This window comes from Metopolophium dirhodum, chromosome 1 (genome assembly GCF_019925205.1).
Source record: "Metopolophium dirhodum isolate CAU chromosome 1, ASM1992520v1, whole genome shotgun sequence".
NCBI classification, from domain to species: Eukaryota; Metazoa; Arthropoda; class Insecta; order Hemiptera; family Aphididae; genus Metopolophium; species Metopolophium dirhodum.
In genome coordinates this window covers 56,343,983-56,488,161 of record NC_083560.1, presented here as the reverse complement: position 1 = coordinate 56,488,161, position 144,179 = coordinate 56,343,983, and the positions used below count along the sequence as shown (strand labels likewise).

Sequence of the window (144,179 nt, the reverse complement as noted above, 5' to 3'; positions counted from 1 at the left end):
GGTCAAGCATTAATATTGTTACTATGAAGAAGGACTTGGGTATTTTTTTATGTCCATATCTTGATTTTCATTACCATATTGAGGCTGTTTGCTGTCGTGCATTAAAGATGCTCGGCTTTGTCATACGCACTTCTAAAGAATTTAGGCTCTCTAGTTCTCTCAATGCTTTATATTGCTCCCTTGTACGGCCTCTTTTAGAATATTCTTCCATTTTGTGGGACCCTTTTACGGCAGCAGACTCTTCTTGCATTGAGAGGGTCCAGAGGCGTTTTTGTTCTTCGGCGTCATTTATTTTTGCAAATTCCACATCAACCACATGATTATTGGCCAGTGATGAATAAACTTGGACTCTTGTCCCTGGCAGATAGAAGAGTTGATGCTAACTTGGTATTTTTGCATAAGCTGATTGATGGACGTGTGGATGCTCCCTCTCTCCTTTCTCTAATTAATTTTAAAGTTCCCTCTCGCTGAATAAGGTCTAATTCTCCCTTTGTTGTTCCTTTCCACAGCACCAACTGTGGTAGAAATAATCCAATCCATCGTATGATGCGCATTTGTAATGAGCACCTATGCTTCTCTTAGTAAGTTCTATTTTATTGTTGTTTTTTTTTTTTTATTTTTAATACTTACTCTGTTATTACTTATTACTGTTTTTACCTTTGTTTAATTATTGTTTTATTTTTATTTGTATATAATCGCCGTGGTATTGTTTGGCGTTTACCTATTTATTGTTATAATATTCATTTTCATTACTACAAATTGTGTTGTACTATTGGGCTCTTAGCCCGTTCATACATAAAGAAATAAATAAACAAATAATATTACCAAGTAAAATGTAATATTATATTGTACGCGGTACGCGTTATTATAGCTGTATACTATCTATACTAATATTATAAAGAGGAATGATTTGGATGTTTGTAACGAATTAACTCAACAACTACTGGACTGATTTGAAAATTTCTTTCGCCATCAGAATGCTACATTTACATTAATACATTATCCCTGAGTAATATAGGCTATAATTTAAAAAGAGTAAATTAGAGGTCCAACCCGGGGAGGTGCTCAAACAGTAATTTTGAGATTTACGATGGAAATGTTTGTTTGCAAATGGTTGCTATTGGTTTTATTATTAATGCGATACCTCTGTAGACTGTAGTTGGCACAGTGGCACTTCTATGTATTTTAGTATAGAATCTATGATTATCTAACCGTGCATTGTGTATAAAAATACGATAGGTAGGTAATATATTATACAACTTACAATATAATAAAATTGGAAAACACTAAAGACATAAACATAATATTTTAGTAGGGATGTATTACTATCAAATAATTATATCAGACATGTATATTATGAAAATCTTTCTATGGAAATCGGAAAACACTAAATATTTTTTATATATTAAATTATATTTTAAAGTGCTTACTGCAGTTTGCAAGTATAGCTATATTATTACATAGTATAGGTATCTAAACAATGCCATAACTAATAAGTTATGAATTAATAAATATTACACTATTACCAAAACTATAGTAAATTCAAAATTATATTATCAAATTAATAAAATGCTTTACGCCTTTACTGGGCTTTACAACAGTCCACAATAATATCAATTTAGGTAGGTATATCGTATATGTACCTATATAGACTAAACGTGTTCTCACACGCTTGACAGTACCTAACACCTACTATATATGGAATATGATTATATATAATACAATTTTATATATTATTATAATACTACTACTACTACTATTAATTGTTAGTTAATCGTGATATACTGATATGTATATAGGTATAGGTACGACACGGTATTATACCTACGGTCACAACGACAGTAAGACGTATAAAATAATTACCTTTCATATTTATAATAATAACACTCTACAGTTTACACTGATATTTTATATTTTAATTTATAATATTTATACGAGTCACCATAGTTGTAGTCATCCATGATAATTTTCCATTTCTACTTTTTAACAATTACCTAGCTATTATTATATCTATCCACGGCGTGGTTCATCGAGCGGCGTATATATATATAATATATAATATTATATTATATACCTATTATATACCGTGTATTTTTTAATCTATGACAGATAGATTATGGCTAATGGCTATATATAATACAATCCAAAATGCACTATTAGTTTTAAAAACATTGCGTAAAAATATTTAAACGTGTGTCTATAGAAACTAATAAACTATAATTATAATTACAAAAGGTATATTATTTACATTAATTATTCTTAATCAGCTTTTACTATAATAACTATTATTCTATAAATTATTTATATAGCTACGGAAACAGCGGACTCTTAGGAAAAATATATATTTAGATTATAGTTCCTATGCCTACATAAATACTTATATTGTATAAATATATTATGTATATATATAATTATATGCATTATTATATTTAAATTGAATATTATACAATTAATTTTCAATGAGCACATAATTAAAATTAAACCATTTATATAAAGATCAAGTTAATGTTTGATTTTCAAACTTTAATAATTATTGATCTTGGTAAGTTAAATAAATGATAAAAATTAAGACTTATACAATTTAAAATTTGTATTAACATTTAAATATTTTTTCTTTAAAATTGAATAATTCTAATACAATATTTTTTATGATAACATAAAAAAAAGCTCCGCTCGGAATCTAAAATTAAATAACTATTCAATGTTGGCTACATTTTTAATTTTAAATATTTAAATTCCAATCAAAGTTAAACTTTAATACAATCGTTATGATTGACAAATGCTGTGTGGGTTAGCTGGTCGGCTAAGAAGTCACCAAGATTGGCAAAAGTTTCGTTGTTAAGCGAGTCAGTTGGCCAAGAAGTTAGTCGGTTGGATGAGCAGCAGGTTGGCTGAAAAGTTCCCAGGAAAGACCAAAATCGCCAGGTTTGGCTGAGAAGTCACCGGGTTATCTGATAACTTAGCCGGTCGGCTAAGAAGTCACCGGGTTATCTTATATCTTAGCTGATAGGCTAAGAAGTCCGTCGATTGGCCTAGAAGTATCCAAATTAGCTAAGTACTCAGCAAGTTGGTTATGAAGGACTTCAGTTGGCCAAGAAGTCAGCAGGTTGGCCGAGAAATCACCAGTTTAGGCAAAAATCACAATGTTAACTGAAAACTTAGTCATCTGGTTAAGAAACAAGTCGGTTGGCCTATAAGTTTCCAGGTTATCTGAGAACTTAGCTGGTCAGCTTAGAAGTCAGCAGGTTATGTGATAACTTAGCCGGTCAGCTTAGACATCACCAGAATTGGCCAAATCCAGCAGGTTCGGCCGAGAAATCTGACAGATTGGCCTTGATGACGACAGGTTGGCCAAAAACTCAGTCTCCTGGCTATGAAGTCACAACGTTATCTGAGAATTAAGCTGTTTGGCTAAGAAGTTAGCAGGTTGGCCAAGAAGTCACCAGCCTAAGCCAAAATAACAAGGTTAGCCAAAATCTAAGTCACCTGGCTAAGAAGTCCGTCGATTGGCCTAGAAGTATCCAAATTAGCTAAGTATTCAGCAAGTTGGCAATGAATTAAGCCAGTTAGCTGAGAAGTCACTAGGTTAACTTAGCTGGTCGGCTAAGAAGTCAGCAGGTTGGCCGAGAAGTCATCAGGATTTGACAAAGCCACAAGGTATTACTGAGAAAGCCCAAGGATTGGACAAGAAGACGATAGGTTAGCTGAGAATTCAGTCACCTGGATAAGAACGCAGCAAGTTGGCTAAGAAGTAAATTGGATAGATGAGAAGTCAGCAGGTTGGCCGAGAAGTTATCAAGAAAGACCAAAACACCGGGTTTGGCTCAGAAATCCCATGGTTTTTTTGATAAGTCGCTAGGTCAGCCGAGATCTTAGCCATCTGGCTAAGAAGTCCGTCGGTTGACCTGGAAGTACCCAAATTATCAAACTACTCAGCAAGTTGGCAGTGAAGTGTAAGCCAGTTGGCTGAGAAGTCACAAGGTTAACTTGGCCGGTCAGCTAAGAAATCACTAGGTTTTCTGATAACTTAGCTGGTCGGCTGAGAAGTCACCAAGATTGGCAAAGGTTTCGCTGTTAAGCGAGTTAGTTGGCCAAGAAGTTGGTCGGTTGGATGAGCTGCAGGTTGGCTGAAAAGTTCACAGGAAAGACCAAAATCACCTGGTTTGGCTGAGAAGTTGCCAGGTTAGCCGAGATCTTAGCCATTTGGATAAGAAAACCATCGATTGGCCTAGAAGTAACCAAATTAGCTTAGTACTCAGCAAGTTGGCAATAAAGTAAGCCAGTTGGCTGAGAAGTCACTAGGTTAACTTAGCCAGTCGGCTAAGAAGTCAGCAAGTTGGCTGAGAAGACACCAGTTTAGGCCGACATCACCATGTTAGCCGAAAACTTAGCCGGTCAGCTAAGAAGTCACTGGGATATCTTATATTTTAGATGGTAGGCTAATAAGTCACCAGGATTGGCCAAATCCAGCAGGTTGGCCGAGAAGTCACCAGTTTAGGCAAAAATCACCATGTTTGCCTAATACTTAGCCATCTAGCTGAGAAACCAATCGGTTGGCCTAGAAGTAAGTCGGTTAGATGAGAACTCAGCACGTGGGCTAAGAAGTCACCAAGATTGTCAAATATTCGCTCTTAAGACAGTTTATACTCTTATTAACAGTTTGCCAAGAAATAAGTCTGTTGGCTAAGAAGTCAGCAGGTTGGGTAAGAAGTCACCAGGATTGGCCAAATCCAGCAGGTTTGGCCGAGCATTCCCAATGTTTCACTTCTTAGCCGACCAGCTAAGTTTTCAGCTAACATGGTAATGTTGGCCTAAACTGGTATTTTCTCGGCCAACCTGCTGACTTCTTAGCCGACCGGCTAAATTAACCTAGTGACTTCTCGGCCAACTGGCTTACTTCATTGCTAACTTGCTGAGTACTTAGCTATTTTGGATACTTCTAGGCCAATCGACGGACTTCTTAGCCAGATAGCTTAGATCTCGGCTAACCTGGTGATTTTGGCTTAAGCTGGTGACTTCTTAGCCTACCAGCTAAAATATAAGATAACCCGGTGACTTTTTAGCCGACCGGCTAAGTTTTTAGATAACCTGGTGACTTCTTAGCCCACCTGCTGACTTCTTAGCCGATTAGCTAAGTTCTCTGCTAACCTGAATTATTCTATGCCAACCGACTGGTGGTTTTTTATCCAGACGGCTAAGTTTTCGGCTAACATGGTGATTTTGGCTTAAATTGGTGACTTCTCGGCCAACCTGCTGACTTCTCATCCAACCGACTTACTTCTTAGCCTACTTGCTGCGTTCTTATCTAAGTGACTAAATTCTCAGCTAACCTATCGTCTTCTTGTTCAATACTTGGGCCTTCTATGTTATACCTTGTGGCTTTGTCTAATCAAACTTCTCATTCAACCATATTCAGTTATTATTATACGTATTTAGTATCCAAATTAGCTAAGTAATCAGTCAGCTGGCTATGAAGTCAGCACGGGGGCTAAGAAGTCACCAGGTTTTCTGATAACTTAACTGGTCGGCTAAAAACTCACCAAGATTGGCAAAGGTTTCGCTGTTAAGTCAGTAAGTTGGCCAAGAAGTCCGTCGATTGGCCTAGAAGTAGCTAACTACTCAGCAATTTTGCAATGAAGTAAGTCAGGTGGCTGAGATATCCCTAGATTAACTTAGCCGGTCGGCTATGAAGTCACCAGGATTGGCCAAATCCAGCAAGTTTGGTCGAGAATTCCCAATGTTTCGCTTCTTGGCCGACCAGCTAAGTTATCAGATAACCTGGTGACTTCTTAGCCCACGTGCTGACTTCTCATCCAACCGACTTACTTCTTGGCCAACTGTCTGACTTAACAGTGAAATCTTTGTCAATCTTGGTGACTTCTTAGCCGACCAGCTAAGTTATCAGATAACCTGGTGACTTCTTAGGCCACTTGCTGACTTCTCATCCATCCGACTTACTTCTAGGCCAACCTGCTGACTTCTTCGCCGACCGGCTAAGTTAACCTAGTGACTTCTCAGACAACTGGCTTACTTCATAGCCAACTTGCAGAGTACTTAGCAAATTTGGATACTTCTAGGCCAATCGACGGACTTCTTAGCCAGATGACCATGATCTCGGCTAACCTGGCGACTTATCAGCAAAACCGTGGGATTTCTGTGTCAAACCCGGTGATTTTGGTCTTTCCTGGTAACTTCTCGGCCAACCTGCTGAGTTCTCGTCCAACCGACTTACTTCTTAGCCAACTTGCTGCGTTCTTATCCAGGTGACTGAATTCTCAGCTAACCTATGATGTTGGCCAAAACTGGTGACTTCTCAGCCAACTGGCTTAGTTCATTGCCAATTTGCTGAGTACTTAGCTAATTTGGATACTTCTAGGCCAATCGACGGACTTCTTAGCTAGATTGCTAAGTTTTAAGCTAACATGGTGGCCTATACTTAAGTTCTCAGATAATCTGCTGATTTCTAAGCTGACCGGCCAAGTTCTCAGATAACATGGATACTCTTAGGCCAACGTCGTTGGCACCTCGTTCCATGGCAGCGCTATGACACTGCAATCACAGCTCTTGTCACAGTAGACTGTTGGCAGTTCCATGGCAGCCCTATAACAGCGCCATAGCAGCCGTGCCATGACAGACCGTACAATGGCACTCCTTTCAATGGCAGTCCGTGCAGTAGCAGACCTAGTAATGGCAGCCGTATAGTGGTTCCATTGCAGTCCTTTAGCAGCGCAATAGCAGCCCGTGTTATGGCAACTCATTACATAGCATTCCTATGGTAGTGTAATGGAAGCTCTATAGTAGCATTATGGCAGATCTATGGCAGTACCATGACAGCCCTATGGCAGATACATGGCAGCTCGTGCCACGGCAGACTTATGGTAGTGTAATGGCAGACTGTGCCATGGGAGACCGTGCCATGGCAGACTGTGCCATGGGAGACTGTTGGCAGTGTTATGGCACCTCGTTCCATGGCAGCGCTATGACAGTGCAATGGCAGCTCTTGCCACAGTAGACTGTTGGCAGTGCCATGGTAGCCCGTGCCATGGCAGACCACACTATGGCAACCCGTTCCATAGCATTCCTATGGCAGTGCCATGGCAGCCCGTTTGGGAATTTCTGACTAATGTGTTATATTCATATATATTATCCTTGAGTGATATAATATAATAAAGTATAAACCTATTGTACTTGTATACTTCCGACAGGTCCATTTCCTCGGCCCCCCCACTTGAGAAATTCAGAAATCTGACCACGCCCAACGTTTGTGCTCTGTTTGTGCCGTTTGTGCCCGGTGGTCCCACGTTTGTGCCCCCCTTTCAACCAGTTATACCAAGGGTGGCTAACGAAACGGGAGCCCACCACTTGACAAAATCAAAAATCCGACCACGCCAATTTGTGAATTCAAATAGAAAATAAAAATAAAAAAAAAATAAAAAAAATCTAGATTGAATAATACAAATCTAATTAAAATAAAACAAATCTAAGTAGAAAAATCTATAGTTAAAAAAAAATCGATATTTAATTAAAAAAATAGATGTTTAATAAGAATCAATGCTGGTGGTTATTTTGGAGCATGTATTATAATTTGTAAACAACGATCATGGTAGTCCAATAATTAAGATAAAATATACGTAATGCATAATGTCTCAACTGAGTATAATAAGAAGTACTAAATATCAGGGCTGGGCAAGTTAATGATTTTTTTTAACTCAGTTAAGTTAAGTTAATATGCACCAATAACAAAAAGTTTAAAGTTAAAAGTTAATTTAACTATAGGTTAACTCAGTTAAGTTAAAAGTTAATACACATTTTTTGTTAACTTTTTATTAAGTTAAAAAAAAGTTAATTTGTTTATACAACGCTAACGTACTTAATTTTTTTCCAACCCAAAACTAAACTATAGGATATAGTGTTAATACTTCATACAGATTTCCATATAAGTAAGATTCGAATGATATACATTTTTAACTTTAAACAATTTACAATACATATTTTTTGACATGAAAACGAAATAGATTGAAATAGTGAAATCTTATAAAATTAAAAACAAAATAAATTAACTTAACTTACTTCTTAAAATGAAAAATTAATTCGTTAATTTCACGTTAATTAAGAAAGAAATTTAATAAGTTAACAGTTAAGTTAATGAAAAGCCAAAAGTAACTAGTTAAGTTAAAAAGTTAAAATAAAATTAACTTTTTAACTTAACTTTAACTTTTTAACTCGTTAATGCCCAGCCTTGCTAAATATGCATGCAAGCCCTGAAAAAGGTACGAATAATATTTAAAAATATCTAGGTATCTACTTACTTTTTTTTTTTTTGCTCACACTTTTCATAAATACTAATATTTTTATTTTTTATACCTCCTAATAAACATTTATTGAAAAATCTTAAAAAATTTTATTTGCGAGCTATTGGTTTAATTATTTCTTGTTCCAACTTAAATGATGCAAAAAAAATACTGGAACTAATTTTTATTGTTGCCTTGAATGAAACTGATGGGTCAATTATAGTGACCGGTAAAGCGAATAAATGTGATGTTGCCAAAACATATTTGAAAAATAGAATTGCCAATGATGAGTTTATGTTGGACGATATTATTCAGGAAAGTGACACGGAACATATTGATAAACATGTAGAAACTATAGACGAAGAAATTCCAGACCATTTTCATTCTGGTTATAAATCACAAATGTTTAAAGTTATTTCTGATATTTATAATGAATGCGTAATTGAAGCTGAAGAAAAAAACGATGAAGGTACACATGATAATATGCATTTAAACGAACCACTAGCTAAAAAATTGAAAGACTTTTGTATGTTTATTCCTATCTGGTCTGCAGTTATGGTATCGATTTTTAAATATGGCAAAACCACTGAAAGTAGTGATTCAAGTAAAAGTCTATTTAATAATTTGAAAAATCGAATTTTCAATCATAAGACTCTACCATTAGGAATAGAATTAATTCTACAATTCATCAAATACAACCAAATAATGAAGATCTGATTCAACCAAATTATGATAATGTAAATTTATGTCCAGCTTGCAAAAACGGTGATTTTCCAAGTGATGCTCATAAATGTATTATATGTAGTGCCAAAATCCATGTATTAGATGAATGTTCTGTATCGATAGGTTATGAGGAAGGCTATGGTGAAAAACGAAAATGTATTGGATGTATGACATCCAATACATCTAATATTAATGAAATTAATGAAGATTTAGTTTTGGAAAATTGGGGTGATGAAGAAAGGGGACTAGAAAAAAAAAGAAAAAAAAAACTACTTGGATAAGGATCGTACAATAGTATTATATAATGACCAAAGTCAAACCAAAAGTATTGTTATTGGAATTTTACAAAATGGGTCGTTATCAAAATTATCTCCTGTTTAAAATTAACAATAAACATTTTGTGGTAACAAATACACGTGCATTCGATTCAATAGTGCATGCACTATGTGTCAGCATGTGTGATAGTCCGCTTTATAATCAGTTTATAAATAGCAAAAAAGAAGATTTATTATTATTCAACTTAGTTTGTAATGCTCTTCGAGATGGTATTAATGTCCAAACGTATAAAAAACGAGCCATAATTTTAGAAAGTATGACAGATAAAGAATATTTATGGAAGTAGTCTTAAAAAACAATCACTACATTTTAATTTTTTAGATTTTGAAGGAAATTAAAAGTAACTATTTTTGATTATTAATATTAAAAATGTTTTTTTGGGTTTATTTTGAAGATTTTAGGTTCCTTAGATAGCACTGAACCCTATTCACAACTAAATCTCTTACATTTTATACGAATATTATGAACCATTAAACAATTTTACTTTATATAAGCCCAGGACTATGAAAAATCAATTTTAAAATGATGATACAGTATAATCAAAATTGTCGTTTTGCAGTTATGCAAAATATGAGTTAAGATATAACATGTATTCAAGAAATTAAAATAACTTTCCAATCATCCTAGACTTAAAATATAGTAAAATTTAAAAATGTTGTTGATAATATTATAACTTGAATTTTGTATACATTATTATTTAATGACAACAACAATCACTAACAGATAAATACGATATTTATCATAATCAAATATCATTTAAAATAAAAAACAATACATGAATAAATATTTTTAAATACTTTGTACTAAGCATTTATACTAATTAAGTACTTAATAGTAATTTGAATATAATTATTAATCATACCTACTTTTATCAAAAATTGTATATATAATAATATGCTTTACACAATCAACATATTATATTGTGATTATTAATGATTGACATAGTAATGATTGATAATGTCACCTCATTTAAATTAATTATAAAATATCATACAATTTTACGTACTAAACATGGACAAATATGAAACATATGAGGACTTTTTAGCTATGAATAAAAATATAAATATATCTGAAATTGATTTTTATAAAGCCGGGCACAAATAAATTTATGATGTATTACAATCGACTATTTAGGTAATATAACTTAATAATATTCAATAGGTTAGGTACATCAGTAATGTGTAGTTAGTCCAACTAGATTCTTTTCCACTTCTTTGAAATTATCTTGATCATCTAAAAAATTTTTTTGTCAATATAACAATTCAATAATATAAGAGTTAAAAATATTTATACATACTTTATTTATTTGTATGCCATTGAAATATTTAAATCCAATATGTGAAACATTATATTTATTATTCACTGTTACCATTTGCAAATGTAGGTAATTGAATATGGCAGTATTAATATGATTTTAAAATACAAGATCTTCCAAATTGTATGATAATAGATTTTGTTATGGCATATCAAAAATGACATATTATGTGGAACCATTTTGGAATCATAATTATTATGTAGGTGAACAATTTTATATTCACTTTTGTTTATAAGGTAAAAAGTGAATATTTCAATATAACTTTTATCACTTTAGAGTACAATCTTTCAAATAAAGTTATATCTTTCAAATCAATATTATGCCACATTTTAACATCAAAGGAAAACAAACTTTATAATAACTCGCAGGAACATCTTAGTTGTTTTTTAATATTTCTGTGCAGTGATAAATAACTTGATTATGTAGGTAACAGGCCACATTTAAGGATCCAGTAGGTATCACTGATCCATAGGTTAGGCATACAAAGGTTTGAACAAAATTTGTACTTGTATACATGATTAATCTGAAATAAAAATTTCTTGATTTAGTATGTTTGATAAATTGTATAATTTTGGCAACTAAAAACTAAACTAGTAAAACTTACCAATAAATTGTACAAATGTAATTGCCAAGTATTCAATATTTCAATTCTCCAACTTGAGGAGTACTCATATGTTTCATTAAATTATTAAAAGAAAATACATGAAATACGATACGTAGTAAATGAAACTATAATATTTACAAAAACTAATACTACTACTAAACGTTTATCAATAAAATTTGAACACTTAGAACTGTAGAGTTTAAAAATTTAATATTTTATTTAATATTTACGAATTACAAATTACGACCACGTTCACGATTCAAATTGTTATTATCTTATAACCTAACCGACGTCCGACAACCGTTTATCTACTCGACGTATTATCATGGTATGATCTATGGTTACCAGGTAACGGGTATACTCATATCGACATGTATCTGTCTCCATCACGGATATAGATACTATATTATCTATATCCGTGGTCTCCATGTAGTCCATGGAACTATACAATACAAAATTAGTCTATTGTATCTAATCGTAAATGGGTATGATCCAATTGGCAATTACTTATTATAATATATGGCACTATGACAATCAGTTATTGTAACGAGTATGTGCTATAGGTACAAAGTACAAAGATTATCACTATTATACCTTGGACTCGAATGTTATTACATTTAGCTTCTGGTCTTTATATTTGATAATATGTATTATTATGACCAATGCGGCCATAAATACCGGCTATCATTTTCAGTGGGGTGAACTACGCAAAACCATTAGCTAAATGAGTGTTATAAAATACATTTTGGGGCAAAACTTAAGCTTACAGTACAGTGTACTTGATAAATTGATTTGAAAAGTGTAATATCTTTTACCTAGGTATAAAAATCCTAGGGTATCTACTATCTCCTGTCTAAGTGGTATTTACACACAAACACCACCTAAAACCATCCAACTTTGAGAGGCTATATCTCGTCAATGGATTAACGAAAAATGAAAATTTAAATGTGAAAAGTCATTAAAAAAATAGCCTTATTAGTTTATGAAATTTTAAGTATAGGTTGTCATTTTAAAATCAAAAGTGGTTTACCTAATAAATATAGGAGTGAAAAATAAAAAAAAATTATATGGTTCTAGAACAGCATGGATCTAAAATTTTGAAAAAATTTGAAAAAAGTAAATGGTTTTGAGAAATATTGAGTGTTTTACGTTAAATGAATCACCCGTATAAATTATAAATGATCCATCTTTATATTTAATTATGAAGAGAAAAGTCATGTCAGCGGAATGGACAATGATATACACTATTATACAAAAATAAATGATAAATGATATAAATGATTAAATTGATATATTTTATCATGGAGTTGTATTACATTATAGTAGTATAAACTATACAGTTTAAACCAAATCCATGATCCAATATATTAATTTAATCATTTATCATTTACCTTTAACTATTTCATAAACATGCATACCAGCATACCTAATATTATTATTTATCAATTATAACTTATCAGTAGGTAAGTTAACAGTTATGTAATATTTATCAGTTTGTATTGGTAGTATTGTAAATAAAAGGTGGATAAGTGGATGTCGCTCTGCTGTACAGTAGGTTATAAGTGGGTCATTGTAATGGATGGTGTTAAATTTGAATTCAATGATATAATATCATTGTATAAGAAAAACGATTCTGTGCGAAAACGGTCAGTCAGCCTATAATATTACAAAGTATATTTGATGATATTATTGTGAATAAAGTAATTTATATATAACCTATTTACGTGGTGCCTTGTTTTCAATTTTCAATCCTTAGCCATAAAAGTTGAACATTTTATACATTTTTAACTACAAAATAATTATTAAATTATAAATTTGGTACATTTTGTCAAAATTTGAACCTTAAATGTTTATAAAAAAAAACTGTGCATATGTATTTTTAATATTTTTCAACTAGTATTAGAACAATATATCAGGAGCCTTATATTAAATTTTCACGCTTTTTTACCCAACAAATTAAAATTATTTGATATTTATAGAAAAAAAAATTAAAAAAATTGAAAACTGACAATGTCCGTAAACAGCTCAAAAAGAGTCAAATTATTTTCAAAATTGTATGGTGTATAGAAAATGCTAATATAAACATTCAGTGAAATTTTCAAGTATCTACAGTCATTCGTTTTTTAATTACAATAAAATAAGAAAACTGTTACATGAGAAATCAAGTGAATATCAAATGTTGTAAAAATATAAATTTCGCTATATTGTAAAATATAGTAAAATTTACGTGGTCAGATTTCTGAATTTCTCAAGTGGGGGGGGGCTCCCGTTTCGTTGGCCCCCCTCGGTATAACTCTGGTTGGAAGAGTGGCACAAACGGCACAAACAGATCACAAATGATTGGCATGGTCGGATTTCTGTATTTCTCATGTGGGGGGGGGGGGGGGGGGGGGGGGGGCGAGGAAATGGACCTACTTCCGACAAACTGACTATGACTATATCATTAGACTCATAGCTATAAACATTTTGTATTATATTATATATATAAAAAAAAATGTAAATTGGAATTAAATTTACGTTAATAAAGATTATTATTATTATCATTATAATTTGTCGTTACTTGCTGGAAAAATGTTAAATGTAATAAATCGTATTCGTTTAACATAAAAAAAAGTGTGATAATAAAAAAAAACCATTTTAATTTAATATACATCACTTTCAATTAAAAGTTTCTTGATTTACATTATTATTTGTCATTAACAAAACTATAATATAAAAGGGGTGTGACTGGGACCGAGACGTGGATCTACCCTCTTTGCGGTGATCCATTTTGTACTAACCTACCCATACATATATTATGATTTATGTTAGTAATTACAGCTTGGTACAATTATATTAATTCCTTTTTATTTTGTCTACCTTTTACAGCGATACCAATACAATGTGACGTATATATTATATATAATTTCACATTTCATTTATATACCTACCAATAAAGAATTTGGGTATTTTTGGACTCGACTATTTTAGAATTCTAAATATATTCAACCTCTTCAGTAACAACAATTTTTTTCAAAAAAATGAAAAATTTATAATTAATCTTTTATCCAAATCATCTAAAGATGTATAAAAGTAGAAATGTATTCAATAATTCAATAAATAAATTTATTTCTGATAGTTTTGAATCGTATCACAGATAAAATTGTGTGTATGAAATAATAGTCGTTGGAAGACAAGTCTCCCACTCGTTTTATTTTTGAAACCTTTTGGGCTCAAGTCCTATGTATTTTGAACCCTAATTACGTACATGAACAATCCATACACCACCAGAGGATATCGACCCATATATCAAAGTCTCCTTTGCGCATTAAGTACAATATTAGAAAATACTGTTTAACAAATATAGAAACAGTAACTCATAACACATTTATTTTAAAACAAAGTATTGTATTTTATCATAATATACCCTAAGCTTTGTAACGTCACAGAATTTTAAGCATTATTTAAATTATCATATATTCCCCCAAGCATACCTTTCAATATACTATCTACAACGAGCGTACCTGTTCGGTACAACAATCGGCATTGTTATTATTAGTAATCTATTGCGGGTCTAAAATATAAAGTAAACAACAACGTTACGCAACATCTATCCCCCGACCTCTGCCCTACGTAGTGTCTGGTGACCTGAGCGACCTGAGCCTATTATCACCGTCGGCGTAACGGTCGCGACCACCGCTGCGTATTAGCAGGTCACTTCCAAGCTACATTAAATTATTGTATCAAAATCTCATAATCATCTGCGCTGCTGACCCCCGCCTCAACATGTTCACCGACGAGACCCAAGACACAAGCTTGCCGGAGAACCTTTTTCACTTTTCTGACAACTTCTGAAAAAGCCAAACGTCGGCAAGATCACGTTCATTCGGAGCTCCAGCACCAAACCTCGTGTACATCGATCGACATTTTACACATCAGACGTCCGACATTATTCGGTTTGCAATTTTATTTCACGGCGGTCTTATAAACCATTAAACCAACCATGATGGGCTAAGACGACGTCGCGGGGCTGTCGGGTGCCCAAGAAAGCCACCGAACAACAATTTACACGGTCCAGGCTTGATGAAAATGGGCCATGCCAACCACGTGTGTGTTGGCGGCCAACCCGGCCAGCCCATCAATCCATCAACCACAATCAACACTCAACCAACATCGCAGTCGTCAGCAGCAATATTTGTATCACATTATTTTTTATCGTCCCCCTGTATAAGCACGTAAATTAGGCGTCACAGGATACCGTTTCTTTGTCCCATCCTTTAATTTTCTTTCCAGCTGTCACAAGCTCGCTCTCGCGAGCTCATAACCATATTTATTAATTAACGAAAAGATGCGTAGCACAATTTGGTTACCCTGTGTAACCCATGAGTTATGTGGTGTGTAGCCTCCCGTGGGCCGAGACCTTTATTATTATCATACTATTATAATACTATTATCATACAAAGATAACTAAAATATGTCTTGCGACTAGCTAATTCTTAAATAGTATTTCTTTTTTTTTATACTTGCCATGTGCCACTAACATTATTATTCACTGAGGTGAAACTATTAGATTATTATTATTTGTATTATAATTGTCATGTGGCAAAAATCTTATCATAAACTATAAATGCCAAAACAATCTTATTACTGTCATGTAAAATACACCAATTTATTACCCAAAACCTAATCTGACTCTTATTTTATTAATTAATATAACCTTTTTCCCTTATTTTATAAGTCTCTGGCATTCATTTGCCACTGCGTGTTTAAAACCTATGAGTTCCACCGACTTGGCCTTAGGGCCTACACACGGTGCGGCTCGTAGGCCACAAGAGAGGTGTCCCCTTCGCTTGTGGGTGGTTTTTGGAGTCTCAAAAACCTCTGAATTCTCACAGCTTATATACGGACAGTATGACACTATAATATTCTTAAAATTCAAAATAGTTACTATTCAACTGGGGTATATGTAAGGACAATTTCACCATTACCTACAACATTTACTAGCAAACAGATCTTATAGATTAAAATCACTTCTTATAGATTTGTCTAAGCCCCAAAGTTATCTTTATATATTAATTAAGTAACAAATGATAATTCACTGTCTACAGTGTCAACACATATTTGGAGTTGTTGAAAATATTTTTTCAACCAATTAAATAATTTTATAAAAATTGTGACATAAATGTATTAAGTAAAAAAAAAATTCTTAAACAGCAATATCGAAATATTGGAAGAGATAAACACTAAAATGCGTCAGAAAAAATTTAAAATATAATAAAAAAGTGCAACCTATTTCATAAAAATACCCAGGGGCGGACTTACCATTTTTCCGCCCCTAGGCATTACAACATTAGCGCTCCGTACATTGGCGTGCTCCCATGTTTAATCTTATTTATAATAAAATTGTAATTGATGTTTTCTTATAGGTAGTCAGGTAGGTACTAATTAAAGTGGTGAGCACTCTAGTCTCTATATAATCGTAATCGATGATTAGCAGATTTCTGAGCAGTATGCACTATGCAGGAGACGAGTGACAGTGCCAGCGTCGCGCGTCGTCGTAATGTGTATTATTATTAATTACTTTATCAAGACATCTGATTTCCAGAATTAATTCCAGTATTCTAAGAATAGACTAGTTTGGTGGCAACACGCCCGCGCACACTTATTATGGTGCCGGGTGGTGAGGCAGGTCATTCCATTTAATATCAAATAATTTACTTGCTAAGGACTGTGCGAGCTGTCCCCCATTTATCTTGTAAAGCGGCTATATACCATGTACCTACTCGGCGGCCCGAGGCAGTATATTTGACTGCCTTGGCTGGCGTTTTGCGCATGCGCCATTCACAATTATATTGTATGTGTTTACGCCACACACCCCGTAGACCGGTGTACCGTCATTTGCGCATGGTAATTTCAGCGCACGTTAATTGAGCGTGGTAATTATAGTGCACGAGTGCACGACAATTAAGCGCATACGACATCTTGGCGATCGTCAAATGAGCGCACACTACATTTTAGCGCGTGACAATTCAGCACAATTTAAAAATACCTAATTGAAAGAATTTCCGTGTTATCGATACAGCAGCAGAAGTTATTATCTATTGGTGTCTAGATAATCGAGATAATCTGATATGCTGACGGTACATTTTCATCATGTCCCAATTTATTTTACCAATTATATACGATACATACAATTACATACAGTTTTCTAATGTCATACCGTTGATATATATTTTGTTACCGGAAAAAAAAGAAAACACATATACTACAATATTCTGTAATTTAAAATTCATAAAACCAGATTTAAATCCAACTTCAATTTTGATTGACTTCGAAAAAGCAGTGATGAATTCTATTAAAACCGAATTTCCTCAAACAAAAATTCAAGGCTGTTTTTCCATTTAAGTCAAGCCTTATAGAGGCATATTCAAGAATATGGTTTACAAACTCAATATTGTAACGACCCTGTATTTGCTCTGGAGTTGAAGAAATTGGCTGCTCTCGCCTTCGTTCCAATAGAAAATGTAATAGAATACTTTGAAGGTCTTTTAGAAAATGAGTTTTATACAAAAAATGAAGAGCTGTTGTCGCCATTAATATCTTACTTCGAATGTACTTGGATTGGAAATTTAGACAGGAGAGTAAAACGAAGATCTCCCTTATTTGCAATCGATCTTTGAAATTGCTTTAATCGTTTGAAAGACGATCTCCCAAGAACCAATAACAATATTGAAGGTTGGCATAATGGGTTTTCTGCTCTTTTAACGTCTGCACATTCTACTATATGGAAATTTATAAATTGTTTAAAAAAAGAAGAAAGTATCAATAAAATGACAACCGAACAGCTTATTGCTGGAGATGTACCACCAAAAAAATCAAAGTATAAAGATACAGCAAAAAAATATCTATGCGAAGATTTTGAAAACCGACCACTCAATGATTACTTTAAACAAGCGATTTATTATAACGCGTGTTTAGCAATGATGATTTAAATTTGGGAATTTTTTATATTTATCATATACAATTAATTAAGATTAATAAATGTGTATTTAGCAATACTGATTTTACTTTGGGAATTTTTATAATTATCATGTACAATTAATTAAGATTAATAAATGTGTATTTAGCAATAATGATTTTACTTTGGGAATTTATTATATTTACTAACAATTAACTTTCTATATTTTATTAATCATGATGCGCGGAATGTGTAATGCAAGGCTCCTGATATATTGTTACAATAGCAGTTGAATAATATCAAAAATACATTGGCACAAATTGTATTATAAGCATTTAAAGTTTGAATTCTGACAAAATGTATCAAATTTATAATTTAATAATTATTTTGTAGTTAAAAGTTTATCAAATGTTTAACTGTTATAGCTAACGATTGAAAATTTAAAACAAGGTTCCACATAAATAGGTGATACATAAATTATTATAAATTAATGAATTATATCATCAAATATACTTGATAATATCATAGACTAACTGACCATTTTCGCTCAGAATCATTTTTCTTATATAACGATATTATATCATTGAATTCAAATTTAACACCATCCAATAATTTACTAATTTTCGTGATTTTTCAGTATTTTGTCAATATTGAAAACTTTAAATGCTTAAAAAAAAAAAAAAATTGACTATGGATTTTACTGACTTATTTTGAGATGTTTACGGACATTTTAAATTATAAATTGTTTTTTTGTTTTTTTTCTATACGACGTGTTAATAGCATTTTATTTGTTGGGTCAAAAAGTGTGAAAATGTAATGTATTATACAAGGTTCCTGAGACATTGTTACAATAGTAGTTGAAAAATATTAAAAATACATAGGCACAATTTTTTATAAGCATTTAAACTTATTTAGATTTTTGACAAAATTTAAAAACAATTTTTGTATAATTAAAAATGTATAAAATGTTCAACTTTTATAGCGAAGGAATGAAAATTTAAAACAAAGAGACACGTAATTAAGTTCTTCTGTAAATAATTTCAAAAATATGATATAAATTTTTTTATAGTTGTTTTATGTTTAAATTTGGACGAAATTACATATTAGATAACCAAGAATAACGATTTCAGTTAATTTGTTGTAATTTTATAATATTAATTCAATTTATCGGATACTGTATTAAAAATAAATAGTAACAGTATAAATTATAAATATAAAATCAAATATCCACACTGACAAACCGTCTCCGCTCAGAATCGTTTTTCGTATACTATTATATTATATCATAGAATTCAAATTTAATACCATCCATTATACAGTGGCCCACTTGTAACCTACTGTACAGCAGAACGACATCCGCTTGCCCATCTTTTTAATACCATATTCCAAAGAAGAATAATGTTCTGAACATTTGTGTGCATAGGTACAGATTAAATTTACTAATTATAGATATAAATATATGAACTATATTGGTAGAGTGGAATATAACACCTCATCGCACGCATAATGTTGGCTCTGTTCATCAAAACCATAAATACTTATACTTATAACTATAAAGTTCCAGATGTCAATGAATTCCATATGTTTGTGCTTAACGACAAATATTTTTTTGTACTTTTCGATATTTTCCTATTTTTGAGAAATTGTACTTAATGTTATATATTTTTACTGTAGCAGGTATGTGTTTTAGTTTAAAATAAGTTAAAGAAGTTTAAAATATTATCTCAAGAAATTTTGTTTTTATAATATTTACATTATAATAACTTATCATTCGCATCTATTTTTAATTAATCATAATTGATTAATATATGTATATTATCACAATATCTATATAATATATTATATCTTATTGTTATTATTATCAAACCTGCGGTCTGGGGTTATGTTATTATTACTATCAAACCTGCGGTCTGGGGTTAGAATACGACCATAGTGATAGATTATCATAAAGAGAAGTAGTTGAGGGCAGCAGTAACTATTACCGACCATTGGCGATTTCCACATTGGATTTTATAGTAATATATGGGTATTTGTGATGGAAGTATGATAAAAGCTTATGTACTGTCCACCGACTGTGATGCAGAAAGCTTCAGGGAAAACTGAGTTTCTGAGGATAGTGACATGATGGATACAGTAGATTAAAAAAAATTCAGGTCCAATAGTCCCAAATTCCGATCTCTGGATGAGCGGGACAACACGCTACGAATTTTTATCAAAGGAGAAGCTTAAAGACTGGAAAATAAGAATACTTTCTACACTTATTACTTTGTATATAATTGCTTTCGCACCAATTTCTGCTTCATTCGGTATGTGTTTGTGTTCATCTATTTGTGGCCAACCACTGCATTATCTTTAGTGTATATTCGTCCACGACACTTATCAGTAAAACATTTTATCTATTACCGATATAATAACTTACTTTTTTTTTGCATAATATTTTTCAAACACAATAGCACTCACAATTATTTTCCTTTAGAACTTGTTACATACAGTAAAGCCATAATAAATACCTAATGTATTAATTAAAAATAATAACAACTAATACAAGTTGAATAGATAAAATTATAAAGTATATTAATAGATAGTCAATAAATCTAGATTATCTAGATACTAATAATAAATACTGATACAACATAGCTAAGATGTATTGAAAATATTTATTATGTTGGATTTTATATTGTGACCTATAACCAGTGCGTACAAGTAAACGGTGTGGTACCTACTGTGGTCACGATTTAATATTTCCTTAATAGTGGGTAAGACAATCGTGTAAGACATTTAAAAATTATTATATTTTTTTAATAGTAAAAACCACCAAAACGTTCAATACACAAATCAGAATATCGGATAATAAAACATATTCGCTAAATATAACATAATAATATATACAATTTAAATGCATATTTATGTTCTGTTTCCATTATTGATTATTGTTGACCATAGAGACATGTTTTGATTGACATTAATAGTTCGGACTTAGTACTTACTAGTTATTATAGTTACTGTGTACCTTGTTATTTCATATAAAAATATACATAAAACAACCTAATGTATACATTTTGTATCAACTATTTGGAAAATTTGCTTACAGTTAATACTTCAGAATCAGGCATGTGACATTCAAATATCTGAATATTTACTCCCCCCCCCCCCCCTCCTCACACAATATAGTATGTGAATCTGCATGAAAAAATATTGAGTCGGAAAATTAGTAAGTGGTTGCCCTAGTCTAACAAAAACCAAATGCCACTGCATTAAACCAATCTAAAGATTGTAAAAATAAATATATTTTTATTCATATGTATTAGATTAAATTTATTTTAATAAGATAAAAATGATGATTCATTTTTAAAGTTATAACAACTTTATTGAAACTAAAAGAGATTTTTGGAAATTATTGATAGTTTTTTAATAAGTTTAAACCCGGGCCCTACTTCAGCTAAATAATTCACTATCTATTCGTTCCAAATTCGATTTTTATATATCAAATGATTATCAGAAAAGTATTCTATACTTACTTAAATAAAAATAATAATAAAGATTAAAAATATACAGTTTTTTCAACACTGTTTTTCTTTTCGAGTGTTTACTGTTATAAAATAATCACTCAATGTATTGCATTGAACTATTTAAGTCCAACGATTACTCAATTTTGTTTTATAGGATATTATCATACAATAATTATGATTAACACTTGCAGATTATCTTGAAAATCACATTTAATACTCTCTCCTCACCAATAAGGCGACTATACTAAGGCATCAGGCATCAGGATTCTACTGTTGGAAATTAGGAAAATAATAACAAGTCCGTTTCGGCGGCGTAAATGTATCCTCTTATAGTTATCATCATATAATTCGTTTCTCAAGGCCCAAGGTGGGCGAACTTTCATGTTAAATAAATTATTATTAACAGACAGAGGTGTCCTGATGAACGTTGAAGTAATATCGAACGCCTATAGAAAGAAAGGATATTTTATATGACAAGGTTACTAAAAATAAAAATATAATAACAACCAGAAAATCGTTTTAGGTAAATTTTGTATAATATTTATATATATATTATGATTGAAAATATACACATTTAGCTATTATCTCATATATATATATATATATAAATAAACATGTATATATTATACATAAAAATTATAATAGTATAGAAAAATAACAATAACTCGATAATTGAAAATCATACAATGTATTATTTAGTGCGATTTTTTGACATCGCAACTTGGCATTATACGTGTTCAAATATATATTTAAAGAGTTAAAAAAATGTTATATTGTTCCTTGGCGGTGACGATAATAAAATAATAATTTACGTAAAAAATAATGATTTTCCTTAAAATGTATTAACTTATATCGTAAACATAATATACTACATAATTAATTATGATATCTATTCCTATCATATACTTATTCTGTTATTTAATAAAGATGTTATTATTAGTAAAAAAAAAAAAAAAAGAAAAGAAAATAATGTACACAACAACCTTACAGGAATAGTTTATAATAATATATTATTTAAACATACGCGTACGAAAATTTAATAAATAATAATAAAATTCTTTATAATAATAATAAGTTTAACGAGACGGTGTTGGTTTTTGTTTATCATAACATGCAAATTATATCACCGTATCAGTAAAAGTAATTGACATAGTTTTCTTCTAAGCTCGTTACAATTTCATAATACATACATTATAATAATAATAATAATAATATATTATATGGTAAGTAAAGCTCGATTATTAATTCGGCTAGAGCGCGTTCAAAATCGGTGTAAAAGTAAAATAGAAATAATGATAAAACTAGGTAAATATTATTATAATATAATATGTATAAATAATAATATATAAAACAACATGTGTTGACTACACAAAAATAAAAAGAAAAGGAAATGATAAAAAATCGTAGGTACATAACAATAATGATGTTTTTATCTTTTATCAGGTGGCTCGCAATCCCGGCGATTATTTCGATTATTTCTATAATACATACAGTACACATTCAAGTGTGTATACATCTAATCTTTAATTTAATTATTTATCGTTAATTTGTTTTGGTTAAAAAAAAAAAATTTAAAAAAATATATTGTCGTTCGGCAGCTCAGTCTTTGCGATCGTACAATAGTAGTAAAAACGACGACGGCTGTGAGCACCGTCATCTACTCATCGTCTTTGTTGTTGTTTCCGCACTCAGGTTTGAAGTCGACCAAGGCGTGCAATTGTTGAGCACTATAGCTGAAAACAAATGAAAACACAACGTATAAATACTTTTTATTTTCAATCAAAATCATTTAATATTGTCGCGAATGTTTCATGTCTGCACGCACTCGTTTATTGTAAATATAATATATTATATTATATAATAGGTACTATCTAATCGGCGTTATTTAATTAAAGGGACGAAAAGGAGTTGTGCGACTTGCGAGTCGACTCTTTGGAGGATTTTAATGGGTGGTCTGCCCGTCTACCACTGCAATATGTGGATTTACCCTCTCAATCGGCTTTCACGTGAACGAATATTTTCTTTTTATAAGTGTAAATAGAAACAAGTTCAACGTATTATATTTTGTCCGTAAATTCACGCTGCAAGAGACTTTAATATGAACAAACTAATTCAAAAAGTTCAGCAACCCGGTTCTAAATTCACTACTATTCATTCCATGTAACCTACTATAGGGACTGCAGTCTTACACTAATAGCAGAATATTATGAAAAATATACGAAACTGTGAAGCCTTAACCTGCAGTTGTCTTATATATGTACCAGTTGTAGTTTTATATATGTATATATACAATTCATAACCCCAAGGTCTAAGTCTTGATTAGCGCTACGGTCTTATCAATTTAAATTTAGTAAATTGGGATGAAAAAATAAAACTAATGATTTCGGAAAGGTGGCAGATGTCCACCCCGTACACGCGCTAGAAATGTTCGTGTATATAATAATCTATTTAACGAATACCTATAAGAAGATCACTATTGATATAATAATAGTTTACGTTTTTATTCTTTGGATACCTATACTTATATTTATTATTTTCGTGAATATGAAAATTAAAATACTCGCCACAAAAAACTATTTTGGCCACCAACCCCTCCGTAAAAAACCGTATGGTTATACAAATTCATATTAGGTATATAAACGTTTTTAAAAATTGTACCGACGTAAGGTAATTCGATATAAATCAAAAACCTTTAATTATAAAGGAACATGTAGGAAATGATTAGCGAAATGATAAAACGATTTATAAAACCCAACTGCATATAGCCATTATAAGTAGGTAACGAAAATGTCATAAATCGAAAAGCTCAAATTGGGTTTCTGTGTGTATATAAATATAATGTTATAATGTAAGGCGTTTGTCCTTTCCTAACAAAACAATTAACTAAAATACAGTAGCGTAAAAAAGTTAATTACACAAAATGTAACTTATAGATTAGGAATAGGCAATCGTTTATTTATAGATATATTTGTAAAGAATATAAAAGTTATGAAATTATATATACAAACAAGTTATTTTTACTTTAAGTTATTAGGAGTTTTTTTTCACGAGCAAATAATATGACTGCCAGTTGGACTGTATACTTAATATGTATAGTTAATTAAAATAGCCACCTGCCAAGGTCAAAAACGTAATAAAAATTATGGTTTATTCTACACTTAAATTTATTTTTATTTAATAGCGAACGCCAACCCCTTAAAAAATAATTCTCTTATATTTCCATTAAAAACTATAATATGCTCAGTTCCTAAGTTAAATGCGAAAAAAATCACTAGGCCGCTGGTGCTGCAGGGTCGATGGTATATCTATCTATTCACGATCAAGATTTCGATGGTTCTTCAGAATTTGGACTGTGACTTTAGTCGATCTATATAATATATTATATGCAATCTGGAGTGCGCCTCATATACTACGCGTGTCTTAATATATTATTTACTTACCCGAGAAGGCTTTCGAGATCGCAAACAAATTTGTACACATATCGTTTGCCGGCCGTCTTATGTATGATGTTCTTGTCGTAATAATACCTAAGACCACGGCTCAGCTTTTCGTAATTCATTTTTGGCTTGTTCTTGCGCACGCCCCATCTGCGGGCCACCTCGTCTGGGTCCGTAAGTTTGAATTCCCAGTCGTCACCCGTCCAGGAAATGAACGCCTTACAGGCGCGATCGGTCAATAGCTCCAACAAGAATTGCCACAACTGTATGGGGCCGCTGCCGGTGAAACAAGGACCGCCGTCTGTAACGAAACCAGTTCATATTATTTTATATGTATATACAGCAGTGCATGCCAAGTTAAGTTTTATAGGTATATTCGAGATGAATTTTCAGGGACTTAAACGTGTTTTTTTTTAAACACTTAAGGAAGAATGATATTATATATGCCAGAAAATCATCAAATTGGCACAGCCTTCTAAAAAATGTTTGACTTCGATAATACGGTATAGCAAATTATAATTTGTTTTAGCATATTTGAACTGATAGTTAATTTTAGTACCAGAATAGCCGGGAAAAAATGGACATAAAATGATCATTTCGTAAATTAATCTGTGTATATTATGTTTATGTGTCTCGTATAAAATATAATATAGACTTTTGCAAAGGGCCCGCAGAGTCTTATATTACATGGCAGTAACGACTACGCCCCTCACCATTGCAAATTTTTGAGTCTGCACATACAAATACACAATACATAGATGAGCAGCGCATATTATATACGACAAACACGCAACAAATAATATGTCTACCACACAATCATACGCTTATTTTTTCACGTGTGTTTGTTTAAGAAGAACAAACGTCGAAGAAATGTCTTGGAACTATGAGCATGAACATGAATTATATAGTATGTTATTATACTGTATAATAGCATTACGTATAGACACAGCCGTCGTTATATAACACGATGTTATAATAGAGGCACGCGAAAAGAACGGTGCACTGGACCGCGGACAACTGCAGCAGTTGTAAGCCATAATCATGACGTGTTAGATCCCTCAAAACAACTGGGCCGTTTTTCAAATATATTATATAAAAATAAAAAAATGAAATCGAAAGGGACCCACCACGTTAAGTTTAGAATGGCACAGTGGAAGTGTATGGTATATAGTTTGGGTAAGGGCTGTTAGCTTACAAATATTGTTCTGAATTCAAGAAGGGCAGAGCAATCTCTGGCCACGTCGAGCCGTTTCGAAAACTTTTCTCACTGACACGCCATAATACATAAGTTTGGACAACTAGTGTGCGTATTATTTATTATAGTACGTCGATTTAGGGTTTGTTAAAAACCATATAAAGAACCTCCCGATCTATAGTCCTAGTAAAAAACAACGTATTTACTGTTAAACCAGAACGAAACGTCTTTATTACATCGTGTAATCATTTTTAAATTTTCAAAATCTCTAATCAAAAAAATTTGTTATTCTTATGTATTTCAAACTTGAATAACTTTTCGCAAATACCGTATCAAAAAAAATAAAAATATATTGCAAAATAGCAAAAGATATTTGATGGTAAAAATTAAGTTTTTAATCTATAATAGTATAACTGCATGTAGCCTATATTTGGTTCTATTATGTTATAGTATATTATTAAATTATACATAGTAATTATTAGTAATTAGGCTACAACTATCTATTAGAGGTAGGACAGTAGGACACGTAGGGTAGGACCACTCATAAGTTACTTTGAAACTAATGTTTAATATAATATTATATTCAAAGACTGGTTTTTTCTTAATGTTTCATTATTGCCTATTTAAAACCCCTTAAAAAGACATCGTCTCTTAGTAAATAATTGCAGTAACAAAAAAAGACAATTTATGCATGAATTGAAAGAAAATAAAAGGGAGATGCAGCAATATAAAAAAATGTGGGAACCAGAATATTTTTTTATATTTCTTATTGATTATGATGTAATCAGAAGGGGATCACTAAAATATTTTTTTTTTTAAAGGGGTACTCCGTTCCATTCAATTCAATCATTGAATGCAATATAAACTATAAACCATGTAGTTATATTATTTGTATGATACAATTGAAAACCATATTATGCAACAAACAACGATTAAGTAAATATTAGTTGAAAAGTCAAACGCTGTCCCTACAAAAGCACAGTTTAAATACAAACGGTTACTTACTTGGCGTATAACCGGTGATGAGCGGGGGAGCTTGTAACTGCAAACACGGTTTTATGTCGACCGACATATTGTTGTTGCCACCGCCGGGCACCATCAAGTGATGCTGCTGCTGGTGCTGCTGTTGAACGTGCGGATTGTTGTTGTTGTAATGGTGATGATGGAGGTGTTGCTGCTGCTGCTGTTGTTGGTGATGATGTTGTTGTTGCTGCTGTTGATGGCCGTGATGATGCTGTTGCTGTTGCTGCTGCTGCTGCTGCTGTTGCTGTTGCTGTTGCTGTTGATATTGCTGTTGTTGCTGGTGCATGAACTGCAGTTGCAGCGCTGAATCGGCACCGGCTGCAGCTGCGGCAGCTGCCCAGTGATCGACCGCAGCCAGGGCAGCGGCCGCTGTGACCGCGGAGGTCTGATGAGTCGGCCCGGTTGTGGTAGAGGCACCGTTGGGCACGGTTTGCGCGGCCGACTGGGACGGCGGCACCGGATTGCCGGCTGTCAGATAAGGCGACGTAGTACCACCGCCAGCGTCCAAGTACGGACTGCCACTGGTCGTCGGGTACGGTTGCTGTTCACCGGTGTAATTGTCCTGTTGCTGTTGCTGCTGCTGTATGTACCGGTGATCTGTAACGTCATTTCCATTTTCAATTAAATATCGCGTATTTTTTAGCTGGATAACAATATAGGTAGGTACTATGTAGTGCACTGGCACTGCACCGGTGCAGTGGGCTAGTAACTATACGAGTCGTGGATCATTATATATAGAACTATATTGTATATATTATTATAGTTAACTATATATATATAATATACGAAAAATAGTTTCAACACAAGCCGAGTGATCTATATAGCAGTAGTTGTTTTAAGAGACGATAACTATATCGTGTATGGCCGGGGGTTCACAGCTATACTTCGTCTGTCGTATCATGTCCAAACGTCAAGCTCGGCCCATCCCTGAGAATTTCCCAGTAGATCGTGGTCAGTGAATGACACCATGATTAACACGACAGACGACGTAGCTGTGAACCCGGCTTAAATATATATTATATGATACATAAACGGACCATATACCAAATACCTGGTATATATACCTATATTATGATACGCGTAATTTTTAAACGATAAGACCTAACCCAATGGTGCGTGGGTATAATTTTTCAAGCTGTTTGATAATATTATACTATATAATATATATTACATAATATTATATTTATTAATCGTATAGGTTTACTATTTTGATACTACACCGAAATGTATATGGAGGGATTATTATTTGTAAATCGGAATGTCATCCAAACAACGTTTGTACATTTTTTGTTTCTATTGCGACAAGACGTCTGAAAAATGTATGTAACTCTACTGCGGTTCAGTGTTTACACAAATTCACTGTTTTGTTTTTACGATCGCCCCGCATAATAATATGTAATATACCTATATAATATTATATTACATTAATAACCATCGGGTAACCCGTCACTGTCCATAATACAACGCCATATATTACAGGACGATTTTATCACGCTGCCTTATAATATATAATAATTTAATAAAATACGCCATTACTGTTTAATATATCATAATATACATTCATACAACGCGGACGGGAATTTTTCTGAGCTGGTACTCCATCGTGTATCGTGTATACGCGTGCGCGCGTGGTGCTGCAGCAGGTACATTATAAGAGGTTGTAACCGCGAACACGGTCGGACACGAAAGAGTGTTTATAATATTCTGGACACAGGACGAGGGCGTGGTTTAATATGACTGCTGCTGCCGAAGAAGCGAATTATATATGTATACATAAACGTATTTTATGATGATTTTTGGGCAGGGCAGTGTATAAATAATAAGTTTACGCTCACACACACACACAAGTCGTGTATAATGTTAATCATATAGGCGTCGGAGGGTAGGGGAAGAAAGAACGCTTAAGCAAACCGTGACGCGCGCGACTAGACAATAGACCGCGGTGTATAAATATATAATATAATTTATTGCCGTATATATTATATATATATATATATGGGTACTCTCCTGCTTTTTTAGCGATGACGATTAAAAAACTTTATTCACGTTGTATTACGCGCACTAGCTCGTTATTGTATTGTTCTACGATACAATACAATATACCTATATATATATATATATATATATTATATTATATGGTTGGCCGTGTTCGGCTACGACCAATTATGAGTAGTTCGCGTGACCCCTCGTATACAACGCACACAATATCGTGTATAAGCGCGTTACACTGATTCAAATTATATTATAGTCAATCGTAAAAAAATCTAGTCAAATGCGTTTTCCGCGCAGCGATCTTTATAGTATGAAACCTGATGAGGTCGATCAAGAAAAAAAAAAATGTCTGTACGTTTGTAATCAAAATATATATTTCATATATTATATAATATATAGATACATACTACGCTGCGGACTGTGTTGTAGGGACGTAAAGTTGAGTTGTACTTTTAAAATTTTGTTAAATGGAAGGTTCACAGTATTATGAAATTGTTAAGAATGGAACTACCTATTTCAATTTCATCAATTGTATTAAATTGATTAATGCGCAATACCCTATAATGCGAATTAAAATGGCGTTAATATGCACATATGACTCGAATTAAATGCTTAATAATCGAATGTATTTAATAACAATTGCATAATGTAAACGTGGTATATAATAGACTATAGGTATACATACTACTAAAATATTTAGAATTTTTGAGGAATGTGGATATTGGTAATAATATTAAATAGTACATTATATATTCTGCATATAATAATTATAATTTATAGCTCTTTAACTGTTGTTTAATAAACTATACGGCGATTATGGGATAACTTTTATTTTAACGTATGTTTCCGTCGGTATGTATATCCATAGGCAATTAACATAATATGTCTATATATGTCTTATATTATATGTCTATGGGTATATCTTATCGGTTATCGAAAACATTCGTACGTGTAAATCATGATAAAACACACACGTAGGTAATAGATATTATATACAAGGTGATTCACCCAAGTCGCCACCTCTATTTTTATTTTAATAATGAATTTAATCAAATTGGAATTTTTAAGTATACCTAAGTACCATAATATATTAGACATTACTCATTAGTGATGAAGTCATAAAAAACGCAACCACCTACTTTTCTTGTGACTCGATCGGGAAAGAGCATAAAAGAAACAATCTCTATCAGAGATTTGTTATTAGAGAGATATTGAGACTAAATCATTACCTAGTCATCAATACTTATATAGTTATATATATTTTAAATAATAGTTATCATCAGGAAAAGTAGAACGAGCTTACACGTGATACAAGTAGGTCACAAGTATAAGAATATTTATTATAAAGTACATGGGTAGTTTCAACATTTTTTTTCAACCCCCAACCGTACACAGCATATTTAAATGTCTCTAAAACTTGTCTATAACTTGCAATACTATACTATGATGTATTATAAATTATAATATCGTAGTGTATTATGTTATGTAATATACCATTTATATTTATTCGATAATCGATATAATATAATATATTACTAGAGTCTAATACATCACTGATAATCATCACATTATAATTAATATTAAAGTTACAACATAATATATGACGTACAGAACGTAACAGTTGACAAAAAAAAGTTCAAGAGAACCTCGCCTCCCTCGCTACTGATTATCCAAGAATTATGTTGCTGAAGTAAATAACATTATCTGTATGCAAATTATACCTACTTGATTTTTAACTCTGATTCTAAGACATATTATGTATAGTGAATAGTATGAATACATTTATATTATATAAATAGGCAAAGAAGTAGTATAAAATAAACTCAAACCAAATGTACAACGTATACATCAATAATAATATTAAATACCATTTAAACAGTCCATATTAGTCTTTAAAACTACTAGTGAATTAAATAAAGTACAATTTTTATTTTTTTTCGATAATGCCACTTTAGCTAGGTATAGTTAATTTTAACATTTTAGAACTTGAGAATGATACGCAGTGTGTGTAATCTGACTGTACGAAGTAATAATAAAGAACGAAGTTTTCTATCGCGTTTCTTAATGAGCTGGTTTTCCAGATCATACTATGTTTTATCTAAAGCGTTATCTAAGCGTCTATTATAACCACCATGGTAAAATAATTTAGTTTAAAATAACAGAAATATTGCACGCACGTATATCGATGCTACAAAATGCTGATCTCATGTGTAGGTACTATACTACCGTCTATTATATACCATATACGACATACGTAGATACACATTTTCATACAACGTAAAATAACAGATATAATATGTATAGTTAAACTATAAATGACTATATTTTAAAAACACATGATTATTGCGACTTTGGATCATTAATTTTAATGAAGTAGAGTATTCGAAAAATAGCTGAGTATTGATTTCTAATATATACTTTTACTAATTCTCTCTTTATGGGCCAGTTTTGCACCCGTACACGGATATTTGGTTCGCGGCCATTTTTACCGAATATACCACGTATCTACAATTATCTATTATGATTTATGATATACAATAATATATCATTATACCACACTCACTGGCTCGGTGCTGTTGCTGGTGGTGATAGTCCCTCTGCTGCTGGTATCTGTTTTGCTGCTGTTGCTGCATCAGCTGTTGCTGTTGCTGTTGCTGCTGCTGGATCAGAGGTATGGCGGTCGGCTGCGGCGCTGGCGGTTGCTGCGGATAGAGGTCCGGGGGCGACGATACCGTCGACTCCATGGCGTTGTCGCCGCCGCCCGTCACCATCAAACCAGCCCCAGCGATGTTGTTGTCCGGCGTAGTAGAACCGCTGCCGCCGGTCTGGCTGGGCGGCGTGGTGGTGCCTATGCTCGTCGAGTAGGTGATCCCTGCGAACAACAAACGAACGACGTTATAATGACATTACAGGCGTAACGGCAATAACGTTCGTACGACGACAACGACGAGTCCGATGGATTACAAACGTCGCTCGTCCTCTTCCGTTCGCCCGCGCACGCACACGAGCGCACGTATCGCGTACGTGTGCGTTAAATTACTCGAAAATGTAAAATAATTATTTTACGATATTCTATTATTATTATTATTATTATTATTATATTGCCCATCGAGAAGTTTTTTGAACGGCCATTGTGATTGTGCCACGTAGAAAAATCACAAATATAGAGGTGTATTTAATGTGTGTGTATATATATATATATATATATAAATGCAAATGTACTGGGGCATGTATAAATATATAATAATAACGATAATATGAAACAATGCCCGCGTATATAGTGGTCGTCGCAGTACATATACACATAGACACTTTTTGCGGAGAGGGGATAATTATGACCACTATAAACATAATAATAATATTATTTTTATTATATTATGTGTACAACATAATAATATAATGTACCCGATGTTAATGGTTGATAGGCTACATTATGTATAGAGACGCGCCGTATATATAATATGATATTATATACCTAAATATATAATATATATGTACAATAATAAAGGGGGAGCTGCGGAAAGTCACGGTCATCGCCGCCGCCGAGCCATTATAATATTATTTTAAAATCGTTGCCACTGCAGCGGGCACAAGTACCCACGGTATTATATAGGCATACACACCGCGCAATATCCTGCAAGCCCATGCCCCGTCCTCGGATATATTATATAACATAGCGATCGCGACGAGGAAATAAAATATTAATAAAAATATAATATAATAATATATACATAGTTATTATACTGATGCAAGTGTGCTGCGGTGTAAATAGTATATGTGCGCATACATAGGCATACAATGTATATACCTACAATATTATACCTACACTATAAAATACATATAATATATGGTCGGCGACACGTATGCTTAATTATTGTATATACCTATAGTTGACCGCATGCAGAATACCAATAAGTTTGTGCCTATATAATACATGTATGCATGTAAAGCACAGTAGGTAGGTATACGTATATAAATACATTAACCGCTTATATATATATAGGTGTGTACTGTGTATATAAATAATAAATATATATATATAGGTATATAATATATATTATATACATATAATATAAAACAATGGTTTATATACTATATAGGTATATATATGTCATAATATAATATAATACTATACAAACGCGAGGCGCTAGATCTATATATTATATGATATGTATAAGTTTATGTATTAAATATGCATCGCGTAATGTAATAATTATGTATTTATACGGTCCATTTTTTCTATTATGATAAATCAAAACCATACTTATAAGTAGATACCTACACTGATGTTTCGACATCAATATGTTATTGTTGATTGTCTGCTGCAAGCGATTGGGTGTGTTTATAATATACTTTATAATATATATTATATGGTGACAATAAATGGGTGCGCAGGCACGGTGGTCGCGGCCGCGGCGTTATCAGAATTTTAAATTAACAAAAACAAACGTAGGTATACACCTATAGTCACAAAGACACTTGATACAATTATATACATGTATAATCAACAATCTCCGATATTCATAACGTCAAATATTCAACAATCACGAAACACACACATACCTATATGGCTATATGTATATATAGGTATATTTATAAACACGGGACATATACTTCCTTGAGGAATGTATTGATTATAATTTTAAAATTATTAGAGTTATGAAAACGTTACACGTATATATTATAAATATGTCAATAGGCATATATAACCTATAGGTTTAGGTATGTTTATTAATACCTGAACTATACCTAGCTTTTAAATTTGAAAAAAAAATCAAACATCTAAAAAATATTCTAAGTTTCGAAATCATCGGTCATATAGTATTTATAATATTATGGTATACATATTGAATGACATAGGTACATAAAACAAAATGATTAATCTTTCATAATATGATGCGTATTGATAAATCACATAACTATAGGTATACAATACACCTATAATATATTATTATAATGCGGAATACTATATATTCGGTGTATATTTTTGGTTATATATTATAACGAATACCAAACTTGGAAAATAACTATTCTGAATTTCTGATTGGATATTAGGATAAAATGTGAATAAATAAATAAAAGTAAACCTTCAGTTTGGATTTCGAATCGTAACTTAAAATTAAACGGGTACCTTGAACATAAGCAAAATACCGTAAAATCAATTTCTGCAGAATACGCAAGGTTAAAAAACCTAGTATATCTATACCTAAATTAATAATGATTTCGATGATCATAAGTTTTTTTGCAAAATACAAAAACCTCGAGGGAAAACGGATTTGCCGAAAAAAATGTGGTATAAAACGAATGATCAACATCGCGAGACATTTATATTATTATTTTAATCATTTCGCTCTGATTAGAATATAAAAACGATTTTAATTATTTACCTGGCTATTATATATACATAGTCATACCATCATATATATATATATATATAAATATTTATACCTACCTATACCGAGCAGGGTAAAACGGTAACAGTTGATTAGAAAACCATTTGATTTGGTAATTGTTCATGCGCACAAAATACAAGCATCATCGTGCTGCAGCATGTACCTATATCGTATAATATATACACATCGCTCGCGCGTCGTTTTGCACATCAGGTCGAAATCGATTCCAAAATGGCTACGTAAAAAAATACATAATGTCGTCTCGATTCTTTTTTTTTTCATAGGTACCTATGTACTTTATTTTAATTCACGGTTATTGTTGTTTTCTATGGCGTAGTAGCAGCGCAGTATACGCGATTCGTTGGACCGAATCGTTGATTTTTTTTCTCCACCGTGTCGAAATTTATCATTTAGTCATTGTGTATGTGATGGGTTGGGTGCGGCGGTGAAAAATCGGTGTAAAAAAATCATCGGTGTGTAAAGTTAAAGCAGATAGGCCCGGAAGTGAGTTGTTCGACGACGATGACGACGACGACGACGACTATATACTACAATAAATACTACTGCCGAGTGGGGTGGGCGCTGTGCAGTGATTGGTTGGTCGTTGTGCGACGCCTACTCGCCGCCCGACTAAACACGCGGGCTGATGTACATAAAATATTATATACGCAGTGCAGGAGCGATACATTACCTATACATACTAACGCGCACACACATATATTTATATATATGTGTATTATATTATATTGGAAATAAACCTGAAAGTATTGTATTGTTACGATATGTATTGCACGCGGCTGTATACATTATATGCTGCAGGGCGGCGATGATAAAGCTGGTATGTATAGGGACCGTTTATATAACGAAGCCGTTTATATACAACGGGGTGGAGAAAAATTTCCGAAATATCATTCATCACATCTTCTAAAATGTAATAGATAAAAAGAGTAGGTAGAATCTATTATATAGGTATATATAACACAATGTATGGAGACTGCAGAAACGATAATACATAATATAATATGCGCATTATATAGGTTGCGAGGTTGGACCATAAATCACTGCTGGGTAGCGCTACATGAAAAGTGCGACTCGGCTTGATAGCAGCCCCATGTACCTATAATATAATATGGTATAAATCCGTCGTGTGCCTGCGATTATACGGCGATTTTCGCAGGTAAGATCTTTTCCCTGCCATAAGACAAATTACCGGTCTATATATAATAATGCAGAAACTCTACTGTACATTGTATTATATCATATCGAATTTTTACGGGCCCTAAAATTCGTTTGCACCCCGGAAATAATATTATCACCCGCTGTTTCTGAGGTAAGAATTGTGTTATTATTATTGGCAAACGTCGAGGCGGGCGTCCGCCCTTTGAAATAAAATCTGAGCACGTACGTACCACGCGTCACACTGTCGGGGGGCATCGTCGCCGTAGTATAATATTCTAGGAGCTCTGCGGGCGCACACGTGTCTCACACGGCATGGCGTTTATTGAATATCAATATCGGTCGAGCAGTTTTTAAAGAATTAATCGAGAAAAAAACGACAGTGACGCGTGTGCAGTGTGCACAGTAATACAATTTATTAAAAAACATGCGATCGGACGGATTAATTATTTTTTTTTTAATTTCGAACTAACCGTTACCCGTTATAATATTATAGGTATATAGGTATATTATTACTATCAACACCTAAGACAAAACAAAAAAAAATAACGGAAAGAAAGAAAAAAGACGTTACGAACATTGGCCGTTTATTAATCATATACACGTGCAGGGGAGGCCGACGACCAGCCGTCGACGTCGTCGTTATCCAAAAGCAACGACAGAAGCCTGCAGGAGCAGCAGGTGTTTATATATAATATACTATATACATAACAGTAGACATACGTTTAGTTTAGGTACCTACAAGTCTCCGGCGATTAAGCACGTGTATAATATGTTGTATCTATATAGACAATGTCATATGTATAAGACGTAGGTATATAAACGATGACGCGCTTATAACAATATTAGGGTAGGTACACATATTATTATACCACATACATAATATATAGGTATATACATACAATGTAGTGTTAAACAATAATACAAAATATAATAAACCCTATTTTAAAATACCGTTTCCGGCCAAAATTTATATTGTTAATTGTGATGCGTGTAAGTATCAGCTATATACAGTCTGGTAATATATATTATATTCATCTTATGTTTGATCGGCGGACCATAGAATGTGCGAAATATTCCGCCGACAATAATGATGAAAACTGTTGAAAATAATAAACACTATATAAAAGGTCAGTAGGTATATCGGTTAGAAGGTAGTAAATGGGGTGGAACCGTAGGTGTCGTCCGGTGTGGTACCTACTCGCTAGTTATAAAAATAGCTTGTATTATTGTACCTCTAACGACCCATCAACAATTGACACAATGAAAAGGAACGCTAGGTACCAATTCAATCGATATATAGTATACTAATATAGGTGTGCATTAAGAAATGGTTGTATTATATACATTATAAAGTGTAAATTAATATAATGGTGGTTTCGAGACACAAAGATGTAGGTATAGCGTATTATTTGGTAGCTATATAACTGTATATACACATAAAATGAATTTTAAAATGTTCGTGCGTTATAGTATATATTTCAACATAGACCGTGTTTCACCCCATGTTATATACTATATTATTGCGACGCACCTGTGACTGCTTGTTGCTCCCGTTTCCGTTGCGGAAACCCTCCTCCGCCTCCTTCACCCATCCGAGCAGTATATACTACATTTTACCCTTGTCTATAATACCATCGTCGCCCTACTCGAGACGCGACGATTCCTTTCCGAGAAAACTTTTATGCATACGTATTATAATATAAAAGCGTTAAACAAAACTCACCGCGCCGCTTACATATTTTTGGATCGCCCACGATCCGATTGTACATGTATAATATCATTATGCATAATAATATAATATATTTGGCCAAACGTAACTATTTCCAATATTATACAGATAATTCAGAGTTCACCAAGAAAACGTTAATAAACTGACTGGCTGGCTGGCTATAGCCGAGAAACAGCAGGTGGCTATTATGTACGAGCCACTATCATCGTCCTACAGCAGCAGCCAGACTACGACGACGCTGCCACACGTATATCTAACAGGTGGCCAACACCAGTCGTCTCGGTGGCACGAGCCACAGCCGTCGGATATAAAAAACAACCTATGTCTTTAATGTGTGTGCGCGCGTATAGGTATATGTATATATTACACGACTATCTATCAATTAATTTCACGCATGTTCTTTAACAACGAAAGGAGAAGAAGAGAAAAAAAGGCGGCTGTTTTTGGTCGTATAAACACACGACAGTAGAAATAATAATAAAATAATTGCACGACAGACGAACGAGCGGCAAAAAATGAATCTATATACATCGCAGTATAGGTACCTATCACATAATAAATTATCGTTATTATTTGCTTAAACACACACACACACACACACACACACATACAATTATTGCATCGAATTGCGAATGTGATTTGACGGGTATAAGTATATCGATAACTCAGCTTGGTATAAATTAGAAAATTTCCCGATACAGTAGTATGCAAATGACAAGCTTCAAAATTGCGACGAGACGTCAGATCGAAAATCGTTTTTTACTATTCCTATATATGATATTAAGCTGTTTAAAAGAATAAGCACACATTCGTCTACAATACAAATCGAGAATCGGTACCAATAAATACTTAATAATAGAATCATTTCTAAACCTCCGTAGTGGTATAATTAAATACATTTTAATATATTATAAACGCGGTATCAAGAGATACACAAATCAAAATCGGTCAAAAAACAAACCTTTGCGAGAGCAATATTATATTATACATTTTATATAGTACCGTTTTTTAGAAAATATCTCCGTCGGTTGCCCTGAACGGACACCGCCATGTCGTCCACCACGGCCGTTGCCGGATGCAGCACCAGGTTGTTGTTGTTGTAATGGTGTTGGCTGTTGTACTGATGGTGATAGGATGTGGACGACGCCGCGGCTGCGGCCGCCGTGACCACGAGATCGAAGTAACCAGCAGCGTTGTCCAGGGCGGCGTTACCGGACGAAGAGGAGCCGGCCGCGGTCACGCAGCATTGGGTGGGCGAAGACGCCAAGGCCTGTTGCTGGTGGTGGTGATTCCTGTGGTGCGCCGGGTGCTGCTGTTGGATGATGTGCTGTTGTTGTAGTAGCACCATCATTTGTCGGGTGATATGCCGGTCGGCCGCCGGCACGGGACGGTGATGAGACAAGACTCGGTCCGACGTGTATGAAAAACGACAGACAAGACGAAAACGGAACGGAGAGAGGTTGCTGCGGTACTTCAACGCTGAGTGTCAGAACGAATTTCGGTTTCGGAAATTGTCGCGTGCAAGTCGATTTGGCAAAATGATCGTCACCCTCGACGACGGGGATTCGAGTAAAAACGAAAAAATACGACGACGTCCAGAAGACAAAAAATAAATAAACAGCCAAGACCGGCTACGAAAACATAATAATAGTATTAAAATATTAAGCTATCGTTCCTTCCGGATGAATAACAACGCGAATATAAGACGGTAATAAAACGCACAGCGCCCCACGACACGACAACCGTACTGAAGCGAATGAGTCGCGACTCTACTCCGCAGTGCGGTCCGTGGAGTGCGTGCGCGCGGCGCCCGGCGATACGCGTTTATCCCCACTGCGCACGAGCGAACATCGGCGGCGGGCGGGCCTGTACCCTCCACGCCACCGCGCCCCCTTCAGTCACGGTCGTTTTCCGAGACTCCCGAGATACTTCGACAAACAAAAAAAAAAAAAAAAAACGGAGACTCCTTGGAAATAATATTATTATAATACAACGAATACACGCGCGATACCGCGATATACGTTCTCGCAGGTAGGTATATATTTTTGAAAAGTATACAATTTTGGACACAATATGTTTTGTACGCGACGAACAATCTTCTGTCCTGTAGGTACCTTTTCTCTACCTGTCTGCGTATGTATAAATATCATCGGTCTATATTGACATTCGACACAATAAAAATGATGATCCGTCCAAAAAATAATTCAAACGAATAATAAACAACGAAAAATCGTGAAATATATTGAGACGACCACACTAATTTTCATAAAAACGAACTGAAAAACTATAACATAGGCAGTTGATGTATATATATACATAGGTTTTTTTTATGATTTGCTTAACCATAATATTTTATAAAGTTGCGACAACTATTAATATTGTTTAAAAAAAAACCACGGTCGTATCCATTTCACTCAGGTCGGTTGGTATATATCTAGGCACCTATAATAATAATATGTTGTATATTATATTATAATTTAACATCTATTTAAGCACGCGTCGAGTTCGGTATATAGACTCGTCGAGTTATAAATTTATAATATCATATGCACGCTATACATCAGCTCTGTAAAATATTATAAACTACGCCGCACGCTCAATTAACAAAACTCATAGTACCCCATGATCTTATTATTCGTAGGTATAATAACATCCGTTAGGCATTAATAATAATAATGTACACACGTTTAAGTCGCTTGTTTAGCAGAGTATATTAGTAGAGTAGGTTCACCTATATAGACGTAAAGGTATTATAAGGAAGTTTCTAAACATTATAATATATTATAGACCCTTTACTAGCAGAATAACGTTAAAACTATAATAATATATAGGTATTCGTTGAGTGCAGGCTAAAAGGTAGTAATATATAGTTACCAGATGGCTATTTACAGGCATAAAACTAAATTGGAATTATATGTTTGAATATTTCCCCTAAGCAACCCATCGGAATTTAACTCAATAACATATAGGTCTATATTAATAATGATAAACATTATAATATTTTGAGTAATGAGAAATACAATATTTTATGTTTTAAAAATCATAAATACGTTATGCGAATAAATAAATATATTTTTCCTTCCAGAAATTATTTTACTCCGCCCTTTACTAAAAAGTATATAGCATAGCAAATTAATCAACCATAAGCAAATAAGTGTGTCCTGAGCAAGAAAAAAACGAATACATGAAATTTCAGAAGAAACAGTAGGTAACTACCGGAATTTTGTTTAAACTGCGTTGATAACGTTGCACCTATTAATTAGTAAAAATGATACAAACTCATTTAGCATCTATACATATTACTATATAATTATTTAACCATTTATTTACGAAACACACATTTCATGCGCATTTCAAGCATATAGCTTAAAGTACATATGCTATAAAATATTACTTTTACAATATATATCGCGTCTTAATTGTTTTTTTCCATTCAAGACTACTATTACAACTGCTATATACCTACCTGAATAAATATATAACTAATAATACAAATATAATATACCAAGGCTGGTAACGCGTTGATGACGGTTCTTGTGTTGTTATACTACTAAACATATATAGACGTTGGTTTTATATTATTATAGTATAATAGAGTATAGGTACTCTAGAAGAATAATCGGAACTTCATTTATTGTATTCAAGTTTTTAGAGGAGAAGAAGGAGGAGGAGGAGGTGGTATTGCTTGTTGTACATCCGGTGGGCGTGTAATACGCGCGAGTCTTGTTCTTCTTAGCCCGTGCTATGCCATGTACCGCTTTTATTCTCGAGTAACTTGAAACCTAAGACGACAAGGACGGGCGTGCCATAACACGCCACCCTTTTGTGTGTGTCATTCATATTTTCTTTTGCGCGCGCGCCAAAAGCATGCAGCTGGGGCAGCTGTACTTTTTTTTAGTAGGTGTAGTTGTAAGGAGAACCGGAACTACCGGGTATATGTAAGAGGAGGAACCTATATACCACCTAGTAGAAGCATTAGCGAAATGGGATTTTAAAACATTTTCGGTGTATAATATTATGATGTATAATATAATATTATAATCACGTGCTGAAGTTTGCTTAAGACGACGTCGCGATATATTAATATGTATGTTATTGTCTGTTACCGGCCGCGACGTGGAGTAGCACATAAACTTTATAATACCCGAAAAACGTATATGCGGTTAATACAATAGCGCGCGTTCGATCACACTATACATATATATGTCATCATATTATTATACAATATAATAAAGTGATATATTATTGTATGTACGACAATACCTAATATCTGTATAACTGCACAAGTAGTAGGTACATTACAGTCTCGATACTTGTGCGCAGATGATGGAGACGATGGGTATATAACCGTGGTCGTGTAGTATAATAATATAATGATCGTCAAGTGCTCGTCTGCAGTTCTGTTCGGCCAGGTATATCATGATGGGCCCCCGCGGCGCGGCAATGGCTGTAATAAATATTGTGATCGCTCGTCTATACGCAGCTAACAACGGGTGGCCGACATAAGTAGCCGTCCCCTCGATAAAATGAAATAAAATTAAATGGGGCCCGGCATTACGCGGTTAAATACCGTTTATAAGCCGAAACTGGCCCAATTAATATTTAATATAAATATATATAATATACAGTGCGCAACAATACGATTTTTTTCATCCTGCTCGTCTATATTATTATTATTATGGTAATAAAATAACGCGATGACGTCGTCGACGACAGTATAAGTGCAGTAGCAGGGCTACCCTTGATGTGTAATGTGGTCCACACTCGAAGTCTATGTATAATAATAATAATAATAATAATAAGATTTAAACACACACTTATACACACTATACTGTTATATATATAATATAAGTACGTCGTACGTAAACCTCCCATTCAGATGAAGAATAAAATGAGGTATAATCGTAATAATAATAATAAATGTACGTATATAATATACACGGTATTTCACGTACCTGTTTCATATTGTTGGTTGTGATGGAGATTGCGATTACGATGGTTCAGTCGGTGCGGTGGCGATTGCAACCGGATATGCTGTGGTTCGGATGCAGCCGGTACAGGATAGCCGGAAGAGAATAAACCACTGTTGTCGTCCACTTGATGTCTGTGTTGTTGATGTTGCACGAAATTTTCGTGATAGAAATTTGAATTATTGCTATTGCCACCGGTGTTGTTTAACGACGACAAATGTTGATTGCCACCACCAAACATGGGTATTGACGAGGCCCTATCTACGTCTGCAAAAATATAAAACAATATTAATTTTTTATTCGCTCTGATAAACATTATAAGCTTCTGTTGATTATGATAAATGGTATATAAATTGTCACATTAAGTACAATGTTTTCATATATTAGGTATAACGTATCGTACGCAGATTAGCACGAAACATATATACTAGATTTACATGTATTTCAATTGCGTTTTCCCTAAAACTATGCAGCGCAACGATTAAGGGTTAAGAATACAAAATTATACACACGCAAATATGTAGGTCATCGTCGGCTTATATTTTTACGTCACGACCACGATACAGTGCAGTGTTTACATTCAAAGGATATCCTGTCTGCTACGTCACATTTATATATATACCAACCACCATCACAGACTTAATATATATATATATACAGCCGCCATATATAGAGGTTTGTTTACATTCAAAGGATATCCTGCTCACGATACAACTACCGAAACTACGTCACACCAACGGCGGTGGCAAAGCGTTGTGGCCGTTTTGCTAAAAGGATGATAGCGGTCAAAGGATATCCTGCTTATTACAACAGAACAGCCTTGGGCTAGCCCCCTTCTAGCGTTCCCCGGCAAGGCCGCGGCTGGCCGCAGAGCTTGCACCGCCGCCGCACACATATCCCGCCGGATAAACATTATTTTTTTCATTTATTTATTTTTTTGTTCCTGTTTTATCCAGCTAGTGGTCGTAACGATGTTATTAGTTGAGTCAGTTCAACTACACTGACTGTACGGGTCGGACGGTCGCAAGACGCGCAAATTGTATTTAATTTTTTTTTTCTAGTGACTGTATAATTTATGCAAATGTATAATAATATAATGTAACAATTTTTTTTCATTTATTCTTATCAATGCTCCTAGTTGTAACAGAATAATTTATTAATACAAAAACGATAACTCTTTTGACATAAAATATTTATCTTCAGATATATTATTAAAACATTATAATATTGAACGTACAGCGTGATGGCAGCTACAGCACATTGATATTATAATGGTATCATCGGTATCGTTTATTTATCGTCCTTACAGTAACGCTCGCCGTCAGTATGCGGTAGTGGTTTTATCTACGAACCGTCCGTTCACCATGCCCAACACTTGTGATAACCGTATACATGTATATATAATAATCGCAAATCGTTCCCTAATCATCATATTATAATATATGCGCTCTTCTTTCGGGTTCAAAATATTACAGATAATATTGGACATTCGCGTCGTATTCGGTCTGATATGCACACACATATCAATATGGTTATAACGTATCCCACGCGACCGCGATATCGTAAATTCGTTTCATCATCCGCCCCCGAGTATAATATAATATAATATTGTATGTATAATAATATGTAATAACGTTTTATAATATATTATTATTATGTGTTTGGTTATAATAAATTAACGATATTTTTCATATTACGCACGTTCGGATTACTCGAAATTATTTTTTTAATTTTTTTTTATCGTCTAAACAATAGCCTATATTATTGTTACACGTATATGTTTAAATTATGATTGTGTACGACCAACCGCTTTCAGTGTATATATATTATAATGTGATGACCGGAACTGCGGTACTGCAGACACAAGGAATTTTTGTCGTTTGGTTCGCACGACACTGCTTTATACAATAATATAATAATTTCTGATAACATTTATATAACCTGCAGTCACAATAGTTTATAATATTAACACGGCGCGGCAAATAATATCGTGTAAGCCGACGTGACGTGATGTCGATTATCGTTATTAAACATTTCAGCAGAAATCGATTATAGTCATCCCAAACCGGGGGGTGGATCTGGGAAGACGAATCGCAACGGTAGCAGAACTTTTTAAATATGTATATATATTATATTGATTGCTAAACATTTCGAAACCACTCACCTCTTTGCATCATTTCGAGATGTTCCCAGAGGATGTCGCCCAAGAACGGCGGCGCCTCGGCCACGAATCGCTCGCGTCCCATATTGCACAAGTGTCTGCCCTTGCGGGCGTACAGCGGTCTGTTGCCGCTCGACGACGACACCAATTCGTCGTACGGCTCGTCATCGTCGTCCAGGTCCTTGTCCGGGTCGTTGTCGTCGTCGTCGTTGCTGCTCCCCGGCGACTTGCTGCCGCTGTTGCAGTTGCCGCTGCTGCGGAGACGGCGACGGCCGCGGCGGACGCGCTCCCGGATCATCTGACTGCTGCGGCCCATGATCGTGGTGTTGGGACTGGCCGTGGTGAACTTCTGGAACTGAGATGTTCCGCACACGACGCGGCGCAGTAAGGGCGTCGGCGGAGGTTCGGGTACCGAGAACTCGCGGTAAGCCCACCAGAACCAATGTGCGGCCTGCGCCTCTGTCCATAGTCTGGGATCTGTGGGAAAAAAACGAAAGCAAACTAACGTTAAAAGGGATCGCAATGATATATTTTGTAAGTTCTGCGCAAGAGTTATAATATAATAGGTAATGAAATATAGGACGGCCATAGTGAACGTTATCCTGCAAGTTTAACACTTATTAATTTGATAAAATTATATTATGATTTTCATAAAGTAGCTATAATAGGTAATTAATTTAGGTATCCCTCTGCATATTATGTATTAGTTAAATTAGTCATTGTTATCTCTCAAAAAATGGGTTATTTATGCCTATGATAGTAACCAGTAACCACTAACCTCGGTTATCTCAAATAACAGTGATAGTATAACTACTAAGTATACAATTATGTAAGGAGGCTATTTGTATTGAGATAAAAATGCAATTGTAATTGTTAGTGAGCTGGTTTTTTTCAGTTTTATTATGGACCGGTCAAAAATGTTGCACCCCCCCTATCAAAAACTGAAATGACGCCAGTGATGTTGTGTATACATATATGTTCGATCTAAATAGTAATAGGTAATATAATATTACCTACCTACTTATAGAGATTCTATTATAGTAGAGTGTTAGGTAGTTATGATTATTATTTGAGTACATTACATATAACGTTGTATAAATACAATATGAGAACTCTGCAGCAAACCATTTATACATAGGGCGACCTCAAACAAACAAGATAGCAGTTTTTCTATCTGAATTGAAGCTGCATTTAAAGATAAAGAATTTGCTAGTTGTATGTAAAACCCCAACACTGTTATGTTCCTAATCTTCTGCGCATACGGTTTATCAAAATAAACGTAGTAAAAACATGATTAATAATTTAAATTATAATTTATTCACTTGATGATTATATTTTAAGTTTGACATTATCAAAAATAAATAATAATATCTATACTTCATGATGTAAAGTGACAAAAGTACCCCATTGAACATCCAGGTTAATTAAATATATAATACATTATAATTACGCGATAATTTATTTAGACGAATAACGAAACAAAATTGTAAATATTTGACATTATTATTATTTTAACGAAATGTTTATAATCATTATCATTCTATATCACTCTATCAGTGTGTGGATGAAACAACCGGGGACGTATTTTTATTATATAGGATGAATAATAATTGATACAATTAAAAAAAAAGTCAAGACAAAAGCAGCTATTACCACCCCACTAATATCAGTAATAACGGGTATCTATATATACCTAAATATATTATTATATAACCGATATAGGCGCGCAATAACCCCTCGTGATACGCATGTGCAGCCCTCTGCTGCAGTGGTCCCGTCCCGTACGCGCGGCATTCTAGATTATTATATTATTATTTTTTCATTATATTGACTCGTAGCGGTGGTAGTGTCTGACGCTTCCACGATGATTTTCACATAACAAAAAACTATAATATGTAGCCGCCACCATCATACGCGCAGTGCGTATCGGCGCAATGGTCGTTACGCTTTCCCTCTGCATGTTATGTAAAAACGAAAATATATTATAATATATATATATACATATATTATATGCGTATAAATACAATAAAATTATATCAACATAATATATAATGTGCGTGTATATATATATAATATGTAAGCTATATATCGTTTTAGATTCTTTATCGAGTGTAATTATTATTCTAAGAAATTAAAAAAAAATAAGCCCTATTCTCTTCTTGTTACTGCAGAACGAGATACACACTAAGTATATAATATACGTTTTGTGTACATAGGCACAATGCTATATTATGTCTATATTATTTTCCGCACCGTTTATCGGAACGACTGATGCTTGCTGGCATTATTCGATGTCTTTTAAGTTTTGCGTTTCGCGGGTGTATTATAGTGGAGGTGGCTGCAGCAGTCCTTACATAATTGTATAATATTTGTATTACGCAGATTTACTACCTGCCGTTGAGACGTGCGTTAGACATACTTTATATAACTATCATCCTGCACGCGAAGAGGTCGAAAATCCGAACTATTGATTTCGTTCGAAGACGAATGAAGACGATGGCGGAATGTTATACATTTTGAAAGTTCAATATTGGTAGTCGCGACGTTTTGTGTAAGCCGCTCGCCGCTCGCCGACGCCAATTCCGCCGTGGGAACCTGCACGGACGTTATGGGGTCCGGTCAGTGTATATTATTTTTCTACAAAATTTACACTTACTCGAGTCGAGTTCACACGCTATACTCTACACGACTACGGCAATGATGATGGCGTAATTAACCATACACACACACACACACACACACATACACACACATTCACACCTCTTGTTTGTTTGAGCCGCACCCAATATACGAAGGCAATAATTGTCATATATGTATACAATGTACAAACTTAAATCTATCTATACGTTTGGTTTCAAGAGAAATCTAAAAAAAAAAACGTAGTGACGTACTAGCTATGGTTTGTAGTCACACTTAGATATTATATATTATATTGTACCAACAGCACCTATTTATAATAGAATATTATGCATAATATTATGACCAACGGCGGCGGTGAGTATGACGACGTTGTGGGAACATCTTTCATGATATTATATTATTATGTAATACACATTGGGCACCTACGCACTTTAAATTATCGCGTTTAATTAAATGTATGTACTTCATGTTTTTAATAATATAAAGATGGACTAATTATTGTTGTAAATCAACTAACTATATTATGTAACTGTATTATACGTCATGTAGGTATAGGTAAATTATAACTCAACAATGTAATTCATTTTGTAAGTGACAGAAGAAAATGGATCATTTATATGGAGCACAATTGCATGTATTGTAATTCACGGTCTATCAACTACAAATCACTCAACCGAGAAAAATACATAAAAATAAAATCAAGTTTGGGAAAAATCAAATACAATTGAATACAATACCATGGGATAGGATATAATATTATTTTTTAATTTTACACGATTAGACAACATATTCTGCTGTGTCTGTAAAAACGTTCTTAATGTTATAATAATATATTTTAATTTATATGAATTTGTTATTTACGAATGATATATAAAGCATGAGACACATTGATAAAATCAATTTTGCATATAGGCATGTGTTATAAGTTATAACTTAATAATTTAAAAATAAAAGGTAAATTCCATGTAGGTAATAAAGTATTAGGTCATGTAGGTAAAAATTGTATATAGTAGACAGTATAATAAATAGATAGTATACTAGATATAGTAAGATTCATGTGTACCTCGAGTAAGTTACAGTAATGGATAGGTACCGACGTTATATTTTAATTCAATAATAATTCAAATTATAAAAATCGTTGTATACCTATGAAGAAACAATTCTAAGCGAAGTAGACAGGTGGATCAGCAGAAAATACTAAGAATAAGTTAGGTTATATTGTTATTTAAATATTGAATTAGGAAAGTTTTTTGTTAAAAACATCAGATAAACTATTATGACTAAACTGTTATAAGTCAATATTAACGTGGAAGTGTGTGAATAGGTACGCGCAGATAGGTATATAATGTTTAAATAATTTACAATTATTATATATATTTTAAAGATTGCAAAGTGTATAGAAGATAAAAATATATAGGTACGTTAATTATTGCAAAAAATGTCAAGACTTATAAAGATTAATATTATTTGAACTACAAGAAATTTACTGAAATCATTTGAAGAGAAATAATTATTTATCGTTTAAATACATATATCCAATTTTGAGAAAATTTGAACTTCAAAAGCTTGTTAAAAATAAATGTATCAATACTTATACCTATGTACCTATTTTCAACCTGTTTTTAATTGATATTAGGAATATTTACGAGGAATTTTGTTACCTATCAAGTTACAAAATAAAGTAAATAAAGTTTTCAAGTCAATTTTTAAATTATTTTACTACAAAATAATTTATAAATATACCAGGTCTTGTCAAAATTTGAACTTTGAACACTTATAAAAACTTGTAATCTTATTTATTTTAGAAATTTTTAATTTTCTGTAAAAAAAACCTGTGAGAAACTTAATTGTAAGTTGTATCCATTTTTAACCTTCCTTAACAAAAAATACAATTACGTAAATCGAATAATATAGCAAAAAAAAGTCAAACATATAAAATATTTAGAGAAGCAGCAATATTTTGAAAATTATTTCATGTCTATAAAATTCTAATCTAGTTAATTTTCGAAAATGTCTATAGCTTCTGTGTTCATATTCCGGTATTCCCGCTGTCTTTAGTTAGTTTTTCCAATTATTAGGTAAAGTAATAGGATTTATCAATTTTTTACAACTCTATACTAGCTAGATAACATTTTCTACAAAAAATCGCCCTACAAATTGAATGTTTTTTGCTTAAAAAAGTGATATTACTAAGACAAAAATACATAATTGTAAAACTTCCTAAACATATTTTTTTGCATCGTTCAGAATCTAAAAAATTATAATAATAACGCACATAATAAAAATGTTTTATTTGAAGTAATATTTATTCAATGCCAGCTAACGATTTTACGGTAAAATATATTTGTTTAAAATAATGATAAGAATAAAGTAATTTGGATATTTGGTGCGTTTTAGTTAAATAAGGAAGCTAATGGTATTTATACGTAAATACTCAATAAACATTTAAATACTTTGATAACTAATTTTCTTTTTTCTACGAGATCTGTTCACTTTATTTCTATAAAATGTAAATGTTCTGTTTCGTGAGTAATATAACACAACTACCATCTAATGTAACAAAAAAAATCACTTTACTTAAACTTAAATATATAATAAATTATATTACCTATTCTGATAGTGCATGTTAATTAAATATTTTTTAGCGATGAATACATTTAAATTATTAACACTAAATATTTTTAATTCATTACCTTTTGGGACATTCAACTTATGTCGTTCTTTTTCCCAGGATGCAAATGTAGCTTGCAGGGCTTCGGTCATTTTCTTATTTGTACCAGGTGTTAGAGGCGGCGGAACCAATTGTCCACCGGCATTATTTGAACTGTTGACGTTCACTGCTGACGGGGTTTGATCTGAAAGAAAACATTTAATATATAAATCATGTATTCAAAAATTGATTGTAAATTGATTATGGCAATGGATATCTATAATGAGTCTTTAGATCAAGATGTTGAAATACCGGAATGATAAGGACATTCGCCTTAAAATACGACTAACGTGATTTGAAAATGTTGTGGTGAACTCATATATATGTATAATATAATTAATTGCTGTGTTGGGGTCCCAAGTAACAGAACCGTATTCTGGTATTAGTTAAACAAGCAAACGGTAAAGGGCCTTCAAGGGAGACATATCACACTTAACAAAACTTAAAGTGTTCAAAGCTATGCAGCAGGCTCACTCAATATGCATGTTAGGGTTAAGTGTAGGGCAAAAGACAAAAACTGAACCAGTTACAGTTACAGTTACATATAAAAGTAGTTAAAATAAATTGTAATTTATAACAGGAATAATAATTATTTTATTTTTATAAAATATGATAATTATTATTCTTAAATTTTAATAAGGTACCTCTCGTAGGTACCTATTGAACATTCTAAACATTTTAGTAATTTATTTGTATATAAGTTTTAATTGAACGGACGACCAATTTTGTTCGTTTTAAGTTTCATTCATTTTACTATTCACTCTGCTAACAATTTATAACGTTATTAAATATTAAGTAATAGGGATCGTAACGAGTCAACTACTACATAGCCACATTACTAATATTACAACAATAAATGGCAAGGTATTGTAACAAAAATTACAGCAGCAGCCTTTTTATTGGACTTTTGTTAACTAGTTAAAACTCCAACTGAATTGCCATTTACCGCGATGTAAAGTAAGCATGCAACTCATGTTGTTCATATACGAAGAAATATGTTTACTTATAATATATGGAAGTAAAAATAAACATTTACAATTATATTTGTGTCGATGTTATACATTTCGTACGACTTATTTTATTTGGTTAATTTATTTTTCTAAAGTTACATAATATTACAAATCATGAATAATGGATGAATCATTTGTAATTCTAAAAACATGAACAAAACGCGTTAGTGTGTTCAGTTATTAATATTAAAAATGTATACGTTCTGCGGTCTTGTTTTTTACTCGCATTATGATAATTATTTGAATTTTGTTTAGATAAATGTGTTATTATCATTTTATTTTATTTCAATTTCAATTCAAAAATTTTTGTTTATTTTTCCTCTAAAAAATATAACTATAAATAAATATAACTAATTCAACTGCGAGATACCAGCTTTGCATAGGTAACCTATACTTACTATAAATTATAATGATCTGAATTACGATAAGAAAGGATTTAAGGAATGGTATAATAAAATAGAATACCTACTTCACTATCGTACTGCAGTCGTGCAGTATCAATTTAAACCTAATCATAACTCATAAGTCATAATAATGAAATAATTATGTTGCGTTGCAAATATAACATATACGGCGTGAACTAAGTTCTACTCGAGTTATTAATCAAACGAAGAATATTCATACGGGAAAATTTAACGTAGGTACAGTTGAATCGCATCTAGGCCTATATTACATTATAATAATATACCTACTCAGCTGAGGCACTGGCACTGCTTGCGGTGGGGATGGACGCACATTTAAACAAATTTGGATTTCAAGCATCACTATGCTATTATAATCGATAAAGATAATACAAATGTCCTCGTTAACATTGCGTAATATCTACTTGTTATAATATACAGTACCTATACTGACATAAATTATATAGAAGAGAAGCTATAGTCGGTAGTCTGTGCATAACACACGGCTATAATATATTATATGCATACAGAACTAAACGATTGGACCGCAAAGATGAACCAATAATGGAGGTAAATAAAGTAGGTAGGTACACTAACACTATAATAATACATATTGCTGATGTTCGATGCTGATGCAATTGAGACGTGTGCAAGCGCGTGTTACCTGTCACTGCGTGATCTATCCCTTTCTCCCTGTTTCAGCTTGACAATGGATAATACGTGTACCTATACACATTTTCTTGTGAGACAACAATAACACGAGCGTATCATATACAAAACCCAACATATATACCTATACATCATCCATTACAATAATACGCAATTTACTTTTAGAGTAGGTAACTGTCCGTGTAAACATAAATATTCCATTCAAACGTTTTCTCGTGTTTTTTTCTTTCAGTGTATTAACATTAATAATTAATACCGGAATTCAATGTAAACAACAAAAAAGTATAAACCTATTATAATATAAGTAATAACCTTCGTTTATTATTGAGATCCTAAGCAGTTTCACAAATATGTGTAATAAAAAAAAGTGAAGCGAGTGGCCGGTAGGCACATCGTACATGTTTTTTTTTTAATATTCTCATCATATACATTTCACACTAAGTACCTACATAAACTAAACAGGACTATAATAATATATACGCTTTATATAATATCATATTGTGAGAATATGACTACCGACAGTCAATCTATATGAATTACGACGAATTCATCTGGTCATAATGTACGGCACTTCAGCACTTGTCGACGACGATATATATTCAGGAGCGGTGGCAGATTAAGTAATTTACAAGTAATAAATAGATGAACGAATAATGTATAGGACGATGATGCGGGTCACGACCCACACACTGTGATTAATAGATACGTACCAAGAGAAGGAAAAAAGGTCAACGTGGATGGTTGATTAAGACATTTAAAAATATAAGTAAATAGTCCAGTGGGGTCGAGCGCGCGGGTTCTAGAGGGCAATATCACGTGTACAATATTATATTATAGTGTTGTTTAACAACAGAAATTGAGTAACGGCGAACCCAGATGAAAAGTTCAAGTCTACACTTCTGCTGGTAGCAACAAACCAATTCGTTATAGGACGCTATAGTTTTAGAATTTAGATTCTGAACTGTGCCGCGAGGGAGCTATTATAATAGTCTACGGTATTATCGGTTTAACAATGACATGCATTTTTTTTTATTATTTTTTTTTTGTCATCTCGTTTAGAAAAAATACTTTCTGAACATTAAAATAGGTCACGCAGCGTGCAGCACTTTAACAGTAATTCGATTTTTCAATCAGTTTGATTATTTATTTGGAATTTCCCAGTAGTTTTCGTGGAAATCTTAAAAAAATAACAGAAAACGGCCAAGAAATGTAAACATCACCCGTAATGAACAAACAAATAAAAATGTGATGTACCTCATTATTATATTTTATTTTTTGGTATAATGTCATTGTAATGAAATGCATAATATATTATAAAATAAATGTCTTAATTATATACGATTAAAATGTTCATTGATTCTCTTAATAATTATTATAACCAAGATGTAATTTATGTTTAAAATAACGAAATATAAAAATTATCATAATAATAATTAAGGAACATTCAAAATCCTATAATAACTTGTACTGGTAATTTTTTTTGGTGTTGTAAGTGAATAATTTATTATTATAAATGCTTAAAAATAATAAGGACATAGGTAATGCCAGAATCATAAATAAATAAAAACGTAATTCGCCTCGCTTGCTTAGCTCATTCGTTGGTGTCACCTCCAGGACGTGCATACATTACAATAATAAATAGGTAGTCGAATAGTAATGTTCACTTACAGGTCTTTAATTCCGGGTCAACATCGACATAGTCGTCATAGTCGTTATTATACCAACGTTTATTTTTCTGAAACGGTTGCATGTGTTTATTTGGAATGGTTATGAAATTCAGTACAGTTCGTATGTATACACCTATACCAAAAGAGCTTGTTTGTTAAAGACAATTTAACTGCAACTATCATATTATGATACATCAAACACGGCAAGTTTGTCAACTTTTAAAATTTCGTTTATGTTAAAAAAATACTTTACACGTAATTTAACTTTTAATACGCAACCGAATTTTCGTATGTTTAAATAAATTGCATAATGCACAATACTATATATAATATAGGGAACATTAAATATAACAGTACAATAATGATACAAAATTGTTTTAAAATTGTTTTTCTAGACAATTGTTGATGACCAAACATAAATATAATACTGTCTAAAATTAACTATGAAATAAATGCTATCTTTAATTTTTTTTTTTAAATATTTTACAAGAAAAACGAAACACTGTAACACTCTAACAACCCTACGTAAATCATCCGAAATGTACTATTATAGTGTGGGAAAATATACCAATAATATACTCCCCTCTTATAATTAACATTTAACAACCACCTGTTTTGTATGTACGTGAAGTATAGATAGGTAAAAATAATATTAATTTGCTAGACACGGGCTTTTGCTCAGCACCCTATATTCACACGCACACTAGGCGTAATTGCGTGTCGCTTGACCGCTACTAGTCAACAGGTGCTAAAGGTTAAGAGAAATTATTCATTTATTGCATTAGTGCTATATCACACAACACAGTACTCGCTCGAAGGACTTTTGTGAAGTATTTTTAATACCTAATGGTAATTCTTTTTCTCAAATAGTTTTTAATTTCTAAGGTATAAGCGTATTTTTAAATCATAGTTTTTCTAATTCAACGCAATTTCTATAACATACCTACATTTTATAACATATACTTATAATAACCGTTCCTATTTATATTTTAACACTTCGCAGTTCGCACTGTTGAATGTTGATATATATTATTTAACCATTGACATAATTTGTCAACTAGTATAATATAACATGTCATAAAATGAACTCATTGTTTAAATAACTATATAGTTTTTATGTGATAATAGTGTAAAATATTATTCTACGAATAACCGAAACTAAGAAAAACAATTATCCAACGTAATAACTAATAACGCACAATACGTAATAGACTTATAAAATTATATAATATTTTTATGGAAAAAAAATTGTTACCTATTTTATTCTTCTGAATATTTATAGGTACCTACCTATAGTTGTTTTATATTTCCAAGTGGAAACATTATTAAATCAACTATGAACGCTTTTTACCATACTTTCAAGCTTGGCTGGATGGTTGTATACATCTATAGTAGCCGTGCTGCAGTGACCATTAGACCGTATCATCCACTCGCCCACTCGCAGTCGTCACAAAACAACAACGAATAGATAAAGATAGTTTGTTCACTGTTGGTGTTTGTGCACATGGGCGGCCATAAAATAATGTAACGATGAAGCCGTAATTACACTGGGGGGGGGGAATAAATAGAACTGCTGCAGGTGCTCGCAATCGTGGGAACGTCGGACAAAAAAAGAAAAAAAAAACAACAAAATATTCAAATTCAATAAAACGCCTATTGTAACTATGCGCACATCTACGCGTATTATTTGCTTCGAATCGCAGTAAATTTAACGTGTATGTTTGTATGTAAATTAACGAGAAAAAACAACCGTGTACCAATGTGGCGATGAATCAGAAACCCATACTGTAGGTACATTAGTATAAGTAATATATAAACGACTATACGAGAAGTATTATACTATAGTATATTAGGTACCTACTGTATTTATTTTAAATTATCAAAACTCAATGATAGGGTGCAGCATCGTATATTATAGCTTTGCGTGACTATATACTGTCCAATATTGCTACGCCGAACTAATAAAAAATAAACATAATGTAGGCAGGTATCTATTAAATCGTAAAAAAAATTTGTTTTGTGTTGTTTTTTGTTATTTTTTAAATTAATGATCTAAATATATATATAGGTAATAACTAAACAACAGTAGGTATAATTATGATTAAAAATAACAATTCTTTTTGGTACATTTTAACATTTATGTATAACATAATATTTTGCAGTATACTGCAGGCCACTGGGTGAGTCATTTAACAGTCAACACTTATTGTTTTTAGTCAAAAAGTTTAATAATTGGAAATATTTATTTTTAACATAATCTGAAGCCATTCCAAAACAATTAATTTGAAAAAACCTTTTTGAATGAAAGCAGTATAGGTACAGCATTCATTTCAGTATCTATAAAAATACAATTTCGAACAAGAGCCTAATTAATTAGTTATAACTTTTAAGTTATTAGTATTGGAAGTTTAGATAATGAAAGTATTTTGTGGGGTACCGTTGTCATGTGTCTTAAGGCATCACTCAACTCCGTTCATCTAAAACTCTAAACTTAAAATACCGACTTTGAACTAATTAACTACTTGTCCAAAAATCAATATTTATATAATATCATTGAGTTTATATTATAATATAGGTACTGAATGATAATATCTACTAGTCGAAATTCTGCTTCAGAATATCATATTGAAAATCTTTATGGTGTTTCCAAAAAAATAAAAACTTAAAATAATTATAATCATAAAAAATATAATTTTTTTCAAACATTTGGTTTTTTAAATTTGAATCATTAATTATATTAAAAATCTATAAATGCAATATTAAGAAGAAGTATATATGAGCAGTTATAATGTAATATGACTTGATGTAACCAATTGGCATGGATAGGTAAGATAAGTAGTTGAAAAAATGTATGAAAAAAATGACAAATACATCAACGTTTATCCCTAATAGATATAAGATACAAGATATAGGTACATCCATAACTCTTTTATAACCGAGTATTGTGTCCCAAAAACTGATTGTTATAATACATTAATTACAAAATATACGAATATACCATATAGATCCGTCTTATGACATAAGGTATTAACTGTAGGTATGCTATACAGTTATACAAAGAAATATTTAGAAAATGCTAGTTATTACCTATATATACTCTGACAACATTTTGCAGACTATTTACTATTTAGTATTCTAGTAATTCCATACAATTTAATTTTGATTTCAGTTAAAGTAGTTCAATATATTTAACACATACTCGAAATAATATAGTTTATATTTATATACAACACATGGCAGATGTGTACGAAAAGTGAGGATTACGATGTAATAAAATTGGTACTTTGTTGTTTAATAATAAATTAATAATAACTATCGACATTATTGAATGACAGGATAATATCGGTAATATACCTAGCTGACTTGCGTCCCCGAAATGGGACGCAAGTAACCAGTCAAATGTACAACTGGTAAATTATACCTTTTGAGGGAGGGGGACGCAAGTATAGTATGCGCCCTATAATTAGTCTACACATACGAGTACACTATCATAACAATATATCCATGTTCAATGTTCGTTATTCAATTTTTTTGTTAAGTCCCTAAAATTCCCCTTCCCTGTCGTCTGAAAAAATACTGTTAGGAACCTTTAGAATCTCGATTTGTAAATTGACTTAATTCCGGGTTCTGTTACTAGACCCTCCTACTACCCTCCTTACACTATTTATGTCAAAAATTAAAATAATATCCTATCAAAAAATGTGCTTACCATACAACCTATTACATAGGTATGTAACAAACTGTAGATATTCTAAACTAAATAATAATAAAAAAAAGTATTATATTATAACAAAACAATAGATAAAAATACATAAAAAAGTACTCAGATACAATTATTACTTATTAGATGTAAAAAGATTAAACATTTAAGTATCTAAGATATCGCAGCCTAATAGTAGGTACCTACATGAAAAAAAACCAACCACTACAATATGGTGGCACTTTATCAATTGATCAATTCATTGCTTATCCTGCATTACAAATTATAATATTATTATTATATATACCAACGAATTTACTGTACTTGGTACCTAAATGCATTACAGATCAAGTATATTTTCAACGTTCAGTCTATGTGCTTCCGGAGTTCATTTGTATGAAGACATATGGATATGATCTTTTGTAGGTTTTATGGCAAAATGTTTAAATGAAAATACGAAAATATCAAATTGAATACCTTAAGTAAATAATAGTGGTTTATATTGAATATTTTTAATATAATGATAAGTTACATTTTAATACAACATTTGTATACTTAAATTATACGCCATTATTTCTCTTCCTTTTAAATATTAATAGCATGATATACAATAGTTTTTTTGTCGTACATCCTTCGACGATATAAGGAGACGGAAGTGTCCCGAGGACCACTATTCTTTCGTACGTTTTACCGGTTTACTCAAAATTGAAATCTATTATGCTTCGCTAATACGGTTTGCCCTTTTCAAAGAAAACTCATTTTAAATAGAAATTTATTATTATTTTCACACAAAGCAAAAACATACTATATTGATTCCTAAAATTTAATTTAACCATATTTTAAGATAATTTATGTGTATAGTTATAATGTCATACACTACACACCTATTTAAGTTAACTAAATATTAAATACACATTTATAGGTACACAATATAGCTAATTTACCGTTATAATAAATTATTAAGAGGACAACCTAAGAAGGTGCCACCACAAACGCGCGCTTTTTAAGGTGTTTAATATCGGCAATAATTATGAGATGTTGACGAAAATAAAAATTTTAATATATTTAAATACTTCTCGAAAGTATTTAACTTACAAGTGGTCCCATGTCAGCCTTTGCTAGCTGTAACGTAATAACGACGAAATTACCTACAAAGATAACTATACATATAGAAAAATAGAGTCACACGAAAAACTATTTACGCTATACAGTTGTAGTTATAAAAATACCAAATATTTATACATGATAATAAAGAAAATATTAGCTGTCTCATGGAGGTTTTATTGACATTACTAATACAAAAAAAGTTATTATTGTTTTTATGTTTTTCAAAGTAGAGTTTTTTTTTTTTATGTTAATGATATCAAAAAATAAAAATTAATACACTACCTACGAAAGAGAAATATTGTCGTCATCTATAAAGTCTTTATTCTGCTTATACCGTGTAAGTAAATTTGGATTCTCGACTATATGTCTGTAGCCTGGGATCTTTTTCAATCGAATAGGTTATCACGAAATATATTATATTTAATCGGTATCCTTATTATATAGGTAAGGTACAATATGCATTCATCGACTGGTTTTTGTTATAATATTATTAAAATATATTTTAATATAATAAAATTTAATATACACTATCGGTATCTATAATATTATATACAAAATATATACAATACACACCGACTGGCTTTTGTTTAGAATATTATACACTATAGATGTCTAGATACATATTATAATATTATTTTCGTCGACGTACATTTGTCATTAATAACAACAATCGTCGATCGGTATAATAATAATATACGTTCCATTGGGACAACAGTTCATAAATTTCAATACGAAGGTTTAGGCACGAACGCTGGTCGCCGTGTATTGTAACGTCGCTGCCCGGGTACACAAACATGTTGCCTATACATTTATTACGTATCCCCGACAGGAAATGGTCAATAACAATATAAAAACACTATCCGACGTTATTCTCGGCACGTCACTATTAGTGAATATTATATCTGCACAAGCCTCGTATACTATTATATTATTATGGTTAGTCACTATATTATTATATAGTCGGTCTCTGCCATTATGCATGTCAATGAGCACATCGCACGACGATGTGTTATACCTAAAATCGTAATTGTATACAGAGGTAGCAATACGTACCTATATAATATTGAAGAATAATATTACAAATGTCTGTAATCCGAAAATCTCTAGGACGGATACCCGCGCGCGACGGTGATGATCGGTCGGAGCGATCACGTCGGGGCCGATATTGCCGATCGTCCGACGGTAGTCTTTCGGCCGAATCGTCACGTGTTGGGTAAACCACCGGTATATGATGTGTATGTGATGGTTTACCAGTTACCGGGTTGCGGGAGCAAAATAGAATAATAATAGTTCTAGGTATTATATTGTAATATTATATTAATATGCAAAAATCGCGCGGCCGCGATTACCGGGTTACCGTAATCCGATTACCGGACCTAAATAGACGGGCGCCATCTGCGTTGTAAAAGCGTAACGTTAAACCGGATACCGAGTTACGGACGGAAGACAATCCGACAGGCAGCGTTGTGCGCATGGGTGACGCGACGTCTGATAGATGGCAGCACCGTGTCGTCGCGATGCGCGTCGTGAGCGAACCCGAATAATAAATGGCGTTTTTAATGCGATATTATAATATTGAAATTTTGATTTTACGTAGGTAGGTTAATCGTGGATTTAGAAACCCGTCGCGCGAACATGGCAAACGACCGCGAATGATGCGTACGGCCGACACTATAATGCAACTCATTTGCTCGTTACGGTATTTTGACCTATGGCGTAAGTCTTCGGACGATCAGGTTGGGTTAATTTTGTACGGCTAATTTCCATATACACAGGTATATTATCGTCCATAATATAATATAATAATATTATAATATTATATTATGGCCGTTTCGTAAGTCTTAGTTTTTTCACGATATTCACGAGTAGACACGATTATACAAACATTTGTCGTTTTTCGAGTAAAAAAAAAAAATAATAATCGAACTATAGACTGTCATTTGTCAATACGCATGTAAATGATTAAGAACTACTATACAAGAGTGTGGTAAATTCAACACGTTTTATACGTATTTATAATACAGTTAACATATTATAAATTATAATGTTATACTTGTTATAGGTACCTATTATATTGACAAGACGTCTGCGAGATTTCTTATCTTAACCTTTCGTGAGAACACAATGAAACGCATTCGGCTTTGATTTCGAAGCAACATGTGCCGTCATTGATGTAATTTTGTGATGAGGACGTTACACACACACACCCATAAATCATTTGTCAAAACTGTTTCACTCAAAAATAAATATTCAGGCTGCAGTCATATTATATGAAAAACCAAATTTATTCACATTACAGAAGACAACATTTCCAGTGTGTAGTTTTTCTTATTTTCTTGACAACATTAATATAAAAAAATGTATACAACATTTAGATAAATATAAAAATAATGAATTTTAAAACAATGATAACTTCTTTTGTACGCACCATATCACAAAAATAAAAACGCTACGAGTCTACGATAATGCAAATATTGTATTTTTTTACAGTAGGTAATTTAGGTATATTGGTTTATTTGAGCGAAACTTTTATTTACTATTATTACATCGTAATTACATGCAAAAATCAACAATCGTACTGACCACTTGTAACTTGTAAGTCAGGTACTTCGAAAAAGTATTAAAATGTACTTAAGATTTATAATTTTAATTTTGTCAACATTTAATTGAAATTGCCTATACGAAACCCCTAAATTAGCGGGAGTTCTCTCATTAATATTATATTAATGAGCGTTATAAGCGTCTTTGTTGTATTCATCGTTGAGATGTTTTAATAACATTTAAAGAATAGCACATTGAGATAATCGATTTTTTACGATTTTATATTATTACAATTTGTATGTGTTTTAACATTTTTTTTTTTAACGTTGACGTTTGATTATAGCTGTGTATTATTCTACTCGTTATTTGACCGTTTTCAATTGTGATTTTAATTAATTGTAACGTTTGTAACGCTCCTCCATTCCTAATCACTCCATTCCCTCATAACCGTTTCGAAAGAACAAAACAATTTTTCTATGTAAATATTATTAACGATATGGATAATAAACAGCGATCCGCATAACTATAATTTGTATCTGTTAAACAAACAGTTTGGTAGGTGTATCCTGCAATATTTAGATAGGTGAATAAGTGGATTGAAGTATATACTTTTCATATAGTTAATTAGTGTAAATATTTATATATGAATCACTATACCTACTTAAAATTGTTTATTTTTGTTTTGTATACTTTTGTTGCATAACGTACATCAATATACGTACAACGTACATCAGAATTTTATCAAAGTTTCAAAGGTTTGGAATGTTTTGCTCAAATTATTCAATGATAATATGACATAATATTATATTAGGTAGGTATATACTATTAGAGTATACAGTAGTATAATAAATAATGACAAATGAGAATATTTTCAAGCACATGATGAAACTGACTTATTTAAGTATAATAGGTAAACATGATTATTGAGGGCTAATAAAACATTTGTATACACATAAATATCTGGTCATGTTAACCAAAAAATAGCAAATTTTGATGTTGACATAATTTTTTTAAAGATATGTTATAAAAGTTTCGTTTTACAATATTGTACTTAAAAACCCGTTTAGGAATTTTGTTTTAATTCATCCGGAAGAATCGCTTTAAGCGGAATAATCAAATTTAAGTATCTACGTAGTACTCACTGATTCCATTGTACGCAATGAAAAGATTTTAATATTACTTATTAGTATTATTAAAATAACATCCCGTAAGTACCTATATTATCATAATATTGATGGCATGTATGATGCACCTTTATAGCCAGCCTAAAATGTCACGGAGAGCAGACAAAGGGACTGTTAAAATGTATAAAATTACTAACAATAAATATTAACCTACATACACGATATAAATTGTAAACTATGATATATTATTTAAAAATGATTGAATTAATTGCTTAGCTCGAGGGGCAAACAGTAACATAGAGGAGACATTGTCCGCTCTCCAAATTACTATACAGGTCTTGAATGAAAGGACGTGGGAGTAACAAGTACCTACTCTTTATGTTTCATGATAATATTATATCGGACTCCCACTAATTTTATAAATTAGTAATTACCTATCTATTTAATATATTAAAATATACTACATAATATAAGTAATGCATAATGTAAGTTCTGCAACCCTTTATACTACATACATTTATGAAATATACCTATAATGTTTCCCAATTCTGACTCTGACGATATCTTTAAAACTGGAATACTCATACATTATAATTTTCGTTTTATTAGGTCATAAAAAAGAATGGCAAAGATTAAATACAGAAAAAATATGAAACACGTCGTTACTTTCTATATTATATAGTTACTCATTGAATAAAGTGTTAACTTATAGGTATCGGAAATATGCGCTGTCTAAAGCCAGGATTTGATTATATTTTCTATTACACAAGTACACATGGGAACTTTTCTGTATTGGACCGTGGTATTGGTTTATAAATTATAATTTTAACCTTAAAACGATTATATGAACTATTTAACTATGTATATTTTATTTATAGTTTGGTACGTAAAATAATGAAATAAAGCCATGGATATATTATAACTTCGACCGACTAACCGGAATAATATTGACCATTTAATAATACTATTTTCAATACCAATAATGGTCATCACTGTAGGTAAACCATATATTACCACTAATATAAAAGAAATCTAGTGAAAACAATAATTATAATATTTACTATAGTTACATACCCAAAGAATTTTCTGGATCGGATAGATCACTTAGCGAAGGTACTTTTTGAAGCATATTACATCCGTCTGTTGTATTATTACTGTAGTTGGTCGATATGCTTTTATAATCTTGTAATATGTTGGGTTCTTGTTTAATAACTAAAAGTCCTCCACAACTATTTTCACCAGTCGCAGCTCCGTTCATATCATTTGTACTGCTATTGCTGTTCAACATGATTGTTGAAGACACAGATGATGGCATCATATTTGGGCTACTTTGAAAATCTTCACCACCAGAAGACATGTCCTGAAAACATAATTGATAATTTGATTAGAAATAATTTGCTTAGGTTAATTTTTCATTCAAAATTGTTAGGGTTTGAAATTTTCAATAGTAGGTAAGTAGGTAGGTAGGAACCTATCTAAATTATACACCAATCAGTTTAATATTTACTATCTTTATGATACATTACAAATGTAATTAGTTAGATTTGGCCTAAAAAAGTTGTATTAAATACATATCATATTATTATGCAATACTCGGTTAGGTAACACAATAATCCTGCAAATAGTGAAAAATATATTATGCTGTTTGATTTATATTGTAGTTATGTATAAGCACTATAAACTCATACCAATAAATAGTTAAATGCAACAAATAGTCGTAATTATATAGTACTGATCCAACATGGAGTTTAAATTATTATAAATTGTATACTCTCGTCACACCAAAAATCACAGCAATTTGATGATTTCTCGGCGTACGAATTTAGCGTCGATATTATGTGGGGTGACCTTTAATGGCTAGAAATCAATAAGAAGATATATAGTACCTCTAGCTTATAGTAAGTACCTATAAGGTATACCTATAAGTTATAACACATCAGTACTTTTCTTGTTTAAACGCTTAATAAACTATATAATTACCTATTGGTAAATCTGAAACATTAATCATCGTTGAATTTTAAATTAAAGGAAGGTTATAACTTGTATGAGCAAATACCTATTTATACGAGTTAATTGAAAAATGTAATGTTTAGTTAGTAATTTTAAATATTTGGTACTTCGTATTAATCTAGTTATTCAAATATTTGCATTTTTTTTATTGATTTGTGTATAAGACAATTGTGTGTATTTTTCTACAAACATTTATATATGTATGAAGTGAAAATATGATTAAAATAATTTTGAACAAATATGGAATAATATGTCTCTACGGTAACCGTTGAACGATCATAAATAACAAATGGTTAAGCTACATATCTAAATAGATAGGTAGTTTAATTTATAACACTATTTTGAGTTTAATAATGTGTTATATTTGAACGTAGGTAATAAAAAAGAAGCATATAGAAAGTAATACATAGATTTGTTAATTTTAATCTACCATAATACGAGCATTTAAGCAAATATATACTTTTTGTTGGGCCAACATTGGTCTCTAGGTCAATATTTTATAGTTGATTGACCTATTATCGAATTTAAAGATGAAATATTATCAGTGACGTAGCTTTATATTTTTTTATGTTTTAATTTCACTAAAAGGTTTAAGTATCTATTTCAAATAAATATAACTTACACAAGTATCACTTTAATGTAGTAAGGTATTGAAAAAATTCAACGCTACGAACCCTATATATATAATACATCTCTACATTTGATAACGAAAAAAGAGTCAACTTTAAAATGTATACGGAGCTTAAATGGTAAAGAAACTCCTACGAAATTAAATTGTATTCTAAAAAAATAGTGTAAGTACAGAGATATTTTAAGAAATGTTCTGTGAATAAATAAAATACGATATATAAATAGTATTAAATATGATGTCTAAATGTTATTAAAATTCAAAATATCATAAAAAATATATATGTATATTTAATACATAGGTTGTCATACAATTAAAAAAAAATACATTTTGGTGTAACTTTGTTATTACTGTAGGTATCTACGTTATATACTTATATAGGTATAGGTACTAGTGTTTATGATTGCCATCAAACTATGATACACTATTATGTACCTGGACATTTTAAAGCACTTTTTATAATACAAATTAAACCCTTACAGATAAATGTTACAAATAATAAAAGAATAATTTACCTTTTCTGGTTTAGACTTTCTTTAAATGTTATTTACTGGTATTCAATATTATATAATATAATTAGATAGATCATAATTTTAATGATTAGACTAAACGAAAAATCCTAACTCTAAGTTGACGTTAAGCTATAATATAATCATTTTCTCATAGGTACCGCATCAATGAAACAACAAACTAAAAAAAGAGAGTAAAAAAACCTCAGAATATCACATATATATTATACATTTATACTACACATAATATACACAATAATATAATATAATACAACATAAATATACATAATGATACTGATAATACATATAACAATAATCAAATGACAAGATTTATAGAGGTATGAACTACGAACTAATAGTGTAGGTTAGTAAATAATTCGTAGTATAAACAATGGGCATATTAAAACTTGACGGGCTAAATACATTATTATAAGATTAACCACGGCGGAGAAAAAAATATTAAAACAAAAGTGCTTTATGCAGTTGAATAGTATAATTATATGCGTATATAATACACGGTCTCGCCACTATAGTCATAATTATGTTGCAACATAAGCCTAATATAAATAACACCTATATAGCTTAAGCTTATATTATATTATATAATTGCAGGTGCAAATACAGGGCACATGACACTATATAAAGGGATAGTCGCCTACATATCGCTCCAAAATAATATGGTTGTAATACATATTGTGAATAATACAATTTATTATGAATACTATATTTATATTTATTCATGAAATTATATGGTATAGAAAAAATATGTAACTCACATAATTACTATACAGAATACACTTATATTACCTATAGATACCTATAGTATAATATTATGGTAAATAATAGAAAATATTATTATATATACGGCGTTTAATACTCTCATTAGAAAACAGAATACTTCTTATCACTATTTTTAGTCTATATATTTTTTCATTATAACACTATTACAGACGCTGGTTTTGTATTAAAATATTTTTAATTATTCAACCTGTAAAAATAATTTCAAGCTAACTCAAATTTGTTTGTACAAAATTTAATAAAAACAAACGCATTTTATTATATAACAACAATAATTATTCACCAGTCACCACAATAAGTAATATTAATATATACCTACTGATATTGTATTTTAATCAAAACTATAGTGATCTAAACAGAAGACAGACAGTTTTTTTTATGTATAATAGTATAATGTATATTATACTGTGTAGGTATATATCACATATTATTCAATATTCATAAATAGGATAGATAAAGTAAATATCAATTCATAAAAATTATAATAAATGGAAATTTAGTCTTATTGGTCATTACTTATTAGTTATTAGTATTATTTATTTTGTGATTTAGCTTTTTAATAAACTTATGACTTTATGAGTTATGTTCTAGAAATGTACAATGACGCATACAATTTTCACATGTATCAAATTTAGTTAAATTTGTATACCTATAAATCATTATTCATTACTTATTATTTAAATATATATTTTATAAGCAAACAAGTTTTCAAAGCATTTAGTTGATTTTTATTAAGAGTGAAGCGAAAAAAGTTTAAAAAAATTATAAAATCAGTAGGTTATTAGAGTCTAATAATTAATAAGAATTATAATTGTATGATTATTTAGAAAACATTTTTAAGATTGTGTTTTTTTTTATTAAAACCTAACAAATACATGAACCATAAAATATAAATACAAAATTATGAAATTTATTCGTAATTGTTATTAGAAATACTTTTCAAATAACATAACATGGTCAATGTGTTTATGTATACACTATTATATACTACTATATTATGAAGTATGAATAACAAAAAATATGAATTTGTTTATTATTTTAGTTTTAACGTCCACCTCTGTAATACTTCATATCTGATATTTTGTTTTCTAAACGACCTATATTAGTTTTTTTCTATAGATAAATTACTATAGTAAAAACATAGATAGTTAAAATATTTTTATTTTAAAAAAGTAAAGTATAGGAAATGTTTTAAATGGTATTTTTTGTTGAAACGCAAACTACAATTTAATACACTGATAATATTATACAGCAAATTCTACTAATAAACACGAGCGATAATTTTTATACTTCAAAAAAAGTGTTCCAATTAAAAAATTCCACCGCGTATGCGTGAAGTGCGAATTCTCCGACATTGCATAATTAGTATTATGGTAGTGTAATTTCAAACTTTCTAAAAATGTAAAAAGTCAATTCGCGGGGAATTCGCGGCGATCGAAACAAAATTAATTGTTTAAATTGGATGTAATTTTTCAGTCTAGACCATTGATTTTATCCAATAACGGCAATACGCGACACGGGCCATATTAATATTATAATATTATTGAAGATAGCGATAGGTAGTAATAATAATAATATATGCACTACAAAAATGTTCGGGATAATATTTCGATCAACCTGCGACGGCGGACGGCGGTGGCTGGTACCTGTCCGTTATCGCGGTAAAACCGTATAACACTATAAGACACGAGGAACACGGGAGCGATTCCATTATGCATAAATATATAATATATTATACTATTCATACATAATAATATTATTATGTATAGTATGTCGTAGTGGATGCATGTTTAGTTGTGTCGCGCTTGGTACAACTGTAGCAGCAGGTCGTATAATATACTATAATATTATACACACATAGACGCGTTATTGTGTAGTGCGGTCAAATTCACCTTGCGTGTACTACACACAAACACACACACGCACGCGCTCTAGTACGTAAATTTATATATATATATATATATAATATAATGATGATAATGATAATAATAATAATAATAATAAAATAATACACGAAAACGTAACACACGAAGAATATCGAAAAAAAAAATTGAATAAAAAAAAAGAAGGGATAGAACAAGGTCGGCGGCGAACAACTACTACCAACTCTATGAATGAACAACAGCTGCCCCGCCACCGCCGTCACTGCAGGGGGAGCGTGTGCGTGCGAGTGCGCGCTCGCTCAGTATACAGCGTGTGAAACGCGCGCACACGCACACGCACACATGGTGAAGGCAGAGGAAATAATGTAGAACACCGCGGTCGCTGCCTAGACCGGGGCCGCGTGTGTTCGGAGAGAACGCTCATGAGCGTCGCGGACCACGGGGAAACGAGGCGAGGAGGGGTTAGGAGGCGATGCGTGCGAGTGCGTGAGACAGCGGTGGCGGCGGCGGCGGCGATGAATGAATGAACGTCGACGACGGCACAAGGAGTAGGCCGCCCCGAACTCGATGAATGAACGCGAACGAACGACGAATGAATGAATGAACGAAAAAAAAAAAAATAAAAATAAAATACTCCTAGTTGGCCGCCGACGCCGCCGGCCACCTGTGCGTGTATAAGTGTGTGTATGTGTATGTGTGTGTGTGCAACGGAAGAGTGAAAATAAAACTGTTCTCAATACGATATATTAATATATATACTATTACCTACTATACAGGTATAAGCGATACTACCGTCGGTGGTCGATCGGATACTCGGATAGAATATTGTCATCTCATATTAATATATTATTATGTAATGCTGATTTTTTTTTTAAAAATATTTTGTTCGGCAAAAAACGGTTGACGCGACGAGATGACAACGACGAAATTAAATACGACGGAGTTGGTTAGTTATTAGACGGGACGCGGTCTGGTTTGATAAAAAGGACACGGCGGGACGTAATTGAAAAAAAAATCCTCGTAGCAGAAACTACAGACGGGTCATGAGGTCCCCTATAATAATATTATTATGACCGGTGTGCTCGGCGGCCTTTGGCCCCAGTTGATTCGGTTGCTGGGAACGAATTGATTTAATTGAATTACCACCATCGTGCGAGGCGGAGGAGCTTTGCCACTGAAATTAACCGAAAGAATAGATGAATATTATTATTAAATTGTGTAATAAAAGTGTGCGCACGAAAATTAGGTGGATTGACGAGAATGGAAAAATGAGATAATTTTACCATGAGTAATAATGTTATAATATATTTATATACACAGTATAGTAACAACGAGTCAATCCAAAACTGTTGGTCAGCAAACAGAGGCAAGTTATTATTTTTTCTGTCATTGTTTGTATATTTTCAGTTTATTTAATGGCTAGTCCGTTCGTTGCTACTAATGATGACGAATGTGTAAAAATTATATTATTGTTTTAATCGTCCATCGAGTGGAAAAAAAATTATATTAGTTTAACACGTATATATAAAAAAAATATATATATGATTAATACAACACTGAAATTTCAAATACCATAACACGAAAGTCAAAAGAGTAAAATAGGTTATCATCAGACAACTATAGACTATAACAGACGGCATAATGAACAATCCTTGTATATGAAAACAGAGAAGAATACTGAGAAAACACATGTAACAGATATTAGACACCAAACGGGCGTTTCATTTTACAAGTAACAGTAAGCTGGAAGACAAAAGTGGTGGCGCTCGTTCTTTATTATGTTTATGGTGATTAAAACCTTGTTTTTTATTATAAACTGTTAGAGATCAACTGTTCTGGATAATGTAACCAAAAAACAGTTCTTAAATCAATTCTGTAAAGTTCTATTGAAAAAAAAATCTTCGACAAAAGTATATACTAATCTGTTATTATAAACATACGGAGAAGAAAGAAATATTGTCCAAACTATTACAGTGTATATATTATTACACTAATAAATGAAATAAAAAAAAATACATAATATTGCGACTTAAGTTTACTCGTGTTCACAACCAATGTTCTGTACTTCCATAATATAATGTCTAATGATAGCCATGATTATATATTGTATACAAATTTAATATGCGTGCGTAAGTTTATATATATATATATATATAAGTGGTAAATGCTAATGTATATGTATGCTATGTATTCTAAAAATAGTACCCATCTTGATCATAACGAAACTACACACTATACAACACTATCGCTACCACCTCCGAAGCCCACGCTTAACTAACATAATAATTTAAATACTCCGTGTTTACTGTAACGTTTGGTGTTGGGTAAATAACGATTATAAAAAAATATTATTATAATTTAATGTTATTATTTTAATCTACATATTTGATGAAAAATAAAAAATAAACACTAACTTTTAAAATATATTTTGGTTATTCAAACGATAGTTTTATGTTATACTTTAAAATGAAATATTTATTATTTTATAATTATTTTCAATCACATGCAGTTGTGGAGTATCGTCTACAGCGCCATCAGAATTTAAAGTGAGACTAAATAATGAAAATTCGACGGAACTTGGCTTCAATCCAACTGTATAACATATACGACTATACGAGTGTGTGTGAGCAACGTTATTGCTGTTGCTATACAGATAGTCGCTCGTTATGTGTTTCACACAAGACTCGTTTTACATATTAATATAAACATTATTATATTATGATATTATAACAGGAATAATATGAGTGAAACTAATCTTAGTCGAATAGGTAATATACTAATATATTATATTATAATATAATTATGTAATATAACTAATACGATAAAAGGCTGCTTGATAATAATAATATAAAGTTTTATATTATTATACGGAATGATCACAATTCCATTAATTCGATTTCCAAGTATAAGGTATGATTGCTAGAGACTATAGGTGTGAACAGATTAATTTTTAATCAATTGAAATGTTGGATAGATAATCGAGTTTGTATGATTATTACAATAATGGGTTATATACAATATAATGTTAAAAGAGTTATTTTCATTGAACAGTACGATTTGGGAGCGTTAAACATTTTATATAAATAAAACGTAAACGCATATTGTGAACACAGCAGCATCAGTATGCAGCATTACAACTACAGTCTGTAACAACGGCGGTGTCTGGTACTCTGGTTGTGTGTAGGAGTCGTTACCCAGTCACCACAGCTGTTTCTACTGAATAACCATCATCAACGCACCCTTTCACCACAGTAGATAAGAAATGTTATTTTTGTTTAATTTATAATTAAAATTTTTTCGTATTCATGGCATTTTATTTCAATTCAACTATACAAGTTTAGTCAACAAAAATTAAATATTAATATTTTATATATTATTATTGTTCAAGACAATGTCAATTTGGAATATTTTATAATGCAAAAAACACAAATATTTCATTTGAACATTCGAGGCGTCTAATATTCGAATATATAATATCTGTCGTTCTTGCCGGTACTAATAAAATATAAAAAAAATAGTAGATGTATACGGTTTATACTTTATAACAATAATAAAATAACACAATTGAAATTCAAAGGTTTGACGATTATTGAATCCGTGAAAATCCTATGAGGTTTTAATATTCATCGAGTGTACCACTCATGTAAACTACTCATCGTCCAGACATGTAAAACAAAGAAAATATAAAATACCCTAAGACACCAAGATTATTCATGTACGTAACGTGTATATTAAAAGATCCATTCATTATTATTCACCGCCACCACTACTATCATCGTCCACCATCGACAACACCACCACCACTACCTCCATCACCACGACAATGCATATAATAATAATAATAATAATAATAATAATAATAATACGTGTAGACATAATAATATATGCTAATACATGGCTATTTTACAATATAGGTTCCAATGACACCTTGATCAAAAAAAATGTTTTACATACCATGGTTTTATTATTCAAGTGAATTTGAAAAATGAAGAATAACAATCAATAAATTATACATACAACAACCATGAGTACAATTATTTGTTGCGTAAAATTCTAGACTCTGATGAAATACGAATTATCAGTAAATCTATATTATTCAATTATTGGACCAAGTACAGAATTACACGGGACAAAACTGCGGGATTCGAAAATGACTACAGACAGAGCGCACAAAGACAAACAATGTATTTAAATTTTGAACTTCTCAATAGCAATTTCGTTAATTTTATTTCACAATCGTGTACTTACCTACTGGAGTGATGGAGATTGTGCTTATAAATATATTTATGTTTAAATACATATATTCAACTACTGAAGTTTAAGTATATATATTCAACTATTCAAGTTTAAATATATATATTCAAGTAACGTACTAGCATATAATATATATTATATTTTTTATGCATGATAACAAATGATTTCTTCTTTCGTCAGCGTTATTTTTATTATTAGTACCCAGTACCCACTTGATGCACACAAACTGAAGATCTAAAGATTAAATGAATCGCCCCCGACATCATATTTTCGTTTTTTATTATTTTTACTCTTTTTTTTTTAACGAGTTAAATGTCGCTATTCTATAGTTATTGTTATTTAAAAAACCGGAAATGTCTTTTCTCGCGCCGGCGGAACACGTTATTAGTATCATAGCCGTTGTAATAATAACAACAAGACATTATAATACTACAAGATTGTTGAGGAGACCGTAACGCCGCTGTTTTACTATTATAATATACTTAATACATAGGGATGGATGCGGCCGGTTTAGTTTAGTACCCTTCTGATAACAATAATAAATCTTTTCCACTGCTGCTTTTGATTTTTCTATATCATCTGTTACGTTGCTACTGTCTACGTTGTTTTTATTGTCAACGCCAAAGAACCATCGTTCGTTTCCTTTGCTCGTATTAATTTTTTTTAAAGAATCTAATAATAACAATCGTTAGAATAAGTGGCGTGTATACGATGTTATTATTGTTATTCCTACAGTACTTCCTGTAAGCAACGGTCAGGTGAATGAAGATAGAAAAACCGGATGCACACAGCACCGCATCACCAACACCGGATGGACTACGGTCGCAGAAGTTAATATATATTTAGTCACGTAAATATTAAAATAATAATACGAATAACTAATTATACTATAACTATATTTTATAAATTATAAGTATTATACTAATAATGAAACTTGGCAAAATTTATGTTTTTTAGAACTGAGAACAAACCTTTTCTTTTAAAATGTTAACTTTTTAAATCAAGTTTTTTTACTCACTTTATCATCATTATTACTTTTAAAATAATTATTCACAGACATTTATCAATACTAAAATGTTATTATTTTTTAACTGACTTTAATAGAATGAGTTGAAATAAAAAATAAATATTTTCCAAGCCTGCAAAATGAATTATTGTTTTATCTTTACATTTATATTTTATACCAAACTGGGAGTATGAAGATTAGAACCCGACATATTAATATAATATAATATAATACATTAATACCTACATGTATAATGATACTATACATTAATCTGTCTGTATTTGTTATTAGTTTAATACTATATATTTTAGATAATACAATAATACATAGAATATAGATATACATTATTTTAACTATTTTGTATCTGAATTAAAAGTATTTTTGTAGAAGTACAATAAGTATACGTATAATGTATCTAAACAATTGGTTAGTGTGGACGTGTGGTTAGAGTGGTGGTATAGTAACTAAACTTTGTAATTGGGGTTAATGAAAACTCGCCTTGAGAGAATCCTACACAGGTACCTGTTGGGAAATAATTTACCAACAAACATAAGTTAATAAATACTGAATGACAAAAAAATAAATGACCCATCTCGTTTCGTCACGTCAATATAGAATAATTAATCGAAATATTCACTCAAGTGTATATGTAGAATAAATAACGCAGTTATCTCGCAATTACGCAAACTTCTACGGGTATAACGAAAAAAATAACAAATTGAAAAAATTAACTAGCTTCACTCAACTATGCACAGAATAGTAATGTATTATTATTTATTACCATACATTTGAGAGAAACGATAAATTATTCTGATCTGAGACTAGATTTCGTACAATATGAAACTTCACTGCTTAAAGAAATATTTGCAAAACAGTCATAAAATCAATACATATTTATCGATTTGCTCAGAATCAGAATATTGGTAAAAAATAAATTATTTGTTCCTTATTATTGGCTTACTGAACGGCCAAATACAATGAGATTATATAGCTTTGTATTCATTCTGTTAAGAACATATTTTTTTTAATTACCTTCAATATATGAGGACAATACTATTGTTAAAATAATTAAGGTAAGTCACAATTGGACCATTACCGATAATTACAAGCAGCATTATTTTATTGAAAGAGGTTCTAATAGATAAAAATATAATGTATATTAATTTTATCAAATTGGTTTCATATCAATATTTATAATGAATATTGAATATAATGATACTATTTAGTATTAATGCTCTTATAAATAATTATTATTTAAATACAATTTACATATGCAGGTTCAATAAATTACTATTGATAAAAACTAAGAAGTATAAAAATTTATTTTAAAATTTATTATGTAAATAAAAGCATAATTAAGTGCATTAAAAACACTTAAATGTTTATTATAAGTTATGATTATGATTAGTGTTTATTACTATTTATTGACGAGTTCTGTATCATGCTGATATATTATATTGTAATTACTCAACTAATAGGCGCAATTATTTGTTTTCGGTACTTACATTTAGGTAAATTTGTCTAAATTGGGAAGTATAAGCTACTTAACAGATAACCCGTAATTGACTAACAATTCACATAAATAGTCAAATAATTAATGAAATGAATATGTACTTACTGAACGTAGAGAATTGGCGTCTACATCACACGTTAAGTCTCTAGATAGTTCAGAACTTCTAGTCCATCGTTCTACGCTTTTACTATTACGAACTTTGTTTGATGATGTCACAATATTGTCAAGTATTCTCTGTTGTGGTGGGCACTGAGATTGCCTATGAGTCACTACTGGCGTTTTTTCGCAGTCGAGCCAACTTTTAGTACCTAATTGATGTTGATGTTGTGCGTTCTCTGGATAAAAAGCTCGATCAGTGTCGTCGTCGTAATAGCACGACGAATAATGTTTGAAGTCTTCGTCAGAGTCCATACTACTCTAACCCGGTGTTAGCCACTGTTTTTAGTGACCACCGGCGGGTATAATTGTTCACCTGTTTAATTAAATAAAATTAGTTTAACTATTGAACATCATGGTTCACATTATCATAAATGCATAACAATAACATGCAAATATCAGTAAAAAATAATAATTGTCTATTGTCATTAAAAAACGGTGAAAACAATTTTCAATGGAAAATTGTTATAGTATTCGTTGGCACAACTATGTAATAGGTAACTTGAATATTGGAAAGTGAACACTATATTTTATTACTAACTTTATAAAGCAATCTTTTAAAAACGTAAAATACACTCAAACTTCTCCAAATTATACACAAGTAATGTTATTTATTGGGCGATTTTCATAGACAAAACATTAAGTGTTATACATAAGTACAATAGTACATAAAAAACAAATAACCAAACTCATTATATTTCACACCATCTGGACACCAGATACAGGTATAGGTATATAATCTAAAAACTCAGATATTTATGCACTATCGAGTTCTCTCGAATAATTCTATAATACTGTATCGTTGTTTTGTGTTTTTAACAGTTTAATAAAAATAAAATTCAATAATCTTACGTGGTCGTAATTGAGTATAGCACATATTATATTATTATGTACAGGGTAGACGTGTGGGAAATTGTGGTTTTCCTGTGTTAGCCTTACGAGAAAACCGGAAAGTACTGCGTAGCCCAAACTGTATATATATGTATAATATAGATATAGGTACGTAAGAAATGCATTCATCGTTATTCAAATAAAACGATTTAAATATTTGCATCATTGAGCATATGAGTGTGTAATTATTGTAAAGTAACATGTAATATATTTTGGCATGCAATAATAACATTTGCACAATTGCAGCGTGAACAAAATCAACAATCTATCAGCGGGTGCAAAACGCGTTGGTTTTTTTTCGGCACAAAGAACTCATTGCCGTCGCCTCTTGTAGTACACAATATGTAATAAGCATAATATTCCCAAAACCACACGCACACATCCCTTTTTTACGCGGGCGGCTCGGTTAGCCATAATATTATTCTCCCACGAATCTCTCCTGTCTACCATCACACACACACACACACACACGCTCGACCATATATATTATATTAGTTTGCTTCTCCGCCCGCCCTTTCGTTCTCTGTATATTTCTCCGGCACACACGGTCGTCTCTCGTTTCTGTCCCCACCGACCCCGTCCCCGACGGTTTATCGTCACCGAACGAAAGAGACTAGGTCTACGACGACGACGATGGCGACGACCGGTTGCACACGCACGCACGCACACACACACGCACGCACAAGTAAGGAAAACGGCACTATATATATATATATTATATATAGTATATATTGTGAGCCTTATGCTCTCCCTCGATTATAATACACACACATAAAGTCTCCTCCACACTAATAGGAGATATAGCTGCAGAGTAGTAGTACTAGTGGTGCAGCCGTGTGGTGGTTGTAGTAGGTAGTGCATAGTAAGTAAGTACGGGTACGCGCCATGGTTAAGTAACACGATACTTGAATGGGTGATATCGCGGTAGACGGCAGACACATGGAGAAAGAGAGATTGAGAGAGAAAAATAGACAGAGCGGACAAGTGAGAGGGACCGAGTGAGAGAGACTTCGGCGGCGACGACACGGAGGGGTACAACACTACCCACCGAACGTAGTAGACGGATATTGTAAGGAAAAAACGACACACGACGCCGTTTTTGTGCTGCTTCCCAGATGACGGTCGAGTGTGTGTATGTGTGTATGTTTTATGAACATGTGTGTGCGTATGTGTGTAAAAGAGTAGATACTTGGCATGACAGCAGCACCAGCAGCAGCAGGTGTGCAGAAGGACGACTACGTCATCGGTTGTATATAATATTACAATGCGTATAGGTGGTACGTTCTAGGTGGTAGTATAGGAGATATATTATGCGATATAATATACGGGCGTGATCTATTGGGACGAGTACAAGAGGCAAGGGTTTTGTATTTAATTTTTCGGACTATTGAATTTCACTCACGTTTGAGTTTAGCACACCGGCGAAGATTCCATTGATTAAAAAAAATTGAACTAAAGAACAAAGTACAGTTTCATAGACTCAACTTCGTGTTCGGGTGTTTTGTCGATGGTGTGGAAAGTGGATAGTATAATTAAAAGTTGAAGATAAAACAATAGAAAAATAGTATTTACACTATTTAGAGATAATAAGAATGGTGCCATTTTGAACAATCCAAACTACAAACTATACCGTCGTAAATAGCGTTATATTAAAAGTTTTTTTTAAACCTTAACTAGTTTGTATCAAATATAATATTGACTAAAGTCTAAAACACTTGTAATATATTTTTTTACTTAAGTTCTTCGTGAAATAATTAAATTAAATTATATTATTTAGTGCTGGATAAAGGTCACACATAAAATATAAAATGTTGTTCTAGCAATACCAGCGACAAAGTATCTACCCTGCAATTTCTTTTGTAGGCCTTTTATATTATGTCAATCATAACCTAACATAAACAGCACTACGTATATGGTTTATTTTGTAATAACGTAAAAATGATCATTATTCGAATAAGGGTTATTAAAGCCTGTATGATATTAAATCCTGGATCCTTACACTCATATGTACTGGAGAATTTTACCAGATACAAACATTAGAATTACGCTATTGCCTTCCTCCAGATGTTCGGAGGGCTGTCGAGGTCATGTATCCGAGAATTTATCAAATAGCAACGAAAAAAGACCACTATAATGAATACGATGCCCTTGGTTTGGAATTGAATTTGAGTAGGTATTAATGTTTTAAATATAAAGATGTAACTGCATTTAAATCATTTATATTATCTATTACCACAACATATTATAGAGGATCTTAAAAGTTCATCCCTCAGTTCATCCCCAAAGCCCAAAGCTCTATATAAAATTAAATATTATGGTAAATTGTTAACAAAATTAATTGAGATACATTTCACATGAAAATTATTTTTGAATGTACAAAAATATTACTGTGCACTTGACATAATAATATATTATATAAAGGTAATACCTAATAGTTTGAAAATATATGATCTATAATGATACTTGTCATTCGGTTAAGATATTCTAAAACATACACTAGATACACATTACACTCTAGTACCTATAGTGTGTTGTGTACACTTGTGCTGTCGTAACTATTACATATAGATAAGATAACTGATAATCGAGTTAATTATTTTGATACGACCAACAGGTGTAAGATGCCTTATCGCTTTAATAGACGGGTGGTTCATGTTATGTTAAAAATACGTTCAATATTCAGCGTATTTGTTACGTATTATTTGTAATTTTTCTGTTTTCACCATGAATCACGATAATAATATAATATTATAGCAACAAGAATGTGTAAAATGTTTAAAATTCTAACGAATAATGATAAAAACACTGACTTTATGTAATGATAACTTAAAATCTACAAGTTCGTCTAACTGTCAAAGAATAACACTATAATTTGAAAAATATGTAAAATGTGTTACCTATAAACCCAAATCAACTGTAATCTGTAGGGCAGCAATAGACGACAGCAATAGATGAATATTCGAAACAAATAAACAACAATAATAATATTGTTATGAAACGAATTGGTGACCGTCTCGTTTTGTTGCACTACGGTCAGTGTAATATTTGATCTGGCGATTTCATTGTGAGCATTTGTATTGGCGGTCTGTTCTTAACCGTTGATTAACATATTTTCTACATGTATGGTCTATATGTATAATATACATTCGGTCGAAGAAAATAAAACAAAATTCGCGAGTATAGGTAATAATACCTAATATATTAATATACTTTGATTTGATATATAATCAAACAGATAAGATAAAAAAGGTTAATTAAAATTACGAGATAAAATTTTAAAAAATTAACCGGACCGATGCGCGATAATAACCGCGCAACCGACAAGTGTATAATATTATAATATTTTTATTATGTACGCTCGCTGACGACACGCACGACACGCAACAATAAAGACGGCACGGCAAAGACTACGGACACGACGGCGGCGAAACGATGAATGAGACGGACCACGGACGTTGCGTCGCGGTAGCGGCGGCGGCGGCGAGTATTGCTGTTGGCCGGTTTCCAGTCGTCGTCGTCGTCGTCGTCGTTCTTCGGTCGACCCGTTGTTCGTGTGGTGGGGTTGCGGGGAGCTGCGGTGTTTTAATAATAATAATAATAATAATAATAATAGTAATAATAATAATAATAATGACGACGACTACGACGACGATGTAAGTTGTTGGTGTATAATATAATATACCATATTATTATATTATTATTATTACGAGTATATAATAATAATAATAATAATGATAGTAATATACGCGTATATACGAGAAACGGCGATGACCGTTATCCGCCAGATGGCGGACCGTGCGCGATTCTCCGCGCAAACAGGTCTTTCGGAAACACGACACGCCGAGCCCGGCACCGGCACCGCCGATATCGCGTAATATTATATTCGTTACGGCGAAACGCGTTGTGTACAACTAGGTATATGTCATCTACGCGATTCCGGCGCACGCGCGTCACGCGAACCGATGTATGAATGAACGGACGACGGACGAGAATCACGTCGGGCGGCGGCGGCGGCAGGTAAGTCTCGTCGTGTACCAAAAAAGCCATCGCGCCGATTCCGTAACCCGTTCGTTAGGTCTGTCCGCGTAGTAAAAGATTTCTGATTCGTCAGTCCGGCCGATCTCGCATAATATTATTATTATACGCTCTCACCGTTATAATAATAATAATAATAATAATATACGCGCGGTTGTAAACTTACGACCAGGGTTACTGCCGCCGTGCGTTCCGAAAGACACTTCTGCCCTCTGCGTGGGAAGATTATATTTTAACCGGATTCGCATGATATTTTACACATATTATAATAATACAATATATACCTGCCTAGATTGTATCTTAATATTATTTTATGTTCAAAAGTATATTATAATACACGGCTGTTGTTCTTTTATGACAACCGCAGGTACCCACTACACGTCGCGTTCAATTCTATTGTGGACGAATCGAATTTAGATGATACAGAAGCACTCGGTGTATTAACAAATATGTGTACCGGAATATTGTACTCGCCTTATATATTGGTATTGTTGTCGCACGCTGACATTTTTATCACATTTCCGTATGGTAAATTTAGTATTTTTGTAGGGCCATATATAGGATGTAGGCATACTACTACAATATATACTGTTTGGCATTCAACTTGACCTTATTCACTAAGTATATTATTGTACTATATAGTAAAATAGGATGCACTGAAGGAGAATAAAATAAAAACGGACATGGTGAACCAAAAAAATTCATAAAATATAAAAGATACAAAGATCCCTGCTGTGGCATTGTGACAATAAGTATTAAGCAGGCCAAGAATCTATATTCGCATCAGCATTCACAGCATATAGGGTAGTCCCTTATATTGGACACTGCAGTGTCAGTGAATTAACTATTATTGTATACATTTAAGTAAACTACCCATTCTATTTGAAAAACAGTTTTGAATTGAACTGGGTTTACTAAGTCGTTTTTAGGATTATTACACACTAATTTATAAAAATAGTTTATTTACGAACATGTGTGTTTGAACTATGATTTTCAAACAAGTGACTTCATTCGAACTTCAGCCATATGCTTACCCGTACAGGCGATCCAAACACTCAAAATAACGCCACACAAAGCTTTAGAATTCATTATCATACAAAACAATAAAGGTCCACATAAATAGGTTATATATAAATTACTTTATTCACAGTTATATCATTAAATATACTTATCATAGACTGAGAAAGTTTTCGCTCAGAATCATTTTTTGTATATACAATGATTTTATATCTATATTTAATACCATTAAATTGATATTAGAATATATTTTTATTTAATTATAATTTTAACAATCTGTGATTACTGATTTGTGATTAGCTTACAATAAGTGAAATAAATTATTAGATGGTGGATATCGCATGAATGATGAATTATACCCATTAGTAAAAGCGCTAAAACATGAATATTTGAGCTATTTTACATTTTTATTTATGTAGTATTTTTGACATAATATAAACATCGACAATGCTTCGAAATGGGGGGAGGGGGCATCGATTATACTTTCAGATGCAATCTTTTTAACTATTGGATTTTCGTTTGTAGCAAGTTTGCAATGCAGGAGTATGACGTAGACACGTAGTGTACCTGTACCATCTACTATAGCTAATACGTCAAATGACTCAACTCGATATTGACGTCTTTGTTTGGTATACAACTTGATACACGAAAAGGAACTCTGGTGACTTGACTGAGGGTTTTAGATTGTAATGTTTGGGGCTTTTTAATATTTAATGGTTTCACTGATCCTCAAACTTGTATTACGCAAGTCCATAGTGGTTTGAAAAAGAGCTTGTAAATAAGTATTTTATTATTTAAGACGTAAGTTCGCGTGTTTTCATGTTCGTAAATAACGTAGTCGCCTGTTAGGTTATGTCTGTCATTTAGTAGTTTTCTTTTAGTGTATATGTTTGGTGCCCGCTGTCCAGGTGAAGCGGCGGTCAAATGTCAGTCCTATAAGTAACGAGTACTTTGTTGCAGTTGGAAAGGTTGGTGGTTAAAAAGTAAGTGGGGACATTTTTCGAGTTGTTGAATGAAACTGCAATATTGTTAAAATTTGCGATGCGCAAACGACCTACCAAATTTCTTACCTGTGGTACTAATGATGCGCAAACGACAAACTCCGAATATTAGAATATGAAAAAGAAAACAGATTGTAGAGATTTCCCAGTGGAAGGTTTGCGTCATGAATTAGTTATAATAGAATTTCTAAAACCAAATCTAATAAAAAGTTGTAGAATAAATAAATATTATTTAGGTATTATATAACTATTTATATTCATCTATGGGGATTATGGGCAATTTTTTTTAACATTGATTCATCGAAATTGTTAGCAAGTTGTTTTTAATACATTCATAAAGTTCTAAAGCAAAAGTGACGCATCAATAAATTAATTGAAAAATAAAAACAAATAACAATGTTAATAAAATACAAGTCCTTAAAAATACATAAAATATTATTTTTATCTGATAATAAAATATATTATATACAATATTGAGTTCGATATATACTTGTAAAATATTCGTTTGGAATATTATGTTTAAATTGTATAAAACAATTTATTTATACTTTATACCGAAATATGTAAAATTATGGTTTACACAAATATACCGGCTTAGAAACTACCAAATGAATATTTTACCTTAGTCATAAAGAATGAATACGTTGTAATCTATTATGATTACCAACATATTATATCAATATAGGAGTGTCTTTTTTTTATAAGATGTTGACTTATAATTAATAATTATAATATGCATTATTTATATTTACTGATATGGGTGTATTTATAGTTGTATTATATTTAAATATGTAGGTAGTATTAGACATTATCAAGTCTTAAACTTTTTTAGAGTAGACTATGGTCAACCTCGGCAGAATGACATCGTTGTCTGCAGGTGACGTAATATTGTGTATATATAAGTAAAATAACTAAAGTACAGTAAATAAAAAATTAACAATAAATCAGACGCATCGATTGCTTGTGTAAATATTGCAATCTGTAATGTTTTCATTAGCTATTAAGGGTACGAAGTACTAAACCGTTGTAGGTATGAGTATACATAATTAACCTTAAAATGCCTAGTAATTAGTTAATATGTTTTAATAGTTGTGTAAAATCAAAGAAAAGAAAGTGGCATAATTTTATTAGCAAATAAATCCAACTGATAAGTGATATACTGATATCAAAAACTTATAATTGGTTATTTAGTTATATAATTTTTCAATGCTTATTAAATAATTATCTCTTAATAGTCAATTTATATAATATTATGCATATGGTGTTTAGGTAGCTATTGCCAATCAATAAGTTGTGATAAATTATATTGACTATACCTACTGAATAGTGATTAAATAAAAGTTCAACTGAAATTGTAATTTATTGTTTAAAATACGAATACTGAGAAAATGAAACAACTAATTATTTACTTTTATCTACATTAGTGTATATAAATATTTAGAAACAAATTATGATGACCAATACATTTTGATCACGGTGGAATAATATAAAGGATTCGTATACTATTTAGTATGTTAGTATACACGGCTATAGAATGATTGAGAACGTTATACCTTTTTGGCCGAACGATTGAGAACACCTAAAATTAACAAAGAACTTACCTGACCCAAAAACCCCCCAAAAAGAATACGATTGAGAACGAATTTACGTGCAACGTTGCCATATAATTTATTTGGCTATTGAAAGATTCAGTTAATACATATTCTTAAGAAAGTCATATATAATAAGTTTAATTTTATATAAATATAAGGGCACCTAATAATATGTAATATATAATATGATAAAACATGTAAAATATTATAATGTAGAATTTATAAAAATATGTATTATACAGAATGATTTTTTAAACATGCTCACCTCCATTTATTCTGATTTTTGAAATTCCTGATAATTTTGTACAACTCAAGGATTGCCCTGGGGCGCGGGCGATACAAACTTCAATTTGTCAAATGGAAATCCCCCTTATTTAGTATGACGTGATTCTCATTAAAATGTTAATGTATCTAAAATTCTAAATCAAAATTCTAATAAGTAGTTTCTGAGTTATTAAAATGTTCATACTAAGGAATAAGGATAATAATCCTTAAATATGGTTTTAAAAACGTATAAACTATATTTAATACTAGATGTAGTATTCTGAGTATTCATTATACTTAAATCATTTTTACAAATTATTTATATTGATAGATCGATAGTAATAAAGTAATTACTCTAAGTAATCATCTAAGCCCCCATCTACTTAACCTATTATCATAGGGTATAGACATATTATTATCCTTAGTAACTTGACCCTGTTTTATCGTAGATATTTTCAATATTGTTTCTTCTTGAGTTTCAATTACGATTTTAATAACAACATATTATATTGCTAAGGTTGGAAAAAAATTAAATATCGAGCGTTCTCAATCATATTACCAAAAATAACGTTCTCAACCGTGTCGTGTTTTAGCAGTATACACATATAGTGTTTTTAATAAATAAAAATGTAAAGTGAGGCTAAATATTTAAGATATTCTTACGTCGAAGAACTTAATTTTTTTTTTTTGGTTCATATGTTTTTTTTCAATCTGTTACAAAAAAAGAACAATAAGAACAATTGATGGTTTATAGGTTGAAATAAATAAAAATAAAAAGGCAGATTAGACAGACTGTAGAGGCCTCTCAGTGGAGGTACTACGACATGAGTATAACAATACCAAAACGAGCAATTCAATACATTTATTTAGATTTTAAACTTAGTTTCAACTACTGTCAAATTGACACGAGTACCTACTAAAAAGGTTAAGTTGGGTTAGGCTAAGTTTAATATTCATAAAAGCTAAGATTTTGTTTGATAATAATTTATCATATTAACAGCTTGTATATTTCTTAAACTCAAAAATTGAATTCAAGAATAACATATAAAATGTAAAATCATACATGACAATTATTTTTTAGTGATTTAAAATTTGAATAACAGTGAATTTTTGTAATTGTATTTTAATATGTTGAGATTATTTTTAAATTTAGTTTATAGTTTCGTGTCATTTGAATTACTTGAAATTTTGCTACAAGGTTACTTGGCAGATGGCGTTAGCAATTACCATATTATATTTAAAGAAAAAATGAAATTAATAGGTTTGAATTAATTTAATAAATAATAAATGCCGGCGTTTAAGACATATTATATTCCTGTTATAAATAACAGAATCCTACATAGATGAAAAAAAAACAATATTCATGTTTCATAGAAGGATCCTATTCATTCCTATTTTCATAGGCTGTATATACTATTGTAATAATATACTCTGCATAGACGTGCGTGGACTTTTAAATTAGATGGTGCCTTATGTAAAATGTTGGGCTCCCATATTAATGAAAGGTAACATTTTTCATAATATGTACTGAAATTCAATTGTACAATTACGTCATATAAAAATAATAATGAAAAGACAATTTATCATTAAACATATTTAATTTTCATTTATTGAGGTTGACCAAATAAATGCCATTTAACAGATCCTCGATTATTGCGTGAATAATTTCTTTTATTCCACCATAATCATTTTTTGGTGTTATTATTAAATAGTAAGAACATAATAGATGTAGAATGTAAAGGATTAATTATCATATCACGATTTTTTACAGTCTAGTGTCTACGAATTTGTTTAACATTAAGTTAATATAAATCATTTCATTCACAAGTAAATGTAAAATCTTTGTTGTGGCTATCTATATTTTATATTTAACAAGGAAACAATATCTTATTTAACCTAAACGCTTAAAAAAAATAATCAAGTAATAAAGGAGCACTTTGGAATTTGGATAGTTCTTATGTTGAGTAAAGGATGGATACACTCACACTCTCAAACGCGCGCACGCACACACACACACACACACGCACACACACACACACACACACTCACACACAACCAGGACAGTGATAGTATCGATTTTAAGGGGTTATGTATAGGCAAATTTGTTAAAATATTACATTAACGCACGAAATTCCGATAGTGATGATACCTACATTTAAAAGATATAGGTTTTGAGTTTTGATTGTTGTAAAATTACGAAATTAATTCTATGCATTATTAAAATGTTCAATTTAAATGTTTTACTTTACCTAAACCCACCATAATAATATATCAATAAAATTATAAAAATTATGAAAATATGATAAAAATGATAATTTATCATTATTACTTAGACCTGTTCTCCAGTGGTTTAAGGGTGGTACATCCACGATTCTATTTCCAACGTACCGATTAATCTAGTAAAGCGATAAGGATTCTGAACACAGATTTGAATTTATCGTCAAGTCTTCTTGAGATTGACTTTCCCACATTTTTGATTTTTTTAATATATCGTTTTTATGATTTTTTTTTTTTGGGGGGGGGGGGGGGATAATATCAAAAATGTGGGAAAATCGATCTCAAGTAGACTTGACAACAAATTCAAATCTGTTTTCAGAATTCTTATCGCTTTACTAGATTAATCGGTACGTTGGAAATAGAACACGTCTATAATCCTATGTTGCACGTGTGTTAGACAAAGACAGAAAATCGCCGCTTCCAACCCCCTTAAATATAATAATAATTAATTAACAAATACCAAACACCTTATATTCGTATAAGTACTCATAGTATGTAAGTTTCCACTTTATGGTAGTATTCACGAATACCGAATATTCGTCATCGTGTACATCGGTTAGATTAGGTTAGTGTAATTGCTCTTTTTGTGCTACTTATAGGTCTTATACATATTTGACTCGTTTCAGCTTTTTTTTCGATTTATGTATAACATAATTTTTTGTTCTCAGGTAAAGCAGCTTGAAAATGTAATATAATTTTCCTCGTAGAACTTAGATGATTTATTAAATCACCATAATATACAAATTATATTAATTTCAATAAAAATAATTCTTTAAAAACTTTACTCAAAAGTTCCTTAAATATGTCAAATATTATTCTTATAGATAACTCCTCAGAATTATTTTTTAGAATACGATGATTTATTAATGCTTTTAAATTTAATATCACAATACAAAAACACAAAGTTATTGATATGATATCGTTTTTACAATTCAATATGACCAATATACCTAATATATGATATTCATTATATCAAAATTGAGGGGGGGGGGGGACCTAGCCCGAGTATTCTGGTCTTAGACTTCACAGATATTTGTAACTAATTAAATCTTTTGTTGTCACGTAATAATTATTTATAATAGGTACTTACATCAAACTTATTTAAAATCGAAAAATATATAATAAAATAAATGCAACCACTTAACACATATTATAGTAACATAATAATATAAGTCAATAAAAATTTACAAGATTTACAAGATCTTAGATTTATTATAAATATAATATTATCTTAATTCAAATAATTAGATTTTCTGTCTTTGTCTAACACACGTGCAACATAGGATTATAGACGTATTCTATTTCCAACGTACCGATTAATCTAGTGAAGCGATAAGAATTCTGAAAACAGATTTGAATTTGTTGTCAAGTCTACTTGAGATCGATTTTACCACATTTTTGATAATTATCCCCCCCAAAATCATAAAAACTATATATTAAAAAAATCAAAAATGTGGGAAAGTCAATCTCAAGAAGACTTGGCGATAAATTCAAATCTGTTTTCAGAATCCTTATCGCTTCAATAGATTAATCGGTACGTTGGAAATAGAATACGTCTAAAATCCTATGTTGCACGTGTGTTAGACAAAGACAGAAAATCGCCGCTTCCAATCCCCTTAATATTTATTCATTATTTTATTCGCCACCTTCTCAGTCTCTCACAGCTTGTCGGTAAAAAGGATTCGATGGCGTTACCAGAGAGAAGTAGATATTCGATCGCGAATAGTTTTAGTTTATGAGTTTATGACGAATAGGAAATGACTCATGCAGCGAATTATATATACTTCAAAATTTGATAAATCATGTAAATGTACGATTATTCGAATACATTTATCTATAAATATGAATTACACTATAGTTGTAAGAACCTAGTTTAAATATGTTCAGTATATAATACGCAAAAAAATATAATAGTATTATTGTGTTATGTTTTTGAGTGAGTGAGCAGGTAAAAAAATACCATAGTATATAATTGCCCCCTGTATTTTTCGGTTCCTAAAATGGGTGTAGTAAATGGCACCCATAGTATCTAAGTGACCTTGAATTCATCGATATCTATTTAAAATACTGTTGTTCATTTATTGGTGTTAAAGTGTATCCCTTTAATTGTTATGAATTTATGATATAAGCGATATCAATGACTTTACGTAATTACGATTTTAAGTAGGTAATATTTTAGTAATTGTTTTCGTCCAACAGTGCACCACAACTCAACATGGAAGTACATTGTATACGTACTAGATTTAAAAAGAAAGAAAATGTGGTTATAATTGTACATTAATTGAGTATTGTGCTAAGCACTTCCTTCAACTATTTAGTGTTCATATGGATATTTTAACGGACACAATAGTCTATTCAGAATAAAAGCACATCAGATTTACGTGACAAAAGACAATTCACTTGTTATATTTTAAACACATATTTTATTTGCTGACTTTCCTCCGAATATTTGGGCATCGGCGTCCGCAACATTAACTCGGACTATTAATGCTAGCCAATTTTTTCACGGCCATTTTAATAAAAGCTTTATTTATAATCCTAATCCTCATATTTACAATTTTGAGGTTATTATAATAATAAAATAATAGAGTTGCAAACAACATGGACAAACGTATACATTTTAAGTTTAATTTGAATGTTTAGCCCTGCAGCGCCTAGCAATGTAATGTCTCTAAAACAGCGTGTTTGACACAAAATGTACAAAGTTCTAACATTTATTTAGCAGGTATGATGATAGTAATAATAATAAGCAGATAATTTAATATGATGAGTTTTAATCGGGGATTGAAACCGTTTCAAATTTAAACGGTCACGGTTTCGGTTTTTGAGATCAGTTTTCTACATTTTCTGGTTTTGGTTTAGATTTTAGATCGGGTTTTCAAATTTATTGGTATCAAGAACGGTTTTTGGAAAATTTTATTTTATTTTCCTGTACCTAATAACTAGACCCGGTTTTACTTTTTACTATCTATTAACTATTAAGGGCTGAGTCTAAAGCCCTAAAATATGTTCGATTTGTATAATTAGTGTAGGTACATACTAAAGACCTGCACAGGCTGGGCTTACCCGGACCGGCCCGGCCCGGACGGACTTTGGGCCGGGGCGGATTCTATAAAATGCAAGACAGGCCAGGCCGGACCTTCAATCAGCATAAAAGTTACGGGCCGGGGTGGGCCGGACTTTTCTTAAATAAAATCCTTAATAATATTTTAAAAGTTAGTTATAATATATTAGGTACTTAGTACTTACTACTTAATTTGTTATTCAAAATACTGAGTATATTGTGTGATATTTGTTAGTATTTGTATTTTGTATGCTCAACATGTTGGTGAAATCAGAATTTACCTATCTTACTTACTTTTTATGTTATTGTTAAGTAAGTAAGATAGGTAAATTCTAATTTTCTTCTGATTTTCTTGAATACCTACGACCTTTGGAGGTTATGTAAATTAAAACAGTTACCTACTACCTACTACCTAGTACCTACATTATTATATCATTTAAAAACAAAATTCTTTTAAAAGAATAAGAGGTCTCTTCTTAAAAACTACAAAAACTTCGGACTGGGCTTTCTCAAAAATTATTTTACGATGGTCATGATGGACGAAAATATATGAACTTAACCATGCCGTGCTTAATCCATTCAATTTTTAGATAGGTATTGGGCAGGACCAGACAAATAAATAAAAAATGGGTCTACCCGTGCCAGGTTTACTTACGACAAAAACTATTCACGGGCCGGGCCGGGCTGTAAAGTATCGGCCCGTGCAAACCTTTAGTACATACAATTTAGCAAATTTACGTTCAGCAGAACTAATTTCGTGTTGTTAACTTTAATATGTTTTACCTCAGGCGCGGACTGATAAAATAGGGCACGGGATGTTACACAATTTAAAGGGCAAATAACAAAAATTGTTGGGGTGAATTTATTACATGTAGATTATTTATAAAATATTAATATATATATATATATTTTTTATTTTGTTTTAAAAAAATATTGAATATACGTTAAAAACGTAAATAAGTACCAAGTTACAGCCAACTTTCAATCAAAGTTGTACAATATTATAGATTACTAGTAATCGTAAGTTGGTAACAATCTGCTGTTCATTAGGTGTCTAGAGTCAGATTTATGTGAGCACTAATATTTGGGTACAATATTTTTCTTAACTAAGTATCCAATTTATGATGGATACCTATTTACTATTTAAGTAAACATTTAAATGTAGATAAACATAACAGACGCATAAGGTGTATAGCTGTAGACGTTACTTTGTGTCAAGACATTTTTTAACGCCGAATTTGTATCATATAGGTATACCTTATACCAGGCCAACCTTTTTCCATATTGTGCTAAATAATAAAAAGAAATTGAGAATGTGCAATAAAAAATTAACACGGTGATCATAACATTATTAATGTTATTTTGACACAATATTTATTTAATATTGAAAAACACAATTTTAGCAATACTCAAAAATTATATTTCATTTAATTTGACGCTAGTGTGCCATTTAATAACATCAAATGTGCCGCAAAAGGCACGCGTGCCGTGTGTTGGCCACCCTGCCTTATCCCATACACCCGATATACCTACGATCTTATCCGATTGCACCTTGATCGGTTACAATATAATGTCACTGCACTACCGCAGAGTACAGATACGCGTTATATATATAGCCGTATAGATTATAAATGAATAATTCAAAGATATACGACAAATGATAAATTTACATTTTTCATTACAATTGCAGATAATGCACAATGATATAGGTACATCAAATTATATTTATATATTGTACCTTTTAAATTATATATTTACATATTGTACTATTTGTATTTTATTTTGTCACTCGGCAATATATAGGTTATTATTTAACCTAGCTAAGCTTTACTTAAATTTTGTAAGTGGTAAGCCTATAATATGTATTTTCTTTATATATAAAATGACTTGTCCTGAGTGATTCATCATCGCCTAGCTGGAACCACTGAAGCTATGTGTATGAAATTTGGACTGTAGTTTTGTTTTGTGATGTAGACACCCACTAAGAAAGGATTTTTTTTAATTCCAACCCTACAGGGGTTAAAAGGGTTAAATGGGGTAAAAATAAAAAAAACCATCTAGCCGGAAACACTGAAACTATGAGTATGAATATTAGTCAGTAATTTCATTTTATGATAAAAAAACCCCCTAAGAAAAGATTTTCAAAATTCTAAAAAAAACTAATTAATCACAATTTTTTCCCAAGCAACTCCTGGTTATTCAGCTAGTATAGTATATATCACATTTATACACATTTGTATGATTCACACTTTAAAATTAATATAAATATATAATATATAAATATAACAAATTCTAACAATAACGATCGTACAGGAGTGGGCACATTATGTATAATATTATGTTTTTAAAGGGAACATGTGTATGTTAAATGACTAATTACGTCTTACCTTGACCGTACAGGCGATGATATAGGCGCTCGCAAGACCGAGAAATAGGTATAGGTACAATACTCGTATCGCCGGAATGTCGTCCCACTGATTGATATCACTGCAATTATTGTTATGCGCTTGACGGTACGGTAACACGAAAATGGTTTGATCAAGAATAGTTGAGAATCGGACGGACGTGGGGAAACCGGTAGGCGCGGACGACCGTTTTCCAGAAGACTGACAGACTGAAAACATTAAACATTGTGATTATCAGACGGCAAGTACGCTTCAGCCGAGTTCACAACTACATAGTCTGTCGTGTCACGTGCCTTTTATCGTATTCTGATTGGCCATTGCAATCATGGTATCTGTTAGTAACCATGATCTATTGGGAAATTTCCAGAGTTGAGGGGAACTCAACTTTGGGACACGACACGACAGACGACGTAGCTGTGAACCCGTATATGAGCAGCTAACGGCGGTTGTCGGAGTTTACCACGTGGTAACCTCAGTCGCATAAGCTTATGGGTGGACCGCTCCAGGTTTTGCCATAGATAAAATTCACACGAGTCACCAGAAAAGTCGCAATTGCTAACGGTCATTGGGAATGATAATAAAAGTTCGACTGCGGCAATGTAAATTGCGAAAAAAAATATAATGACACAGAGCCAAAAAAAAAATAGAAGATATTAATATTATGGTAAATTAATTGAATATTTCTATATTTCTATAATATACTTTTATAGTTTATTTTTGATTCATATGCCAAATGTTAAAACAAATAAAATTGTTCGATATATTTGCAATCGCTATTAACTACATATTTGCTCATTATGTTTTCCCTATCGTGACCGTCACGGTATAATAGTTTCGCGACTTTGACCGGATCCCGAGACAAGAGGCGATCAATAAGCGTTGCAAATGACCGTTTTCCTATGACTGATCGGCGGTGACGGAAAGTATTGCGATGGGTTCACAATCCACGTAAAATAATATTTTCTGATTGCAGGCTTATCAATAACCAAATTAGTAATTACCATACCTATTATATTACATACCATACCTATATATTACCTATATAGTAAAAGTTTTATTGTGTTTAATCGTTAGTACATATTGATAGTTGAGTAGGTAGCCAATACAGTTGAGCTGAATAATATAAATTTCCTTAAAAATAATGCTAAATATCATATTAATATATTATTTATTTTTAATTTTTTGCTGAGATTACCTATGAAATCTTTGTAAATTATAATGCTTGGATGTTTAATAATAATACCTAATAAACAAGTTTTTATTATTTTGTCGTTTAATAATACTATGAAATAATAATATGCCAATCATCAATGTTTATAATTTTAATTTCATTACAAATAAAGCCAATACCTAATAAAATACCAATTGCAAGTTTTTTATTTGTATTGTATTGTTATGTTGGTTATACTTATACAAATGTTATAGTATATTGTACACTATTACATAACACAAATAACCAATTAAGTAAATAATATTGAAATATTCGATATTTAACAATATTTTAGAATTGTTATTTAGTTATTTAAAAATTCCAAGGAAGTAGCTCTTTGATACGGCAAGTTTCGAATGTACAAATTTTCACTGAGTATGTTTCTGTGTAATCGATATATTAAATTTGAAATAATTGATAAATCATTACATTCGAAAAACGATTCTGAGGAAGGATAGTGTTATTTTCTAAAGGTATTTTATGATTTATTTATACTACTATTGCAGCTAATTTATTTTTCAATTAGGTTAGGTAAGTATATCTACCTAAAAATAACGGTACGGTGTACGACCGGGTAGATTGAACTAATTTTTGCCAAAAACATTGCATGTACCATTGTACCTATATCATATTATATTAAATATAATAATATTAAATCATGTATGATTATTATTATAACTATTAAGTCAATACGACAACACTGCAAGAAAGATGGGAAAGTGGCTTTGATGTAGGTACAGTAGGTGTCAAGTGGGTCATTATAATAGTGTAATGGATTGTGTTAAATATGAATTAAATTAAACATAATTGTATACGTTGGACGATTCTAAGCGGAGATGATCTGTAAGCTATTATTCTGTATATTAAAGTAACTTATATTACTATTAGAATTAAGATAGGTAGATTGATTTATTTTTTGTCATAAAACATTGCATTTTTAAATTAATTAATATTTAATTATTATAATAGTGTAGGTATAGTTCTATACTTTTATCATATTATATTATATTATTGTTATTAACTTTTGAGTCAATACCTTTTTACTGTAAGACAGTGTGAATAGATGCATGTTAATGGAATAAATAGGTAATAGCTTAAAATGAATCTAAATATATTGAAAATGTCTTGCGTATTATAACTGCATTTATAATTATATAATTAATATACGTCAACATTTTGAATCCCTACGAATATTATTTTTAAATTACAACATAATGCATAAAATTATTATTCTTAATTTAAATATCTATAATTTCATCCAAATTTGAACTTAAAATGGTTATAAAAAATGTGCTTTTATATTTTCATATTTTTGGATACAATATGAAATACTTATGGAGTTATGAGAAACCTTGTATTACATTTTTAATCCTTAGGTATACCTATAAATTGAATATTTTATATATTTTGACTGCAAAATTATTTGTACATTTTGATGATTTTGTCGAAATTTGTCATAATTTAATCTTCAAACACTAATTATAAAAATTCTACATTATATGTATCTTTAATATTTTCCAGCTGCTATTATAACTGCTATAACAACTTATTCTATCTATTAGGTATATATTTTTGATATTATAGTAGAAGGTATCTTGTACTTAAAAGTAAAGTAAAATTTGATATACCTATCTATATATTTTTTTTCAAATATCTTACCCATCCCTGCTATTGTGATATATGTACCAATGAATATTGCAAGTAGGACGTTAAAAAAAAGTATCAATCATAAATATAATAAACGTTTGTTACTAAATATGCTGCTAAATAAGTAGCACACTGAGTCCATTTACGGTACACATAATACGACATTTTCTTTCAATTCCTGTTCTACATTCGTTGACATATCTAGCTTTGTTTGATTAATAATTATATTTAGTTGCAGGCCAATTATTTTAATCAATTTAAGTCACGCAGACTCATCTAACGGGTGCTTAGAATAATTATTCAAGTCTCTATCTAACTCCCCAAACAAAAAACTGGCGTCACCAAATAGCTAAATAAACAATACACAGTCCCTTTACTTATATATTATAATAGTAATTTCAACAATATTATTACAACACACACGTTTTTATATTATAATATTACTTTAGCTAGCGCTATGACATATAAACAGTATACCTAATAACTGTGTTTGTATCCATGCCCACTCTTAAATCTGTCAGTGTCAAACACAATATAATAAAAAACAACAATATGCGTAGTGTGCATTATTATTGTAGAGATTATATAGGCCATATAATATACTAATATAATTTACCGCGCAAGTGTATCCCAGACATAATAATATAGATTGACGTACAAACAAAATAGATATTTGTCCAGATCTCCATACACATAAACGTATTTATGATCAACATTTTTTTCTTTCAATTTTTTTACAACAGAAAATGTTTTGGTTAATTCGTGGGTGAATTATAATGGTAATATAATCGGTGCAGAGAGGGGCGAAAGCGGTCGCCTCGGCGTTTAGAAATGTCTATAAGACTATAAGCTTATATTATGATCAATATGGTATGTCCATAACCTATGAATTATAATAATATATTGTCAAATATTATCATCCTGATATGCCCACTCTGTATACGCATGTACCTACACATAATATTATTATGTTCCTACGACGATTTAAACGATGCGGCGTTTCTGTGGCGCGTTTGAGAATAACAATAATGAAAATAAACAAATTCAATACTAACTACAATAATATACGATATAAGTCGACGAAAACACACACTCACACACGCACACTCACACCGGGCGCGTTTGCACGCCCAAACACGTCGCACGTTTTAAACACAATATTTTAAAATAAGAAAGTAAGTACCGATATTATATAATAAGCAATAGCAAAGGCGTACACGCAGATCTTCCTGTATTGTACGAGAGCAGCGTGCGCACACACGCTATCATAAACCTAATCCATCTTCGTCGCCATGTTCGGGATACTCGCGTTCGTCGTGGAAACGACACTGATGATGTTGGAACCGATGTACCAGACGTTCAAGGGACTGGAGGCGAACGAGACGGGTGAAGGTAACCTCGACCCGGAGGACTGGCGGCGGCTGCTCATCCACTGGATCGTGTACGGCGCGTTCCGTGCGGTGGAGAGCCTAGCCCGGCCCTGGGTGCCGTTCTACGACGTGGTCAAGATCGGCACCATCGTATGGTTGCGCTCGGGCGGCTCGGATACGGTGTACCAGACGATCATCCGGCCGTTCCTGGTCGAACACGAACCGGACATCGACCAGTGGATAGAACAGTTGAACCGCACCCGAGACACGGTGATGTCAGCCACCGCGGCCCTCAGCTCCGCTGTCACCGCCGACCCCGACGCGATCAACGACGGCGAGTCAGAGGAAATGACGATACCGGAGCCCGTCATTCCTTCGTCTGGCAGTCCAGTGGCCGCCGGTCCTGCAGTGACCGCCAATCCTGCAGAGCCCGTCAGTGGCGAGCTGAATGAAGAACAACGCCGGAAGGATCAATGAAAAAGGATACCTACAAATATAATTATTTTATCGGCCTAATAATATCATTGTCGACCGTAAAAACAGTGTGTGAGACACAATAATAAAGTACGAACATCGCCTTCTATAAATACCTATACCTTGTATTCGGTCCGAAACGAGAAATTACGAGTATTTGTAAAAAGTAGACGAGCAAACTGCATAAGATAACAACACTGCTTAATGCTTATGCTTACTAACGAAATGTTTAAGACAACTAAATTTTAAAATACACTTGGTTGCCCTTCCCCCTCCCATAAGCGCAACTAGACCTTTAAAACGTGCGGTGCTATAATTGTAAATGCCTCACAGAGTAGCTCTTTGTTATTAATTATTAATTATCTATACCTACCTAACGAATTAATATTTAATATTATGACCAAAATTGTTTTAATATTTTTAAATAAATATTTTATAATTTCGGTTAGCCGTAGACGCAGGGGCGTATACAAGGGGGGGATGTGGGGGTCAGATCCCCCCCCAATAGGCCTTTTTTTAAATTTTATAAAATAGTGTTCTTAATGACTTAATGTAAGGAAATTACAAGGAAAAAAAATGGCAAGGATTTTTTGTAAATTTTTATTTTAACACATTCAACAATTAATTAAAAATAATTTACTTAATATTAATCAGTAATCATATATTTATTTCATATTCATATAATCGTATTATGTGATATTTGATAATATGTATATTATATATACAAGTATAATAAATTATTATAAGATAATAATATGTGGCAGACCAGCCACGGGCCGTCGCCAGTCGCCACCGTCACCGATATCAACGCGGCGGAGACGACGCCCGCATGTCCGTGCGTATAATAATACATTTTCCTACACATTAGAAAAAGAAATATAAAAATAGCTAAAAATAGCTTAAATAATAAATATTATTATTATCTAAAAACAAAAATCAACCACAAATATTATGTCAGTTGTACGAACAAGTCATAACTACATATAACTACTTGTAGAATTTAAAATAAAATGTATTGAATATATATATGTTTTATCATTTATTAGGTATTTAAATGTGCACATACCTAGGTTTAGGTATTTTTGTTCCATAATAATTTGTTTGCAACTGATCCCCCCCCCCCCCCATACAAAAGTTATGTATACGCCACTGCGTAGACGGTAGACCTACAGAAAACAAGGGGTGCTGAATTTGAACTTGGGGGTGCTAAAGACCTTTTAACACCCCACTATGGTTGCCCCAACGCCACCACCCCCGCTGATAAAATTTCTAGCTACGCCCTTGGAAGCACACTAATATATATATATATATAATACATATACCAGACTTTCCTTTACAGGGTATCTTTATTACAGCGGCGTATTTAGGAATTGTTTATGGGAGGGAATAAGGCATTGAATCGTGAACATGATAGTGAGGGGCTTCGCCCCCACACCACCCTTTTGGGTTTTCGATATTTCCTACAATATACTGTGTAGTGTGTAGCAGCAGTCCTCAAAATTATTTGTTTGTAGAGCCTTTATGTTGCTAAGAAAATTCTACAGAATCCCAAACATTTTAAATTCTCATAAAATATACATATCTCATGAAAAATTATGCATACAATATTTGCTTATTAATTTGTTTCTTTATAAATTATAATATATTCTTAAACAACATAAACGATAAAAGCAATTTATATCCTTTAAACAACTCGCATCGTTGTTCGACTATAAAAAAAATAATGGGGGTAAAAATGTGGTAAACCAAATATTATTTTATTTTAATTTAATTCAGATATGTCTAGGATTACTATCCCCTAAATTACTATCGCAGTATCGCCAAGCCCTAAAGCTCATTGTAGCAAGGAGTTTGAGAACCTCTGCTGTATAGTGTACACAAGACATTCTACATATTGAATACCAACTGTCACAATTAATCATTATTTTTAGTACATCACATTGTTTATTTTTGTTAGTTCTAAAATAGTAAAAATTAAGTTTTCGTTCTTTGGTAAGCTGTTCATCAATAACTTCATAAATATTTATATTTTATACCAATTGTTATTTTTTAAATAAATTGAATATTTGAATGTAAAAAACTAAACAGTTAAACACAAGGCACACGTTTCAAAAATCGACTAACATTAAAATATAAGCTAGTAGTTACCAAGTAGTAGGTACAGGGTCGGATTTAGATTTTCGGATGCCCGGAGCAAATCTTGTTTCTAGGAGGCCCCTAGCTGTAAAAAAATGTAAAACACCCAATATTATCTAAGTGGTTAAGGATAAAAATTAAAAATTTGCTAACGTGCACGTTTACCTAAACGCGTTTATTTTAAGTTTGAAATACCACTGTTCGTGTATTTTAAATTTCAAAATTCATTTTAAGACAGTAATATTATAATATAGTTGTATTTAACCTTCATCATTTGAAGAGTAACAATAAGTATATTAATCACATAACATTTTATTTATTAACATTTCGAAATTAAACCTTCACACTGTTAGTTACATTAATAATAAACTATGATTACAGTTTAAATTAATTTAATACTTCAGATTATTCTGATTTGTATAACATGAACATATGGGAAATGATTAGACAAATCCAGACACTATAAAAAAAACTAATATAAATGAAAAAAAATTTACCCATATTAATACTTTCACTATAACAATATGCAATACAAAACCAAAAAAAAATGAAAAATATAATTTTAGCACAGCACAGTACATTATATACTGGAAAAAATTAATTCAGCAGTGAAAGGGTTTAGACTAGCCTCTTAAATTATTAAATTATATATTCAACTCAGATCTTTACCAAATTTTAGCACTATTATAGTATTATTTCGAATTTCAAAATCATTGAAAAACTAACCCCGGAACGCTGGGGCCCGATAACATTGTATAATGTATATAAAGGCGATAGCCAAAACAGTGATACAATATATAGGACGTACGTACACGTATAATCACATATAATTGTGCTGAAGTTAAAGCAATAATGTTGTTATAACATTTGAAAACAATTCTGAATATTTTTCTAATCTATAGTATTTATTTATTTTAATTTATATAGGTGTCTCGTATATCTAATATTAATCGGAACGATAATACGAACGTACGATGTTTGTTCACGCAACCAAATATTTAAGTTACTTAAAGATAATTAATTTAAACAAATTGTTGTCCGAGCCAGAGTCCAGAAATCTAAATAAATTGTAAATAGCATTAGAAAAATAATAATTATTGGCTCCTATAACTTATTAGGGCCCGGTCACACTGCGGTATTTTCGCCATAGAATCTGAACGGTTTTAAAGCCGTGGATTTTACGTTACCAATTATAACAAAACAGCTTCTTTTAAATAGAATGAACCATACTGAGGTAATACCCCGTAGCTCAGTCGATTTAAAAACGGCTGTAAAGAAAGTTCAACATACAATTATAAGACACAATAGGTAAAAAAAATATATGATATTTATATAGTTATTATATTCAAACTTTGACTGCTTTTTGTGCCATTGTGTCGTTAATTGTATTGTACTAAGTATACACAAGTACAATTAATAAACTGATTAAATACGATAACGAATATGATTTACTATTTCGGAAACACGATTTTTGACCATGGATATTCACTATTATTTTCCTCCAAAAATTATCAAAAATATAACACCAAAGTATAAAATTAATTTAAATTAAAAATCACTATAATCATAAATAATATAGTAAAGTATTAATGTTTTATAATAATTGAGTACTACTAACTTCAAATTAAAATATAATATACAAATCAATAGCAAATTTTCAAATACCTATATTAATATTAATATTAGGAATGTTATTCAGTGGATTCCGTTAGTTAATGTGGGCACCAGTTATGTGGAAAGCCACTATAATTATATAGCAAATATGTCAGGTACTGACTCCAACGAATGTAAACAAGATTAAACCAGCTATTGTGGGACTCTGTTTGGATAATGTGGACAGTTCTTATATTATATTAGGCTGATGGGAAGAATTTTTCAAATAATATGATTGAAAGAAAGCCACACGTGCCGTTTAATGTCAACACTTTTATCGCTCCCGATAGCATTCCCATAATCTTACCTAATAAAACAACTTATATCATCATATTAATGCTTAATTATTTTTATAAGTTTTGAATGTTTTGTTACACATAGTATTATTATGTTTACATACATCAAACAGAAATATTTGGTCAACAAAACTCAATGCCATCTTTAAATACACAATCTAAACTAACGTGAATTTTAACTTGTAGGTACCTAGGAAATACCTTGGAAATATAAATATAATAGGAAAAAATGTATAAATCTTACTAATAACAATAATAATAACTAATAAGTAATAATAATCTTATAATATTGTATGTCTGTACATAATATATAATATTATATACATACATCATAAAAATAATATACTTTTAAATTAAAAGTAATTAAAACACTTAGTTTTAAAAAATTTAAAACACACATTTTTTAAAATTAATTTCAGTTTTTATGGAAAATCATATTTTATGAGGGCTAATGCATCTGGTCCGAACGTGCCCACGTGAAGTTAAATCCACTGTACATAAGTATGCAAAACAAATAATGTTTGCATAATTTTTGTATTTATTTTAAATAAACTGTATTAAAAATGCAAATAAAACAAATAAATGTAATGTTAAACAATTTATATATGGCGTAATATTTAGAAGAAAAATATATGATTCTACTTCAAAAAAATGTATGCAAAAAAACGGTATCTTTTTTTTGGAGGGAAATTATTTTTTGACAAGTTTGAATGACAAAAAATGCATTAATACAACATTATTGCATACTAAATTGCAATGCCTTATCCAGGATTATTCAATTAAGGGGAAGGCCGAAGGGCTAAACATTGAAAATAAAAATTAGCGTAACTACTTACTACCGTAAAAAATTATTTTATTATTAATATCTTATATATTATATAACTGTAAAAGTACTTGTAATAGTTAATACAATATGAATTTAATACATAAAATATGGTTGATACAATGAAAAAAATGATACTGTTATAATATATTATATGCATTATGTTAAATTATATACTTAACTATTATTTAGTTCAATCGTCGAACTACATTCTTCTGGGTCTTTTTTTGAAAATTATTTGTTTATAAAATTTTAACAAGACTTTACCTTTATAAAATATAGAGAATGGATTATTTTAACGTAGATACCTAATCTACTCTTTATATTAAAAACAATTTATATTTTGAAAATGTTGAAATTAAAAACGATTAAACATTATTATCATAACTGTATTAACCTACAAAAAACCATTCTGAGCAGGGACAGACTGTTTTTATCGACTTTATAAAAATAAAACAAAAAAAAAATTTATTTTCAAGTGTCTAAAAATAACTTTGAGTCAAAATATTTTGAACATTTTATCATGTCTAGTAAATGCTATTATAATTATTTTGTGATAATTTCACTGCAGACCTTTAATTTTTTAATTTTAATAAAAAAAACTAAAATTTAAACTAATTTTATACGCTGGTATAGCTAACTGCATAGCAAGGTGGATTTATAAGGTGAACAAACTAACACCCTCCCGCCAATGTGGAGGGGTACGTATTTTTCACTACAGATGTTGGTAGTTGGTGTCCGATTTTTATTATTTATGAGTAATGACTGACCGGCAGTTTATACTTTATCATAGTATCATATTTGAAATTGTTTGATATTATAAGTATTATTATTCTGTATTCATATTTCATATTCCATACATTTTATGCTAATTTCGAGCCTACTGCTTACTGCAATAATTACTGCTTACTGCACTTTTGTGAAATCTGTGTTAGAGTAAATTGCGCTATTGTAGGGACCTTGTGTGCCCTGTGTGGTAGTCAAGTTGAAGTGTTGAGCCTACACAAGTACACACAAACCAATATTTGTACTTGTCAATTAAATATCTTATTTGGGAATCAACCGGTATTGTAATAAAATTAAAAAAGGTGGGTAAGTGGATGTCGCTCTACTGTACAGTATGTTACAAGTGGGTCACTGTAATGGATGGTGTTAAATTTGAATTCAATGATATAATATCATCGTATAAGAAAAACAATTCTGAGCGAAAACGGTCAGTCAGCCTATGATATTACCAAGTATATTTGATGATATTATTGTGAATAAAGTAATTTATATATAACCTATTTACGTGGAGCTTTGTTTTAAATTTTCAATCCTTAGCCATAAAAGTTACACATTTTATACATTTTTAACTACAAAATAATTAATAAATTATAAATTTGATAAATGTTGTCAAAATTTGAACTTTAAATGCTTATAAAAAAAAATTGCTATTGGAATGATATATCAGGAGCCTTATATTAAATTTTCATGCATTTTTACCCAACAAATAAAATTTTATTGATATTTATAGAAAAAAAAAACTAAAAAAATTGAAAACTGACAATGTCCGTAAACAGCTCAAAAAGAGTCAAAATATTTTCAAAATTTTATCGTGTATAGAAAATGCTAATATAAACATTCAATGAAATTTTCAAGTATCTACAGTCATTCGTTTTTTAATTACAATAAAATAAGAAAATTGTTACATGAGAAATCGAGTGAATATCAAATGTTGTAAAAATATAAATTTCAGACGCTCATAAAAATTTAATTTAAGTTTCTTGTAGACATTTTTTTTTTGATAAAGGTAGACAAACGTATGAGTAATCTTATATTACATTTTCAAATCTTAGATTTAAAAAGAAAAATTTTTATGAATTCTCAACTCAAAATAATTTGCTAATTTTCGTGATTTTTCCGTATTTTGTCAAAATTTGAACTTTAAATGCTTATAAAAAAAAACTGTGTCTAAGGATTTTTAATTTTTTTCATCTGTCTTTGAAACAATAACCTATGAGCCTTCTATTACATTTTCAAGCTTTTTTACTCAACAGATAAAATTTTATTGATATTTATAGAAAAAAAACTAAAAAAAATGGAAATTGACAATGCCCGTAAATAGCTCAAAATAAGTCAAAATATTTGGAAAATTTCATGGTGTATAGGAAATGCAATTATAAACATTCAGTCAAAATTTCATGTCCCTACAGTCATTTGTTTTAGAGTTACACCAAAAACCAAAATCGATTTTCTCAAAAACCGATTTTGCGTAAAAATTCCCGTTTTTCCTTAATTTTTCTTTTGTTTTTCACGTCGCTTTTGAAAACTACTGGGAAATTTTTACTTTTGACCCCCTAAAGTACCAACTAGATTCACTTCCCTATCAGAAAAGTTACTGTTGAGGAAAATCCAAGCACTTTTACTGCCCTAAACTGTCATAGACACAAAAATAAAAAAAAATTAAAAAATTAAAAAAAAACACACATCATTGTAAAATCAATACATTCATCGCTTCGCTCAGAATCTAAAATAACCATGTAATAGCTAATAAGTAAGTTATACAAATGTGCTTTAAAATAAGTGGTATAAGACATGTATAATGCATAAAAACTTTTGTGAAATAAGTAATAACCAGTCTATATTAATTAAAAATTATGTAATATCATTGATTATACATAGTATAATAATCAATGGTCATATACAAAATTAGGATACCAACTGCTTTCAGTGCGCTCTAGTGGTCAAATGAACTGTAGTAAATTATAGTATCACTTTTTTTCTCTAGTTTGTTCACCTTATAAATCCACCTTAATGCATACTGCATAGTATATCAAGGAATGAGAAGTATGCTACTATGCTCAATGATAAGACTACGCATATTTTTTTAAGGGGCAATGTATAATTTTTATAGGCAATCAACAATAAACACAAGACGATGTTATGTATAACATTTATTTTTATGCACAAAAATACAAGGCGATGCACAAGCGCGAACTAGGACAAAAACCATGGCCTTGCACCCGAATTAACTAGAACCCCTAACGCCCCTAAAACCCTTAAAAAATCAAATACCTGAAACCCATATAACCCAAATGAATCATATTTTCAAAACACCCGAATTTACCAAAACCCGAATAAAATATTCTGATTAACTCGAAACCAGAATAATTTTGTTTTATTTACAATCTGAATGCGATATATCATTTTGGATGTATCCTTGTGGTGAGTTAGATTCTGTAGTTATTTGTTTAATAATAATAATCAATTAACAGGAACATTTTTACAATCAATAATAGGTAAATTCAATAGTTATCTATTTTCTTGAAAATAAAATCCAATACAATCATTAATTGGTTCTAATTAAACCAAATCACCTAATGGCTAATACTAAATTATTTCTCATACCTAATATAATTTATTACATTATCAGTATATTTTATATAAAATAAATCCAAATATAAGCATTAGTAATATATAATATTAAAATATAGACATGCGCTCAACAAAACTGAACAACGTATAATTGACAGTCGTGACAAAAATATCAAATACTAATAAAGCTAATAAGTAATAATACCTATAATTAATACCTGTATAGTATTATTTACCAACCAACTTCCCAAGCGGTATTATTATAATTTAGTACCGAATATCATAATTTGTGGCTATATTTATCAGTATTCCGGGAATCGCAAAATCATAATTTATTTTATTTTATTTCTCTACGGCTCAACGCTCCTATATGGCTACCTATTTTAAATATTTTAGTTAACTTATATCCGTCAACGTGGTAAATAAATAGGTGCCTATAGTGAATTTACCATTGTCTTAGTTCTTGTAGCTTCTTAGAAAAATGTAACTACTGTACATTAATAAACGGAGTTTGGTATATAACAAATGTTGTGCATTCGTGTTAAGAGGATGTCAGCGCACTACTTGTTTTCTCTCTCTGACCCACGTGCCACATAGACAAAACACATTTGCGCAGAATCGTTTTTTCTAAGTAATTTCAGAGTAAAACCACCCATTACAAAAAAGATAGATAATAGTATTTTAGAGGGAATGACATATTGGTTTTATATTTTATTGTTATTTGACTTTGTATTCGACTTTCAAAATAAACAAAACAATGTTGTAAATTTAAATTGTTTTGAAATAATATTTAGAGAAATCGATATGTCATTCCCTCAAAAATATTATTCTCTATCTTTTTTGTAATGAGTGACTTTACTCTAAGATTACTTAAAAACATAGAAAAAACGATTCTGCGCAAATCATTTATTTTTAAATTTTAAAACCATGTAAACTATTATGACAATTTTAATTTATTAACAAAATACATTATTCTCCATATTATTATAAAATGTATGGAAACACGAATAAAAAAATTAATGTAAGAGGACGTTACAGCTGCAAGTGTTGCAACTTACAAAATTGTATTTTATTTATTTATTTTATTTTATTTACGCAAAATGGCAATTACAAAGAGTATTTGAACTATAACAGTACAGTAACAATATTTAAAAAAATATGTAAAACATAGCAAAAGTAGTGCCAAAACTGTTTAACGCGGGAATGAACCAAGAATGTTACAGTCATAACTAAGAAACGACATTTACCATATATAAATAAGGGAGAACTTTGGCTATAAAATATCGTTTTATTCTTTCGATATCGTAACTAAAAAAAGTTATTTGAGTTTGAAAAAAACAAAAATATTAGATTTTGAAATAATAGAACTTTTTTTGTTTAAGTGATATCGTCAAATGACATACCATTATACCAACTTACATGCCCGTATAATTTATTCACACGAAATATTTAATTCAATACTTTATCTCATTTGACTAATAAATAAACAAATTGCAAATATATAAGGTCTTGACCACTTCGCCAAATTGTAAATATAATGAATGACCCACATTATAATTAGTTGCCCATCATGTAACTATGGGTTTTTAGAGTTTTTTTTTCAAACCACTCAGTACTCATAATACTTAACCTAACCTAACCCCATCGACTAAAGTTAAAGCTAAAATTGTATTTTCTAATTCTTTATTTTTTTGTTTTTTTCTATTTTGTGTTCCTATTAGTTTTTTGGGGCCCATTTTACAAAATGTTAATGTAAAAGTAAGTATATAATTATTAGCTTAATAAGTAATTTGTAAAGACCAAAGTAACATTATAACAAGAAATTTATCTGTTGGTTGACCAGTGACCACGACAATAGAACTCGCGTACAAATATTTAATTTAGATAGCTAACGAAATAACAAGGATGTCTTGGACATAAGTGCTCAAGTTCAACTATGCCGATGGAAGTGCTATTGCCTATCGTGGTTACCGAGTGGTGGATCAAAATAAAGAATACGATAATTTGGTAATAACTACTACTATATTAATAAATATAATGACTGCGATTGTGATGGTTGCAAATTGCAATCATTATCGACTACCTTAATAATGCTTGTCACTTGAAATAAAAATCATAATATGTTAAGTTATTGCTGTATGGTATTATAAAGTCATTCCGATGAACTTTTTGACGTTTCCTTGCACTCGGAAATTAATATAAAAGGAAAAGAGAAGGAGAGGACGAGCGAAAAGAAGATGGATAGACTGAATAGAGAATCTCACAAATATAACTGTCGTGAGTGAGGTGTGGGAATACAGCCCTATGGAGTCGGAGATTAAGGACAAAGGATGACTGTGTCCCTAAAGTTTGGAGCAAAAGGCAAAAAAAAAAAAAAAATGGTCATTTGAAGTTTTCAAAATTTTAGTTTGTTTTTTAGTGGTGATATTAATTTTTATGCTCGGTTAATATGGTTAAAAATGTAATACAAGATTCCTCTTAGGTTTTTTTTATTGCAATTTAAAAATATTTAAAAATTTGTCAAATGTGTGTATACCTTGTCATTAAGTAGGCACGGTAGTGAATGTATGGGTTAAATTTGAAACAATGAAAAACGATTAGACTGTCTATAGTAGCATTGGTTTACAAATAATTATTTTAATAATAATATTAAATTTTAACGAATTTTCATATTTTTGTTTTTATTATCTATGTTTTTATCGATTATTTTAAAGAGTACTGAGAATTTCCATTTTAACCTTAGCAAATTATTTTGTATTTAAAACATTGTAAAATTTTTAATTTTCATAGCTAATAGACTTTACAATTTAATTCAAAGTTCATCACAAGTAGTAAAGTTGTTGCAGAAAACTAAAGAATTTAAAAGATACTTTTGCTGTTTTTATAGATATAGTAGTTATCGGATTTGGGCTTACCGCATATTGGACTTACTATAAATGGACTCGTCGCCTATTGAACTCATTATGCACTGAGTAATGGGGTCAATGTGTATTTTAAAGGGCATATTTCCACATCTGTTAGGTTATCTTACAGATTTTATTACGTGTATTTTGACAATTATTACTATTTCCTAAAACCGTCAAAATGTATTAAAGTTTTTGAAAATATAAATTTTACATAAGTTATAACTCATTAGTAATTAACTAAATTTTTATCAAATTTTATCCATTCTTACATAAAATTGACTTAAACACATAAATATTTACTAAAAATGTCAAAAGTGCAAAATTAAAGTTACATTTTTTTAATTCTTTGATATATGAAATGTACTTTGGCTTGAAAAGCAATGTTTTCGGACATTCAGAAAAAATGCAATTTGCATTCAAATCCGTCCCCTACTTTGTACTCATTAGTAATTACACAAGTGATTAAACAACTTTTTTGAAAAAAAAAATATTTTGGTAGTTTTTATGTTTTAATTTTTTATGAATGACGACATACATTTGAAATACATAAGTGAAACAATATAATATAATAATGAATATTTATTAGTACATACTTCATAGCCAAAGTTAATTATTCTATCACAAAGCATATCAGCATTTAGCATAATATTATGTACATACCTATATAGTTATATATTTTTGTTCTTAGACCTTATTGACTCGTTTGGTAAATTAACTCGGATATTCTAGTCCAATGAGTAATATGAGTAAATTATTATATTCTACATTTCTAAGTATCCGCGGGCCACGACATTACCAAACGGTGGTTTATTAAATATTAATTTACATAGGTATATAGTTTAATTTCGATTATCTGAATAATAATGCCATATAATTACCAGGCACCAATAATTACCTCCGTATTATCATTTCGTTACAGTGTTACATCTGTCCAATGATTATCATCCAACAACCTATAGGAATTATTAATGATAAGAGGACGACGCTTTCTCTGCAGCATATTTCTTTGGCTGCAGCAGCTGTCTTTCGACAATCCGACACATTATTTTGTTGTCGTGTTGGCTTCGTGCTATAATGATAAACGAAACATATGTGTAACATTTATGTACACGATAATTTTCTTTTTTTATTTACGATAACGCTATTCTCCTAGAGAGGGAGTAGATATTATTCGAAAGTGTACATTTTGAATAATATTAAATATCGTAGTCCTACTTTTTAGCATAATCTACCAAATTGTTCATTGTTGATCGGTCCACTTTCCAATATATAAAATATCCACGGCTCAGAAAAATAATTGGATATTTGTTAAATCTCAAGTAAAATTAATTTTATGTAAGTATTACTTTTATTAAATACTAACTTGGTTATTTCTCTGAATATAATAGGTAGGTAGTTATGAATCCATTCCTTTAGTTTTATTCACGGATAAATAATAATATCTGTTTGTTAGTTTATAGTTTCAGCAGAGATTTATATGTGACGATACATTTATTTAAATGTAGTATAATATGCTTGATTTTCATTTATTATTCGTCTGTACAATTTATTCTTTTTTTAAATGGATTCTTAAATATATTTCTATTTAAAATTATGTGAAAGTTAAATTATTGATATTTGAGTAAATATGAAATTACCTTTATATCTGTTGTAATTCTGTGTTCTAACTTGTTGAATCAATATATTTTTCTATTTCAGAAATTTGTGTAAGAATTTAGTCAATAAGTAATATTTATTATTAGTGATATTATACGTTAATATTAATATTATTGTTGTAATTAATTCAATTGCATCAGAAATACTCACTCTTTTTTGTTCACAAAAGTTGCCAAAAATCTTCAGTTTCTTAAAAACTATGAATTTCAATTTTAAGCCTAAAAAATATAAAGTAATTTTTTAATTTCTATGTGTGGGATCACTTTTTTAGCACCATTTGAGAACCGCTGTATTACATCATCTTATTGTTGGGGAATTTCAATTTTTAAATTATATTGTCAAACTCTACGACTAAACTTTATAGAATGACAACATTTAGAAAGTTGTCACCAGTATTGAAGATCCTAAAAATGTTAAAATTTCTATAACAAAACATGAAATATATATTTTTAAATTATAATGAAGTACGCCACAATCTGAGACTAATTCCATAATAAAAACATAGCATAATAATTAATAATTATAATAAATTGTAACATTTATAATATAAGTAATGCAAATAACTCTTGTATACAAATCTCATGAGACAATGTATTTAAATACTTAACAAATGTACTATGTACAATGTATTAAAATATCTTTATGTATTATTCTTTGAAAAACACACATTTTATTTTCCTCCTTACACATTAGATAAATAATAATCTAATATATTTTGTTTTTGAATTATAAAAAATTTAAAATACTTGTCTATTCTTCTGGCCATTTTTAAAAATTATATACTATATTTATTTAAAAATATTTTTAGCATTATATTGAACAAAAAATATAAAATCATCAGTGTTAAGAATAGGTATATTTAAATTTAATAGTAACTTATAATGTTATTACCACAAATAATATAAGATATTTTGATTTTTCATGGATTGGACATAACTCTGCCTCAAAACGAGTTACCAGTTTTTATTAAATAAATTAATAAAATATATTTGTAATTATTAGTAAAACCCCAAAATTAAAAAAGTAATATTGTATTAAATTAATTCTAATTATTTTATTTCTATATGTTACTTAAGATGTTTGTTTTTAGATTAGATTCTGAGCGGATCAAGAAAGCTAGTGGTTTTACAATGGTGTTTATTTTTTTATTTTTTTATCCAGTATACAAAATTTTTACCTGAAGAAGTGCTTCAATTTCAACATATAGTATCTTATCTTTTAGCAAATTGGATCAAGATGGTACTTTAGAGAGGTCATTTTTCGATTTTCTCAATAATTATTTAATGCCACGGAAAAAACCACCGACAAATTACAAAAAACCGCTAAAAATGGGAATTTAATTTCTAACACTTTGTATATCACCATTGAAACGAATGAAAAATTATAATATTATAATATCAAATATCAATTCAACTTTTAGGCTATAATAAATAATAACAATATAAAATACCCAGACTGACAAACTATATCCGACTATACAATGATTTTATATCATTGAATTCAAGTTTAATACAATCCGTTATACATTGACCCACTTCTAGTCTACTGTACAGCATAGAGTCATCCACTTCCCGCTTTTTTTCAATTAATAGTTTAATAAATGCTGTTCATTTGAAAATAAACGAAAATATTGTCTAATTATATTGGTTGTTACTTGGCAGGTCATTAATTTTTCTATTTTGAAGATTATTATTGACTAATATACAAAATGTGTGCTTAGTGTTTACTATACAAGGTATTTTTGGGTTTTTTAGCGGATATCGATAGGTTGGAAATATAACAGATTTAAAGTGTATTTTAAACTTAGTACTTAAATGTATGACAATGCAATTCTTATAATTTTATATAATACCTGCCTAGTTCTTATGACCTTTCTTTTAAAATAAAAAAAGAGTTTAAAATGTATTATTAATAATTAATTATTACCACATTAAACTATACACAATAGAATATAAATAAAATGAGCTTTGTGCATCTATGGTGCCATGGATATCTAAAAAGTTTTATTTTTAAATAGAATTCAAATGTGCAGTTTATCCAAGGATAATTTTATGGAGCATCAAATAAAAATATATAAATTGTAAAACCTATAACGCCGTTTTAGCTGGTCATAGTAAATTAAGTGAAATTAAAATGTACTGTTTATTACAACAATTTCATTTTAAAGGTGTTATTTTAGAAGTATACATTAAAATGTATTATAAATGTATTTAAGTTAAAACTTTTAAAAAATTAATTTAGTTTTTATTAAATTTTAAGTTCATAATAATATAATATGATTTAATTTTTCATCAACTATCTGTTTTAAATTTCAGATTTCACATTTTCTAACTGAGCAATGTTTGCCCGTGTCACATTTTATCCAACTCTTTTATACAATGTATTTATGGAAAAGGTAACACAGCGCAACTGGTATGATCGAATTGATGAAAATGTTATATTGGGAGCACTTCCTTTCAGGAATATAAGTCAAAAAGTATGTATTTATGTTGGCCATTTATAATGTGAAATTATGTATCAATTATTATTGATTAGATGTCGAATAAACAATTTCAGATAGTTATATTTTTATTTTATTTTTTTTTTTTTTTATTAATAGTTTTTCTGACATTCGACATCATCTAAACTTAGGTGTAAAGAATTAATTATTTTTTAACATTTATAAATTAGATCACAATCATGGTATAAATAGTTAAAACTATGGATTAAAATATACTGAATAGGATAAGATTGTGAAACATTGACAGATAATAAAAATAATAAAATATAAGACAATATTTACATAATAAATAGTAGATTAAAGATTTAGGACGTCGTGTGGACGGCCGCGTTGGAGGCTGCGACTGTTTGGACGGGTGAATCGCTGAAGCCTGAAGTGTTGTGGACCACTTGCTTTAGATAATTTGTAATAAGAAGCTTACCGATAATTATCTTATGTAGTTTTTGATAGTAGGAATTTTAAAATCTGTGTGCAGTGTGTCATTTCGGACAAACCATGGGGCATTTGAAATTACACGTAGGACTTTTGACTGTAATACTTGCATTTTGTGTATATGAGTTGTAGCACATTGACCCCAGACCGGGGCTGCATATAAAATTAAAGGGTGAATTATTTGTTTATATAATAATAGTGAGCATTTCCAGTTCAATGAAGTTTGCCGATTTATGAGTGGATATATTATTTTTAAGCGTTGGTATCCTTGCTGTAATTTTGATGATATATGAGGGTTCCAAGTGAGTTTTTTATCTAATAAAACTCCAAGATATTTAATATTATGATACCAAGCTATGTTTTGACCGTTGAACTTTAATGTATTATAGTCTTTGGGTCTCGTAACGTGAATAGGACTGCTGAGCTTTTTGATGGGTTGAGTGCAATTTTCCAATTTTGTGCCCATTTTTGAACTGCGTCGAGATGAGTTTGAATATTATCTATTACCTTATCTACATTATCAGAGCTAGAATATATTACACTATCATCCGCGTATAGAGCTATTTCAGTGTTCATTGTTGTGGGGAAGTCAGATATGTACAAATTGAAAAGTATTGGGGACAGTTTTGACCCCTGTGGTACCCCAGCATTATTATATGAGATATCCGAATTTGTGTCTTCTATTTGGACGGTGAAACTGCGTGAATATAGGAATGATCTGATGATGTTGAAGATGACTGTGGGTGTATTAAGGCATTTTAATTTGTAAAGTAGACCGTCATGCCAGACCTTATCAAATGCATTAGCTATATCTAGGAAAGCTGCTCCGGTGTGTTCTTTTTTTTCGAACCCATTACTTATGTGTTCTGTAATACGGAGAAGTTGTTGTGTCGTCGAGTGTTTTGGTTTAAAGTCAAATTGATAGTGTGTTATTGCTTCTGTTGCATTTAAATGATTTATAAGCCTGGTGTGTATAATTTTTTTCGAATATTTTTGACACCGATGATAATAAGCTTATGGGCCTGTAGTTCTTAGGGTCAGTATTGTCTTTACCAGGTTTTTTAATCATTATTATTTTGGCTTTTTTCCAAGCCGTCGTGAAATAACTCAATTTTAACAAGGCATTAAATAGAACTGTCATAAATACAACTGCTTTATTTGGTAATTTCTTTAATATAGAATTGGTGATTAGGTCATGACCGGGTGATTTACAGTTTGGTAGTTTTTTAATTATATCTGTTAATTCTGATGGATTTGTGTATGGAAAAATATTTTGAGGAAAAATTTCTGCTTCGCTTAATTTTTGAGACACCAGGTGGTTTGTTGCATCATCATTTTGGGAGTTAAGTGTGAAAGTGTTTGCTAATGTGGTAGCAAACAGATTGCATTTTTCGTTAACAGTATTGATAAATTTATTACCGGACTTTAGAGGAGGAATTTTGATAATATTGGGTTTAATTAATCTTTTGGTTGCTAACCAAAGATTAGAGTCTGCAGGATGAATTGTGGATAAGTATTTTTGATACGATTCTATTCTGAGTTCTGCAAGTAGTGTTTTGACTTTTCTGGTAAGAAAGTTTAGATTTTGGCGGTCTTCTGGTCTTCTGTGGAGTTGCCATTGTTTTCTAATTTGATGTTTGTTCTTTATTAATTTTTGAATTGATGGGGTTATTTTGGACTTATAGTTACTGTTAAACGTGCAACTAGAGACCGTTGTGCATTGTTCTGCGGCTTTAGAGATTGTTTCCTGAAATTGAGATATTGCTTCATCGGCCGTTAAGGTATTGGAATTTTTATTTTCTAATTCTATTCATATCATGCATGTTCGTTAGTTTCATATCAAGTTGTTGCCATCAATATGTTTATAAATGATATATACATGTATACTCATAGTTTTCATCTAATTAAATTATTATTTATTATTAAAAATAATAATATTTTTTTATAGTTAATTGATGAGGAAAATGTCAGGTGTGTGATATCAATGAATGAATCGTATGAACTGGAGCATTTCACACCTCAACCAGAAGTAAGTTTGATTATACAGAATTAAGTATAATTTAATATTTGGTCAAATATGTCGTTTATCTTAAAAAAATTGATGGTAAGAGGTGTAAATAATCATAAAATCTATATTAACTCAAATAATAATCCTAAAAAAATTTTTTTATTAAAATTAATTATTTATTTTAATAATTAAACTACTGTGTAAATAGCTTATGAGTAAAGACCATATTTATATGCTCTTAAAACACCTAAAATAGGATGCTAATATTCTCTAAAAAACCTTCAAATATCCCCATTATATTCTCTTAAAAATTTTAAAAATATGCAAAAATAATCAATAAATATTAATTTATGCTTTAATATGCATTTTTAAATTTTTTTTTTATCTACTGTTAAAATAATGTCTTTTTTGTTGAATGGTTGTATCTATTGTGTTAATAGGTTTGCTAAATGCTAAATGGGTTAAATATTCCCTAACCCGTAAAATATTCTCAAATATGCGAGAAATATTTTTTTTTATGAACTCAGAATTGAACAAATGATCCACAAATTTTACTCTCATAAGACTGTATAGACCCAGTAAAATAATGTAAAAAACATACAAATCCGGTCTTTACTTATGAGTTATTATTTGTTACTCATACATACCTATACCGGTTTTACTGTATTACTCATTAAAGGCATGTAAATATTTTAAAAGTAGAATATGATTGAACCTGTTTACTTTTGCTTTAAAACATATAGTAAATAATTTGTTAGTTGTTACACTAGGTAAATAATACCTATAATAATAATAATGTATGTTATATGATTGTAATGTATTTTGTATTTTTTTATGTAAAATTAATTTATTATGTTAAATACATAGATTTAAGTTATATTTTTGTATGGAAATCCTTTTAGCAGTAAATCATTATCTTAAAAATAATTAATTTTTTTACGTAATACCATTTTTTAATATAAATTAGTTTTAAATTTTGACTGATATAATTTTTAAGAAGTTTTCTAATTTGAATGGTAATTTGCATTTTGATTCTCATATTCCAAAGTTGAATTTAACTGAATGATTTTTACCTTTGAACAAGTAATTAATCAATAGAGATAAAATGTTTTTGTTTTTATTTAAAGTTATTATTTATAAATAATACATTTTTAATCTGAGTATATACTGTGTAGAGAAACAATGTACTATAAAAATGTCCTACGCTCCTGGATAGGCTGCTAATAGATGGCGCATAGCCAATTTTGTCACGGAGGCGAAAACAATGTAGTAATTCTACCTTTTAAGAGGATGTCAGCGCACTATTTGTTTTCTCTCTCTAGCCCATGCGCAACATAGACAAAATGCATTTGCGCAGAATCGTTTTTTTCTATGTTTTTAAGTAATCTTAAGAGTAAAATCACTCATTACAAAAAAGATAGAGAGTAATATTTTTGAGGAAATGACATCAATTTCTCTAAATATTATTTCAAAACAATTTAAATTTACAACATTTTTTGTTTTTTTTGAAAGTCAAATAACAATAAAATATAAAACCGATATGTAATTTCCTCTAAAATATTATTCTCTATCTTTTTTGTAATGGGTGATTTTACTCTAAATTTACTTAAAGTGTTCGTTGGGGGGCCCATTATCTTCTTGAAGAATAAATAAAAATAATATTAGAATACATTTACTGAATAAATGTAAATTTAAAGGTTAAAGGTGATATATTTGTTTTGAAATTTCAATTTTAAAACAAGTTACATGCATTTTTTAATTTTAATTTTTAACACATCTCCAATGAAACTCTTAAAGCTGTGGTTTGTGTTTATTATATATGTAAATCAATAAATAAAATATTTTGGTCCCAAATTTTCAAATTTAAATACTGAATGCATTTATGAATTTGTAAGCCTTTTTACTATGTTATATTTTTCCATCTTAAATAGTATTTAGTCATACAACAATAAATTATTTTATTTTTTCCGATCTGCCTAATAAAAAATATTTATTATTACAGATTTATTTTTAAAATATAAATCCAATTGCTGTAAAATAAACATAATGTTGCACAATACGTTTAATAGTAAAGATCCCAGCTTCAAAATGTGAAAAATGTAAATTAAATAAAATCTCAAAGTATGCATAATGTATAAATTCACGCATTTAGATAAATCAATAATATAATGTATTTTTCTATCTATTTCTCTTTGAGTATAAATAATTTAAATTTATTATCTTTTGAGTTGTGTACTGTTTTGTGCAATCAAACAAAATAATGATTATATAATTTTTATTTTAATATTTTGTGATTGACTTTTGATAGATTTAACATAATATGTATAATAATATTGTATTTATTAAATGTATTTTATCATTCCTAAAGATTTTGATTTTAATGTAAATAATATATTATGCTATTATATAATTTCAATTATGTTGCTCATAAATCATAACAACCTATAATAATTGGACTATCTTAATAACTAATATGAACAAATTCTTTTTCAAAAGTAATTTCGTACAAAATCTTGATGATATAATGTTTATTTAGTTGAATTATATTCAACGTATACATCTTTATATATTTTATAATATAATATTTTTCAAATTAATGTTATTATTATTATTTAAAGCACAATAATTTAAACATTGTGTAAAAGAATAAACATGCACTAATATTAAATTTATATATTATTATAAAATGTATTATTAACTTAAATATTACAATATTAAAAAGAGTTGCTTGTGGATTATTGCTGGTGGTATAGGTACATACATTTTAGTAAATTTATTAGGCTTTGGCAAAATTGCGTACAATAAAGGTATTCCAATCTTAAATTTTTTTAGATTCTTTTCTTATTAGGTTATGTATAAAATAGAAATTTCATAATTTTACAATAAGTTTTAAGTAGGTATGTAATTGATTAGCCTCAAATGAATCATTTTAAAATTGAATTATATTTGTATACTTTTAAATGGATATAAATTTGAATTTCATTAATTTCTGCATAGTTATTTATCTTGGTGAAAGTTTACTATAGATGTTGTAAATGGTCTGTTAATAATTGATGGAAACTATTGTCTGTACTACTTGTTACTAAGTTATTCTTATAAAATTAATATACAATAAACAAAAAACTCTGTTTTACTATCTATATAATTTAATAAGTTATGCCCAAATATGTAATAAATAATTAAAACAGACTTGTGTTATTTAGTCAAGATTTTAGACATTGATAACTAACAGTTACATTTTGATTCAGGAATGGAAAAAAATGGGTGTAGAACATTGTCAGCTGAGTACAAAAGATATATTTGAAACTCCATCACATGAAAAACTAATTCAAGGCGTTTCAGTGATGGAATCAGTTTCAAAAGATGGTAAAACTGTGTATGTACATTGCAAGGCAGGCCGTACTCGTAGTGCTACACTTGTGGGATGTTATTTGATGTCTGTATGTATATAAATTACTAATTAGTATTATCTAATTGCTTTTATTACCTATTATGAAATTTTAAGTTTATCATCACTCTAATTTTTATTATTTTTCATTTAGAAACATAATTGGACTCCTGAACAAGCAATCGAAAATATTGTATCCAAGCGACCTCATATTTGGTTAAGAAATCAACAATTAGAGAGTCTCAAAAAGTATTATGATGGTAATTGAAATAAAATTACATAATAAATTATTTTATTATAAATACGTTCTTTTTATTTGGTATTTGAATAATTTTTATTATTTTCCTTAGCTGTGGTAAAAGAAAAATTTAATGCTTTCAAAATGGATACTAATTAAAACATCTACTTGCTATGACCAATAACAATCATTTTACTCGTTTTAGAATATTAACATTTCGAGTAATTACAACATATCTTCATAACCATGGACATCACTAACATTAGAATTAATAAGAGTATTATATAAAAAAAATTTTGGGATTCAACTAGTAATTGTAATTCTAAATGTACTTTATATTTCATTGCGTTGCTCAATCCTTTATTACATCTCTTGTTCTCAAAAAGATATTAACATGATTAATTTTAGTACCTATTATTATTATTATCACTATAATTATTAATTTATAAAATTCCTTTAAAGGTGAAGTGTTTAAATGTTGATAGCCTGTGATAATTTTGCTATTTTTTTTTCTTTGGCATGTTCAGGTATTTTTTCTTAAAAATTTTATTTGAAATTCATTTCAATGAATTAGAATATGTTATTTTATATATCTTGTGACTAATAAGTAATATTATATGTTGTTTACTTTGTTAACTATTTTAGATAAATTGATACGGGGTGTAAGGAGGAATTAGTTGGACAAAGTAATATTTTAATGATGTGTATAACTTTAGAATCTGAATGAATGAAAAAACTTTATTGTTTGTTGTTAATATACCTATTTTTATTGACTATTTATAAAACTACATTTTAATGAATATACATTATAGATTTGATTTTTAATTGTATTATTACTACTTAGAAGACTTATAATATACCCAATGACAATAATTTTTTATACATAGAACTAATTTTATATAAGATATAACAATATGAAAACTGTAATAATATGGTATTTTGATTTTTTAATTCTAAGGTTTATTTATATATTGTTGACAAATGTCAAAACATTTGTCTTACAATTTTTCGTTTCAACTATTACATTTTGTTTATTTATCATTGAGTTATAGATAATGCATATTATTTGTGTATGATTATGTTAATAATACTTCATTGAAACATTTTTCAACTTATTTTTCTAATAATACAGTTAAAGATGTTTTATTTGACATACAACACTTTTTTTTATTTTCATTTATTCTTAAAATTAAATTATTTTGTTTAAGAGTAAAATAATTTTTGTCATAAAAATTTGTTATTTTACAAGCTGACTAAATTTTTACAATACACCAAGTTGGAAAACATTGATTTAAAATAATTTAACTCAGTATTTGTTTAATTGTTTAAGATATATTATAAACAATGATTATTATGTTTTTATTGTCAAACAGTTTAAATAGTTTAAGATCCTATTAGTAAACTTAGTATACTCATTATTGAGTATACATTTTTATGATAGGAACTTCATTTTGAGCATGTAACTACCTATGAATGCATTTTATATTATGTTTTATTTGTCTTATTTAGTTTATTAATAATAAATTAATTTTAAGTTTTAACGTACAAATATGTTTATGTTAATTATTCAAATGGATGAGAGAAATTTATATTATAGAAAATTTAAATACCAAATAATGTTTTAGGTATGTAGTAATTGTTGAAAAGTGTCAACTAGACAACAATCTTGTATCTTATGTATACCCTATCATTATTGCTAATATTGTGTTGTGTTTTTTTGTTGACTTAATTTTTGATTATTGTTGGAAATATTTTGTATGCTAAAGGTGAAAATATTTATGACGCTCTTTAAATAATAAATAAATGTTAATGTTACTTCTAATAGGCTAACAATAGAATTATAAGCGGAATGTGCAATTAATGAAATTATTTTTTCAATGTGGAGTTTTATTGTTAAAATAGCTAAAGGTATAAGGTTCTTACTAAAAACAATTTGCTTTATATTAATATTGGTGTAAGAAGTATAAAATAAACTTTATAAGTACCTAACTGAATCAAGTAACTGAATGTTGAACTAACTGCACGTATACCTAATACTTACCTACAACCTACATTATATTATTGTACAGTGTACAAAAATGTACACTCCCAAGTCTTCAACATGAAAAATAAAAACTAAATTGTCAAATTCTATTAAATGTATGGCAATTCTTATTGTTTCAATGAGAAATAATAACAAATAGTAATGACTGGATAGAAATAGAAATATTTTTACAGTGTATATTAGGTAGGTACCTAGTTTGTATTTGCATTTTGCATCATGAGATTGAGCTCATTTTTTAAAGACCGTTTTTGGTCGAATAAATACTTATATACTTTGAGTCTGATGCAGTCCACATTAAATAGATATACCTAATAAAAGTGTTTAATATTTTATTATGATTATACATATATGCATTGGCGGCATAAACTTTTTTGTCCTATGAAGCATAGTTACACAATTTTTTCACACATTTTAAACACAGGTTGTATGTGATTATGCAATTATAATTATTAATTATAAACTAAACTAGCCGACTAGGTCTTGAAGACTAGAGTCATTGGGACTCACTTTTGCATGAGGCGGTCATCTCATATATAGCTATTCACGCCGGCCCTATATGTTCATACCTAAATACTTTTATATAGGTATAGAACCTAACTAGTGTCTAGTATGTATACAAAGTTAAAATAAATGATTTCTTGGCATTTATATTCTACATTTAAATAAGTCATGTAGTTGCAGATAGTACCTTCGTACTTAGTTGGTCATAGCCTGTAGGCAGGTAAATGTTTTATTGAACCACTGCCACAGAAACATTAATTTTGTGTTCAGTATACCTACCCTGCTATATATATATATTATCTACATAGGTCTCTATATATCAATACAGATATAAACCAATTAATGTACCTAATACTACGTATTATTTATGAAATTAACAAACTTAGCATATATGTAGCCAGTAATCGTAGTAGCCATATAGGTATCTAGGGGGGGGGGATGTTTAAATATTAAAATAGGTATTTAAGAACAATGGGTTATAAAATTATCAAATAAATAATAATTATACATTTAAATTTTATTTGAAAAAAATAATTATATAAAAATTATAGTAATAGTAACAAAAAAAGGTGATTAAGCGGGTGTCGCTCTGCTGTTCACTGTTCAGTAGGTTAAAAGTGTGTCACTGTAATGGATAGTATTAAATTTGAATTTAATGATATAATATCATGGTATAAGAAAAACGATTCTGAGCGAAGACAGTCAGTCAGCCTAGATATATGATAAGTATTACTAAGTATATATTTTGATGATATTATTGTGAATAAAGTAATTTATATATAACCTATTTACGTGGAATCTTGTTTTAAATTTTCAATCCTTAGCTATAATAGTTAAATATTTTATACATTTTTAACTATGTACAAAATAATTATTCCCGCACTTAACCTTTAGTGGTCACTTTAGGACCGTCTCGGGTAAGGCGTCTAAGGCTGCTATAGGCTCCGGCTATAGGGTGGCTTATGCCTAACCTCAAAGAGCCCTCTCAATCCAAGATAGCGCTGTTAATGTCAGTGATGAATAGCAGGCTGCTGTACGCCTCACGACATATATAGAAAGAGCAACAGAGTACGCTATTTGTCGGAACCTTATGATTCAGCCCCAGAGGTTGGCGGCACTTGAGTGACAAGGGCGTACCGCGACGTCTCTGCTGAGACAGACTTATTCCTCGCGGGAACTCCTCCGGGTGATCTTCTCGCTTTGAAACGCAAAGGAGTTCGGAGTAAAATAGATGACCCAGATAGATTAGGCTCTAAAAATAAGATCAGGAAAGAGGAGCGCGATATCCTGCTCGCTGACTGGTCCAGTAGGTAAGAACGAAGCTTGGACGCGTAAGATCCTCCCGGACTTGATAAGATGGTTGAGAAGACGCCCCAAAGATCTCACGTTCCACGTAACTCAGGCTCTTACGGGACATGGATGCTTCAGGTACTATTTGCACCAGAGGAAACGCGCATCCGACGCGGCTTGCCCGTACAGGATCTGCTGTGTGGTCCCACCGACGTCCCGATGTACATTAACAATCGAATACCAGCAACCTCTAAGCGCGCGACGAAGGCCTTCTATGAAATGGTTTAAGGCATACTTAACTACAAGGAACATGATGCGAGGCTAGCTGAGATTGAAGCAAGAGCCGTTCCAATTCAGTAGAACGAGATTCCAGGCCTACAAATGCGTGCGACACCGGGCCGAGATAGGAGCGAAAAACGAGACTAGGCATGACTATAGGTGACAAAGATCAGTCGACCATTTCCTGGTTAATTATTCGTGATATATATATATATATGTATATGTATGTGATTTATTGTGTATGATAAATGATATTCACCAATAAACGATGCCAGCAGAGGAGTAGTATTGTGCAAACAGACCCTCCTCTGCTGTCGGTTCAAAACGGAAAAAAAAATAATACGAAACGATTCTGAGCAGTGACGGTTTGTCAGTGTAGATATTTTTATATTATATTTATATATTATTATTAGGTACTTATTATTAATATTATAAAATTACAACAAAATAACTAATATCGTCATTATTGGTTATTTTATATGTAATTTCCTCTAAATTTAACCATAAAAAAACTGTTTTTATTTTTTGAGATTTTTTGGTTACAAAATAACCTACTTACGTGGAACCTTGTCGTACATTTTCAATTCTTAGCTATAAAAGTTGAACGTTTTATACATTTTTAACTACAAAATCATTTTTAAATTTTAAATTTGATAAATGTTGTCAAAAATTGAACTTTAAATGCTTATAAAAAAATTGTGCCTATATATTTTAAATATTTTTGAACTGCAATTTAATCAATATATCAGGAGCCTTGTATTACATTTTGAAGCTTTTTGGCCCAACAAATAAAATTGTATTGATATTTATAGAAAAAAAACTAAAAAATTGAAATTGGAAGTTACCCGCAAGAAGCTCAAAACAAGAAAATTATAGGATTTTAGATAAAATAAACATATGTTATAAATTTCAAGTGTCTACGGTTATTCGTTTTTGAATTTACGTAGATACATGAAAATTTCACTGTATGTTTATATTTTCATTTTCTATACACCATATAATTTTAAAATATTTTGTCTCTTTTTGAGCTGTTTATGGACATTATAAGTTTTTAATATTTTTAGTTTTTTTTTCTATAATTGTCAATACAATTTTATTTGTTGGGTAAAACAGCGTAAAAATTGAATACAAGGTTTCTGATATATTGTTACAATAGCAGTTGAAAAATATTAAAAATACATAGGCACTATTTATTTTTAAAAGCATTTAAAGTTCAAATGTTGACAAAATGTATCAAATTTAAAATTTAATAATTATTTTGTACATAGTTAAAAATGTATAAAACGTTCAACTTTTATAGCTAAGAATTGAAAATGTACGACAAGGTTCCACGTAAGTAGGTTATTTTGTAACCAAAAAATCTCAAAAAATAAAAACAGTTTTTTTATGGTTAAATTTAGAGGAAATTACATATAAAATAACCAATAATGACGATATTAGTTATTTTGTTGTAATTTTATAATATTAATAATAAGTACCTAATAATAATATATAAATATAATATAAAAATATCTACACTGACAAACCGTCACTGCTCAGAATCGTTTCGTATTATTTTTTTTTTCCGTTTTGAACCGACAGCAGAGGAGGGTCTGTTTGCACAATACTACTCCTCTGCTGGCATCGTTTATTGGTGAATATCATTTATCATACACAATAAATCACATACATATACATATATATATATATATCACGAATAATTAACCAGGAAATGGTCGACTGATCTTTGTCACCTATAGTCATGCCTAGTCTCGTTTTTCGCTCCTATCTCGGCCCGGTGTCGCACGCATTTGTAGGCCTGGAATCTCGTTCTACTGAATTGGAACGGCTCTTGCTTCAATCTCAGCTAGCCTCGCATCATGTTCCTTGTAGTTAAGTATGCCTTAAACCATTTCATAGAAGGCCTTCGTCGCGCGCTTAGAGGTTGCTGGTATTCGATTATTAATGTACATCGGGACGTCGGTGGGACCACACAGCAGATCCTGTACGGGCAAGCCGCGTCGGATGCGCGTTTCCTCTGGTGCAAATAGTACCTGAAGCATCCATGTCCCGTAAGAGCCTGAGTTACGTGGAACGTGAGATCTTTGGGGCGTCTTCTCAACCATCTTATCAAGTCCGGGAGGATCTTACGCGTCCAAGCTTCGTTCTTACCTACTGGACCAGTCAGCGAGCAGGATATCGCGCTCCTCTTTCCTGATCTTATTTTTAGAGCCTAATCTATCTGGGTCATCTATTTTACTCCGAACTCCTTTGCGTTTCAAAGCGAGAAGATCACCCGGAGGAGTTCCCGCGAGGAATAAGTCTGTCTCAGCAGAGACGTCGCGGTACGCCCTTGTCACTCAAGTGCCGCCAACCTCTGGGGCTGAATCATAAGGTTCCGACAAATAGCGTACTCTGTTGCTCTTTCTATATATGTCGTGAGGCGTACAGCAGCCTGCTATTCATCACTGACATTAACAGCGCTATCTTGGATTGAGAGGGCTCTTTGAGGTTAGGCATAAGCCACCCTATAGCCGGAGCCTATAGCAGCCTTAGACGCCTTACCCGAGACGGTCCTAAAGTGACCACTAAAGGTTAAGTGCGGGTCAAGATGAAATCCTAGATATCGCACCTTCTTTAGTAAAGGAACTGGGCGTCCTCCTATTAAGAACACTGGATCCCGGTACGCCCACATCTTTGTCAACATGATGGCCTCAGTCTTGTGTCGTGCTAGTTGAAGTCCATGGTCTCCACGCGTCAATGGCTTCTAGTGTGGGGTTTACCACATCAGCCAGAGCATCCGATGTCTGTGCAGCTGCGAGTAGGGCTAAGTCATCTGCAAACCCGACCAGCAGAACCCCTTCCGGAACGTCTATCCTGAGGATGTCATCATAGAACACATTCCACAGTGTGGGCCCAAGGACCGACCTCTGCGGGACACCTCCATTGAATTCAAATTTAATATCATCCAATTATACAGTGACCTACTGGTAAGTTACCAGTGGTAACCTACTCACTACTGTACAGCAGAGCGACATCCACTTACCCACCTTTTTAATTTTAATGCTTAAAGGTATTCAACTAGTTAGGTAACCTAAGCTTATACTCGATAAAAATTCCAGCAAACTATAGGTAGCTAAAAAGTTAATATCAACGTCAGCGGCATCAATTTATTACTGGGCCATAATATAAAATACATTATACAAATACACGACGTTAGAATTCTGATTACCTAAGTGAGGTATATTCAAAATTGTATAGTGTCAGATTGTTTTCTCAACTTTGTCCAAGTGACAAATGCTGGCTAGTGACTACTCCTACTATACATCAACTAAACAATTTAAAGCTGTAGCACATAAATTGAGTCTCGCGAAAGAAATCTCATAGGTACATAACAATAATTAAAAATGTTTTTTGCTTTCCCGTAAAATGTAGAAGAAGTTACTAAGTGCCTTTTCGGTCTTGATGTGTAGGTTATCACAGACATACACATACCGCAGAATAGATTATTTCATGTATTCTGTGTACGTAGGTAGTATAATAAATTAATAATATAATAAACGTTATTTATTTCACATAATATGGTATATCGTTTTAAATATAGGTTTGTCGTTTATGAGATTGTAATTTAAATATTACACAGATGTAAATATGTATATTGTATAGGTATACCTAAGTCAGTATGTGACTACGCAAGACGCACTTAGATATTTTAAATTAGGAATGATAATAACAAAAAAATAAACAAATTACATAACATAATCTAATACATTTCGTATATAATTTTATATACTGATTAAAATAGTACCTATCTAGTTAACATACTTAGTGTTAGTTTGTAGACACTATACATCCATGAGGTCAAGCAGCCTATATTTTATACAGGTTGTTGAATGTTGGGTCGTAGGTCGTCGCCTGTACATGATAGGTACAGGTCGGTAAGTATAGGTAGGTATTTATAGCACTGATATTTTCAAAATCCCGTTTCCTTATTAGGTATTTACTTTACCTACACGGCTATACCTTCCTATCGGCTAGGTACCAATACGTCTTATAAAGTGATGGTTTATGTTTTTAGATATAATCCTCCCAACCGACGCCGTCGGAAGCCATTAAAAACAACTTTTTTTTTTTGTTATTGATTACGGCCGATTAAGAATATTAACAGCGCTCGCACCTATATAGGTAATATACCCAACTAAATAATGATATTCCCAAGAAGATTAATCGCTTATATAGACGCAGGCCCCAAAATGCATCACAAGACCTGCTGCTGTCGTCATCGCATAAACCAGAAACCGCTCCTAAAAAAATAAAATGGAAATTCGGTACTAGCTACAATTATACTATAATATTTTATTCCGGGGATTCGGAAGAGGAAACGAATCAAGTCGTAGATCGGAACCAGATTTTCGTGTTTTTTACATTTGGATTTACATGTATTTTTGTTTTTTTTTTTTATCATTATTACAAGTATTAGATACACCATAATATAGTATTTGTCTTGGTGCAGTTCGACTTCAATGTGAGATCTATAGCTGACAAATCCGTTAATGAAAATAAAAAACATCAATTTTTTTATTTCGCACACGGATTCGTGTTTGGGGTTTTCAAGAATATCATTATAATGGCATTGTGGTTTGTGACGCATCGGTATGTGACATTATTTTATGCTCTCTTCGATCCGCTCCTTTCAAATGTCTTACAAGTACGTCGGAGATATTTCTTAAAATTCCAGCTTTCCTTACCCATTGTTTAATATAAAATACCTAGGTACCTGAAATCATGGTATTATGTAATATTATAATGTCAATTATTTTCATAATTCATAAGCGTTAATCACAATTTTCTCAGTTCGACAATAGTATACAATTTAATTTGTCTATACAAAAAACTAATCAAATTTATTTACTAATTAGAGAAGTAAATAGCCAATAGGTATTCATGAGGCTTTTAAAAATTATTATTACCGCTGCGTGTAGTCAACAATATATATGTAGGTATAATATATTTGAAAAAGTGGTTCCTTCTTAATTAGCCGCTTTTGTTTCCATTAACCGGATTGGCCGATGCAACAATAGAAGTATCTATATAGTATAATATAGCCTTTACAAAATGAAAAACAATGCATAATATTTCCTCAAATATATTAACTATTCTTATTAAGATTTAAGAGTTGCAGTGGTTATTACTCTATATGACTATATACTTAATGCAGTAGGTACTACAATATAAAATATGGTTAAAAGTAAAACACTGCTTTGAACATGATGCATACCTATACACAAAATGCATTGTACGACGATGGTGATGGTGATGGTGAAATAAATGAACATTTAAAAAAAAATATCAGTTTAAAAAAATTATTTAATTTATTTTTAAATAAATATAGGTAAATACGTTGAATTTTCACGATGTAAAAGTCATAGGGGAATCACTATTGAATGTAAATTTGAAGATAAATCAATTTAAAATATTGTATTTGATGAGGCATTACAATAATATGTACGTATTATTTTTAATATATTCAATAATTTATAATGTTTGTGTTATTTTAGTTCAGATTTTTCATATTGGAGTTATAAACTCTCAGCTTGCAAAAAAAGATTTTTAGCTGCTAGTTTTAATATAAAATAGTATTAATTTTTTAATATACAGAGCGAGTCAAAAAGAGCATCACAACTTTTCATTTAATTGTTATAAATTATAATAATTTTTTTCTCTTATGTAGTTAACGTTAATATTTAAGGCCTTAGGGAATCAAAACTGTGCCAAATCAAGCACCTACCTAGGTAAAGTGTAGGTACCTAATATTTGTGAATCATTTTTTTGCTCACAAAGTCACAGTAATAGATATTATTAACATATAGTTTTTATGAATAACCTATTGATTTGAAGATGGTAATTACTAATTAGTAAACATGTAGAAAATAAAATTAAGTACCTATACCTACTTATCGCATACATAGATACTTATACAATATATCTACCGAAACATCCAACTTAATTGTTTAATTAAACTTAGATAATAAGCACTTAATACCTATACTTATAGGCAAGTCATAAGTCTAAAACAAATTAAGCAAAAAGGTATTTTATTCTCGTATCATGACATACTAATACACTATGCATGACTGGTCGATTTAGTTGCTGTGTGTTATTTGTTAGGTATCACGTGTTTATGATTTATTATTTATTGTTTTGATAATTAAAGACCAACAGGCACTGATGAAACTACGATAGACTAGGTACTATAAAGTATAAAGTTATTTAGGTAATATAATAATATATAGTTGCACAATCACTACATATTAGTCACACTAAGTATAGATACCAACCACTTACGACCGAATGAATATATCCATCGTATCACGGAACTGGGTTCAAAAAATGCTTTTGGCCGTTTGGTATGTATATAAAATTAATTTATGTTCGTATAGGATTCAAAGTATCTACATTCCTGCTTACCTTTATTTTAAGGAAGCACTGTTTCCCTGCTGTATTCTTCGCTTTTAAACGGGGAAAAAAGCTAGGTATAGGTACGTGGTCTATAGAAGAGCTTCCTTCAATACCGATTTGGAAACTAGGTCGAGCAGGGACGGATCCAGGGGGGCCTAGGGGCCCAGCTCCTCCAGACATATTATTTCTCCAATTTTTTTTATAATTCTATAGATCTTGATATTAACTAGATATTGTTTTATTCCAATCACAGATATTGTATAGGGATGACAATATAATATTAAATTACTTATACATATATGTGGACTGTGAATCCAATATTGTATAATATAAATCATTTTAAAATAAAAATGAAGTGTATTTCGTAATTGTATTTGTTTTGTAAAAAATTGTTGCCCGCCCCCCAGATCTTTGCTCTGGATCCGTGCCTGAGGTCAAGTAGACAAACTAATATAATACAACTAAGAAAGTTGCAATATAATAATTATTAGTGATTAAAGTGATTAAAATATTAATTAAATCAACAAAACCAAAGGGTCATATTCTAATTAAAAACTGTTAGGAATTATCTTGTTTATGTAACATCATCAATGTAGTCGCCAGTCGAAATGTTAAAAATGTTTGATCACAATTATACAAAATATGACAAAATATATTAAAACACCTACTCAACTATATACAATGTGGGCTACGTTTTAATATGTTTTTTATATACATAATATTAATATGATACCAATATTAAAGTCTATGATTTCTATATTGAGTTATATAACATCCATTATTTAATATAATTTATTGATATACGTTATAACGTGCAATGTTATTGTTATAATATACACCAATATAATAACGACCATAGGTAATAAAATATAATTATTATTATAATAATATACCTAGAAAGTAGAAACCTAGTTCATCTATAGCGTACGTTATTCAATGGTTAGGTTAGCATTTTGAATCCCCCAAACACGCTGAAAGAGCTCTCAGGTTAGAGTACCAACTTTTACTCTTTTGAGTCGTTTTCAGTGACGAGGATAGCCAAAAAAATGTAAAAAATTCTTGTTGTTCTTTTTGACCCGTTCAAAATTAACTATTGTCTTTTAAATACCTTTAATGGTTCGATGAGACTATAGGAGAGTCAAAATAAACGCATAGCACTTTGACCAGATCGATAATTTTTTTGTAGCACGGCAGGGAGGGCACTGTCCCTGGTTTGCTTTCCCCATCGACAGACGCTCATAAATAAACTCGACCAAGTACCGGAACACCTATTAACTTATTTTTATTATGGCCCGTTATAATTAATTTTTATCCGTGTTTCCAACGAGAGTTAATGTTGAAAATTATTAAACAATGAAAATCGACTGATTCAGTTATAAAGTTATTACACAAGTAACTTTTAAACTTAATTTCAACTTTCTAGCTAGTCTGTGCTCAGCTACGAAGTTAAACTACCTACCAATATTTTATTATTTATTACTTTATTTCCCAATATTAGTTGATAAAGAACTAAATAGTACTTAATAAATAACAAAATGTCACTTCTTGCTTTAATAGTAGTTACTTAATTTTATTGAGCACGGCGATTATATTAGATGCCATTAAATGCACATTTTATTCACTTTATTCGCATTTAAAACCATGATCAAATGTTAGAAAAACATGTTTTTAGCATAATTTTTTTTAGTACAAAAACAGGTTTTTTTCAACCCAGGTCAATGCTTTATATTTTAATGATGACATATTATGATCTGCCTTATCATTCATAAGATTAAATCGTTGGGTGCCCATTTATATATAATATATAAATATGCACATTTTATGCACATTATACACTAATTTGTTTAGTAATAATAATAGTTACGAATATTTATTTAATTAGTGCACATCAAGATGAATGCGTGAGTGGTTTTAGATTTCTATGTACCTATGTGCTTTGTTGTGAATTAATTGCCCGTGATAATAAATGCAATATAATATTGTACCTATATAATATTATTATGTAAAATTATATAATACATATTATACATGTCATTGTTTGTTTTCACGTGTAATATTATAATTATTAAGTATAATTTAATATAATTGAAAGACTTTAATATATACATAAGTTATACCTATATAGGCGTTACAAGGCTGCCAAAACGAGTCTTTTACGTAATGTATATTGTTGAATAGTCTGCTATGCCATCGGTTGGTTATAAATTATAATTAATTTGATTAGATATACGTAGGTACTTGTTATTTTTAGGTCATCGACGTTTATATTCATAGTTGATTTGTAAGGTATTCAAATTAAATACTTATTTCCCTACAATGGCTAGTATTATGTTAAATTTTCTTGGTAAACATAACTACATAGTTACAAATTATAGGAATATTTATGTAAAGTGCATGTTATGATTTGCTGTAGTTATATGTTATAACGTCTCCTATAACTGAAGTATTAATTAGTGAAGCATTTGAGTATCTTATAAAATATTCTAACTACAATGAGTCAGTGAAGATATCGTAATATGACGTGTTCAGTTTAAAAAGAAGAACACACACTACTATAACATAAGTAATTAAATTACAAGAAAATTAGATAATATGCTTAAATACATTTTATAAATTGCTTGTACGCTATATATATAAATGACGTTTAAAGAATCATTGATTTTAAAATTTTACCTGGTAAATATAAAAGGCTGCCAACAAATTGCTCTTTTATTGTTAACTGTTTAGGCTTTAGTCATACCATTAGTTACCGAAAAAACGGTCAACAACTCTACAACGAATATATAGAACCAATAATTTTTTTTGCTTGGGTTCCCGCAATAAAATTGCCTCTTATCGCAAAGTGCTCAGAAAATCAAATAAATAATATTATTAAAAAATATATTTGAATTGCAAACGATGTAATTATTGGCACTCACTGCAAAACTGTCAACGGGTGCCTAGCTGGAATTACCCAAACGCATCGTTCTGCACGATTTTCCTCAAAATCGTCTCAAGTGGCCATATAATTTAGCGTTCACCATCAGTGACCGACAACACCATGTGCCCAGTGGCGTAAATTTACGATATAAATGGTCAGGTGGGTGGGCGTCACATTTTTTTTTTTTATGATTATCATTATTAGATACGACAGTCGTAGTGGTTTAGTGGTTATTTCAGTTGGGTGCACAATTTTTTTTTTTTAAATAACTGCGCGCAAATGACTTGTGTGGTTAAAACCTTGTTGACCTCTATAATATAATATACCACCAGCCCAACTACATGCTATGAACACCAGGGTCTTTTGGGCCCGCTGTCCATTGAACATATTGGTAACAGACCAATATCGCCGCTGCATGGTAAACAGCAGTTGTGCAATTATTGACCCGATATTTTTATTAGCAGGGGATGTTCAAAAAATCAAGTATAGCACAGGTGGCAGTGTATTTACAAATTTGGGGAATGCGATGCGATAGGGTTGAGATAAATCGACCTCCCCAATATGAGCCGCCCTCGTTTATCTATCCCGGCCGGAGAGACGTTTTCACGGCGCAACATAATACTACCCTTGTGACACGTTGGATAATTGTGTTGTCGACAACGACGGCCGCAGGCTGCCGACCAATTCAGACCGAAATATTGGTAAATACCCGCACTTGTGAAGACGATAGTGGTAGAGGAAAAAATCGTATCTATTATAATATTATGTTAAGTGTTAGCGGTATGATATTTTGATATTTTTATTCATCTAAAATACACAGATTTCTCGAGTTTCGGAGGAAATTATGAGAACCATCATAAGATATAGATATCGGCAGTTAGGACTTGGTAATATAGAGGTACTTTGTAGAGGTACGCGTTTAGCGCAATGCAGTGTGCTATTCATCGATGCTGGACATTATATGGAACATTGTTTAATATCGATAAATTACGAAACGATATAGGTAGCAATTAGGTACACATAGATAATAATATAGAATGGATATGCCATCCCTATAGGCTATAATAAATAGCCCTTGGCGTTTCCGAAGTTAAGGTGCATTATGGCCCATCGATACCACTGTTATACCTACCAGAAGCAATAATCAATAGATAACCATTTCGACTTTGTAACTATCCACTAATAATTGATAACAATTAAATAGATAAAATATTTGGCACTTTGAATTTTATACTTATATATAAATTAAAAATGTACAACCAAAAATAATATGTATAGAAAGCCGGATTCGCAGCTATGTCGTCATCCGTGTCGTGTCCAAAGTTGAGGTCGTGAACTCAGTTTATGCGTAGGCTAAAAGAATTCGTTGTAGAAGAAAAAATGACTTTTGTTCATGGTACAAAAAATATATTACCCCGTAGATTATCATTCGGGAACGCCTAGGAAGGCTGATGTGCTAAAATATGACAAAATATGTCAATATCGTGAGGAAATAAAGGCCAAAAATGACGACCTAGACTCGAGGTGAACAATTTATTCATACGCAATACGCATTAAATCTATGTGTTGTAGTAAGTATAACGTCCGATATTGGTTCGTCACCATACATTTAATTGTTTAAGTATATACCTAATACCTATAAAATAGAAAAATAATTATAAAATTATTGTACCTATGTATTATAATCTAATATTAATTATGAAAATGTTATTATTATTATTATTATTATTTTTGCACTATTAAATAATTGTACACAGTTTATACACACCATGTCATTAAAAAATTGGTTATATTTTTTAAAAATTCGTTTGACCTGGAAGTACGAAAGCCCAGACGACGTCATGTATTATAAATTAGATTTAATAAGCAATAATTATAAGTAAAAACTGGCTATTATACGAACATAATAATATGCAAAATGTTTTTATTTTGATTAAATCACAGGCATACGTTCTTCGCATATAATATGTTGCATGTATATTTATAATATCAATGTAACATAATACCTATCATTGAGTATATACTGTATACAATATAATATACTCAATGATAATATATTTATGTTACATACATTTCGAATATATTTTTAGTCGTTAAAATGTGTCAATGTAACTAGTATAGGTACTCCAGTACTCCACAAGATATTTACCACAGATTGTGAGGTATTTTGGTTTGTTATTCTATACATAATACCTATACTAAAATTTATATTTTATAGTTATCGTAGTTTCGTTCATGGTACGTTCAATAATGCATTACAAATCGATACTTATATACTGTTAATATTTAATCAGAAAAATATTAAATAACAATATTTTTATATCGTTAGAACTAATAAATGAAAGCATTTTCAAATATTTCGATAAAGAAAAATATGAAATGTACAAATCCTAAAAAATACCGTTGCGGATAATCGCCGCCCGATTTTCCATTCGCATTTACGTTATATATATATACGAGTACATGTATATGTACAGTATAGGTACACCTATATAATATATATTATATAGAACGTAAATAATATATACAATATAATATTATATATGTGTATACAGGGAAATCTATTGGACGTTTGTCGTCCCACCGTGACACGTCGCGTCGACCTATAATTTAAGCCCGTTAGACTTTCATCCCCCAACGGATCACCGGCTTTCGCCCTAGGATAGTAGGATCAATCGTATATATATATATAATAATGTTTTTATTGAATGTCACCAATTCAAGACGTCTAATAAAAACATCAAGAGCATAATATATTGTGGTCTGAGAATTGCTATGGGTTATTCTGTCTCAGTACTGTCCACAATTTAAGATTAAATTACTATTTCCCAAAGCCGGACGACAAACCGTTAAATCACAACGAAATCACATGCGTATTTACTACTTAAGCCCAGCAACGACGTCCGTAGTCTAATTTTTAAACGTGAAGGGTGGAGATAGGACTTAATACCTACAATATAAGACAGTAACTCAATAAAGTAATATCATTGCTATGGTCTGTGTATGTGAGACTGACATTTTCCATGGGAATTCGTATAAAGTTGTATTTGTATATTGTATTATTTTGATCTCTATTGAAATCTATAAATAGTGCACTTAAGACTTCGACAGTATACACTTTAGTATTTACAGTTCATACTATTATAAGTGGAATAAAAGTATTTAAAACAGTTAAGTATATTCTATTATATTATTAATACTTAATAGTCTTGTGCATTATTCTTGGGTAGAACGACTTGAACCTGATTCGAGCATCAGGCCATTCAGCCATTGAGAAAACGATTTAGTATAATAATTAATAGTGTATATCACAGTCCGAGAGCACTAATGTGACCAAGATTACCAATATAATTACAAACCACCGAGATAGATAAAAATAAATCTTTATGTTTTAAACAATTTATTAAAACATTCAATTTATTTTTATAGTACAAATTTTTTGTATTATAAAAAATAACCCACTCAAGAAATTAACAAGTAAGATTTTTTATAGATAATGATACAATATAATTTAAAATATGAAAAATAATATCTATAAGACTAAAACCTAAAATATGCTCAAATATGCATAGGCAATAAAAGTTTTTTATGAATTCTGCAATCTACAAATAACCTAATAAATATAATATGTGCAACCTAAAAATCCCCTCTTCTCACGATATGACATTATAATTTAGAAATATTATTATATGGGTATAGAATATAGATAATAAAATAAATACCCACTTACCTGCAGAGATACATAAAATCGATCATGTCAACAAATATAACCTGTCAAACGTATTGTTCTATGCCAGATCAAGATAAATTGGACGTGCATATCACCCTATTTGTTTTGTATAATAATTCCTTATAAGAGAGAAAGAATAGTAAAAAAAAAAATACTACTTTCATTCAATAATTCAATACTGTATAATATAATATTACGTAAAATATATTTTATTCACGACAATAACTTCATACGGCGTCCTATACCTATCCTACATAAATAGTCTATCTATCTAATAGTGCATGATAATTGTTTTTTTATAAAGAGAATAATTATGTATGAGAATTGTACGATAGACGATTCAATATATATAGGTTACTATGTTATACTACGTATAACTACGCGTCGCTAAATATAAATAATTTTCACTGAGGAAATCCAAAACAAAAAAAAAAAATGTTTTTCATTCTTTTAAATCGTATAATCTGTTTTGGAATTTGTTGGGCACTTTTCGTTTGTAGACGAATGGAACTTCGACGCGTTTTATTCGTTTGTCTTTTTCAAACTTGTCGTGTGACCTCATCTCGATCAATAGCAATAACCCTGGAGAAAAAAATAGTCAATCGTGTCACGTTGGTGCAGTCATTATTTCATTATTTCAAATCGCGGGAAAATGTGCGAGATATTGTTATAAATTATAATATATTTGAGGTACCGATCGCGCACCTGCCAAAATCGAGCCGATCGCCAGCACGTAGAACGCCCCTTGTAGCGTTTTCATGGACATGGCTATGGTCAACTGCTTGTCGTCGTCTTCTTGTCGTGGTTCAGATCCTTCCAGTACTGGCTCAATGACCACAGATGTCGAGTCGAATTTTTCCGATCCCATCAGCTTGTCGTTGAGTTTCTGGTACTCTTCTTCGGTGATTTTTGACAAAATACCGCCCTCGAATAGTCGCATCAAACTATAATAAAATATTTTACATTATAATATTATGTCCTGACCTACACGATTCAAAAATACATTATAAACACACGCGTTCGTACGAATTGCCTACTCTATTTATACTAAAGATATTATTCAGTAGTAAATTATTATGTTATATTATGTGAGGTGATCCGTTTAATGTAAGACACGTCTTATTATATCAAAACAACATTTTTGTAAAATAATAAATAGTTTATTAATTTTTTTAAATTTTTTGAAAGACAACATACTTACATTTTTAATTTCATATACCGGAGCACAATATTATTTGGAGTATTTAACTCCAAATTTCGATTTTTACAAATATAAGTACTGTTAAAAATATTAAGGAATTAAAAATGTATGTTTTCATCAAAAAGATAATAACAAGTTTAAATAAGATGATTTATCAAACAAAAAAAAGTGAGCGTAAATCCACAATAATATTTTACGATTGCCCGAAGTTAAAATTAATCAAAATCTCGAAAATAAATCAATTATATTTCAGTTAGAAATTCATAAAAATGTTTTTTTCATTCCTAAAACAATTGCAAATTTAATGGAAAATTCCTTTTGTAAGTTTGTAATTTTTAACAAAAAAAGTTTATAAAAAACTAAAGATATATTTTATAGCCGTGAAAATTAAATTTTTTAATTATTAATTGTAATTATTTGTTGAAGTATGCTAGGCTGAAATTACCGTCTACGCTTAGAATCGTATTTCGTATACTTACAATAATTTATCATTACATTTAAATTTAACACATCCATTACAATGACGTACTCGACAACTACTGTACACTGAGTGTACAGCAGAGCCGATGCCCACTTATCCACCTTTTTTATTTTTAAATATCTTTGAGTATTATTAATGCTCCAAAATGTGATGACACAAAAATAAAAAAGATGATAAAAGACAAAGAAAAAAAAGGTATACAAGTGTATCTAGGTATATAAGTGGGTATCTCTCTGATGTACAGTAGTTGTCGAGTATGTCATCGTAATGGATGTGTTAGATTTGAATTCAATGATAAATCATCGTATACGAAAAACAAACCTGAGCGAAGACGGTGTCAGTCTAGCATACTTATATAAATTTAATATTCAAATTTAATAATTTAAAAAAAAAACTATCGAAAATATCTTATGGCTATAAATAGCGTTACTTTCTGGTAAAATATTTTTTGTTAAAAGTAGGAAAATGTATGAGGAATCTTCTATTAGATTTTTAGATGTTGACTATGAAAAGAAAATTTTTATGAACTTCTAACTGGAAAATAATTAGCACATTGTCCGGATTTTGATGAATTTTATCAAAATTTGTACTTCAAATTAATATAAAAAAGGTGGATAAGTGGATGTCGCTCTGCTGTACAGTAGGTTACAAGTGGGTCACTGTAATGGATGGTGTTAAATTTGAATTCAATGATATAATATCATTGTATAAGAAAAACGATTCTGAGCGAAAACGGTCAGTCAGCCTATGATATTACCAAGTATATTTGATGATATTATTGTGAATAAAGTAATTTATATATAACCTATTTACGTGGAGCCTTGTTTTAAATTTTAAATCCTTAGCCATAAAAGTTAAACATTTTACACATTTTTAACCACAAAATAATTAATAAATTATAAATTTGATAAATGTTGTCAAAATTTGAACTTTAAATGCTTATAAAAAAAAATTGTGCCTATGTATTTTTAATATTTTTCAACTGCTATTAGAACGATATATCAGGAGCCTTATATTAAATTTTCACGCTTTTTTACCCAACAAATAAAAATTTATTGTTATTTATAGAAAAAAAAACTAAAAAAATTGAAAACTGACAATGTCCGTAAACAGCTCAAAAAGAGTCAAAATATTTTCAACATTTTATGGTGTATAGAAAATGCTAATATGAACATTCAGTGAAATTTTCAAGTATCTACAGTCATTTGTTTTTTAATTACAATAAAATAAGAAAATTGTTACATGAGAAATCGAGTAAATATCAAATGTTGTAAAAATATAAATTTCAGACGCTCATAAAAATTTAATTTAAGTTTCTTCTAGACATTTTTTTTTTGATAAAGGTAGACAAACTTATGAGTAATCTTATATTACATTTTCAAATCTTAGATTTAAAAAGAAAAATTTTTATGAATTTCAACTCAAAATAATTTGCTATTTTTCGTGATTTTTCCGTATTTTTTCAAGATTTGAACTTTAAACGTGTATAAAAAAAAAACTGTGACTAAGGATTTTTAATTTTTTTCATCTGCCTTTGAAACAATAACCTAGGAGCCTTCTATTAAATTTTCAAGCTTTTTTACCCAACAAATAAAATTTTATTGATATTTATAGAAAAAAAATTTAAAAAAACTGAAAACTGACAATGTCCGTAAACAGTTCAAAAAAAGTCAAATTATTTTCAAAATTGTATTGTGTATAGAAAATGCAAATATAAACAACCAGTGAAAATTTCATGCATCTACGGTCATTTGTTTTAGAGTTACACCAATAACCAAAATTCCCGTTTTTCCTTAATTTTTCTTTTGTTTTTCACATCGCTTTTGAAAACTACTGGGAAATTAAAATTTTGACCTCCCCAATGCACCAACGATATTCACTTTCCCATCGAACAAGATACTGAAGTCGAAAATCGAAGCATTATTTCGACTACTTATCGTGTACACAGACACAAAAATAAAAAAATAAAAAAAAATAAAAAAAAAAAACACACATCATTGTAAAATCAATACATTCATCGTTTCACTCAGAATCTAAAACAATCTCTCATGTACTTATCTTTAATATTTATTGAACTGCTATCAAAACAACTTATGAGAAAATTTTTATTACATTTTCAAGCTTTTTCACAAAGTAAAAAATTATTTATCGACAGTAATTAAAAAAAAATTTACAACATTTTAAATTGTCTCGTGGCTAGAAATAGCTCAAATAGAGTCAATATATTTTAAAACTATATTATGTATAGAAAATTATCATATTAGTATTTGGAGAATATTTAAAGTATCAATAATTACAATAGTTAATTTTCGAGTTACACCAAAACTATAAAAACGATTTTGTTAAAGATTAATTTTTCCCAATTTTCCTTAATTTTCTTTGTTTTTCCCAACGATATTAAAAAATACTAGACATTTTAAATTATGGTCCCTTAAAAGTACCCAACTAGATTCATTTTTCTATCAGAAAACATGCCTAAGTCGAAAAATGGAGAATTTTTTATTACTCTAAAAGTTGATGACGAGACAGAAAAAAATAACACACATCATCGACAAAGAATCAATAATACATTCATCGCTACGCGCAGAATCTAAAATAGTATGAAATCTATTTTTTTAGAAAAATTTTGTTTTCTAACAATTTAAAATTATGTAACAAAAAACGTTAATAGTTTTTGAAATTTAATGAACGTCTTACGTTAAATGGATCACACGGTACGCGTGTTGCTTGTATTTATAGAACGGAGAGGCCGCGAGAATAACCCTATTGTTCCTATTATACCTGTCACGGGGAAAACGTCAAAACTCCGTTCACTTATACAATATAATGCGACATTGCGAGTACGAAAATTGAATTAATATAATGAGTCATGAGTGTACTATACGAACGCGTTTGAGACGTATGTAATAGGTACGAAAAATGTTATTATTACACGTCGTCGAAATTATCTCTGTAGGGGCATGCTCGTTGAAACGCGATAGCCGAATATCTCGTGTTTAGCTTTTCGCTTAGATGAAAATGTTGGGCACCTGCGTGAAAACAAAAATATATGTTATAGTTATACATATTATACGAGTAGGTACATATATCTTGTGTAATTTATGCGTGTAAAAATGTCGTAATATATGTATAGGAATTCTAGGAAAAAGCTCTTAAAAAATCCATTATTATGAGTCATGACCAAAAGTACAAAAAAATATTAAAGTATAGGTTAAAATATGTTTTTATTAAATGTAAATTATAAAATTGCACTACAAACATTACTCCGTGCGTCGTGCAGAAAAGTAGTATACAAAGTACCTACATTTATAAACAATTCTCAAAATAGTCAAAGCAAAGAATAAAATTGTATAAAAAAATATGAAATTCAAAAATCACTATTGGACTTTCGTGTACAATGTTTCTATAACAAATGATTCAGCAAATAAAAGGCATAAACCTCCACCGGGATCTATTAATTCATAATTTATACAATTATGTCGATTAGAGGACGCCACTCATCCGCTTTTCAAGGGGTTTTTTATGTCGGCAATATGAATATAACGCTTGGAAAAAAATTTTAATTAAAAATCTTAAATATATAGGTATTTTGAAATTTTGAATACCAACTAATTCATAGTAACTTATAAGAGGTCCCATGTCAGTAAGTATACAATTGTTGGTTGTTGATTAAATGAATTACAAGATCATATCGAAAAATAGTTTCACACGATAAAGAACCGTGAGTAGCGGAGGATACTTATAATAAAAACCAAATAAATATATACACCATACATAAAACAACATATTATTTTGCTGTGTTATAGCAGGTTTTCTTTTTTTGTTAATACCAATATCAAACAAGTAACTATTGTTTTAAAATCCATTATTCTTCAGTTTTTCAAAGTTAAGCAACATTTTTATATTAATAGTTTGCAAAAAATAAAAACTGCAACACAGAAAATATTGGCTTTCATAAAATTTGATTTCTCGTCTATTTATTTTTATTCTTCAAGAATAAGATGACTATGGTCTATGACTGTAACCCGAGTGGTCTATTTTCGCGCAAAACGGGTTTCGCCAAACAATTTGTGGTCGTGTGGCGTCCTCTTAAGTCTTCACGTGGCAGTGATCGCTTTATAATTAAACGTTAATCGTTACTACATCCATGCGGCGTGCTTAATTATGCCAGTAGCGGCTTTAAATCCTTCGTTAAACAGTGTGAATAATAATATTCATTCATCGCGTGTCATATATAATTGTTGGTGTCTTACCAAATCGTTTGATATCGTAGTAGAACGTCTCTCGGCCTCCTATAACGGCGTATTTCTTGTTGTCCCTGACTAATTGCATTCCTTTCTCGGTAGACCCTATTAGGTATTCTCGTTGACGGGTCACGAGCTGTGACAACTCTTCGTATACGCCAGTGCCGTTCTAAACGTTTCGCGCGGCCAAGTACGCAATTGATATAAATATGTATATTATGTGGTGTGAGTGTGAGTTTTAATTAATTGTTGGTAGGTGGGTAACGTAAGTATACATAATAATAATATGTCGTCGGGTTTGCATCCAAAGTGTGTATAATAATATATAAACACTGACACTCACTTCTAACATTGCTTGCGAAGCGCTTTGGACTTCGACCAATAGCTGAAGGCCGGAGTCACGCATAGCTTCCGATAGTTCTTTCAATGTATTGAGAGGCGGTTCTGTCAACGACAAAAGTAATCACAGGGATTATTTGTATGGACATCAAAAATATAATATTCTAAATACAACACTATATATAGGAACAAATTAAAAATAAAACTATTTTAGTTGTTGTTTTTAATAAAATAATATTAACGCATTTTTTTGGAAAGGGGGGAGGGGTTAATAAGGCTTCAACTTTTGAGGTCATTAGCCTTTAATAATTTAACATAGTATTGGTCTTAAGACTATGGGAATACATTATGTTTAACAGTAGAGGAAGTTAGTGAATTATATATAAATGTATTTTTTTTTACAGTATTTTTGCTAAGCCTATATTTGTGAAAATATTTTATATATTTTTGGAGTTCTCTTCTCCAAGTGCTTGTTGCATCGTTGATGGGTTTCTGAGAATTTGTCTGGAGCTGTTGTGGAATATGATGTACAGTCGTAGAAGGTGGAGGAGGCTAGGGTGATTAGGAGAGGGATGGATATGTCTAGTTTTCGTCGGGGGGGACGATTTGGAAAAATATGTTAACAAGTTTGGTAATCTTGGTCTTGATTTTTCTGTCAACTAGTGCAGGTCTTATTAACTCAATTGTTTCAAATAGTTTCTTTGTGTTAATGCCAGACCCTTTACACAAATTTTGGATGTTTACACATTTGTTGGAGGAGTTTTCTAAAATGTACTTGAAATGTGTGAAACCGTAAAGGTCATAGGTATCTTATCGTTAGTCTGAAAATTTACTCACAGATGCTAACTGTTCATTTATTGAGTCTGCATTTTTGTTGATGAACTGGATTTTAATTTGTCCGTTAATTTTGGTATTTTGTAATTTACATATTTATATATCGTTCTATAGTTATTAATCATTGTATAATATTATCTACATCAATATAAATTTGTTCTCACTTCTCTCTATATACCACATCGTCAAAATTCAAGACTATAATATGTAATAATAGACAATATAGTCATAAATAAAAAATTACCTTTTGGTGGTCTTGCTAGAATTGATGTTAGACTAGCTGAGTACATGTCGCCAATCACGTAAGTAACCGATAACATTAATAAACCAGCCACAAATCGGATTTTATTATTTTCCGATGGAATAATTGCAGCTGTTAAGATAGTTAATTATCAATAGTTAGACAGTAGTATAAAAAATTTGTACAAAATATTATGAACGTTATGATTATATATGTGTTTCCTTTAAGCGCAATCGAAAAACTATACTGACAACCGTCGAAAAAGTTTGAAGAGGATGTTAAGCAAAGGCGAAAGGGTTTAAACTGTTTACAGTGTTTGGGTGGTATTTTGTTCGGAGCCCGGGTATAATTATTATTATTATCAGGACAAAAATTAGGCAAATCGCTATACATAGCTATACAAATAAACAATAATCATTTTAAAAGGTTTACAAAATTGTTTCATGGTAATAAATAACGAATCGATACCTATGCAAAAAGTTTAAAGTTTTTAAGTTATATAGGAGCTAAAACGTACAAGGTATATCCGTTCGTATAATATATGCGTTGATGAAATGTAAAATAATATTAGGTGTATTATGAATACTAAGTGTAAACATATCATTCCAATTTTTAAATGTTCAAATTATTTTCCTCAAAGTACCTATAAGTACCTATATACTTATATTTATTCATTAAAATTATGCGAAAATGAGTATAGTCATTGGCCACTGCCCACTGACCAACTTGCAGAGGTATATACAGTTATATAAAAACAATGCGGTAGCGGGTAGTCCGACAATTATTATTGTTTTCTAAAATAAATTTCCATTGACATATTAAACAGGCCCGTGGGGATTCGGTAAACCCTCCACTACGCACTACACACCACTGCACGATTGATATTTAAATCAGTTTGGCAGGGATACGACAATATTTATAATTGATTATATACATGGTATTTATTAAATTACTGGATATTTTGATATACAATGTACAGCGAATTACGTTAGCGATTTACAACATATTATTTTTATGTTTTTGTTTTACGCATAGAAACAATTTATTTTATTTTTGTGTTTAAATGACCGACAGAAATCCTTGGCCGCCGAACATAAGCTGTCCGATATTGGCAGAGAAACGTTTTCATTCGGAAAAGTGTATTAAATGTTCCTTTCACGTGATTAAAACCGAATACGATGACTGCAGGCAATATGTTTTATTATAGTATAGCGTTGTTCTATTGTGTCGCTTTTTGTTCCAATTTTGCACTTTTCATTTTCGTTACTTTCATTGAACGCTCACGTACGTACCAACCTAATACCTATATATATGTGTGTGTGTGTGTGTAACTGTCAACGTCAACCACGAGACAACCACGCCGATAAGTGACAATAAGACGTTGAAAAGGAATCGACCGATATATATATCTATGCAGACAGTTAGTGTCTTTGACTGGTTTCTTAACCTCTCAATAGATTTTAGAAATTATTTGCGTACGAAAATCTACGGACTACCTATATTTTATTGGATTTAAATTTGTATCTACGAATCATGTATAAAAAGCCAGATTTTATATATATAGCATCTATTCGGAACAATATTATGTTGCACAACGTTCTAATTGTTAGCATCACTATACCCACGAATACGATGGGAAAATCTATTTTGTACACGACAGCTGCTGCTATATAATATCCTGCAAACTATTACAATATGATCATCGTTACATGTATATTTCTGCAGAATAATATATTATAATATATGGTAGGTATATGGATCGAGGGGGGGGGGGGGGTTGCATGTACAAAATGATGTAAAAGATTTTTTTCTATTAATTATATATTATACATATTATTGTAATAAATATAATGTATTAATTGTTACCTTAAAGCGCA

The 144,179-nt window shown here is 30.8% G+C and overlaps 4 protein-coding genes across 5 annotated transcripts in view; 2 read left to right on the top strand and 2 right to left on the bottom strand.

The window, feature by feature from the left end:
- Positions 1-23,224: 23,224 nt before the first annotated feature.
- Positions 23,225-79,480, bottom strand: LOC132934401 (ETS-like protein pointed). The gene is made up of 10 exons (XM_061000710.1): positions 78,909-79,480; positions 75,070-75,436; positions 63,438-63,723; positions 50,128-50,289; positions 44,798-45,271; positions 42,619-42,900; positions 31,926-32,234; positions 27,353-27,967; positions 25,156-25,453; positions 23,225-23,448 (listed from the first exon to the last, which is right to left on the bottom strand). Exons 2-10 carry the CDS (start codon positions 75,373-75,375, stop codon positions 23,373-23,375), a joined length of 2,808 nt encoding a protein of 935 aa, XP_060856693.1. The 5' UTR covers positions 75,376-75,436; positions 78,909-79,480; the 3' UTR covers positions 23,225-23,372.
- A 16,335-nt stretch (positions 79,481-95,815) lies between these two features.
- On the top strand, positions 95,816-96,370 carry LOC132940224 (receptor expression-enhancing protein 5-like). Its single transcript, XM_061007702.1, has one exon. It carries the CDS (start codon positions 95,816-95,818, stop codon positions 96,368-96,370), a length of 555 nt encoding a protein of 184 aa, XP_060863685.1.
- Positions 96,371-108,547: 12,177 nt separating this feature from the next.
- Positions 108,548-119,754, top strand: LOC132936417 (phosphatidylglycerophosphatase and protein-tyrosine phosphatase 1). Of its 2 annotated transcripts, none has more exons than XM_061003141.1 (6): positions 108,548-108,873; positions 111,510-111,670; positions 114,075-114,155; positions 117,383-117,574; positions 117,677-117,782; positions 118,406-119,754. In XM_061003141.1, exons 2-6 carry the CDS (start codon positions 111,533-111,535, stop codon positions 118,435-118,437), a joined length of 549 nt encoding a protein of 182 aa, XP_060859124.1. In that variant the 5' UTR covers positions 108,548-108,873; positions 111,510-111,532; the 3' UTR covers positions 118,438-119,754. The 2 variants fall into 2 exon arrangements, with proteins under 2 accessions (XP_060859124.1, XP_060859123.1); XM_061003140.1 differs by having other exon boundaries at positions 117,873-119,754.
- Positions 119,755-135,138: 15,384 nt separating this feature from the next.
- Positions 135,139-144,179, bottom strand: part of LOC132936891 (ionotropic receptor 40a) — a 23,224-nt gene continuing 14,183 nt past the window's right edge. Inside the window, exons 11-16 of the mRNA XM_061003692.1 lie at positions 142,306-142,434; positions 141,232-141,332; positions 140,898-141,057; positions 139,577-139,673; positions 135,668-135,906; positions 135,139-135,544 (exon numbers count right to left, since the gene is read on the bottom strand). Coding sequence (XP_060859675.1) covers positions 135,405-135,544; positions 135,668-135,906; positions 139,577-139,673; positions 140,898-141,057; positions 141,232-141,332; positions 142,306-142,434 — 866 coding nt within the window. The 3' untranslated portion in view covers positions 135,139-135,404. The remainder of the gene's footprint in view (positions 135,545-135,667; positions 135,907-139,576; positions 139,674-140,897; positions 141,058-141,231; positions 141,333-142,305; positions 142,435-144,179) is intronic.

Bases quoted from the DNA above. Each gene is read 5' to 3' on its own strand.
- LOC132934401 (XM_061000710.1), bottom strand. From the start codon at position 75,375: ATGGACTCTGACGAAGACTTCAAACATTATTCGTCGTGCTATTACGAC. The intron at 27,968-31,925 runs GTGAGTGTGGTA...ATGACGTTACAG, and splicing joins CCAGCAACAGCACCGAGCCA to ATCACCGGTACATACAGCAG. The intron at 25,454-27,352 runs GTAAGTAACCGT...GTTTCGTTACAG, and splicing joins CATCACCGGTTATACGCCAA to ACGGCGGTCCTTGTTTCACC.
- LOC132940224 (XM_061007702.1), top strand. From the start codon at position 95,816: ATGTTCGGGATACTCGCGTTCGTCGTGGAAACGACACTGATGATGTTG.
- LOC132936417 (XM_061003140.1), top strand. From the start codon at position 111,533: ATGTTTGCCCGTGTCACATTTTATCCAACTCTTTTATACAATGTATTT. The intron at 111,671-114,074 runs GTATGTATTTAT...ATTTTTTTATAG, and splicing joins TCAGGAATATAAGTCAAAAA to TTAATTGATGAGGAAAATGT. The intron at 117,575-117,676 runs GTATGTATATAA...TTTTTCATTTAG, and splicing joins TGGGATGTTATTTGATGTCT to AAACATAATTGGACTCCTGA.